Source organism: Thalassophryne amazonica, chromosome 21 (genome assembly GCF_902500255.1).
Source record: "Thalassophryne amazonica chromosome 21, fThaAma1.1, whole genome shotgun sequence".
Classification (NCBI taxonomy): domain Eukaryota; kingdom Metazoa; phylum Chordata; class Actinopteri; order Batrachoidiformes; family Batrachoididae; genus Thalassophryne; species Thalassophryne amazonica.
In genome coordinates, this window is record NC_047123.1 from 32990957 (window position 1) to 33100126 (window position 109170).

The 109170-nt window shown below is 40.5% G+C and overlaps 5 protein-coding genes and 3 long non-coding RNA genes across 11 annotated transcripts; 3 read left to right on the top strand and 5 right to left on the bottom strand.

Annotated features, from left to right (window-relative positions):
- Positions 1-4615: 4615 nt before the first annotated feature.
- snap25a (synaptosome associated protein 25a) lies at positions 4616-25179 on the top strand. 2 transcript variants are annotated; one of them, XM_034161978.1, is made up of 7 exons: positions 4616-4785; positions 6340-6381; positions 11060-11108; positions 14321-14438; positions 20900-21019; positions 21803-21947; positions 23606-25179. In XM_034161978.1, the coding sequence occupies exons 1-7, from the start codon at positions 4714-4716 to the stop codon at positions 23672-23674; spliced, it is 615 nt and encodes a 204-aa protein (XP_034017869.1). In that variant the 5' UTR covers positions 4616-4713; the 3' UTR covers positions 23675-25179. The 2 variants fall into 2 exon arrangements, with proteins under 2 accessions (XP_034017869.1, XP_034017870.1); XM_034161979.1 differs by lacking the exon at positions 14321-14438 and adding an exon at positions 14663-14783 and having other exon boundaries at positions 4617-4785.
- LOC117502855 lies at positions 20360-50157 on the bottom strand. Its single transcript, XR_004558416.1, has 3 exons — positions 50147-50157; positions 37779-38510; positions 20360-20373 (listed from the first exon to the last, which is right to left on the bottom strand). It is a non-coding gene; the product is annotated as an uncharacterized LOC117502855 (long non-coding RNA).
- Positions 38515-50035, bottom strand: cnstb (consortin, connexin sorting protein b). Its single transcript, XM_034161977.1, has 11 exons — positions 49893-50035; positions 46297-46749; positions 46111-46214; positions 44858-44888; positions 44159-44245; positions 43750-43864; positions 42110-42131; positions 41939-42026; positions 40887-41146; positions 39060-39204; positions 38515-38982 (listed from the first exon to the last, which is right to left on the bottom strand). Exons 2-11 carry the CDS (start codon positions 46382-46384, stop codon positions 38780-38782), a joined length of 1143 nt encoding a protein of 380 aa, XP_034017868.1. The 5' UTR covers positions 46385-46749; positions 49893-50035; the 3' UTR covers positions 38515-38779.
- Positions 50158-53353: 3196 nt separating the features above from the next.
- On the bottom strand, positions 53354-81652 carry kif26bb (kinesin family member 26Bb). 2 transcript variants are annotated; one of them, XM_034162478.1, is made up of 15 exons: positions 81420-81652; positions 80926-81258; positions 74717-75196; positions 72519-72640; positions 71519-71690; positions 68053-68253; positions 66944-67037; positions 64623-64894; positions 64022-64199; positions 63721-63850; positions 63451-63610; positions 59513-62600; positions 57778-57947; positions 54678-54828; positions 53354-53842 (listed from the first exon to the last, which is right to left on the bottom strand). In XM_034162478.1, exons 1-15 carry the CDS (start codon positions 81471-81473, stop codon positions 53607-53609), a joined length of 5841 nt encoding a protein of 1946 aa, XP_034018369.1. In that variant the 5' UTR covers positions 81474-81652; the 3' UTR covers positions 53354-53606. The 2 variants fall into 2 exon arrangements, with proteins under 2 accessions (XP_034018369.1, XP_034018368.1); XM_034162477.1 differs by lacking the exon at positions 53354-53842 and having other exon boundaries at positions 54679-54821; positions 57787-57947.
- LOC117503271 lies at positions 64587-67085 on the top strand. Its single transcript, XR_004558533.1, has 3 exons — positions 64587-64723; positions 64821-64919; positions 66969-67085. It is a non-coding gene; the product is annotated as an uncharacterized LOC117503271 (long non-coding RNA).
- A 3566-nt stretch (positions 81653-85218) lies between the features above and the next one.
- On the top strand, positions 85219-96713 carry hnrnpub (heterogeneous nuclear ribonucleoprotein Ub). 2 transcript variants are annotated; one of them, XM_034162479.1, is made up of 15 exons: positions 85230-85834; positions 90303-90417; positions 92294-92373; positions 92478-92617; positions 92753-92852; positions 93218-93330; positions 93651-93914; positions 94032-94151; positions 94288-94416; positions 94523-94691; positions 94801-94961; positions 95010-95133; positions 95270-95523; positions 95603-95737; positions 96043-96713. In XM_034162479.1, the coding sequence occupies exons 1-15, from the start codon at positions 85360-85362 to the stop codon at positions 96091-96093; spliced, it is 2430 nt and encodes an 809-aa protein (XP_034018370.1). In that variant the 5' UTR covers positions 85230-85359; the 3' UTR covers positions 96094-96713. The 2 variants fall into 2 exon arrangements, with proteins under 2 accessions (XP_034018371.1, XP_034018370.1); XM_034162480.1 differs by having other exon boundaries at positions 85219-85834; positions 94801-95133.
- Positions 91086-91682, bottom strand: LOC117503270. Its single transcript, XR_004558532.1, has 2 exons — positions 91433-91682; positions 91086-91375 (listed from the first exon to the last, which is right to left on the bottom strand). It is a non-coding gene; the product is annotated as an uncharacterized LOC117503270 (long non-coding RNA).
- Positions 96714-100867: 4154 nt separating the features above from the next.
- lft1 (lefty1) lies at positions 100868-104884 on the bottom strand. The gene is made up of 4 exons (XM_034162481.1): positions 104431-104884; positions 103962-104211; positions 103605-103844; positions 100868-101541 (listed from the first exon to the last, which is right to left on the bottom strand). The coding sequence occupies exons 1-4, from the start codon at positions 104693-104695 to the stop codon at positions 101217-101219; spliced, it is 1080 nt and encodes a 359-aa protein (XP_034018372.1). The 5' UTR covers positions 104696-104884; the 3' UTR covers positions 100868-101216.
- Positions 104885-109170: the final 4286 nt, after the last annotated feature.

Sequence of the window (109170 nt, forward strand, 5' to 3'; positions counted from 1 at the left end):
AATAAATACGGTATATGTAGCCCCTCTCAAAGAACAGTCATGCAGTGTAATTTAATTTAAGTCCTGCACAAAATGAATATTTTTTTTTTAGTTTTATAATAACCAGTACATTTTCAAGCAGGTTTCAGGCTGGTAGACAAGTTATTAACTCATTATTTACAGAAGTGTTTTTAATATTTTCCACATTTTGGGAAATTGAGTCTAGTAAATCACACACTAATGCTTATTTCTGTAATTAATTTCTACTCTCTGCTCTCACTCATCAAATTACGATGCCAATTTCCCGGTGTAATAGCATTTCGATTTGTGATCTCACACACCTACAGTGCATGCCTTTTACATCCGTTTATTTATTTTATACTCAGCTTGCATGCAGAGGTTCCAGAGTCACCCTCTTAAAAAGTGTTTGAAATATATTATTTTCAGATGATTCAGTTTAACTCCATGCTGTGCCGTATGTCCACAGTTTGTAGTTTTGTTTTTGTTGTTGTTCTTTTAACATGCCTGGGTTTCCTTGTGCTTGCCTGAAATATTACCTTCTGGTGATCACAAATAAGATCGATCATAAATTTCAACAGCCCAATCACATGACTGACGGGCATGGCTGCAGGACTGCATCATTTTCAGCTGAATTTTTCAGTGATTATGGAGGAGAACATATAAATTCATGTGTAGTTTTTTTTTATAAATGGTTTAAATCAGTGCCGGAGGGGATTTTTGCAATTAACTTCACATGTATGTGGTTGTTTCAGTGCCCCGGCCGACTCAGCCTGAAGGCAACTCAGACTCCAAATATGACCCTTCTCACTGAGACACAAAGTAAAAGTCCCAAGCAGCCGGTTAACTGTAATTGCCTGGGTTTGGTTACATAAGTAGGCATGAGGCAGGCTTTGCTCCCTCCTTTCTTTCAGTGCCTCATTTTGAAGTGTGTTTTGGTTCTGAGTCGACTCGCACACGAAGAGCGGCACTGTTGACTTTGTGGTTTATGTAAGTCAACATGGCCGCCGCTGTTGTGAAGCAATGCAGAGGAGAGAGAGCAGAAAAGAGAGCAGAATGAGCACAACTGTCACACCGATATAAAGGAAAACTATCAAAGTGCTTTAACTGTTTGCTCATAATTATACTGAGAGAACCAGCAGATCAGTTTCTGCAAGAATGGTGAAGATAAAATAACACTGGTCATCAGAAAGTGGAGCAGATTTGCTCTGTGAATGAAATCCAACCAGATATTTAACATTGTTTGAGGTTAGTGTGCTGTGACATTGTTGATACTGTCAAAAACAGTCTTAATGTTGACATTCGAGTGAACAGAAGCAATAGTATCCAAAACTGAGGTGGCTGTAGCGCATACAATCACATTTAATAAATTGTTGCCAAACTAAAGTATAACCTGTTCCAAAAACACACGATTTCCAGTTAGTATAGTACAACTACACACTAATTGCTAACTTAATATTCTCCTTGCTTGCTAGCTTAGCCCATGCGCTTGCTACAGTGGCCCATTAAGCTAGCTAGCCTTGCTAGTTGTTTGTAGCTTGCTTCAAAACAAGCTCGTCGATCTCCTTTTCAAGCGCTGATTATGTTTATTGCATAGACTGAGACAATATGATCGTCGTTCCAGTTTTCTAGCAGTGGTTTGAGTTGTAATGGTAATGATGCGTGGAGACACTCGAGAGATGTTGTGTGTAGGCAGTGAAAGTGTGCAAGGTGCATTCTTGGTTCAATTTGTCTTGAAACTTTAAAGAACTTTCCTTTAATCTTGACATTTATTTCTGTGAAGTGTTATATCTATAAATTTACTTGATTTGAGGTGTTTCTCAGGGATGCGTTCTGGCTCATGCACTGTTTAATGCTTCCATACACTGGGTGTTGGATAGAGTTGTGGAGACTAGTAGAGGATCCTTGGCTACCTTTAGAATGACTGTGTCAAATTAATGCTTACTTGATGAGACTCAGATGAGTTATGCCACTTGCAGTGAAGAGAAAACATCAGCTGTGACATTTGGCCATGTGATGTTTTGTTTCTGTAGGCATGATCCACCATGCATGAGCCTCAGTGTTGAGGGCCCCAGCAGATGGAGAAAACCAAGGGGATGTCCGTTTTTCTCCTGGCAGTAACACATAGATGGTTACTTTGAAGAGGTGGAGATGGACCAGTTGTCTTTCTTTGTAGTTGGCATCCAGGACCCTTTCTAAGCCAATCATTTGCCATTATTGGATCAGTTTATGCCACTTCTGGAAATGGCATTAAGTTATTTGTTGTACATTTAAAAAATAATGCTCATACAAGCACACTGACTGAGAAAAACAGGCTAGATTACATATAGTAGTGCCATAAAATGTATGATAAACAGTGCAAACTGTCACTTAGCTCCACATGTCAGTCAGGCAGAACTTTCTGTGCCAAATTATCTCTTCCGTAATGATGCAACATTGACAACATACTTTTCAGATGGGTAAATGACTGGAAGTCCTAAAAGATTCTCTACAAGGAAAGCACCTTAGAGAGGTTTTAAGAATAAAAAAAAATGTAAACTGAAATGTGCATGAACAATCCCTGTTATGGAGACTGGTACAAGGGGGAAAATGACACGGCGTGGTGTGATTCTGCTGCTGTCTTAATTCAGAAATAAACACTCCTGATGCAATCTGAGCAGTGAAAATAGGATGTGTTAAAATTAAAGTGTGGTGGGACAAGAGAAGCTGCTTTGCATGCATGTTAAAATATTAGTCCTGAGGGCCACACTTTTTTCACAAGTATTTGACACCATCTACTGTTGTGGATGTATGTATATGACATCAAGAAGTGTTGTATGCGAATATAATTATTTATTTGCATTGTCAAAGGAGAGAAAAAAACATATATTCGGACCACTATGATCCCAGACAGTTTGTCTTCACTTTGAGTGCTTTACAGGTGCCTGTGAAGCTCAAATATCTTGTTTGTGTTTCAGGTGCCCCCCATTTTTGATCCAGTACAGTTTTTTTTTTTTTTCCTCACCCTTGCTTGACTGACAGAAGATGACGGGACTAACCGACTGTTTTATTTCTCTCTGCTTTATCCTGGAAAATCCCAAACACCGAGTGTCCGCGACCAACAGTCGCATCCTCCTGTCCTATAAATATGTAAAGAAACAGCCATTGCATCTTTTTAATCCTCCGTTATCGTGCCTGCAGACAAGTTCCGATATGTTCAATGGCTTGATATTGTCAATGTATAAATGGACTTATTATAATTCTTTTTCATCTTTGTGTCATTTATCTCAGTCTTCATTTTTGTTTTCATTTATACACTGGATGGTTTTGTTTTCATCCCTTTATGTTGTTGTTGCTATTAGTCATAGGGGGAAGGCGGGGCTGTAGAACATTTCTGAAGGCCATTTAGATGGAAGAACATGATAATGAATGAATGTAATTTAAAAAGGTTCAAATTAATTCATTGTATGGAGTTACTGATTAATGCATATGAGATAGTCTTTACAGTTATGTGATTGCCTTGACCCATCACAAGCTGCTGTAATATGTTTAGCCAGTTAGCTCACAGAAGGTATCTCAGTGGGATAAGGAGTTGGGCTATCAATATGTAGAAGTGGGTTTGATTTCCAGTCATGCTACTTGTCTGTGTCCTTCAACACGACACTTCATCTGTATTGTCCCAGTCCACCCAGTTGTAAATGGGTACCAGCCTTGGCTAGGCAAGTAGCCTGTCTTGGACTGGTGTCCCGTCAATTGGGATTCATGGACTTTGGATTTTGGAGTTAAGCACTGGCACCAACTGGACTTAAAGCCTATATAGGACTGACTTTTTCAGGTCATGGGTCAGAACATCAAGTTGTTATAGGTGGTGATCCTCCAATGCTGTGAACAAAAACTGGATTTGTGCCTTATTAAGGCATTGCAGGATGAAAAAAGCTCATTGCTGCATTAACAACCAAGAAACAATTTGGCCATCAGAAAAACAGCCACCAGAAGTGTATCTATATGCAGTGAAAGTGCTTAACTTGTTGAAACATTGACTTTTCTTGACAGCAACATTCATGTCTCTAGGCCTTGAGATCAAACAATGTAGATATGAGGTCCCTGGACAGAGGTGTTTGGCAATTTTGACCTTTGCATGCAAACAAAGGTCCTTGTATTCATGGTCCTAGTGCTTGTAGCTTCCTCTATGGTTGTAATCATTATCCAGCATGCAGGTGCCTCACGGTTGAGGACCTCAGCAAATGGAAATTCCAATGGGATGTCCACATATGACCTGGTTGTGACAGACAGATGGCTACCTTTGGTTGGTGGGGATGACCTAGGACATGCTTACTAATCTAATTTGATGTAATTATGAGAATGATAATCTACCACAGTTCAGAACATCACCAAACTGAGGAGTCATTTGTTTTAAGCGCATCCAGTCTTTGGTTATTTTCATTCTGCTGACACATTTGAAAGTTTTTCCACCAATGTTGTCAGATTTCTAAATTAGACTATGAAGAAGCAGCTTCATAGTCTAATTTGCACCCAATTTCAAATTTGTAATGGGAATTTTTCAAGCGATCTAGTGACCTGAGGGCGTGTATGCCTCATGACCTTGCATGTTTGCCATTCTGATGTATTTGTCTTTTTCCATCTCTGTCTTTCTCTCTCTTCCAGCCCTCCCCGGACTCCCACTAAGACTTTCTCTTCCCTGTTGGAGAGTATCTCCACCCCCCACATCCAACAGCCATGGCAGATGACGCGGACATGCGCAATGAGCTGTCAGACATGCAGCAACGCGCCGACCAGCTGGCCGATGAGGTGAGAACAGTGCACTCACTGGATTAGAGCGGGGTGAATTTGTGCATTACAGCAGACAAATCAAAGTAGATTCTCACATACGAGAAGAACGTGCCTCATAAAATTCTTTAAAATTATGAATGCAGCATAAATTTGGATTAATGTGCAAATGTGATTTTTGCAGACAGCATCAACTGCTTTCAACAAACATTCATGTGTATTCCTCTGGGAAAGCAAAAACATCCCATCATGGAATCTAGAAATAGAAATGATTTTATATTCTGGCTCCGCCTCTTTATGCAGATTGATATTTAGTATGCCATTCACTGCACACTACCTGATGCCCGCTGATCTACGTGATAAATGGATGTGTTATTTTTCTTAGGCAGATATAAAAAATTTTTTTTAAATATTTACTCTTCATTGCATGACAAAAATACAGCAGTTTTGTTGGCTGCTGACTTTCCATGTATATTTGTACGTTACTGTCAGATAACTAATTCACATGAGCTTGTATTGTTTGTTTTCATCTCAGTCTGTGATAGAAAACCAAAAGCTGTGTATGCATACTAAACCGAACCTTTGCATAACAGCGTGAGGCGGAGTCTTGGTTGGTGTGTATTACTGTGTGCATGCGTGTGAGTGCACATGACACTTAGGCGCGTTGTCACATTCGTGTGTTCCACTGGGCGTTTGCACGAGACGCAGGGAAAAAGCCTCAGTCATGCCTCCGAGCAGATCGACCCACATCCCTCCATCACATATGAGTCACACGGGCACAGCTGAGCAGAATATTAAACACACACACGTACACGTCGCACAAGCACAAAATGGCGGCATCACAAAAAACGTTTCACCTACATCGCATTTCATGAGCTCTTGAGGCCACAGCAGCCGGTATAGCGACCACTGATACTTCTGCAGATATTTAGGTTTTTTTTTTTTTACAGTTACTCATCATATAATACATATTAATTAAGCTGAACTCCAACTAGTGGTGGGCTTGGTGGCCACTGCAATTAGCACAGCAAACACAGGATTAATGGAGAAATGCATTTTTGCATATTCATCTTTGACATTTTGGGTTCTGTTAGACGCAGTGGAGAACCACTGAACTTCCTACTTTGACCCATGTTTTCATCTTTTAACGTGCAAAATCTCTATAAAATAAAGTAAAATAGTTTAGTTAAGTTGCTTGTGAAGCCATGTTGCTAATCGCAATGTCCTGGTGGCCACTCGGGGGCACTGTTGCTTATCCAGAAAATGAGAAAATGTTTGAAATACAAACCAAACTAATACCTTTTAAGTGGATGTGCAAAAAGGGGCAAAACCAATTTTTACTTTATTTATTTATTTATTGCAGTTTCTGAAAAACAACTTATTGTAATAAAAAATTCCAGAACGATAGAAGAATAAGACAAAGAAAACACCATGATATTTTGTGCTTTGGCAGAGGTTTGCACTGTAATGATGGCAAGTTTTCTGTGAAGGTTTTTTTTCTTTTAAAGACTGAAGCTGTCTGTCAAATTAAGTTTTTGAGGAATGGAAGTTAACAGTGTTCTAATTTATCTGCAGTCACTGGAGAGCACCCGTCGTATGCTGCAACTGGTGGAGGAGGTGAGAAATCAGTTTTTAAATAGTTGTTCCACTGTTTTGAGTCCCCCCCCCCCATCACACATACACACACACCTCATTTAACACACAACGCACATTTAAATCAGCTAAATACAAATTCTTTTATTTTTGCTGCATGCATGATGCTACCTTTAAGTTTTTGCAGAAATTGTTCTCTATCATCAGTGTTCTGTAAATATATATATACGAGGGCTGTCAATAAAGTAACGGTCCTTTTTATTTTTTTCAAAAACTATATGGATTTCATTCATATGTTTTTACGTCAGACATGCTTGAACCCTCATGCGCATGCGTGAGTTTTTCCATGCCTGTCGGTGACGTCATTCGCCTGTGAGCACTCCTTGTGGGAGGAGTCGTCCAGCCCCTCGTCGGAATTCCTTTGTCTGAGAAGTTGCTGAGAGACTGGAGCTTTGTTTGATCAAAATTTTTTCTAAACCTGTGAGACACATCGAAGTGGACATGGTTCGAAAAATTAAGCTGGTTTTCAGTGAAAATTTTAACGTCTGATGAGAGATTTTGAGGTGATACTGTCGCTTTAAGGACTTTTCACGGTGCGAGACGTCGCTCAGCGCTCTCAGGCAGCGTCATCAGCCTGTTCAAGCTGAAAACCTCCACATTTCAGGCTCTATTGATCCAGGACGTCGTGAGAGAAGAGAAGTTTCAGAAGAAGTCGGTTTCAGCATTTTATCCGGATATTCCACTGTTAAAGGAGATTTTTTTAATGAAAGACGTGCGGACGGGTCCGCGCGTTGGGACGCAGCCGCCGCGACGCTCCGCCACAGGAAAAACACCTCTGTTGAAAGCCTTAAGGACAAGTTGGAACATGTCCTGCCTGTTAAACAATTTCTCATATACTCACTCCACTGAAAGCCATCAAAAGCCGCCTGGATTTTACAAATGGTTATCAACACGGAGGTGTTTTTCCTGTGCCGCCGCACCGCGTCGGCTGCGTCCCGATGCGCGGACCCGTCCGCACGTCTTTCATTAAAAAAATCTCCTTTAACAGTGGAATATCCGGATAAAATGCTGAAACCGACTTCTTCTGAAACTTCTCTGTTCTCTCACGACGTCCTGGATCAATAGAGCCTGAAATGTGGAGGTTTTCAGCTTGAAACAGGCTGACGACGGCGCTGAGAGCGCTGAGCGACGTCTCGCACCGTGAAAAGTCCTTAAAGCGACAGTATCACCTCAAAATCTCTCATCAGCCGTTAAAATTTTCACTGAAAACCAGCTTAATTTTTCGAACCGTGTCCACTTCGATGTGTCTCACAGGTTTAGAAAAAATTTTGATCAACCAACGCGCCAGTCTCTCACCAACTTCTCAGACAAAGGAATTCCGACGAGGGGCTGGACGACTCCTCCCACAGGAGTGCTCACAGGTGAATGACGTCACCGACAGGCGTGGAAAAACTCACGCATGCGCACGAGGGTTCAAGCATGTCTGACGTAAAAACATATGAATGAAATCCATATAGTTTTTGAAAAAAATAAAAAGGACCGTTACTTTATTGACAGCCCTCGTATGTATATATATATACACACATACATATATACACATGTGTATATGTATATATATATATGTGTGTATGTATATATAGTCTGTTTGTTGCACATTGTTCTTTCAGTCAGTGGTCACTCTAACATTCAACTACTACTCTATATTCTGATTAAGCAAATTATTGCCTGAAAAATTGCGATGGCAGTGTTGCCATATCTCGCATCTTTGTTAACCTTCTTTACAGTTCCACCACTTCCTTGTCTTATTTTTTGTAATGTACATAGCTACAGGCATGAGACGTTACTGTGCAGTGGCACTTTAATGCTCTGGGCAGCTACGGCAGAATCCAGTTGTATTAAATATATTGCAGTACTACAAAGGCGTTTTGCCATTGTTAGATTTTTTTTTAGTTGTTTGGAAAGAAACCTCTCATAAAGTGATAGTATTGCAATACACTGTACTGGTTTCGCGGTCATGCCACTGCACAGAAACATTTCATATCTGCAGCCACGTTTGTTTGCTTCACAGTGTTGGAGGATACAGCAGCTTAGTTAATTGGTTTTGTAAAAGGTCAACTGGTTTCAGCCCAAACATTTATTGTATATTTTAACTTAAGAAGCATGTTAATTGTAAGACTTTTCAGCTGCTACCTCGTTTTTTTCACTCAGGGTCACCACAGCAAAACCGAGGTGGATCTGCATGTTGGTTTGGCACAGGTTTTACGCCAGATGTCCTTCCTGATGCAACTCCACATGACATGGAGAAATCTGGCAGGGGGTGGGATTTGAACCAGGAACTTTTTGCACTGAACTCAAGCGCATCAACCACTTGGCCACCACCCCTTTTAAGAGCATGTTAATCAAGCCCTTATATCAAGACCTCATGAAGCTGAAAGCTAAAATGTGTTATTTCATATATATCCATGATAAGTTTGTAAATACTTCAAGGTATCAGTGTTTTTATGAGGTTGGTTTGAGGGCGGATCATCGAACTCCCTCCTCTCCTTGTTTGGATCATGGGTAATGACTGCAGGAGTTTCATCCAGGGACTCATTTCATCTGCTCTGGGATTTCTCTGGCAGTAAGGAACGCTGAATTACAGGATCATTTCTACAGCGCACACTTCCCGTAACGCTCCCGTCTCGCTTTGCAAACATCATCGTGGCTTTCCTCCTAAACTGCTGAGGAAGCAGGAGGATGTGTGTGATGGTCTGACGAGGATTAATCTAATTTATGCAGATCAGGTGCAGCCAGGTGCCACGTCTTAGCGCAGTGTGGATGTTATTTCTAAGAAGCAGAGTTTCCTTATTGTCGGCTGGCGCTCATCTTTTCTACCAGCGTCAAAACGTGTAAAGCCGAGCCGGTGGCAAAAAGATTTCTTGCTGAATGTTCATGCAGACTCACGTTGCACAGCACACAAGGAATTAATGTTCAGAAGGTTTAGTGGAACTGACTTCCATTTGAAAAAATGTGGGAAAGACACGGAGTCATTGACTGGTTGCAGAAACAATAATGTACGATTGAAAGAGCGATGAAGGTCGCTGGCTTGAACAGGTTGAAGGAGAGTTATGTTCCCATGTTATGACAAATAAATCATTTATTTGTTTGCTACTGAAAAGCGTGTGCCCTGATGACCTTTGACCTTCTTGTCAGTGGGACACTCCATGTCAAATCAAAGGTGTTGCTGGTTATTCCATTTAAGGGTCATTGGGGGGTGGGGGCTGGAATTTATCCCAATACTCATAAGGTGAGATACAGCGTAAAACCTGGAAGGGTCGCAGTTCATTGCATGGCAACATATAAAACAACTCATTCACACCAATGCCCAACTTAAAGTTTCCAGTTCACCTAACCTGCATGTCTTTGGAAGTGGAGTGAACCCACGCAAACATGGTGAGAACATCCAACTCCACACAGAAAGGACCACGCAGGAAGCAATCCCAGGTCCCGGTTCTCACTGTGAAGCAACAGTGCAAACCGCTAATCCACCATCCCACCTGTTTCAAAAAATGTAAGCCCTATATACTAGACCTTGAGGCCTGTCAGTGCTGATGATCTTCGCATTCCGTAGCATCAAGCAGATGAGTCTACAACTCGCCCTAGAAGGGACACCAGTCCAACACACATTACGTCCCAGCCAAGGCCAGTATCCATTTACACTGGGTGTACTTGTTATGAATACCAAAGGGAAGTGGAACCCAATATGCAGGCAGCAATGAGACCAGTAGTAAGTTGCAAAACCACAGTGATTTAATAATCCAGCTATGACCAACAATTCAACCAAATGATATGCAAGGACGGGAATAAAAACGAGTCCAAACAAAATACAGGGTGGAGGACAAACACGAGATACAAAGGAATAAACAAAACAAAGAGAGTGAACGCATTTTTCCCCAATTTTCTAGCGCTAATTACTTCCAGATAATCTTCTCTTTCGGTCTTTCACTCATTCGTATCTACTGGAAAATTTCTGCACTCCATGCAAACTTTCCAAGTGGATTTAGAAACATAACTTGAGGGAGTAGCAATGGCGTGGTAAAGCTAGATGCCCTTCTAGCTACAGTTTTCACTTTTTTTAAATTTAATTCTCATTTAATACTAAAGAATGGAAGACAGATAAGTGTAAGGAATTAAGGTAACACTTTACTTGAAGGTATCATCATAATAGAGACATGACACTGTCATGAAGGTGTCATAAACATTTATGACCGTTATCATTAAGTGTCATTCAGTTTTATAATGACAAGTTGACATGGTTTTGGTTGTTTTTATTATAACAACTTGTCCTTTAATCAAAGTGACATGACCAGACGTTGTCTTTTGCCTTCATGGTCTTCGGTTGTGTGCCAAGTTGTCAATTTATCATTACAAAAACCGAATGGCACTTAATGACAGCAGTCATAAACATTTAATGACATTGACATAATGTTTACGACACATTCTTGACTGTGTCATGTAACGGTTATGATGATACCTTCAAGTAAAGTGTTAGTGGAATGAATGACCAGTCTCCCAACTTTTCTGTTAAAACTGTAACATGGCTGTCACTCATATTTGCATGTTTGGTGATTTTTCTGATCTACCCAAGATCTGATTACTAATCTTTCTGTTTTAATTTTTGAATTTCTTTTGTCCTTCACCTGTCACTGTCTTTGGGGAGTAGAGCAAAGATGCCGGCATCAGGACTTTAGTGATGTTGGACGAGCAGGGAGGTGAGTGTGTTAATCACTGATCTGAGAACAGCCAACAGTCTTTCTATCAGTGTTACAGTATAGCAGAAATATGAAACCGTGTCAATCACAATTCATATACAGCTGTCTGTTTTAACTGCATTTCCGAATGGAATCATTATTTCCTTTAACTGAGTATTTCTGTTTGGGGTTTTTATTTAATTCATAGTTGATTTGAATTTGTTCTGTTTGAAAGTGCCAATTTAACTTTCCTTTTCATTCCTTTCAGCTTTTTGTTTCCTTTGCCTAACATTTTTCTTTGTGGTTTGCCAAACTGCCTTACATTTTCCAGCATCGTTTTCTTTTCAGTAACTAACAAAGACATGATTTATTTAGTGAAATGTTGTGCCAAAACATGAACAAAATAATGTACCAGCCGCTGCAGTGCCAAAAACCCTGCGGCTTCCTGACATCATTCAGCTGGATTTGGTTTCCCAGCGACAGGATGACTCCTAGTCTGATCTTGGTTCTGTTTAGTTGTCGAAATATTGATTAAAATTGTTTGCATGTTGTAGTTATGCATTTGCAGCTGCCACCAGCCCAGATATGTCATACAGGAGGTGAAACGTAGAAACGATCGATTTAGCTGGTAAAGACAAAAATATTCAGTCACTCGTCTATCAGCCCACATCCTGCTGTTGTATAATCCCTGGTCAGACTGGAGCAAATCATGGGACTGTTAGTCCAAAAAGTGACTAATAGTGTACAATACGTAAATACTGTGCAGTATAGACTAATTCATGCATTTTAAAATCTGTGAAAAAAAAATTGTCAGGCTGTCTTCTACACCTGTTGTGCTGCTTCTCCAAAAGTGCACCAGCAAAACCTGACCTCTGACCCTCCATCAATGATTTTTCTGCAGCTCAACAGCATTTTTGGAGTACTGTAGACAGTACCAAATGGAGACAGTTTGCATGAAATAAACACACAAATCCAAACTCTCAGCCATCACCATATATAATTCCATATATAATTGCATGAATGTGTTCCAACCAGGGATTTTACAAAAGAAACAAAATATCAAAGAACTAGTTTCTAAATCTGCTCCATATTTTACTGTGCCTCACCCTGTCACACTCTGCTTGCACTGTATTTCCTTAATTGCAACCCTGAAGGAAATTTTTGTGCTGTGCAACAGTTGTTTGCCTTCACCAAGCCACCATCCACCAAATCAGCATGACGAACGCCCCGCTGCTCACAGCAGTCCATGGGCCAATCAGGGTTTCAGTACCACTTACAGGGATTAAACAACACTTACAACCCATGGCCAAAAATTGAATAGTTTTGACTGTGTTTAATACTTGGCCTCCAAAGTAATGGTGAAACCAGGTCAACGTCCATTAGATTGCATGACATATGACAGGAAAACTAACAATAACAGTGCAAACTAGTTCATTTATTAATCCTTTTAGCTCAACCCATAATTTGCATCACGTTTTTTAACCAAAAATTAGAGCAACTTTAACTTTTGACCCCTGTACAAATTGAAATTGCAGCCATTTTTTTCTGTTTTTGCCCCATAACTCCACAGCATTCAGTCATAGATAGTCCAAACTATACATTTTTTTAATTTTTATGAACCAGACAAATAATGTGGTATACTTTTCAATATGACTGCCGAATGTTTAAATGTTGACCCCTGTGTATGAGAGGTGATTGAGAATTTCTCAACATTGCACCCAGTGACTCAAGATATGTTGGTTTCTCAGAATGCAAACGATGGAGAATCACACCCTACTTTTGGTGGGTCAGGTTTAAAACTTCTCAGTTACCCCTCGTAATCTTTCATTGACTCCAACCTGGCTACAGCTACCACCATAAGATGTCAGCATACATTTTTGTGTGTGTGTGTGTGTAAGCCATGGTATATTGAAGCTGGATTCCAAGTGTTGTTCAGTCCCCTTAAATGGCATCGAATAGGTCAAAATTTGTTTCTGGCTCATGGACTATTAACCAGAGTTCAATTACACTTTCACTTTTAACATTCCTGAACATTGAAAACCAGACAGGCACATTGAATTTGTTAAGACCAAGTGTAGTGCAAAAAGAGACTTTTCGATAATTCTTGACAAGACACATTCACCATTCTTACATCCTGATCCCTCTCTATTTACAATGTGACAAATCACAAGTCGTGCAAGTTGCTTAGTTAGATTGATTACTAAGTTATGAAAAAAAAAACAGCTTTAAATACTTCATGTTTCTATACAAGATACGGCCAATCCCATGATATTCAACCACACACATACTAGATTTTAATCATTAAATTACACAAGGACAAGGAACTTTATGCGCCTATTAAAAGTTTCATAACACAAAATAGTTACCATGCTGACGACCTAATCCCAGGCTAGAGCTCAAAAATGGGATTATTTTAAAATGAGGAGCTTTAATTCCATAGAGAATCTCTCTCTCTCTCTCTCTCTCTCTCTCTCTCTCTCTCTCTCTCTCTTTTTAACAAGTTACAGTCACCATCCTCACGTGCTAATCCTCAGATATTTATATTTCAACTGGACACAGGTAGTGCAAGTCACATAGTTGAGTTTGGGCTCAGTCTTTAAATTATGGAAAGACTATCAGTTTCAGCATTGACTCGAAAGTACACAGGGAGGAGAGGTGCCAGTTTTTTGGGGTGGGTTGGGGTTAGTTAATTTATCACGATGTTGCACCATTAAAGAATTTCAGCAATTGCTTTCTTTGGTTTTATGCAGTTTAAACACATTTTTTGATCAACTCAGTTACAAGAACATCCAATAAAAAGGAGAAATCTTTCATCCATCATGTCATGGACTTGTTCCAGCTCTGTCAAGAGGCTGACGCAGCATCTGCAGTGTACAGACTAGAAAGGGAGCAAAAAGCAGCCCAATTTTGTGCTCCATTTCATTCAACACCTCTCCTGTAATACTCTCTGTATGGATGGTGCTCCTTATTCCTCAGTTAGCTCAGTCAGCCGTGGAGGAGCCATTCCACCCATTGTACATGGACACCCCCCCCCCCCCCCCCAAAAAAAAAACAACAAATCTATGATTATTTTCTTAGATTTTGGCCCACCAAAGGTATGCACTCAACAGAAATTTGGTTCAGTCTCCATCACCTTGACGTGCACGACTCAGCTGCTGCTCATCATAACTCATATTTCTGTCAATCAGTCAATGAAATTCATTCCACTACTGTCATCCCTTTGTCCTGACCAGAGCAACTCGATCGTGTTGAAGATGGCATGAACCATATCAACCAAGACATGAAGGAAGCCGAGAAAAATTTAAAAGATTTAGGGAAATGCTGTGGGCTTTTCATATGTCCATGTAACAAGTAGGTACTGACAACATGCCCCAAAGGTTCTTTACATATGTGGTGGCGTCCAGTTTTTCCTCTTTTTTTCTTTTTTTTCTTTTTTTTCTTTTTTGCTTTCTTTCGTCACAGTGAGTGTCTGAAGTTGTTGTCTTCTCTCCTTTGTCTTCTCTTTATCTCTCTCTCTCTCCCTCTCTTCTCTCGTGCTTCGTTCTGTGGGGAATAAATGACTTGTTTTTAATCAGAGCAACTGGAACGGATCGAGGAGGGAATGGACCAAATCAATAAGGACATGAAGGATGCAGAAAAGAATTTGAACGATCTAGGGAAATTCTGTGGTCTTTGCTCCTGTCCATGTAACAGTAGGTGCTGCTTGCCTGCCTGCCTGCCTGCCATTTAAAATAAAGAAAAAGTACCTAAAAAAAAATAACAAAGACACAAAAAACGAGGTAGAAGTGACATAATTATGGCCATCAGCCAATAGTCCGCTCTGCTCCACTCCTAACAGCTTTGCCCCGTTCACATATGGCGCACTGCAAATTCACACGGTACAGTGTTTGCAGATACACACCAACAAGTGCAGGCACATGCACGGGTTTCTATGGCGGCCTCCTGGAGACTATAAATAAAAATGGATGAGTTACCATCGCTCCCATTAGGAAAATAGTAGAGGGGACAATGTGTTTTCATGTATTCTGCTTGCACGTAGTAACTGGAAAATGGATTTTGCAATTTTGTGTTGACCTTGAGGGGTTAATGGCAGGGGCTAAATTTCAAAATTGGTGAGATGTTAAAAACTGTCAAAGTAGTGTGGCATATTTGTGATGTATGGTTCTTGAATTATAAGTTAAAGGGTCCAAAGGTAACATTGCTCAGTTTTTCATAAAACTGGACTCAAATTGTTTAATTTATAAAATAATTTGAAATTAGACTGGTTTGCCCCTTCTAGACTGTCAGATTACATAGGAAACAAGGTGAAAAGGTGTTTGGAATTTGAACTATGGATATATACACAACCTGACATCATTTATCCTCTACTATAAGCAACAGGTTCATTGCCATTTCCCCCAGCAGCCTGTACTCAAGGTTCTTGAAATGGTGCAATGTCTCCACCTGGTGGACATTTACCATTAATGCAAGTACAACAGAATTTCGCCTAGAGCCCTAATACCTTATAATGAGAAAGATTAACTGATTGACATTAGTTTAGCCCAAGTGGTTTTTGAGATATCTTGCAAAATGTGATTTTCTGACAACTACCTCTTTATGACATCATAATTTTACTCATGCTATTGATTCAAAATGTTTCACTAATTAATATAAGCTTTATATTGTCTCTGGAACCCTATTGGATATGGAGATATCCAGAGAAATGTTTTCTGGCATATTTTAGATAATCTTGTCCTTTCACCAATGCCCTCCAAAAGCTGAGACACTCACTCCGTGAATATTCTGACTGAGTTTAAAAAATTGAATACTCATTTGCGAGTTAGTCTATATACAAACAAAGGAAAGCAAGTACAATACCCGGTACTACTGTTTTTGCAAGGATAATTATCACATTTATAAATTTAACATCATCTTTGAGGAAAAAATTGGATTCACATTTTAGGTTACTAGGGGGTGATGGTGCTATTTTGGCTTCACTTTTTCAGAAGCTGTAGTATTGTCTGTCTTTATTTATAGTCGATGCACCCTCCCTACTGGATTAATCTTCAGATTTGTCCCAGATTCATAGCTCCACAGTGGCAAGCACTTTATGGTCTGTCGGGTTTGGGCCATCATTGGCGCCAATCCTTCTTTAGGACAAATAGCACAGTTTTTACCGGCGCTTATCTTTTCCCAGATGCTTTACACAGCCAAAGCAAAGCTATAGAAATACAAACAAACTCAATCCAATAAAGCCAAGCTTGAAGCATTCATCAATAAGTGCCTCTCGTATCACCAAGTGTCTTATTCTCCAAGCATCCATTTCTCCAATACTTCTCTAGTAGGAGTCATCTGCATGCAGGTGCTGTTGAAGTCCTGTTTATTATGGCGACAATGATGTAGCTTTAGGGCTTATCAGTTGTAAAAGAGTTTTAAATTCAACTAAAGAGCAGGACTAGGGCTCCCAAAGCATCTTGGTACCCAGATCATCTGCATTTGTTGGCTAGAGCTAAAAACATTGTGATCTCAGTCCCAAAATGCTTTTGGCAATCCTGGTCCAGGACTATTTGACACTTCTCCTCATGTGCATGATTTCTACCACCACCGCACTGCTCTAGCATCCAGCAGACCCCCCCCCTTTTGCAGGCAATGAGACCTTTTTGTTTCCCTCCTGCACCACCACCATCATTTCTGAACCACCGAGCACCAATAACATGGAATGACTGATGAGCATGACCCTTTGAATGCTCTTGCATGCATGACGATGCAACTCATACCAGCAATGCTGCACATGATGCCAATCGATGGTGATGTTTTATGATGTTGATTATTAACAAAAAAAATTTATTTTTTATTTTTGGAGCAGTACAGCAAAAATCTTGGGTGCTTTAAACAACAGCAAGTCATAAGACAGTGTTATGTTTCCTAAAGGCTCTGATGCACCACGCTGCGTCATGTAGCATCAACAGTGCTGCACAGAATGGAGAAAACAACATTGTATGAGAGCCTTCTCACACTCAGAGCCATATCAATTCAGTTAGAAGTGTGGTAGTTCAGTGGGAGAGGAGATAGGCTACCGAGATGTAGACCTTGGTTTGACTCCTACTCACTCTACCTGTTTGTGTCCTTTGACAAAACACTTCATCTGCATTGTCCTAGTCCATCCAGATGTCAATGGGTACCAGACTTGGCTGATGAAATAATGTCAGACTCGCGCCTCATTCAGGGGGAGTTATAGACGCTTATCCGCTCCGTGCAATGGAATCCAGCAATAAGCAGCAACAACAAAGAGCCTCTGGGGCCTATATAGTACTTTCTTATTCTAGTCTTCTAAAATAAGAAAAAACAGTTGTGTGCATTGTAACATTATATTTACAGCCAGAATGTGATGCCATAATTTTTCATTCAATGATTGAAATCAGTTAAACAACAATAAATACGAGAAGGTGGTAAACTCTTCCATAAAGTTGGTGCCCAGTGAGGAAAAAGCCCTGCAACCTGCCAAATACTTCACCCTAGGAACAACTAGCCCTGGGGTTCTCCTTCTATATTCAAAACTCTTGCATTATTGTTCTGGACTGTCTGAAGACATCTAATGCTACAAGTAGACAAGGTAGAAAGTAAAACATTGCAATAGTCCGCCCTTGAATATACAAAAGCATGAATCAGTGTTGCAGCATCAGCTGTAGGTCAAATTGGTCAAATCATTAAGAGACAAAGGCCAGTCCTAGTCACCTCTGTAATATGTCAGAGACAAAGATTGATCAAAAATCACAACAAGATTTTTAACTCTGTCATGGTGCTGAATCAAACAATCACTAAGTGAAAGTGTGAAATGATCAAATAAATATCTATATCTGGCAGGACCGATAACCATCATCTCTCTTTTGTCAGAGCCTCGAACTCTGCAACATGTCACATGTTACCTGCACAAACATTTTAACAGAAAATATTTGCCCCATCTCAGGGGTTAGTCTTAAAACTGAATGTGAGACTGGATCAGGTTCATGTGCACGGTGAGGTATGTGCAGGCAGGACATGGTCGTATTGTTCTGTGCCCGTGTAGTACCCTCCGTGTGGCAGTACTGTGCACTGCCGCTGTGCTCTTCTCTTCTGCTTTGCCACTGATCCTGCAGAGCGCTTTGCAAAATTAGCCAGTATCTTGCTCTGGGTGTTAAATTTTCTCCTCCTCCTGCAGGGAACGCGCTCACATGTGGGTCATCGAGAAAGTGAGGATTTATTCTGAAGCGTTGTGTTTAGTAATGCTGCTGAAGCTGTCCATCAGAATAAGCCAGCTCTCACTGTGCAGAACCTAATGCCTTTAGGTTGTGGCTGCCTGCGCAGCAGTTACTGGATTTTGATTGGTAAATAGCTCAACTTGCAGGTCGCTCGGGGAATGAATCATATCACTTTTACCACAGCATCTGCAATGCCTGTATGATCTAATCAAATCATTTGACTTCAATCACAGGAAAAGCGATTAGAAAAGTGCATCGTATCTGTTCTGAGACACCAGAGCAGCAAATGGCCAAACGGGATATCAAACGGTGGGAAAGTGGAGTGACAGGAGAGGATGCAAACTGCAGAAGGAAAGAACAGTCATAACAAAAATTTTTTTTTTTATTTTAAATCAAAAGATGGGAGTCAGACTGTAGCAGTGTGTGTTTACCATGGTGGGACGGAGAGCAAAACGAAGCTTTGCCTCAGTCCATTTCTAATAATAAAGCGAGTGTAGGAGGATGAGGCATCAGCTTCACTGATACATCGCCATCGACACAGCACTCCCAGATTCCACAAAACACACAAAACAAAAACAACAGAATGCTCTTCAGTGGATCGAGAACAATACGTTTACCGATGTCAGGTCAGGTACTGCAAATTTAGATTTTTGAGCAAAAGCACAGTCATGCAAGAATGCCCAGGTTTGTTTTAGATTACATGCACATAACAAAAAAGAGAAATTAAACTATTTTTTTCTCGCTCCCATTTTCCACGAGTGGAAGGAAAAGGTCGACGGTTTATTCTACAAACACAAAAGGCTTATTTCTCTCAAATTTTGTTCACAAATTTGTTAAAATCCCTGTCAGTTAGCACGTTTGCTGAGATAATCCACCTTCCTGGCACGCGTTGTGTGTCACAGGTTGCAGACGGTCTGCAGCTGTGAGTCTGGAAATGATGTCTAGTGGACATTTGTTCTGTCGGTGTGCAGGTGTACGCTATGATAAAACAACACATTTCAGATTTTATCACTTTTATCTGGTCCAAGGTGCACCTGTGCAGTAATCATGCTGTTTAATCAGCATCTTTTCCTGTATATTCATTTTGTAAATTGTGTCAGTAGAATGGCTGAAGCAGAGGGTCACCCCTTTGAGTCTGGTCTGCTTGAGGTTTCTGCCTCAAATCATCAGAGGGAGTTTTTCCTGTCACCTGTGTGCTTGCTCTGGGGGTTGGTAAGGTTAGACCTTACTTGTGTGAAGCACCTTGAGGCAACTTTGTTGTGATTTGTCGCTATATAAATGAAAGTAAATTGAAAAAAAAATTGAAAAAACTATTTAAACTATTAATCAACTATTAAATGAATCAATGGCTATTACTGAGCTCTAGGAAACACTGACCATTTTCTGTTACTTTGTGGTCCTAACGTCTAACTGATTAATCAGTGGTTATTTTCCTCGATGATAAGTTATATTATCTTGGAGACCTACACTGGATGGATTATCTTGGCAAAGGTCAGGTGCTCATTAACACAGATTTCAACAAATTTCACAGTGAAGTTAAAGAGAAATAAGCCTTTTTTCTTAATTTTTTATATTTTTTTTACATTTATGTTTTTTGAGTATATCGAGTTTAAAAACCACCTTGACCTGCTCACCTTCTGCATTATGCTTGGGTTTTTTGTGCCGAAGCATCAGAACTGTGATTACATCTCGGCACCTCGTATTCATCAGTGTCCCTTTTTCTCTCGTAAACAGAAACAGATACCAATTTAAGGGATGTGCAGAAAAAAGAAAAAAAAATTCCTTTTCGAACCCATTAGTTGACCAGCTAAGATCTACCTTGGATCCCAGCTTGTGCGCAATTCCCAGCCTGGAAGAAACATGGTGCTGGATCACAGAGGGAGGGCGGGGGGTGTTGGCCTTAAAAAGTAAAACATATTCTCTGTTGACTCCCTTCAGTTTCTTTTCCCCTTTGTCGTTTTTTGCAGTTTTTTGTCCGCATTAATCTGTCGTCTCCTACCGATGTGACAGTCCTGTACACTGTGTTGTGTGTCTGCCACACGCTCGTCTCTTCTCTGTTTTCTGTCACACTGGGACACTTAAATGTGGGAGTGGGAGGGGATTGATCTCTGCATCGACACAGAAGTGTTAGCAGTTATTCTTAGAAGGGGGAAAAGAATGAAAATGCATGCTTTTATTGTGCAAATGGAAAATCTGATTCCAGGAATGTGACTTAGCTTGTTTAATTCTGCATGTTATATACTTACAACATATAACATCACATACATTAACTGTGAGTTGACCCCATAGTACAACAGAATGAGCCTGTACCTTCCGATCCTAATCGATCAACCAGTCCATGCTTTCTGTGCTTTGCTTGACTTAGCGCAGTCCCCACCATATATTTATGTGGCAGGTGCATGAAACCAAGTAACACCTTTGTGTCAGCTGATCACGCTACATACTGGTATTTATGCTGCTACACACCACCTCAAATCCAAGGCTCTCTTTGTAGTTTTGACTCATGGGAAGCCAGCCTGGTTGAGGTAAATTATGATTTGCTATACCACTGACTAACCGTCCGTCCTCCTCCTCCCTGTTGCTGCTGGTGCTTAGGATGAAGAGTGGAGCCAGCAAGGCCTGGGGGAACAACCAGGATGGGGTGGTGGCGAGCCAGCCGGCCCGTGTGGTGGACGAGCGCGAACAGATGGCCATCAGCGGAGGCTTTATCCGCAGGTAAGTGGGCGGGGACACGCATAGGCTCAGCGGATGGGAAGGGTATTTAACTTTGCATTGAAATTTGCTGAACTTTAATGTGAAACTTTTGCACAAAAGCCTAATTAAAGAAAAAAACCCTCTCAGAAAGAGTCAGCTATAAATTTGCAAATCCACTGAAACATAAAACATTCCAAAAAGAGATTTATACTTTGCAGAGTGAATCTGATAGTACAGTTACATCTGAGGCCAGCTGATGAGGTGATGACTGAGCTAACTAGCATAGCCCCGTTCCTACTATGGCTCCCAAAGGCACAGTAGCAAGGGGCGATTGAGAAGTTTTGAGCCTGATCCAGAAAAAGTAGGGTGTGGTTGTCCATCTTTTGCATTTTACGAAACCAACATTTCTCAACATTGCGCACAGTGAGTCAAAACTTCACACATTCTCCAGAAATTTTGTTTTTTTTAGAATGCAAAAGATGGAGAACCACACCCTACTTTTTCTGGGTCAGGCTCATATCTTCTGTCACCCCTCATTTATTTTGCCATCTCCCATTTTGCTGTGGGTTGCATGTTGATTTGGTGCAAGTTTTACACCGGATGGCCTTTCTGACACAACTCTAGATGCACAAGGAGAATGAGGCGTGGGTGGCCTCAAACCAAAGACCTTCTGTTTGGAAGGCAGACATTGAGTAACTAGTCAGAACTGTGGGAATAGTCTTCAGAAGCATGGTCAGGATAGTAGGAAACTATGGTGTTGAACCAGATAATGCACATTTTAGAGCTACCTGTGCATTTGTTTAGGGTAACAGACGATGCCCGAGAAAATGAAATGGATGAGAATCTGGAGCAGGTCGGCGGCATCATCGGTAACTTGCGCCACATGGCCCTAGACATGGGCAACGAGATCGACACCCAGAACCGCCAGATCGACAGGATCATGGAGAAGGTAAAGTGTTTGTATGTCATAAACATATGAAACAGTCAGGTTTAATGGCATCATTTGTAATAATAATAATAAGAAGAAGAAGAACAAGAACAATGCATAGATAATTATTTTATTGGTATTTAGTTTCTTATTTACCCTACTAAGATTGGTGAAAATATAATTTCTATTCCCCATATCTATAGCTAAGACTGGCATGATAATAATGATGATGAAAATTATTAGAATACACCCTTTCCAGTCATATATATATATTATAAAGCATAATTATAAAGCAATTCACAAACTAAAATGTACCATAATAAAAGAAATAAGGATATAAAATCTGTGAAATAAACTTGCAGGAAATAATAAATGTACAAAAAAAATTTCAACATTAAGATAAAATTAAAACTCATATTTTTTCAAATAAAAATACAGTTAAACAATTATGTAACTTTGTGTAGATATTTTAGCTCATCAACTCAAACAATTTTTAGTGGTCCATAAAGGGGAGATGCAATGAATAATTAAAAAAAAGTCACTGTGTCAGTGTAGCTTAAGATCCTTGAATATGTTAAAAATAAAAAAAAGATGACAAAGAAAATAACAGACAACATGGTCCTTAATGCAGTGTCAGATATTTTTATGCTACTCCTTGCTAGCAGGGTGTGCAACATTATGATTCAATGATGTTATGGTAGACAACTGGCCGAAATATCCATTAATTGTAGACTGTGACATCTTATAAGTGCAGCCATTTTAGATGATGATGTTGACCAATAAAAATATGTCGTATAGAGCACAAGAATACGCTATATGCGCCATTGTATCAGTCACCATAATTGTAGCAGCACACCCATTTTGCTCAGGCTCAGACGATCACTAATCTATGTGGAAGTCTAACAGCTGAAGACTGACTTATTAAACTGAAGCTGTTGGGCATGGTGCTGATTTCTCCTCCCCACAGCTAACTAGAAATCCATATAATGTAACTCTGTAAATGCATTAACTAACAAATGTTCGCTGATCCACATGGAATTCTCACACCTGAACGCTACAGCTTTTTTGACATATTAAATCAAAGCTGTTGAGCATGGTTCTGGTTTCTCCTCCCCACAGCTAACTAGAAATCCATATAATGTAACTCTGTAAATGCATTAACTAACAAATGTTCACTGATCCACATGGAATTGTCACACCTGAATGCTAGAAGTCTTTTGATGTATTAAATTAAAGCTGTTGGGCATGGTGCTGGTTTCTCCTTCCCACAGCTAACTAGAAATCCATACGATGTAACTGTAAATGCATTAACTAACAAATGTTCGCTGATCCACATGGAATTCTCACACCTGAAGGCTACAGCTTTTTTGACATATTAAATCAAAGCTGTTGAGCATGGTGCTGGTTTCTCCTCCCCACAGCTAACTAGAAAGCCATACGATGTAACTCTGTAAATGCATTAACTAACAAATGTTCACTGATCCACATGGAATTCTCACACCTGAATGCTAGAAGTCTTTTGATGCATTAAATTAAAGCTGTTGGGCATGGTGCTGGTTTCTCCTCTCAACAGCTAACTAGAAATCCATACATTATAACGCTATAAAAACATTATCTAACAACATATCACCCAATGTAATACTTACATTTTGTGTCTTTCTCTAATTCTCTTCACCCAGGCTGATTCCAACAAGACCAGGATTGACGAGGCCAACCAGCGTGCCACAAAGATGCTGGGCAGTGGCTAAATGGCCAGTGCTGAGACCTCGACCGTCTCAGCGTTATGCGCCGCACATTGACGGGGCGCCGACATGCTTTCATCATGGTATTGACCTTCTAGGTTTGCACACATGCACATATCACCCCCCCCCCCCCCCCATTGTAAATGTTGTTCTGTGTGTCGTCTGTCAAGCTTTTTAAAGATTGTCCTCGTAAAAAGATGATTTCTTATACTCTGTGTATCATTCTTCCCAAAGGTTGTATATAGTGCTGACTCGATGGCTCTCTTGCTCACCCGTGAAGTTTTTATTCTTAAAGTATATATATATATATCATATATTATTGTATAACATATCTATATAATATATATATATAAGTACACTGCTCTGGATGACAAGTATATAATAGGAATGCTGTACACGCTTGTTTGCTTTCCTTCTACTTTCCTTTCAGTATTGTCTTTGTAAAACTGTGTCATTCCATTTAGGCTACTGTCATGCTCTTTAATTTTTTCTGGTGTAGTCACGACAAAGCGAGCAGACGGGCACGGCGGTACAGTCGTGCGGTGTTGCTCCGAGTGTTTACAATCAGGGTGCAGGCAGGACGTTTTCTTCATCTCAATCATACTGAGTTACCGTTTAGACGATGTGCAACTTAGACTCTGTAGCTGTATTAGACATTGCATTCCAAAGTGATGTGAATTGTGCGTTCTCTGCATGACAAAATGGTAGATTTTAGTCTTATAAATAAAACTTGTCTGAAAAAATATATATAAAAAAACCGATAACATGGCAGTAGCAAAATGACAAAACTGCATGCTCAGTATTAGGACACCGTTTATCGTTCCATACTCCTGCAAGTTTGCAATAGTGCCACTCTTTCTGTCTCGATATATTTACTGACTGTGACCATCTTGTTGTAAAATAATGCAAAAAGGATCAAAATGGTGAGAATACAATGAGAAATATGAGGACTCTGGGAGTTGTATTGCAAAAAAAACAAAACAAAAAAAAACACACAAAAATGACCTGTTTTCTAAATGATTATGCAGTTCAGTGATGATGATGATGATGATTATGTGCTGGAAGATGAAGACTGGTTGTGTACTGTAACATAGGTTTTGGTTGCTCTGAAAAACAAAAAAATAAAATAAACGTTTGCAATGTAAAGCAAAGATGCATATTTCTGAGAGACCTTACTTTTTTAAGAAGACTGTATCTGTAAGTTTATTCTCCCTGTGTGGTTTGTTATTGGTAAAATAATGATTATACTCTGAAACAAAAAATACATGCAAAGGGTTTTTTTTTTTGTTGTTGCTTCTGTACTTTAGAGCTATGCACACCAAATCGCCAAAATGTTGAGTAGTTATAGTAAAATGACTAAATACCTAAACCCGAATGACACAATAGGTTATACTGTGAGATTGTTGTCCTCAAAGCATGTAATAATAAAGACTCCCTCTCTGTATCCTGTCAGTGTGTGAAGTGGTGGACATTTTGTAGCTAGCTGAATTGATTAAAATTAATAAATCCGAGTTGCACGTGTCTGTTTTTATTGAACCTGTTAGGAGAGAGGCTTCTCTTGCTCTACATAATGTCCAAACATTTAGCAGGGCTGCAGCACGTAAAGTCCCCTTATTTTCTAACAAACATCTGCTTCAGCTGAGCTGTCGTCCAAACGAGTCATTATTAAAACCATAATTACTGTATTGAAACTTTGTTAGCTGGAAGATTCTGCAAGTTTTTAATAGGCCAGTAGTTCCCAAAGTGGGAAGGGGTGGCGCTGTTGCAGGATGGTGCAACAACTAGGGGGAATTTTTGACAGAAAACCATAAATAGGGCTCATGCCTCTGTTGGATTACGAGAGTTCCTGCTCATGTTGTGAGTTACTTTTTTAAGCAGAGTTTAGAAAGTCTATTTTGTATCTTTTTAAATGTGTTCAACAATAAATTGGTGATAACAAACATGCCAAAAGCACACTTATGGCCCTACTTTGCTCTATTGAGCTATTTACTGTAGATGGTGTGTAATCTGAGCACAAAATAATGCTCGGCGTGCAAAAAGATTGTATTCAGTTAATTCATTTTGAGTGTGTTTTGGGTGTAACATGAATTAAACCAGTGAGGTTGCAATTTCTCATCCTTTCTAACAGCCACGGTGTACTAGTACTGTCCCCAGTGCATCAAAGTGTGCAAGCCACCAGTGCTCCCTGAGGTGAAGCTACAAGGTGAAGTTTTGTATTTTTCCATTTGTGTTTCACTTTTATTTTGGGTAACTGCTGTTTTCAATTCAGTTTTGACAGTGCTCAGATTTTAAGAACGTGAAAATGGCAACTGTATAGGTTGGAAAGTAGGAATGACACATGGCGCTGTGCAATGCTTTGTGCGAGGTGGAAGACAGCTGAAAACCTGAGTTGATCAACAGAATTTAACTTTTTTATGCTCATCACTGGTTTTGTTCATTTAGAACAGGACTGTGGAAGTCATTTGAAAGGATTAGCAGCTTTAACAGCAAAATCAAAAACGGGATTTCAAAGAAATATCAACACAAATTAAGTAATTTATTAAGTGGGGAAAAAGGGTAATTTTTGTTCCTGTGAGGATCTGCTATAAAGACATTAAAATGTCTTGAAGTGGTTTTAGTCTGAACAAATTGGATATCATATGTTCATAATTGGATTTAAACCCCCTTATGGAAGGATCAGAGTGCATCCGGAAAGTATTCACAGTGCTTTACTTTTTCCAATTTTGTTATTTTACAGTTTTATTCCAAAATGTATGAAATTCATTTTCCCCCTCAAAATTCTACACACAATACCCCATAATGACAATGTGAAGAAAGTTTTTGAGGTTTTTGCAAATTTATTAAAAATAATAATAAAAAAACTAAGAAATCATACGTACATAAGTATTCACAGCCTTTGCCATAAAGCTAAAATGGAGCTCAAGGGTAGGGTACAGAAACATTTCTGCTGCTTTGAAGGTCCAAATGAGCACAGTGGCCTCCATCATCCATAAATGGAAGAAGTTCAAATTCACCAGGACTCTTCCTAGAGCTTGCCACCTGTCTAAACTGAGCGATCGGGGGAGAAGGGCCTTAGTCAGGGAGGTGACCAAGAACCCGACGGTCACTCTGTCAGAACTCCAGGATTCCTCTTTGGAGAGAGGAGAACCTTCCAGAAGCAATCCACCAATCAGGTCTGTATGGTAGTGTGGCCAGATAGAAGCCACTCCTTAGTAAAAGTCACGATAGCCCACCTGGAGTTTGCCAAAAGGCGCCTGAAGGACTCTCAGACCACAAGAAACAAAATTCTCTGGTCTTTGGGTGAATGCCAGGTGTCATGTTTGCAGGAAAACAAGCACCATCCCTAGAGTGAAGCATGGTGGTGGCAGCATCATGCTGTGGGGATGTACAGAGACATCCTGGATGAAAACCTGCTCCAGAGCGCTCTTGACCTCCGACTGGGGTGACGGCTCATCTTTCAGCAGGACAATGACCCTAAGCACACAGCCAAGATAACAAAGGAGTGGCTTCAGGACAACTCTGTGAATGTCCTTGAGTGGTCCAGCCAGAGCCCAGACCTGAATCCGAATTAACATCTCTGCAGAGATCTGAAAATGGCTGTGCTCCGACACCCAAAGATAGGTGCGCCAAGCCTGTGGCATCATATTCAATTACAGACTTGAGGCTGTAATTGCTGCCAAAGATGCATCAACAAAGTATTGACCAGTGGGTGTGAATATGTCAGTACATGTGATTTCTTAGGTTTTTTTTATATATATATATATATGTACAGATTTGTAAAAATTAAAAAAAACAACAACACTTTTTTCATGTTATTATGGGGTGTTGTGAGTTGAAGATTGAGGGAAATAATGAATTTGTTCCATTTTGGAATAAGGCTATAATGCGGATAAAGTGAAGCGCTGTGAATATTTTCCAGATGCACCGTATGTTTAAGACATTCTGATTTTCAAATACCAAGCTGAAACTGTGGAACTGAATCTTGGATTCTGTAAAATTACAAAACATATTTTGTGTTTAATCATTTCTGACTGTACACAAATAAGTAAGAGGGTTTGTGGTTCAAAGCCCACCTGTTCCACAATCTCACTGCACATCTGGAGTCAGAAATCACATCCTACAGACAACCTGCAACAAATCAATATGTGGATCCAAACCGGCTCTTGTGTGGCGATCCCAAGCAGAACGGGAGCCTTGCAAAGAATCACCACATGCACACATAAGGAAAATAATGTGAGTTGGAGTTCAAAATGTTACTTAAATAAAACTGAATGCATCCCACATTATTCCCATCTGATAACACAAAGGAAAAATGTCAAGGAAGCAAAACTTTTAAACGTGATTGTTAAAGATTTCATTCTAATGTATTCACCTGGAACACGTTCAATAATGTGTTCCAGTTTTAGTAATGTACTGCTTATCGTAGTATTCCAGTCATACTCGTATAGTTGTGCTAAAGCAGCAGAGTGGCTGCAGATGTGTAAATTGGCAAACTGGCTGTTCTGTCCTGAAGGTGAGCTCAGGTAATTAAAACTAATCCACAGTCACAGTGGGATGGTGGAAGTGAAATGTGCACGTATCTGTTAACCCCTGAGGTCCAGCGGCATATCTCATTTTCTACACTTTCACTTGTTTTCTCCCTCCTTTCCAAACACATTGCTCTTCATTTTTTTAAACTCTTCTCCCCCTTCTGTGCAGCCTTAGATCTGCAGCCTCTGTCATTGAGATGGTCTGGGATTCTGTTTGTCAAAGTCAGTAAATGAAGAAGCCTGCAGAAACATCATCCTGGAACACACACACAAAGCAACAAATAAAGGCCTTGTTTGAACATGGGGTGTAAAATACATCAGATCAATGACACCTATTGACCTTTACCAATAACTATATATCTATACCTATACTTATGTCTGTACAACTAAATCTATCTACCTATGCCCGTCTACACCTATACCTATCTATACTGTAACTAGGCATATGTGTAGATACGCCTTTACCTATCTACCGATACCTGTCTATCAAGCATGTCAGCACTGACACCCAAAAATTTCATCTATATTTGTATGTAATTGTGTTGGTAGCATGGCCCAAGCAGAGGCTCACCCCTTTGAGTCTGGTCTGCTTGAGGTTTCTTCCTCATATCATCAGAGGGAGTTTTTTTTTTTTTACCACTGTCGCCTGTGTTCTTGCTCTAGGGATTGGTAAGGTTAGACCTTACAGGTGTGAAGCGCCTTGAGGCATCTTTGTTGTAATTTGGCACTGTATAAATGAAGTAAATTGAATATCAACACCTACGCTTGTCTACACCGATGCCAATCTACCTATACCTAACTCTCAAGAGCTACGCGTATCTAACCCTATATCAATCTACAATACCTATCTAACAACACCTACACCTAAGCCTATCTACACCTATACTGGTCTATCTACACCTATATCAATCTACATATAACTATTTACCTTCACCCATAAAGATCTACCTGTACTTATCTATACCTGCTGCTGCGCTATAGCTACCTACTGTGTGTATGTGCATGGGAGTTACTGTTACAGTTAGTTACATTTACATTTACAATTTTTTTTTTTTTTTTAAATCTCTTTCATTTCAGAAACTGAACAGTTAAAAAGCTACAAACTCCATTTTCATTTTTGGTAAATATCCTGGTATGACAAATTAGATGTTTGGCAGCTTTGAATTATTTCAGAATGGATGTGACTTGTGACTGTTTGAGGATTCGGCTCCGTATCTACACTGTTGGTAGGACTGTAAACTTCTGGACTGACACCTGAGAAGTTGCTCCACTAAGAAGTTTTTTTTTTGTTTCACCTTCACGAGGACCACTTTGGACTTCACCTTCTACATCCATTCCACTTATTCCTTCAACCTTTGACACTTCTCAGTCTTCTTGATTGACCAACATGAGATCCAGTTGGTTGCTCGTTGATCTGGAACAGGTTCTTAGCTCGGCCGGTCTCAGCCAGCTTTGGCGTTGTCTTCTACTACGACTTAGAACAGCATGGTGGTGTAGTGGAAAGTGTCAGGGAGGGAACGGAAACATTCTGCCAGTGCCTGCATTTGTGGTGAGGGAGGGGTGGAGTCAAAGATAGGACAGTGATGGAGATTATGGGAAAGAGAGCAGCAGGAGAGGAGGGTGGAGTTCTGAGAACATGAAGGGAGAAATGCATCACGGCGGAAAGAAATGACTCCTAAAGCTTTACAGAGAGAGAGTCTTTCCTGGGTGGGAGGTGGAGGAGGTGCAGAGAGAGTGGAGACAGAGCCAGTGGGAGCAGGGAGTTAAAGAGGAGACTAAGGTGTGGTTACACCACAAGAGAAACAATGGCGGCGTGAGCCTGCGAGAGGGGTGGGGCTACTCACTGCTACACACAGGGAAACCACTGCAATCCCTCCCTCCTCTCTCTCCTCTCACCCGCCCTCCCTCCATCCCTGACTGCCTCTCATTCTTAGAGACTGACAACAAAAAAACCAGCCACCCACCATTCCTGCAGCCGCGTCTCATCACACCGTGTTAATGAGCGACATAAGGCCAAAACCACCCGTATGACACATTCTGTCAGCGGCTTTCATCTGCATGCTGAGATAAAACCGTGTTTCTAAGGTTGGCTGACACCTACCTCATGTGTTTGTGAATATTTCTCTGTTAATTTCAGCTATCTTGTGCTCGCTAAGTGTTAGAATTAAGGCCAAACATCGTCTCTGTTTGCTTTCTCAAAGGCAACAAATGACCTCTGCTGTCACGTGGGGCGGCACCTTTTAAATATTTAACAGAGGGAGGGAGCAGAGGAAATAGTGACCCCTGCTGGCAGTGGGAGGCCTCGTTGAATTGCACACAAAAATTATGATGCAACCTCACTCAAACATTTTGAAAGAAGAGTGGTTTGCTCCACAAGCTAATGGACCAATCACGGCTCTGTTTTCCACATACAAACAGCAGCACATTTCAAACATGGACACAGGTGCAGGTTTCTGAGCCTGTTGTTTTAAAGGTGGTATGAATGACATTTTAAACATTCATATAGCAGCCAACAACTATTTTTCTAAAGATTTAATGGATTAATGGTGCCCTGTGCAGAGAAAAAAGCAATACTCCCTCTGTGCTCTGCGCTTTCTGTTCGGATTGCACTCTCAGGTTGGCTTGTGCATGCACACATCATGCATGAGATTTCTACATGTACATGTTTAGTGCATGTGAGTCCCACATTGTGAAAGTGCTGCCGTACAATAGAGGTGGGCGGATCGATCCTAATATCGATACCAACGCTGGTATTGATATTGAACAATCCTCGTCTAAAAAGATCGATACTCAAGCCTTTTTTCCTCTCCCGCATGCACTGACTGCTGCGCACGCAGGTTCATCAAAGTCTACTCTCTGTCTGTAAGAGCAGCGCTGCACTGTGTCACACAATACAGAGCAGCGCACCCTCCCCCCTCTGATCTTTTGTTGTTGCGCCGTCACGTGGCTCAATGGCGCCAGCCAACAGCCATGCAGGTAGGCTTAGCCTGGCCCGCCCACTCAGTTGTGTTGAGTGATATTTATTAAACAAAAATGTTGATTGTGTTAATAAAGTATTTGTTGTCACGTACAATGTTTGGCAAAATTCTGTCCTAGGTATTTTGGATCCTTTGGATCTATGAAGCTTAAATATGAAAAAGTATCGGTATTGGTATCGATATCGGCAATACTGGGCCTGTATTTACTTGGTATCGGATCAATACCAAAATTCCCGGTATCACCCACCTCTACTGTACAACAGTATTCATGATTGCATAGCTCTTGAAAAAAAAAAATCGAGGTGGCAGATAGCAGTGACTTTTTAAAAAATCCAGAAATCACAGAGGTGAAAACTGGTCCAACTAGAATCACCATACGCCTGCTTTACAGATTATTAGACCTGTTATGAGGCTCAAACTAAAGTTCATTTTACTCGATGCAGATGAGGAAGGGTTGAGAAGGAGTGGACGAGGAGGGGAAGCTTTGATTACGGCCTGAAGTGTGGCGCAAGTACGACATGCAGTGGCAGAAAAATAATTCACAGCACTTTTTAACCTGAAAGTAGCTTTTGCTTGCCACGCCTACTGTTCATTTCATTCAACGAATCACCACCAATCAAGACATAAAGAGATCAAATGAAACAAAGAGGGGAAATAAAAAATGAGGCAAAGTGATAATGTGTGAGAACGTGATAAAGGGAGAAGAAAGGTTAAAAAAGATAAGAGTGAGATGAAGAAGGAGGGAAGACAAAGGAGTTGAGGTGGCGGTGGGGGGGCACAAACAGATGAGGAGTAATGAGCAGAGTGGGCAGAAAATGATGAGTCATAGTGACTCATCATTTGTTCACTCCTCTGTTATGGCTGCCTAAACAAAGTGATGTGATGGTTTTGTTGATGCCTGTGTCGCTGCTCGTCGTCTAAGTGGTGACGGCTGACCTACTTACAAGTACTGAAGGAATAAATGGAGGACGGAGAGAAAGAGGGGCTGCGCAAGAGTGGGACAGAAATAAGAACTGACAGCAGATATGACCACAGCAAATTCAGTGTATTCATGCTTTTGGTTTAACTCAGTGGTGTCCAAACTATTCCAGGAAGGGCCGAGAGGGTGCAGGTTTTCTTTGCAGCCATTGACTCCAGCAGGTGATTTCACTCATTAACATCATTTTGAGCAGATGGATGAGTTCAGCAGTGAAATCACCTGCTGGAGTCAGTGGCTGCAAAGAAAACCTGCACCCTCTCGGCCCTTCCTGGAATAGTTTGGACACCACTGGTTTAACTGTTTGCTTTCCTCAGCCCATGGGCGGATCAATGCACGGGCTGTCACGGGAAAAGGTCTGGTGGCCCCAAATCACTTGGGGCCCTACGTTTTTCTCCACGCAGATATTGCAGAGAATAAAAGGTCTTCATATTGTTGTGCCACATTGAGCCGTACAGTTCTTTACCACACCAGAACGTTCTTCTGCTGTGTACCCACTGCAACACACTGCTAGCTTTAGCTATGTCAAATGCTCAACTACTTTTTCGCAGTTATTTCAGATGTCTTTCTTTCTTTTTTATACCAAATTTGAAATCGTACATTTGGAAGCTCTCTTTTCTCCATGCAGGTTTGTGTTTTTTTACTTTGGTCTCAACAGGAAAATTATTTGGTGGTGTCAGGAAATCTCACACATTATTAGCATTAGCAAGAATGTTCAACATTCTTAGCTGCATGTACAAAGATCAGTGTTTGCATTGTTGAAAGTCAATCCAAATCCAGCCCAGTCTCATGTTTTTTTTTTCGTCCTCCCGTCACAAAATGATTCAAATTTTCGTGACGGTGTTTTTTTTAACTCACAATTACTAACCCTACTCCTACCTCCAACCCTAACCTTAACCATAACCACCCCCGACTACTCCCCCCCGCTTCACTTTTAATTACGTGCACCCATCACGGAATGAATTAGAATATATTTGTGTTCCCATGATGAAAATTTTGCACTTTTTGTGACAATATGATGAACCAATAGATTAATGTATATTTCGTGCTGCTAAATCACGACATGCCATGAGACTGGCTTGATAAATCTCAGCTTTTGATAAAATGCACCTCATATTTCTCTCCAAATGAGTGTTACAATGCGGTACATGGAGGAGTTGTGCAACATATGTGTTGCCCCAATAAAGCAGAAACTATTAGAGGAGGGGGGAAAAAAATCAGTGAACGCCGAATGCATTGCATGATGGGAACTGAGACATCTCAAGACACTGACACTTTTATATTTCTTTGTGAAAGGCATTTTAAAAAGCCCTCTCTATTTAATTAAAATATCAAATCAAAAACATGCAACCATGGCCTTAGTGGACACCAGACCAAGGCTTTAGAAATTAAAATAAATAGATAAAAGCAGTACCTACTCCTAATTTTCAACATGCATATGATTATTTCCTGCAACAAGCCCAGACAGATCCAGACTGTAGACAAAGTTCCATCAAATTGTAATTGGTTTATCCCAATTATATGCCCTTTTAATCTGGAGATTTACAAGATGATTGTGTGTAGTATTTTTGAGTTATTGCGTTAAAACGTGGAGAAGATGAACTCATTCACTGTCTTACTATTTATTCAATTTACAGGGGAGATGCCGAGGCATTTAACCTGAAGTTTCTTATTAGCATTATGTGTTTAAAATGAACATTGTTTGGATTTGACAACAAAGACATCTTTCACCAGCACGCGCAAACAATAAAATTCCAAATCATGCACTTATAAAGTTTAGGTTGAATTATGCTAATCAGCTCATACAGCCATGATGCTGATGTCATGTGATCTCCGGCTCCAAACAGCTGATCAATATGGCAGTAATAAGTGTGGCAGAGCTTGCTAAGCCGTTTTCTAAGCCGCGGTGTAGCACTAGTTGTAGGACTGGTTGTTGCCTTTATAAGCATATGAATGTTTGCACCCAGAAGCCAGTGTCACTAAAGGCGTTGCCCAGGAAATAATGTCACTTTTAACTCTCCTACGGGCTCCAGGTGACTCAAAAAGGGCCCTTGAAGAATCAGCATTAAATAATACAATAAATTTATGAATAAATGATAAAATAATAAAGAAATTATACACAATCTGCTGAGTCACCCTCCACACCAGATGGTGGCAGTATAGCACCAAATAATACTTAGCCAAGTGCTTTTTATTCAGAAAAGAAAAGAAGAAACAAACAAATTAATGTGGCAACAGCTGAAAAGACACTTATGATAGTAAATTTGTAAGATGTTTTTTTTTGTTGTTTTTTTTGTGGAGATGTTAATCTGGTTATAGAACCAAACAGGCTGCTGCAAATGAAGCCCATCAACTCAATTCTCAACAAATACTCAGCAAAGGCACCTGCTGTAAATTGACATCACAGCAAAGGTGTTGAAACAAAGCTGCAAGTGCGACATGAAAACAGACAGAACCACAGAAAGAACATGAATATCATCAACGGTGAGTCCAATATCACTCAGTGAATGTGAACGTTTCTATGACATCATCATCATGATGGACACCAGAGTTGGATAAAGGAGCAGTTGGAGCAGGGAAGGATGGGAAACATGCAGTGTTAATGACTGTGGGGAACATCGGTGGAATTCAGCACAGTCATTGAATTTTTGTTGGACAGTAATTGGTCAAACGTTGGCTCTCGGACACGTTGGCTTTTGACCGAACGTGTTTGGTTTTTATTTTTCATTCTCCGTACAACTTAATGTGAATATCTAAACATATATTGCATAATGCATCACACGTTGGTAAACAGGAGACGGCGGTCACATTCATCACTTTGCTGACAGCATGGGCTCTCAACGGAAAGATTAAAAACAGATTACAAACAACAAAGACTTTGATAAAATAAAATGTCAAATGTCATGGTCTCCTTTTCTAATTTTGAACAAATTTTGCCTAAAAATTCATTGCAAGTCCAGAGTGAAAGCTGTGTCCTCTGCAGAAAGTGAACTTTTGGAGATTTTGCAGCACGGTGGTTTAGTGGTTAGCACTGTCGCCTCACAGCAAGAAGGTCATGGGATTGATTCCCACCTGTGGCCTTTCTGTGTGGAGTTTGCATGTTCTCCCCATGTTTGTGTGGGATTCCTCCCACATTTAAAGACATGCAGATTACGTCAATTGGAAACTTTAAAATTGTTCAGGTCTCCTTTCCAAAAGAGGTCTCAATGGGACTAACTTGGTTAAAAAAAGGTTAAATTAGAATTAAAAATTAGAGTGAAGCGGCTGAGAAGAGTATCACGCCGTGATATTCTACTGGAAAGCGGTACACATGATCCCTCCAGGTTGGGAGGAGTTCAGCTATCTTTGGAAAAATGTAACGTTAGATCATCAGACAGCCTGGTGACAACACCAGCTTGAGACCAACCCCCATCTGTGCCAATGAACTCTGGGTAGTTGACTGAGAGAATTGGCAATGAGTTTCCTCCATAAGGTGGTTGGACTCGTGCTTCAAGACAGGATGAGGATCCAACATCAAGAAGGAGCTTGCAGTTACGCCATGTTGAAACCAGCCAGTGGAGATTGTTTGGAACTGATTACAAAGTTCTCTTCAAGGCTCCATTCGGAGCTTTTTGAGGATAGACCCCAACCACTGGCTATGGATGAGTTGGACAATGTGGCGTGGGACAGGGACATCCGAGCTGGCCTCCTACAAAAAAATCTACAAAGACCTGGAAGTGGCCAAATCTCAGTGGGTGGATACACCTGCTTTTATCTGGCCGCCCCAATGGTCAGGGTACTGAAGGCGTGGCCACAACTCAAACATTAAAAAATCTAATGGATAGCAGATTATCTTTGATCCCAATGGGCTTCTGGGAGTCTAAATGTTTGCATGATTCAGGATTAGACAAAATATGATCATAAAGCCTCAAAGAACCAACTTATGGATACGCTGAGCACCACAAGTAAATGCCTGAGAACATTTAGAGTCCTTTAAATCACTGTTCTGCATACTGACGTAACATTGAGATGTATTCTTATAAAAAAAAGTGTCCACATCTTGATATTTCTTGAATGTGCAGCATCATTCATGCACACTGTATATTACAATGTTTTTTTTTAAACAGGGCACTTTGTAACACCCTAATAAATATACAAATATCCTTCTCGCATGACAAAGAGGAATGTATGAGTAGCTACTTGTATTGAGGTAAAATCTTTTTATAAAACACACCATTTCTGTGACAAGAAAAATGTCTATCCTTTTTGTATTACAAAATATGTAATATAATAATGTTTGTTATACTATGTTTGTATCAACATTTAGCGGAAATATTTCAGCACATGACACGAATGGAATGTCACCCATTTTACATAAATAAACTACAAAATGCTTCCACTGTACAAAAATAAAGTATTGTCGGCAGAAACAGCAAGAAACAGCTGCAGAGACACAGAACAACACACAGGTGCACAGAAAAAAAAAACTTGTCATTTTTAGACAGTTTTGAGCCCTCGTGGAATCTGTAAGGTTCCAAGGTTAAGATGAAATATGGATACATACTGTGTTCAACAATATCAGGCGGTTTAAAACTAAAAAAATATCCCATGCGCACTGAGGTGGTACAATTAAAATAAAAATGTAAAACACAATGCTAAAGTACCCTCAGACATTTGAGCATGTAATCAATAAAAAGAGTGTGCAGAAAGAATGTGACCTTTTGACCACTTAAAATAGGTCAGGGTTAGCCATCTTTAAACTTGTCCAAGGTCTGTGTCCCAAGAATGCTCCCTCTGACTTTGAAGACCCTGGCAGTAATAGGAATGGAGTTATGCTGAGCACAGACAGATGGACACAAAGTCTTTGCAATACCCGATGAACATATTTTGGCCTCGGGTAAAAAGTTCAGGTCTCTAAGAGGTGACTTGCTTCTGTGCCTGTTCCTTTAAATGGAAAGGAGATGCTACTTGCCACAAGGAAGGAGAAGCTGTAGAAAATTTTGCTAATTTTATTTTTTGTAGTATGCGCTCTTCTCTTTATATATATATATATATATATATATTCCAGGGTTTCTGGTGGTCTGTGACTGACTCCCAGTGATCTATGATTAAGTATATTGGTAAAATATCAAATTTTAAATTAATATCACATTATAACTTAAAAGTGTTTCTCAAACTTTAAAAATGACTCCAAAGACTAATAGATCTAATATAACACCAGTGAGTGCCACTCTAGTTGCTGTTGCGTTGGTTTAAATAGCCTCTTACTATGATACATAGCTAATAGTCTGGTTCACTGTATTTATGAAATATGATTTTATTGAATATTTTGCTAGATTATTAAAACATGATAGTTTAGGAATCTCCAGACAACAAAAACATATGGAAAAAGCAACATTGTCATTTGCATGGACAATAATTTGGCAGCCATATTGGTTTTTCCAACATGGCTGCCAGAAAATATGGATTTTGCAGTCTGTGATCAATATGGCAACATCAGTGAATCTGCTGATAGTTTCTGGGATAAAGTCTGCATTGCCAACATAGGCTGACTTCTGATCACCTTCCATTATTGCGTGAGCACTTTATTTCACGTTTTCAGGAACAACAAACCCCACAGGTTGTATAGCTGGACTCCTAATGCTAACACCTGGTACATTTTCAGGAAATGTACATTTTGTCAATATTTCTAAGTTAAAGATAAGACAGGCGATGGTCCAGTTTAAGGGTGTCTGAATATATTGTAATATTTACAGTGACTGGTAAGACCCCCTCCCCTTCAACTGTTTGTGGGTACCAAGTCTTAATTAGGAGGGTCACAATTCCCCAATAACCCCTGTAATTTGAATCATGGTCTCTTTGACTGAAAATATGATTTCATACTCCCTGACCTTTGATGTTATTAATATGCTAATCAGGTCATTGTTACGATAACAATCATTCAGCATACTGGGACTAAACATGTACCACGCTTGACCCTTGGAGATAAAGCAGCAAATGTTCAGACAGATACAGAGACAGCGCTCTGGACTGTACACGCCACCAAGGTTCACAAGAGTGGGCGATAGTAATTCTCTTGGTAGACGTAAGTATGGAGGTGATTGTTCAAGTAAAAAGAAAATATATTTTAGTTATCTTCGGTTGCTGTTTTTGTTTTGTATCCATGACTACTAATTTATAATATAATTTATGTATAATTTTATTTTTATAAATTAATTCCTTGACCCAGAAAACATGGATTTAACCAGTTTGATGAAGTAGTTTAACAAATTAGAAGCACATATTTGGCAAAATGCGCATTTTACGGCAGCCACTTTGGGATTTTCAAAATGGCCGCCATGCAGGTTGTGACGCAAATTGTAACATTGGTTCTTCAAATTCTCCATTCTTTGATGATCTTTAAAACATACACACTTTCTAAACTACCAGAGTTTTGAACAGTAAACAAACAGTGATCCTGACCATGAGCCCATTCACTAAAACTCAACGAACCACACGACTATTATTGATCATATCGGCTCCTTCACAGACACCTGAAGGTTGTGTGTCCCATCAAATGGACTCAAACCTGGTCATCCATATCTGACTCTCTACATTTCTCCACGTTGTCCAAAATGTCTGAAGCAGCGTCATGAAGGCGGATCTAAGTTCAGAGGTGGAGACAATGTCTGAGCTCATCCACAAACCTCCGCACACTCGTGACATAGAAGTCCACGTTGTGAGTGAAGTCAGTGCAGATGTTGGAGTAAGTGTCCACCAGGGTGCAGTAGAGGGCTGTCCCACCTATGCTAATCACCACGGTAGCCAGACACAGCAGGAGCAGGATCAGGCAGGAATCTCCGCCCACCTCATCTGCATTAGTAAAAACAAAATATGAGTATGGTGTGCTTCTTTACATGTTGATGAAATGCGAGGGTTTTTAATCGAACCTGATTCCATCCCGTCCTCTGGCTCACTGAAGCGAACTTTACGTTTGGAGTTCGGCGTCATTGCGTTGCTGCTGGGAGGAGGAAGTCCATCCAGTGAGGCCCGCCTCCTCTTCAGAATGGACACCAGCCCGTTCGGTGAGGAACTCTGATGGACAAAACAAACGGAAAAGAGAAGAACTATGACATCTTTGAAGAACTATGACATCTTTGAAGAACTATGACATCTTTGTTTGAAGGACATCATCAAATTAAAAGACCAAAATCAACCCAGTGTCTTCTAGAAGTTAAGTATTAATGTTCCAAACAAGACAGAATCTTAACATTTCATACCTCCTACTTAACAATGCAACCAGCAAAAACAAACACATAAATAAAATAAATAAATGTTTAAATAATCAAACATCAAGAAATTATAATAATCTTTGTAAATCTGATGCGGTTGACATAAATTTGATTTTATGTCATATAGTCTACACAGCACCATCTGAATGAGTTTGAATTCTTTGTGTAATTTTCCTTTTTTGTTATTTTAATTATTACTAATAATGTGAATAAAAGAGAAGCACAGAAATATCAACAGCATGTGGAAAAACTCTGTAAATCCAGATGGACTCTGACTCATTAATTTTCTTGCAAAACCAAAGAGCCCCACCCATGAAAAAAAACACTCCATCCTGAATTACTTTGTCCCACTAGTTAAAATAATGCTGATTTAGCTCCACTTCAGGGCGAGCCGTCTTGGCTCATGTCCCAGCTCAGTGATCTCGTACATTTGGTAGTTGATTATTTATTTGTTCCATTCATTCATTATAAACGTGGAGGTTTCTGAAAAGTGGTGACTTCATCAGACTGTAGGAGTGGCCAAATAAAACCAGCTGTAGGTCAGGATGTCAGCCTTCAGAAAACATTAGTGTCTTATTTTCTGCAAGAAAGAAGGAACACGCAGTCAAAGCACGAACGAGTCAGGAAGGACGGATCGATGGGAAAAGAATACAGCTTAAAAAGAAAAGTAACATTTGGCTTCTTTCCTGTGTAATTTGTAAATGGGGTAAAAATAAAATTTGAGCCAAAAATATCTGCACAGTGCTCCATATGGAATATCCTGTAAAATAATGAACAATTAAGATAAATGTTTATATGTAATTTTGAGTTATGGGCCAATCAGAGCTAATATGACTAAATGAAAACGTGACATTTTCTCTGTATGTGGAACTCACTTATTAACACAGTGGGGATGAGATTAACAAAGGGCAAGAAATCAGTGTAGCACATATGCACACTACAGCCTGTGCTGTTACTTCACATAAGGGTTTTTATATTCCGAAAATAAGAGAGATGGACAAACAAATGTGGGATGGACAACATGTTGGATGTTATTTGACAATTTGAAGGGAAGATATCATCAGATGGACACAGATTGCTGGATCACAAAGGTGGAAACACTACAATAAAAAGTAAGTCCGTTTGATTTTTTTTATCAGCTCTTTAATTTGGGATTTTTGTGCATAGTTGTACTTTTATTAGTGACATTTATTCTCTTATTATTGAAGCTTCTTTTGTTTCATGCTTTGACTGCTGGGAAAGCCCGATATAAATAGTTGTGACTATAATAATAATAATAAAACCCCCTTTTTTTTCCTTTTCTTTGGCATAAATTGCACAAGTTTGTCACAGGACCTCCTAAAGTAGGGAAAAAATGTGATTTATACTTAATCTCGCCAATCAGGGTTGATGTGATTAAATCAATCTGGGCTTTTCTGATCAATGAGCGCTTATCTGATCTTGTTCCATATTTTCATATCTAATGTACATGCAGACAAACTTTACCCCATCTGTGTGGGACAGTTTGGCCAGGTCCTTGTCCGAGGCCTGTGGGACACCTGCTGGAAACTCAACCTTCACCTCATCCTCTGGCATCTCCTCGCACTGCTCCTCCTCTTCTACTTCCTGCCCTTCCTCATGCATCTCCTCGTCTCCTGCTTCCTCCTCTTCCTCACCTCCCTTCGTGTTGCCAGTGTGAGGTGACAGAAGCTCGGCAGTCTCACTTTCACCTTTTTCAACAAGGTGTGATGTTTTAGGCGTGTTGACTGGAAGGAGGATAATTTATTGATTTATGATCAATATATAGATTTTACCTTATAATCAATACATATTGATAGAATGCCCTGTGCAATGTAACATAACAGTCAGCAGGATATGTACTACTATAAGCAACAGCTTCCTTATGTCCCCACCTGGTGGACATTTAGTGTAGGTACAATAGAATTTCATCAAGCGCTCTTGTTTTGAAAAGGTATGAACTGATTTAAGTGGATTCTGGCAGAGCTATATAATAAAACTGGTCAAATTCTCCTGCACATGTGGATTTAAGATGAATTTTAATAAATGTTTTTATTGTCTCAGATTGATTTCCACATTATTTGTGTTAACTTGGGATCAGTGAGCTAATATTTCTCACCAGGAATTTAGTTTATAACAGGGCCAGTTATACAATCATGGAACTTTAAGGTTATTTAACATGAAACAGGAGCCTTTTTTTTAAAATAAAAGGTCATTAACAGGGGTGGATCTAGCTTCAAGTTTAAAGAGGTCCAGGAAACCCCACCCCCCCCCACCGAAATTTTAAATATCTGTAGCCTTTGTCCTGCATTTTAAGGCAATCTGTGATGCTAAATACTGACACTGTTTTTATTTTAAATAATGGAAAACCTCCTTAACCCCCCCCCCCCCCCCAGAGCCGCCACTGACCTGCAGTCTGTATACCAATACACAGAGAGATGAGTTTCCTGTAAAAATTGATTTTTATAGCAGTTTCTATCCCATTAATGCTGCATGTAAATGGATTAATTATTATTTTGGTGTTGAAGCAACCTGTTTACTTTTATCATGAGAAAATTGTGCCGTCTTGTTCTTTTCCAGTTGTCCCGTCTCACTCTGAAGGTCACAGAGTGCTGCATGTGACGTGATCTGTGCAGTAACACATTTCTACGATTAGAGACTTATCATGGACAAAGTGTGAAACTGAACAGAGTATGACAAAGATATCCCACCTGTTCCACGCCAGCAGATGGTCTGAGCAGCCACAAAGTGACAGAAATGAAAAGAAAGCACGAGAGGAAAAAAAGATTAGACAGGCTTAAGGATGGAGGATTTTGTACATTGAAAAACAATATCTGTAGGCCTTTCCTGCAGGATTTGGTATCTGATCATATCCACCTGCACCACATAACTGTGGGTGAGGACAACAGACAGAAACCAGCATGCACACCGCTGACATGCAGACCTGATATTTGTCTGTCTGTCTGTCTGGAAATAATTCCACTGCAGGATTCTTGTCCTGTCAGAAACACCGATGGGTTGTTCCTCACTCCCCATTTGTTTTTTAGGCGGCTCTTAATGCATAATCAATGTCCGACTCCACAGAGAGACAAGTCCAAGCAAAGTGGTTGCTAAAAGGTTTCTGTCTGGCAGTGATATAAGAAACATGAAGTAAAGCAAATACAGCATGAAACAAGCTGGGAATGTTGGGATGGTCTGGCAATGCAGCGTCCACGCGATCAAAACTGTTTGAAATCTAAACAACAGCAGCCGCTTCCTTCCTGTGTCCAGACATTTCCACAAATATTTATGCAACATTATCAGAGCCTCATTTTGGAGATTAATCCCTTAAAATAATAGTCTGCAGTGTCTTTTTCTCCCTGATACACTTTACTCACATCTATACCAGTGCCAATACTCAAGTCCCGAGCACTTCCCAGTAAAAGTAAATGGGACTTGGGAATCAGCATCCAGGCCACTGTGATGGTTGTGGAGAAAAATTATTCTTGCCCCTTGGTCTCTTAAGGGCAGGCGATGCCTGGAATGTGCTCTGTTCTACCCATCAATCACCTTTTCTGACACATATGTAAACGATCTGTCCATGACCTCATGGCCACAGAGAATCAATCATTGTTATTGGTAAAAGTAAATAAGAGCTGGGATAAACGGAGCAAATCCAGCCGTGCAGACGTAGTAGTATTTGGTATCAAGATGCTCTGTGCCATTGGGAACAGCCGTGAGTGGAACCAAACACGACTTTGGAGCGAAATTATTTAATCCAAGCAGTTTTTCAGTGTTAATTTGAATGATGTAGGAATTACAACAGCATTAAAAAGAGAAAAGAGCAAGAACAAAAGTACTCTAGGAGCGCACGGATACTACACCCCATTAAATATGAACTACTTTCCATTAAATAGTCCATTTTCCTGCATATGAACATGGTGCCAGGGATCTGACCTGGAACGGCGACCTTAATCACTGTCCAATCCCAACAAAAATCAAATCACGTCTTGCCATCTGTACGCCCGGTGAGTGCACCTGCCAAGTTTGATCAAAATTGGACTAGGCGCTCTTATATCTTGCTGACATCTGTTTGTACGTAGAAACCCTGTTACAAGATGGTACACCTCCAGTGAAATCAATAATGAATCCACCTGTGAGCTCAGGAACACCAAAAAGCCTAGAAGTTCACCCATATCTATGCTGGATAATGTAGTAAAAAATAATAATCATCATCTTTATTGTTATTATTATACATACACAGACCTCAGTTTAAAAAAGGGAAAAAATGTGTGATTAATGAGGTTGCTAAGCCTTGGCTGAGGTACTGTATGTTCCTCAGCTCTCGTTGATGATGTGACTGGTCGTGTACCTGAAGTGGTTCTTGCAGATGTGGGTCAGGGCGTCGATGTTTCTCTGACGGATGCCGTCCATCTCGGTGAGTGAACTGCTCTCTGCGTCCTTCCTCTGCTCTCGCCACCGGCTCTCTGTGAAGACGCATGCAGTATTTCAGTCGTATTCTGAGGTATCGTGAAGCTGCATGAGCACCAGTATATATTGATTTAATAGTAAGTAAAAATGTATTATCAGACAAAAGTACTGAAATATCAATCATGACTTAAAAGTAGACTCAATGGGAATATTGCTCGCCCGCATTCCGTTATATACCGTTGATAATTAAACAGCAGTTTAGTGTTTTTCTTTTAACCCATTCATGCATAAATTCCCACAGTTTCGATTGCATATAGAAACACAGTGTGACAAACAAGTGCATGCAGTACCCCAGTTCTCCTGCAGGGCGGTGAGGTTGGACAGGAGGCGTTCATGGTAGAGCTTCTCCAGCTGCAGGAACTTAACGGCCCACTGGTCTGGTAGAAATAACAGTTAAAGACACCAACAGAGATGTAGTTTGAAAACTATATGAAAATAACTGTTATCCAAAACGAATCCAGTTTTGTTCTGCATTGACTGTACTGAAGAAGACTTTTTTAAACATGTTTTTAATATTTCCATGATCATTCCAAAAGGAAGTGTATTTCCGTTCACTGAAGCTGCATCAGATTAGAATTTCATGACTAACTGTGATATGTGAACGTCTTTTCCTCTACGTTGAGCCGTCTCACACACACTTTCCACATCTGTCCTCGCACATAAACACCATCCTCCTGGCTGCAGGGCGGTTTCCAGGCCAACAGCACAAACGGAGCCAAAGGAAACCACGACTGCATGTTTTAAAGGCTGCGAGCCAAATTATGGGGAACACCCAGCCGCCAACATGCACAACAACAAAAAACACACCAGCGAGCAGAGAGAGAAGAACACACAGGACCCAAGATCCAGATTTATGGCTCGTCAAGTCGGCCTCTGCTCAAGTGGAAGAGTTTTATAAATACTGTAAATGCAGTGTTGGAAAATACCATCGATTGGGCAAATGTAACAGGGCCTGAAAACAGCTGAAATGAGCTGGCTGCAAAGGATACAGTCCTCGTTTACAGAGTAAGCCTCTGCGATCTGAAAAAAAAGAAGATAACACACATTAACCTGCAGGTGTTTAGGTCTTGGACGTCATTTAGTGTTTTTAGACTAAAGAGACGAGATCCTGAATACCAAACGGCCCAGTTCAGACACTAATCCCAGCTGCAGGGTTCAAACCTGTCAGCTTGAGAGTGCACAGGCATCTGAAGGCAAAAACAAAGACCATCACTGCTTTGCTACGCAGTGACGTTTGAGGTGCAAACTCAAAAAAAAAACAAAAAAAAAAACCTTCCCTCAAGCTTGAAAATACTTCAAGGTTTTCATGTCTGCACACTGGAACCATGCTGACAACACTTCAACAAAGATGCACAGGAATAACACCTATTTTTCTATTGTGTGTTTAGCGGTTGTAGTAAATATCATGACGGGCCTAAGTGCTGCAGAAGTAACGAGTGGAATACCAGCGGCGGATCCAAGGGGGGGATTTGAGGGGTTGCAACCCAGAACCTGAGAGGCTGAGCAAAGATGTGATTAAAATATGGGCAACTTCTTGCAGAAAGAGAGGGTGATGCTCTGATTCCTGAATTAGAAGATTTCCAGTGTTTAAAATTAAAAATAGTGGATAAAAATGATGACTAGAGAGTCAGCATTTATTGCCTTCAAATGCAGAAAAAAGTTATAGTTTTCTTTTTTTTAAACCCTCTAATCACCCCCCCCCCCAACCTGAAGCTAGATCCGCCCCTGAACACTTCTGTCCCACCCCCACCTGGTTAATGTGTTATTAATAAATAAAAGTATGAACACATGTACACAATGTTAAAGTGTCGTATTTCACTGTAGTCCATGTGTGTGAGTTATAGCGGCGACAACGCTTTGACCTTGACCGATTGTTACCAAGGTTATGAGAGTCACACGCCTGAAGTCCCCCCCCTGGCCATGCCTGTGGTGCACAAATGAACGAGCCAGATTTCCACTCCCACAGTTAACCAAACCTTGTTTCAACACCATCAGACCGAATCACTAAATCACATTTTTGCACATTTTCATTATTTATCCTCATTTATTTCAGCTAACAAGGATAAACGTCTACATGAAAGCAGGTGATGGAAGTGACAGGGTTACATTTTGCAAAAACGAAGGAATCAGGTCATCCTGGAGGACCGCCCCCCTTCTTCTCTCACACACACACACACACACACAAGCACACGTGGGAGCTGTGTGACTAAATAAAGACTGTTTCTCACAGCCACTCACACACCTGGTGCAGGGAGTGCGGCAGCAGCGTGTAGTCTGTGTTTTCTGCAGCAGACTGCAGGGAGGCCAGCAGATCTGATCTGATCTCCCCTCCTGTGGAGATGCTCTCTAGAAATAGAGAACAAGCACCGTTTGAATAAAACACACCAAACATGTCTGACTCATCCCTCTCACACAGTCAGTGTCGTACCCGTGACGGAGTCCATGGTCCCCCTCTTCGCTTCCTCTTGAGTCTCGGTGTCCTTTTCTTTGTGAGGACCAATGTTCTTGTTTCCCATCACGTCCGTCGTTTCCACCAAGTCAACGCTCCCCAAAGGCTGCTTGGAGAATCGCGGGAGCGCCGTGGCTGGGTCTGTTTTGGGCAGCCGGTGGGGAAATAATCTGAACTGTTTATGACTTTTATCACTGCGCTTCCTTTGAAGCAGATAGGAAAATGACTTCAGAATGCTACGTGCAGGTCTGAGCACCGGGAAAACACTGGAGGGCGTCTAGAGTGCTGCAAAATCAGCTCTCAGGGGGTTTGAAAGGACCATGTGATTAGATCCTCTCCTGGGCAGCCATGAGCTGAGAGATATGAACCCCCCATTGTCCCAGTTCTTGTCCGATAGCTTGTTGGTGACTTCTCGTGTTTGTCTTCATGAGCCTGTCAAGAAGAAATTAAATTTAGAGGCAGTGCTTCTGCACAAAGCTGAGATGACCGAGGGAGAGAGTCTAGACAAAATAATAGAGCTGAATGCAAATAAGTACGATGGCGTTTTAGGGCCACATAGAATTTTTTTTTTTAAGACTTCGAGAATAAAGTTGTAATTTTAAGACTTCGAGAATAAAGTCGTAATTTTACGAGAATAAAGTCATAATGTTAAGAGAATAAAGTCGTAATTTTATGAGAATAAAATCGTAATATTACGAGAATAAAGTCATAATATAATATTTCAACTTTTTTCTTGTAATATTACAACTTTTTTCTTGCAAAATTACGACTTTTTTTCTTGTAAAATTACGACTTTATTCTCATAATATTACGACTTTATTCTCAAAGTCCAAAAAAAAAGAAAAGAAAAGAAATTCAATTTCCGTTGTAAAAAAGAGTGGTGTTGTAGAAAAAGTATTTATTCTGTTGACTGAAAACTCATCTTTATGTCTCCATTCTGAATAAATCCCAGCAGCCTGGATAATGTAACGTGCACACAGACGGAAAACTGTTTAATTTTTCAATTAAACAAACTGTTTAATGCTCCTCCAAACCAGAAAGACAGAAAATAAGGTTGGCAAAGTGAGAAAAGATCAAACCTCACAGTTCAGATGGACACATACGACCTTATGACACTTATTTTTTTATGTCAGTCAGCTATTCAAATACCAAATCATTTTCCAGCTTTTTTCAAGAGAAATGTAAAATGCAAATGGAGTTTACTTATGTACAGAACTGCACAAACATCTAAAACATGAAGATAAAAAAACAAGATATAAATCCTGCAAAAGCTTCTAAATATCAAATAATTTATGATAAAGGATGCTGCTAAACAACAGTATTTCAGTGGTGGATTTGGGGGGGTCGCTGACAAAAGGTGAGATAAAATATGGGAAAGGTCATGCATAAAGAAAAGCTGCTGCATGCAGACTTAGATTTTCAGTGTTTTAAAATAAAAATTGTGCATTAAAAACAATGACTAGAGTCGGAATTTAACTTCCCAGACTGTCTTAGAATGCAGCAAAAAGACTACAGATTTTTAACATTTTAAAGGTTAGGGAAAGTGGTGTGGAGGTGGAGGTAGTGACTCGCTTGGGTTGTGATGTTAAAAGCATTTCCAGACACATTTTGGTAGAATCTGGCCGAAGAACCTGGAAGGCCAACAACAGACAGACAAGCAGGCATGACCTTGACCCCAGTGAATAACCTTTGACAAGTTTTACTGCTGCCTGGGCAATTCTGGAACCCACCTACATATGTGTGAAAGTTTAGTGCAAACTGGAGCAAATATCTAAATTTGACCTTTGACCCCACTGGTCTTATCCCCAATAATTGACTTTGGGTAAATTTGACTTGGCCTGAGAAATTATACATGTATGTCATAACTGGAGCAAAATGGAGTGGGAAAATCACTTTTGTTGTTAAACCCCAATGATCCCAAATTAATAGTTTTGGGCTATAAATTTGCAAAAGAATCTGTTTTTTCCTCATCCTTAAAGGTTTTCTGCTTTCTTGAACACAAATAAATAAACTATACAACAAAAAAAAAGCACTACACACTCTATTGTGGTAGACTGTACGACAAAATATCAGGAACAACTAATATTTTGAGTTTTTTACCTAGTGCCTATTAATTTGTGCAGTATTAGGCTTATTAAGCATCTCTTTCTGCAGAAAATTATTTATGTCATCAAATCCTGCATGTGACAAGATGACTGAGGCCATTTTCAGCCCCAAGATGTCTAATTATTGATTTGTGTGTTCACTCTGCATCACTCTGAGCACTGATGGCATTTTAAAGTGCAGCTTCTCTCCTCGAATCCCTCTGCAGAATAACAGAGCACAATGCAGGTGCACGATGCACCTGCATTGTGCACGCTGAGCACGAATGCGTGTGTGATCACCAGCAGTCATGTGAACAGCACTGATTCTGAGGCAGTGGCTCGCTCACATGATGAGTCTCCTCTGAGACACAAATGTCACCACTCAGTCACAACAATCAATTCACAAACTCTGCAGTCATCCACAGCATCGGCTTGTTTTTTATCAGGTGCAGCATCATGAAAAACTTTTTTTTGTCAGCAATATTAAAATGTATTTCTTAAAAGTTTTTATATAAAATATTAATTTCACAAAACTGGAAAATTTTTAGGCTGAAAATGTTACATCATATTCTAGGGGGGAATCTAAGAAATTAAAAAAAGTTAACATTTTGGCATATGGTGTTTTTCTAATAAACCAATTTTTAACTGAAGTTGGTGAAATGTTATGTTTAAACTTGATCCATTTGAAAGTGAACATACAACAATGCAGTTCAGTGACTATTTTAACACAAAAACTGAAAAACAACAAATGCTATCCAACTTGTAAGTCTCCAAATTAAAAATGTATATAATGAGTACAAATTGATTTGTTTTGATGGTCAGGAACACTCCAAAAAAAACACCTGCTGGCCGTGTCTGGGATTGCTGCAGAAAACAATCTTATCATCACATGCATGACAAAAATTAGGAGCAGGTGTAGCTGAAGCAACATATATCTTGATATTAACTCATTTGTTGGTTTCTTTTTTTTTTTCTAAGCCTTGTACGGTGGCCACCAAGGTCACAACATCGCAAGTTAGGGTGATTTACTTTAATCTTTTATAACCCTTATTGAAAATAGTCCTATTTGGAATCAATACCATTAATTTTTTAGAAAAGGGTAAAAATAAAAGTGGCAAAGCCAATATATTTAAAAATGTTAACACTATATGGTGTTTTACGAACAAATTTTCATAAAATCTTTGTGAAATAATTGGGTTTGCAGTGAAAAAATAACAACTGTCACATATATGAACAACCATACTGTTTGTGTATTTTTTTCAATCACATTAATTCCAAGAACATGAAGAAAACCTTCCAGTTTTATATAATAATAATAATAATTAATAAATCAGTACTATTGAATACGTCCTCGCTTCCGTTTTTTCGCCGTATCGCTGTGTGGACTTTACATGTTCTGTCTTTGGACCTGATTGGAAGTAAAATCACTTCGGTTCCACCATTTCGTGAGTTTTTAGTGTGACAGATTTATAGATGCAGAAAAACACTCACCGGCGTCAGAGGGAGTCTGCAGCGTCTCATTTAAACGGGAAATCTTCGCCTTTCGATTTGGTTTTTTGTCTCTCTCCCGGTGCAGATGAACCAGATGTTCTCCTCAGACGCTCTCATGCTTCTTGTTTATGGTCCAATCCGGGGGTTTTTCCGTTTATTTTTTTCCCCTCAACACAAACCGACACATTACACATGTAATACCGTGAAGTCAATGCTGCCATCTGGTGGCGGATTCGAGGCACTGCTTGTGTTACGTAAGAGCACATCAGCTCAAGATGATAAAGCACGAAAAGGATGGAAGGAAGGAGGAGGGAGGAGGGAGGAAGCGATCAGCGTGCACGACCGCCGTTTCGTTTTATTCTTATTACACAACCAGAATGAAAACGTGGTGTTTATTCCAGCTCGGCCGACCATTACAGGGGCGTAGGCAGAATTTTCTGACATGGGGAGGTGGGGAGGGCTTAGTCAAACATTTGCTCTGTGGAGTGCAAAATTTATGCACTTTTTAAAGGCACTTTTGATGTTTTAAAAATAAATAAAGGATGTCAAAATGGGATCAACAATACTGCCAAATGCCAGAACATTTTTCAGTTTGTTCAGTTGATATCTTTCTGCAGTTTTCAACATCACTCAAGTCATACATCACATAAATTAATCCAAGGACCTGCCTTATTGTGCTCCTCAGGACCACAGTGTAAATAAGCGCTAGTTGCTTTGTTGTTTTATCTTTTTTATTATTGTGTTATCGTATCTAGTTCATACAGTGTAAATAAGCGCTAGTTGCTTTGTTGTTTTATCTTTTTTATTATTGTGTTATTGTATCTAGTTCATACAATGTAAATAAGCGCTAGTTGCTTTGTTGTTTTATCTTTTTTATTATTGTGTTATCGTATCTAGTTCATACAATGTAAATAAGCGCTAGTTGCTTTGTTTTATCTTTTTTATTATTGTGTTATTGTATCTAGTTCATACAATGTAAATAAGCGCTAGTCGCTTTGTTGTTTTATCTTTTTTATTATTGTGTTATCGTATCTAGTTCATACAATGTAAATAAGCGCTAGTCGCTTTGTTGTTTTATCTTTATTATTGTGTTATCGTATCTAGTTCATACAATGTAAATAAGCGCTAATCGCTTTGTTGTTTTATCTTTTTTATTATTGTGTTATCGTATCTAGTTCATACAATGTAAATAAGCGCTAGTCGCTTTGTTGTTTTATCTTTTTTATTATTGTGTTATCGTATCTAGTTCATACAATGTAAATAAGCGCTAGTCGCTTTGTTGTTTTATCTTTTTATTATTGTGTTATCGTATCTAGTTCATACAATGTAAATAAGCGCTAGTCGCTTTGTTGTTTTATCTTTTTATTATTGTGTTATCGTATCTAGTTCATACAATGTAAATAAGCGCTAGTCGCTTTGTTGTTTATCTTTTTTATTATTGTGTTATCGTATCTAGTTCATACAATGTAAATAAGCGCTAGTTGCTTTGTTGTTTTATCTTTTTTATTATTGTGTTATCGTATCTAGTTCATACAATGTAAATAAGCGCTAATCGCTTTGTTGTTTTATCTTTTTTATTATTGTGTTATCGTATCTAGTTCATACAATGTAAATAAGCGCTAGTCGCTTTGTTGTTTTATCTTTTTTATTATTGTGTTATCGTATCTAGTTCATACAATGTAAATAAGCGCTAGTTGCTTTGTTGTTTTATCTTTTTTATTATTGTGTTATCGTATCTAGTTCATACAATGTAAATAAGCGCTAGTCGCTTTGTTGTTTTATCTTTTTATTATTGTGTTATCGTATCTAGTTCATACAATGTAAATAAGCGCTAGTCGCTTTGTTGTTTTATCTTTTTTATTATTGTGTTATCGTATCTAGTTCATACAATGTAAATAAGCGCTAGTCGCTTTGTTGTTTTATCTTTTTTATTATTGTGTTATCGTATCTAGTTCATACAATGTAAATAAGCGCTAGTCGCTTTGTTGTTTTATCTTTTTTATTATTGTGTTATCGTATCTAGTTCATACAATGTAAATAAGCGCTAGTCGCTTTGTTGTTTTATCTTTTTTATTATTGTGTTATCGTATCTAGTTCATACAATGTAAATAAGCGCTAGTCGCTTTGTTGTTTTATCTTTTTTATTATTGTGTTATCGTATCTAGTTCATACAATGTAAATAAGCGCTAGTCACTTTGTTGTTTTATCTTTTTTATCATTGTGTTATTGTATCTAGTTCATACAATGACATTTTAGTAATGAATAAATCAATCAAACATAAAATAACGTTCTAAAAAAATGTATAATTTGAAATAAAACCCAGCATTCACCAAAAGTGTGTTTTATCATTATTGTTGACTCTCAAAATGTCTAAACTTGATGCCAACTCATTATTATTATGCCAGTGTTTCCAAAAAGGGGGGTTACATCCCCCTGGTGGGCTGTGAAGATACTGGAGGTTAATGCCCTGTCACACCTTGACGATTTAGCCTGCGTATGTTGATGCCGACTGTATTAAAACTCATAAGTATGAAAAGTAATTCAAAATAAATAAATAATAATAAAACGTTTGATTTTTCAATTTCATAATAAAGTTTAAAATTACTTAAAAAATAGTTTTTTTTAAAATGTAAGAAAATGTTTTTCAATGTTTTTAAAAAAACGGGATTTAAATTGTGTGCAACAACATGACAGCCTCCGTGAGGGCAGCCCACTCTCTAAGCTTATAAAAACACGTTAAAAAAATTCCTTGTTGCAAGTAATTATACACTATTTAACAAATGCTTATGAATGCTATATTGATATTCTATTTCTTCTATTGAAGATCCCTAAATCCTGCACACTGTAGTTTTAAAGAAATGTCAGATCATTGCACTCGGACACAAAAATGCAATAAAAGTACAAGCTTACACAGTGGAATGACTTTATTTTTTTATTTTTAAATCAAAGAATGCATTTTGCAGAATCCATGAACAAAAATTAACTTCAGAGTTGTGGCAGTTAGAGTGATGCAGAACTTGCTGATTAACAGGAATCTGAAGTGTCCATTTTTTTGCTATGTTTAAGTGATTTTAAAAACTTTACACAACCTCATACTGTGTATTGATTGCAGTACTACTCATTACGCTTAATGGCTCGGTTAATGTAATTATTCCTCCATTACACTGGCAGTAGAAAACATTTAAAATAAAAAAAAGACAAACAGAACCTCTGCTGTTTTGATATGTGGAAAAATTACATCAGCAGACATGTTTTTAATATTAAATTAAATCAGTAAACTAGGAGCACTTTTTCAACCAAAAGAGGTTTTATTGTGTGATTCATTTTTTTAATTTTTTTTTTTTTAGAGAGACAGAGAGAGAGAGAGAGATATGAATACAAAGCGGCTGCTTTTGCTCCACCCGTAGTTCATTTACATCATAATAATGCAGATCTTCCGTAATATTGTTTTAAATAAATTGGTCAAAATGAGCCTTAATGGTCACTTAGTTGGCTCATGCAGAGGAAGTAACCCAACCCAGATGTTAAAGTACAATAACTGCTCAAATAAAGTCTTTCCGAAACACAAGTGTGTGCACAGTTCTAGTTTATCATCTCAAAATGAAAATGATTAAAATCTGTTGTTCTTAAAGGGCTCATATTGTGCAGAATCTGCAGAAATGCGGAAGTTAAAAACAAAGTGTGCAGAAGACATACGTGTTGAGATTTTCTTTATTATCCAGATGTACCGATGGCTTTTATGATACCAAAAAAATTCTGAGATTCCCACAATGCATCTCTGCTTTCTGATGGCTGCTTCTTGTGCCATCTTCCAGAGGCAACATCAAAGCAGGTGGCCATCCTAATGTTGGCCTTGCAGAGGTTGACTATGTTCTCCAGTTGGGCTGTCACCACCTTAAGGGCCTCCAGGTGCTCCAGGGACTCCACCTCGCACATTTGCCGTCGTTCGACTGCACGCACACAGACACACACGTCACCACACAAAGACATGAGGTGGAAAAGTATGCATTGATTCATGTAAGATTTGATTTGATCTTCAGCGGGACTGAGATTAGGATGTAACTTCTGTATCCTTTTCAATTAATGGGCCCTATCTTGCAGCCGGCAGAACTGCTTCACCTCAGGGAGCTCTGGTGGCTCCTCTAGAAAACGATATGCTCACATGCTTTGATGCCTTGCATGCAGATGTATTTCTTTGCCAAAAAAAACCTCTCACTTCTCCACCACCCGGCTCTTAAAGGCAATGACAGATCTGATTGGTCTAATTCACTTTATTTTGAGAGGATTTTCAAAAAGTAACAGAACCAGAATACTTACGTGAATATTTTTAAGTGTAAGATACGCAATTTTATTAATGTATGAATTGCTAGAAAAATTGCTGAAGATGTTGAGGCTGGTTAAGAATCATTAACGTTTCATTTTAAAGCGGCTGTACTTAAATGGGCGGAGACACTAAATTAGCCATAATTTGAAGTGATTGACAAAATTTTTTGAAAATGTTCACTTTGCCGTAGAATAGGTATTACTGCATTTTGGGGCATATCCAGAAAGAGGCGGAGACAGAAACATTCATTTATTGTCTGCAGTGTAAATTAGGATCAGCCAATTTTGTCCACTCTTGAAGAAATGTTTGAGCCAAACCCGGAAGAGAAATTGGAAAATTTGGAAGCAGATCCACAAAAACAGGTGTGATTGTTGTGCTTTGGGATACCATCTAGTTGGTTTGTGTGATAATTAAATGTAAGAAAACAATTTAATGCTTCAGTAATGTGTAATTCCACCGACACTCTTGGTTCCACTTGACGGGATCCAGCATGAGGTTGTGCTCGGTTTGATCCACATCCCTCTTCAGTTTGTGGTATTTGGGTCGAAGCGCTGAGATCTGCTGCTGCTGGTGCTCCAAAAACTTCAGCTTGGTGCTGAAGCATGCAGGCCCCTTGGAAATACCAACACACATTTAGACACCTTTATTGCTGTTTATGAAGCACAAAATACTAAAAAAAAGGTTGTAAAAGTGATGATTTGTATCAACAATAATGCTATTTAACTTGTCCAATTATTTATGGCCTACATGTTGTGAAAGTGTAGGAACACGGACCCACAACAGGGGGCGCAAATGAACGGACAATGGAGAAAGTCAAATAACAAAGCTTTACTGTTGTGAAACTTGCACAACAAACACAACTGATTACAATTTCGGGAACAAGCCGAATTCCAATGGTGTCGTGTGGGCAGGCTCGAAGGTAGGAGACGTCTGTCCAAGTCGAACCGGAACCACCCGATTTCCACCGCCACCGAACCCCGGGAATACTGGAGCCGCCAAGTCCCGAACTCCCAGGTGGCCACTGCCTCCGCTCGTCGGATCCGGTACTGCTAGCGAGGAACAGAAACAGTCAGATGTGGGTGCGGCTGCACCCAGCAACACGTAGGGTGGAAACACCACCTCCACCTCTCGTCAGATACAATACTGCAGTGTAGGAATGTGAGTACTTATCTAATAACGTCCAACACAGTCTTCAGCTGTCCTATACACAAGCAACAAGGTATTAAGGTTTTAATCAACAGAATGATTGGCTGAGTTCGTTACCTCCTTGGTAGTGCGATATCTCGGCAATGAGGTGGAGATGCCGCCCTGCTGATATATCCCTGCAGATCCGGTGATTGATGACAGCTGTCGCAGGTGATGGGTGACAGCTGTCACCCTGGCTGCTCCTGTGAGGCGGCAGCGCCCTCTGGTGCCTGGAGCCCGCACTCCAGGCAGGGCGCCCTCTGGTGGTGGTGGGCCAGCAGTACCTCCTCTTCAGCGGCCCAGACAACACTACATGGCTAATGCAACTTTTTTTTTTTTTTTGTTAAACCCCTTGAAATTACTGTATTTCTGGAGTATAGGGGAAGTGTACTTATGTTGAACCGGTCCCGAAATTGGACCGCTGCCTATTCTCAGTTTTATGCAAGACGTTATCATAACATCAAGATAGCACATCTTGTGAAATTTTATTTATTATTATTTCAAAATCATCATGATGTAACAGCCTTGTACAGAACTGAGAACATGTCATGGTCTAATTTTGGGGCCGGCCCAATATAAGTATACATCCCCTAAGTCACACAAGTATAAGTTGTAGAATCTCACAAACTATTTAAAAAAAAAATCGCAATTTATACACTGGAAAATACGACAAAGCTTAAAGTCTACACTACAAGCATATCCTCACTGGATCATTTCAGCTCCATTGTGTTGATGTTGGGGTCATTCACCACATCACAAAATGGCCTTTGTTCCTGAATGGAAGACAATGGGTCCATCCTCACCTCCAAATTGACCACCTCTCTCCTACAGCTAGGTGAAACATGGATGTCCCCTTGGTCTTCTCCAGTTGCTGGAGTCCTCAACATTGGAGTACTTGCATACTGGATCACATCTCAAGAAACATGCCATTTCGTCAAAATCTGGTGATTGGCACTTCCTGTTTCTTCTCATTTTTGTCTCCCATTCATCTGACACAAATTCATTCTAGTGGCTCCCCAAGAGAGACCTAGTACCAAAGACATCCAGTTGTCACTGGTGAACCTCCAAGTCTCACAACCATACAGGAAGATGGGAAGCACCAGGACCCTAAAGACTTGAACCTTTGTCCTCCTGCAAAGATTTCAGGATTGTCCAATGACCTCATGACCCCTTGAGCTCTTCCCAGGCATCTCTCGATCTCAAAGAGCAAGGACCCAGAAACATGAATGTCGCTGCTAAGATAAATGAACATCTGTACAACACTTTCACCACATGGATACACCTCTGACGGCTGAGCCCAGGAAGTCATTAAAAGTCCGAACCGTCATCTTAATCTGGGACTCTCACAAACCCATTCAACACTCAGCTTCTCAAACGCTGTAATCACGGAGCTCAGGAGGCTGTTACTTCAATGAAGTACTACGCAGTACAGCTGATGTAGCGCTCACAAAGCTGGTAAAATGTTATCTATTACTGCATAATGGCATCAGTGAAACCAGAAGGATCTTGGTACTAGTAATGTGTTGTTATCATGTTATTATCTTTTATTTCACCCACAGGCTGTTGTGTTTGCTTTAATTCATGTGTTTTTCTTTGTTCATTCCTGCTGCGATGACCCAATTTTTCCCATGTGGTCATTAAAATTGTATCAAAGTTAGCGTGGCACAGATGGGTGGAGGGGGAGAACAGTCTCAGGGGGACGGACGTCTCATCAAGGGTGCATTAACTCACCACACCCGTCGGATTTTATTCTGCAGCACATTTCAAATCGAGATAGAAAGTGGCCTTTTTTTTTTTTCGGAGTACGTGTTTCTTGTAGATGTTTTCTTGTTAATTAGCCCGCGTGCTGCTTACGTGTGGTCTGTTTCACAGACAATCAAATATGCATGAACGGCTCACAATTACAGTTCATCTGCAGCCACCGGACCTTCTGGAGGGTGGGGTTAATGTTCACCACCCAGATGTTTCCTCAGAGGGATCAAACGGGGCCAGACTGAAAGGGTCCAATAAAAAGGGAGGAGGAGGAAGTAGGTGTGAAGATTCACTAGTGAGTGCATTAAAAAAATAAATGTCAAGACTCTTTGATGAGTGACTGGAAGTACATTTCATCTTTGGAGCGCCTTGGGGCAACTGTTTGTTGTGATTTGGCGCTATATAAGAAAAAAGTTGATTGATTGATTGATCTTCTCAAACTGGTGTTGTACTACTACAGTGCTACCTAATGTGTCAGTGTTGAAGTGCAGCTAGGAGAGTGTAAGCAGAGGTATGTTGTACCAGTACCACCGTTGCCACTCACTGCCCGTAGAGGTTGATAAATGTAATTTAACAATGCCTTGGCCATCAACCTCTTCCAAAGATCTAATTTAAACCCAGCACCTGTTTGCCAGCACCTGCTCTTTTCTGCATCCGCTGCACATTATCAATTTCATAGACCTTGATCTCGTAGGACTCCGGGATGCTACGGTCCTCCCAGCGATCCCGGAGACCGCTGGCCGAGTGTCTCATGGACGGAGAGGTATCATGGGAAAGGTGATGCTGATGAAGACCTGAGAGTGGTAAGAGATGGAAAAAATGTCAGTCTGCTGCCCCATACTGTACCATCGCTCTCTGATTTTCTGTTCTTAAAAACACAGGAACTATTAATAATTTACGCTTTACGCGACTGGAGTTAAAAGCCATGTGGAATATGTGCACAGCTTTCACCTAGAATGGAGATTAATTAATCATGTAAGGAGACCCTTAATGAGAAATTATGTCCCGAACACACAAAACTAATCACATGATCAACAATAGACTGCGATTGGTCTTTGAGTGTGGTCACATTTATAATTTATCATCCAAATATTTATTTTCTCCCCTTTTTTATGCTTCCATTCATACATGCTGTTATTGAGTTCATACATTAATTATTTAAACCTGCTGCAGTCACACACTGAATGCTATAAAGGGTTCAAATTAGCGTCATCTCCAATTAATGTCACGTTAAATTATGTGTTCACCCAACCAAGTACCAAGTACAATGATACCAATGTTATTTGTAAAATAGATCTTTGTAATTTAAGCATTTTTGATTGTTTACAATACTGCAATACGTCATTTCTAACGTGCAGAGGAGAAACGTGGTGTTTCTCTGTATTTTGGGAAAGTTAGTCTAGCAGGATCCACGACACCACGGAACGGCCTTGGGTGCTGGATGGCAGCCACCCAGGCAGACAACCAGTTTATCTCTACATCTTTAAAGTAACCATCTATCTGCCGCAGTCAGGTGGAACATAGGTGTCCTCTTAGCCCTCTCTGGCCACCGGGGTCCTCAACAGGGTACCTATATGTTTGATCATGGGTAGAAAAACATTTCACATGGCCAAAATGTAGACTGTGACGCTCCCTCATGATGCCAAAGTCACCCCAGCAGTACCCAAGGATCCTAGACAGAGAACCAAAAACATCCAGTTGTTGCCTCTGGTCACTGGTTAGCCCATAAATCTCACAACCTTACAGTATTTTGTATATTTGTATGTACTTTGTGTGGAAATTTCTAGCAACTGTCTTAAATTGGTAGTATTTTTGAATGTGTGTCACAAAACAAGAAAAATCAGACTGCACGCCCTTGTCTCAGCCAAAATCAATCTCTCGGCGGTGGAAGTAAATCCTGTTTTGGCCCTGAAGCCTGTTGGTGGCCATGTTTATTTCCAGTTTTCATAGCATAACATGTCTGTGGCTTCCCCCGAACAAGGAGTCCATTTACACCTGGGTGGACTGGACTAATGGAGATGGTGTAACTTGTCCAAGAGCCCAGACAGGGATGCTTGTATTAAACCCAAGTCTACTCTGATCCTACCAACTTGCTAGACATGGCAACCAGGATCTTTCTGTGGAAAACAAGATTCCACCCCGTCTCCAATGCTCTTTTCAAACTGTCCAACTGCAAAACAGGAGCTTTAAATGCCAGGTTTTAACCCAATGACTCCATAGTCACTGTTTCAGAACAACACAATACAACTAAAAAATAGTATCTGAAGATACAGGTTCTCATTTGAACGGTTACCAAAAAACAAGCTTTTAAGCTGAAGTAATTCATTCAAAAAAGAACTGACTAATCCAGTAGTATTACCTGTGTTGCCTCTCCTCTGAGATGTCCGGGTGCTGTGATCCGCACTGAGAACAGAGCCGCTCTTGTCGCTGACAGAATCTCTGTTGGAGGTGCTGCTGCCTGTAGCTTCACTGTCCCTCATCATGCTCCCATAGCCGCTGCTCACTATGCTGTTCCTTTGAGAGAAATGCAGCAACGTCTTTCCCATGGCAGGTGGCAGATCACCACTCAGCACGCTGGTTGTGTCACTGGCATTCCCACTCAGGTGGGTTGGCGTGCGGGGCACTGTCACCTGGCTGTATGGAGAGGAATGTGTGGACATTTTGTCGAGACCCGCTGAGGGAGGGCTGGTGACTTTTTCCAGTGGGAGATCTGAGATGCGGCTGTTGAAAAATCCCTGAATTACAGATTTTGTGGATGAGCATGTGGAGCTCTGGCTTGGTGTCCGGCTGAGAAACTGGTGGGACCGCGGAGGGGAGGATGAGAGAAAGGAAGACGTCCGCTCAAAGCTAACTGTTTTCCCATCTGATGAAAGACTGGCACTGCGGTTGATGGACTGTTGCAAGCCTTTGTGGGAGAGAGTCAGATTCTTGGTATTAGGGGCCGACAGCCGACGATGTTTGGGGCTAACCATCTTAAGCTTCCCCACAGCAGAGAGCTTGCAATGGGTACTTTTAAGAGAGTGAGGGAGGTGGTGTTCAGAAGCAAAGAAAGGATCAACGTGGGTAGAACGAGGATTTTTCTTAAAGCTTCTGCTAGCCCTTGGTATAGTAGAATCTCTCCCATTACTTGCTTTGTAACCTCCCGTACAAATGTCCCCAGTGCTTCCCTTGGAGCTCCCTCTTGAGCTGATGGAGGTGTTGCTCCCATGCCTGTCTACAGTTGAAAAGTCTGCAACTGGTATCCTCCCAGTGGCATTCATTCTACGTGTCACCTGGTCGAGCTTGGCACTGAAAAGCCTGCTACTTTCCTCAATGGGTGTCTTCGACCTTCCATATGCACTATTGTGCTTCCTGCTTAGACTTGAGGCTTCAAATAAAGACCCTAAACCCTTTCTAGGAAGGCTACTAGCCTCTTGTCTATACCCTGAGGGAACATGGAAGCTGTTGTTGGCTGAGTCGTGTCTGCCCTGCCTCCTCTCCAGGGTTACCCGAGGGCTGTTAGGTGTGGATGATGTCACCCCTATTGGGTTTCGTTCACCGTCTACGATGTGATCACCATTGCAGCTATCCTGGTGGTTGGCTGTTTGCCAGCCCTTAGTCAGACTTGTGGTTTCAAAGGAAGCAAATGTGGTTTCTTGGCAACCAGGTGAGTTGCCAGTTCTCTCTGGGGCTTTCCCAACAAGCCTGCAATCGTTTCCTGCTCCCATTGAGACCTTTTCTGTGTTATGGCAATAAACAGGCTCCCTGTCTCTAGGCTGGTTCCTACCTGTAGTTTTGGACCTCCTTAAACACATTTTGTTGTCTACAGCATCACAGTATAAAGCTGAATTTTCTAAAGCAGTTGTGTTGTAGTGCATTCGGCAAAGAGGCAAGTCACTTGCAAAAGCCGCACTGTTCTCTTCAAGAGCTCTCCCATCTTCTAAACATTTCACCTGATTTCTAATGAGGTCAGACCTTGACTTTACACCTGTAAAATTCTCACAAGGATTGTCACTTTCTTTTATATTATCTAATCCATATTCTGTATCCGTATGAATCAACATGGGATTTATAAATGAAGGTAGAGACTGATTTTCTCTTAGAATCTGATACTGGGGCTTTTGCATGTTGCTTTCTGGAACTACAGAGCTTTTGACAATATTAGAACATCCTGTATTTTCTTCATTGACATTGCTGATTATTCTGATTGGTTGAGAGCTGGCAGAGACCTGATCATGTGCTATTGACTGGGAAGCATCTCTGATGCAAATAATGTTGCCGCCTGTCCTAACCCTGTCTGTTGCTCCACTAATAGTCACCTCCTCAACCATAGAGAAGACAAGTTCATCTTGGCCCTTATGGTCAAGTGGCTGTTGAACCGTCACCGTGATAGTGGCTTTCACTTCTTTAACTTCTTCTTTTGGGAAATACGGTATAACACTGGTATTTACAGAATGTGAAGTTGAAGGGACTGTGGGGGAACTCATGCCAACTGGTGAAGTCCTTTTGTCGGGTTTTCGGCATTCAGACGCTTCATGTATGCCCTGATTCCCGCTGAGTTGGGGTGCAACACTATGTAAACTGGGAACAACCACAGTGTGAGGATCTAAATCACATTTCTGGGGTGACACTTTGTTACCTGAGTTTACAGTTCTGGGGTCATGTACCTCAGGGGTTTGAGAGGTCTTACTAAGAGTGTGAGTTTGATTCAACAGTTCCTCACTGGAGCTGGTTGCACCGCACTCTTCACAGTCATACAGACCCGAATCCTCTCTCTGGAAGTTGTCTCCAGGGAATGTACCATCTGGTTGCTTCTCTCCGACAGAGGTCTGACTGCAGCCTAAAGGGTTCAATGGCACCGTCTGTTGTGGTACTGATGAGTCGGTGTCTGTCTGCTTCTCTGCGTCTTTCTGCAGATGTGGTTTTGTTGTGATATTGCCAACAACGGGGACTTTTGTCAATGGCTTGATTACATCCTCGTTGGTCTCACTTCCGTCAATGCAGTCCAGTCGCTCTTGTAATTCAGCAAACGTATCACATTTCAGACAGTCCCTCTCTGGCTGCTTTGTTTCTTCTTTCCGCACTTCAGTGTGCCCTTGAATATTTTCTTCTTTCTTTTTCTCACCCCGGAGTTGAGGAATTTTCAGAAGCTCTTGGAGGAGAGCAACAAATTCTGGGTCGTCCATGTCAGCCTTGTTAGGATGCAATGAAGGTATGATAGGGACGAATTTGGGCAGCTCCAGAATCGGAGCTACTTTGTGCTGAACCAACCCATTTGAGTCCATTTTAATAACTGTGTCACAGGACTGGTCACTGTTGGAGCGCTCATCAAGCTCAATGGGCAGACGGACATGAGGAATGTCCAGATTTACCTCACCGGTAGAGTGGAATGCACGTAAGGACAGAGACCGTGTCCCTATCTTCTCTTTACTCAAACTTCTTCCACAAGGAGAACAAGACGTTGACTGCTGTGGAGAGAAGATGAACCATGTTAGTGAAGATATCTACATTATGGACGTGTTGGACAGCCACTTTTGACCTAATCAGTTCCACTTATGGGCACTAAACAACACTTATGGCCATCTCAGGGTGGCAGCTATAGTTAGGTAGAGGTCAGTGAAGGCTTACATGGGGTGAACATTTAAAAATTTTCCAATAATATTGAAAAGTATACCACATTATTTGTCTGATCATAAAGATTCCAAAAATGTATAATTTGGACTATCTATGACTGAAGGTTGTGGAGTTATGGAGTAAAAACAGCAAAAATGGCAACAAAGGTCCATTTCAGTTTGTACAAGGGTCAAATGTTAACAAGGGTCCTCCAATTGTGGTACAGAATGATGCAAATTAGTGGTGTAGCTAATGGGATTAATAAATGGAATAGGTTGCACCATCTGTCATGCTTAGTTATCAAGGTAACATGGCATAGACCAAGCATTCAGTACAGTCAAAATATTCCATTTATTAATCCAATTATCTCAACCAATAATTTTGACCCCTGTATCATTTTTGCTGTTTTTACCCCTTGACTCCAAAACATTTGGTCATAGATGACCAAAATTATACCTTTTTAGAATCTTTATGAGCAGACAAATAATGTGGTGTGCATTTCATTATGACTAGAGCATTTTAAAATGTTGACCTTTGTATAATTCTTCATTGACCCCCTATCCAAATATAATAGCCACCGTACATTTTGGGTAGACCACGGAATACTGAGGCTGAACTGTAAGTGTTGTTTAGTCCCCTTATGTAGTAATGAAAATCTGCTTAGCCCATGGACCATTTTGTTAAAAATGAGTAAAAGCGTAGTACCTTTGCCTTTTGCTGTGTCCTACGGATGCGTGAAGCCAGCTGGATGGTGGAAAACACCTCTTGTAGGTGCGCTAGTGAGTCGGAAACCTGAGCGATGATTGTGGTGTGGCAGTTGACATGACCCAAGGCCTCCCGAAGGAGCATAGACAATTTGCTACCACTGTGTAAACACAGCACAAATACCAAGTGATTTTTGTGAAATTTCAAGCAGATTTAATCAAACAATATCCAAATTTTAGATCTCAATATACCTGTAAGTAAGTTTCTTACATGTTGTGGGTGGTGTTATGTCCACTCAGTAAAGACAAGATAACGGGGCCCAGTTCTGAATGAGGATGTTTGCTTTTGCCGTGTCCACTGCACACATCGATCAGGGTCAACTTGGAAGGTCTGCGTGACCCTACAGATAGAAGTCAGACAGACAGGAGTATAAAAGGTATCATGCTTTCAATTTAACCGTATTTTAAATGATGAAAAGGAGAGCAATTAGAGGTCATGAAAACAATTTCACATATTCCTTATTCAATATGCATCAAACGACATTGAGACTTCCTGGATGTGTCATAATAACCTTTGCCGATGGTGCTGCACTCTGTCCGAGGCGGCTGGACATGGAGAGTGAAGAACATTATTGAGCTGTAGGCTAAAGGCGTGGCAATGTCACCATGGCGACGCGCTGCAATGGCCGCATCCAAGAGGGAAGCTGCCCGCTCAGCAGTCTGAGCTTTCACCCTGTTGTGCTTACGGAGCTGGAAGGTAAAAGCCGAGAGGGATCTGTGCATTATAACGTCTCACATGGCGAGTATAAAAGTGTAACCCAGGTCATGTCAAGTCAAGGACCATGCATTGGCCCTTCACAACCACCCAACCATCCCGATCTCCAAGGAGCAGCCATCCAGGTGACACATGGCATCACCTTGGCATTGCCCATTGGCTAAAGTGCAACATAGACCTTTCTAATCAATACAAAAACAAAAATAAACAAAAGGCAGCTGCTATAGGATATTCAGTTACAGCAAAATTTTCTCACCTGTAAAGAAAAAATAAGGATTACATGAAATGATGGCATCTGCCTCACATTTGAGAAGGAAGTTGGTGCAGTCAACAAAATATTAATATTTAACAAAACGAGCAAAATAATCTCGACATACTGTGCCAACATAATCTTATACCTGTATCCCGTAGACGGGATCCTCATGCAGGCTGACGTAGGCTGCAGGGCTGTCCTGGATGTTGGCTGAAGACGGGACGACCTCCCCCAGCAGATCCCTCAGTACGTCGTCCTCCCCACAGCACAGTTCGATGGCAGACACAGATACAATCAAATCCGTCCATGTCTTCTCCCGCCGCCGCTCGATGGTGCTGTACAGCCAGGAAATGGCACACGGGATCAGGCCGAGCTTTTGGATGCTTTCATCGTTCCCCACCATGCTGGACCAAGAGCCTGTGGTGGACGACACGATGCACAGGTGGAAACACACATGCTGCCATGCACATGCAAAGCCCAACATATTCACGCACGTCTGCATACTTCACACAAAACACTCTGAACAGCAATAACCTGTTTATATTTGAGCACCATGAGGATCTTCTGTCACAGTACACTGACTCTGATATCACAATATTATGATACGTTTACTAGAAATGCAATTTAAAAATATACTCTGATTGAAACCTTAATTTTGGGTAATTCAGTTTATTCAATTATTTAAATTTATTTTATTTTTAAGTTCATTTGCAAGGATTAATATCATGTCAGCATAACCAATTTCATAAAAAAATTATGAAAGCCATTGTACAAAGAATTTCAATAAATCTGGGACTAATATAATAATATGCAAACATCTTAGGCATGCTGTTATATAAAAAATATTAATTTTCACAATAAATAAAAATCAAACATTGCACAAAATTTTTTCTGCTTTCTTCAGAAAATATATTTATTGATGAAAGTTAAAAAGCCCTTTTCAGATTAATAATGATAAGAAGAAAATATTATTTTTATGAAATATTATTACGGTTATTATTATGTAATTATTTATGTAGCTATCAAACATTTTCCAGTCAGATAGTTTCAAATGAGTGAACATCAAAACACAAGCACATTAATCAACCATTAAAAATAAATGAAAATTTAAAAAATAAGTAAATGCATACACATAATACAAATCGGCAACATTTCAATTAAAGTCATTACTGAAGCTGTCCACTAATTACAAAGTGTTGACAACAGATTGGCCTTCAAGGATTGAAGAGAACTGGACAATCCATGGGTAAATTATTCCATCAAGTGGGAGCATGATAATCAAAAATTCACTAGCTTCTTGTTTGTTTTTAGCATAAACCTGCATCCTGAGACCATGAGAAAGGACATAAGGCTCAAAAAGGTGCTTCAGGTAAGATGGTCCATAACCATTCAGAATTATATAAGTCAACAATATAACCTTAAAATTTGAGAAAATTTTGCAAAATACCCTTATCTCATAATGTTATAAAAATGTTAAAACTGATCTAATCATCAGTCTCCAAAACTGCATCAGCTGTTCATTGGAATAAATCCTACCCTTCCATAAAATTTCATTGAAAACATCTTCAGCTTTTTGAGTTACATATGTCCCAGGTGAGGAGATTGATCTGAAGAAGTTAGTCCATCCTAGAATGGAAAACATATCCTGCATGTTTTCCTTAATATTGAAAGCTCTACGCTTGGCAGAGGTATGCACTCTGTGGCCTTTTGCCCCACATTAACTTTGACCGTACAGAGACTCGCCATTTTATCTTCTTGTTTCATCCCAACTCTAATTGAATGAGGGTAAGAAATTTGGTTTGCTCCAATTAGAGGCCAAGCTGCCTGGTGTTATTCAAAAAGAGTAGTATTCTATGGAGAAGATTGATATCCCTTGGCTGTGCGCCACGTGTAGCTCGTATCGGGCAACTAATTCAATCAGATTTACGAAGAGTGGCGTCACGTGAAAAAGCAGCTCCAAGGAGACCCTGTCCTTAGCCTGTGTGTATGTACACGTGCGTGTGCACGTGCACCACAAATCTATTAAACCCCTTCAGCGACACTAAGTGCAGGGTTCCATCTCTCTAATAGCCACATATTGCAGCCCATTGCGTTTGGGAGCGCAGAGCTGCAAGAAAATTAAACATTTGTTTGTGCCGTAAGCCGAAATGTCCAAAATAGGAATCTTTTAATGCTGCGTGTGTGATGTGTAATGGGTGAATAGATGTGTATTTACAAAGTAACAGGTGACAGATGAATGACTTAAAAAAAACGAGTTGAAGTGGCAATGCCTGCAAGAGAGAAAGCAAAAGGTTTGAGATGGATATCAAGACTGATAAGAGGCGGGTCGACCGTGTGAGCGATGAAGAAGGAGCTGGAGTGGGGCAGTGGTGCAGGATGGGGGTGGAATGTTCCTCAGTTTGGGTAAAACAGGCTCTCCTCTTCATATTTTTAACCCCTGGCCCCTAACAGCAGTCGATTACTCACCAACATCGGCGTATCCCAAACCCAGAACACATCCATTGCTGCCGCTGACCACACAGCGGATGACGTCAGTCAAAACACCAGCACACACTTCGGCCTGGTCGGGAGAACAAAGCAGAGCGAGCATCTTATGACTGACACTGGCAAACAGACACACAGAGAAATGAAAGGCGGAGACCGGGAAGCTGATCCCTAGACTCCCTTGGGTTTAGATACTGTAAGCTGGAAGTAATTGATGGACTCTGTAATTGTGGAGCGTATCTGGGCCCTATCAGTTTTCAGGGCGTCAGACACAAAGGGCGAGCAAGCTGTGTGGTATTTACAGGAAGCATGTTGAACGCTTGAGAAAACACAAAATGCACCATAGAAAACTGACATTATTATCCTTATATATCCTCCAGGACCCAGCCATTAGAAACAAGTCTTCATACTATAACCTACTTTACATGTACCTGCCTGATGTCAAATGAAGATATGAAAGAATAACTGCAAAATTCCTGATAAAAGATGCCAACAAGGCCCAAAATAAGAGATTCAGGGAGTTTGATTTGCAGGAGGAGCTCTATCTTCAGGTGAAATTTTGAAAATATATAGACTTTTTCCTGCATTCCAAAGGCAATCATGGATGCTAAACGCTGACTCTTGTCATTTTTTTTAATTCCACAGTTTTTATTTTAAACACTGGAAATTGTCTCATCTTGCATGTAGCAACATTCATCAATCAGCCTTGGTTTATGCAAGACCTCGGCTCAAGAGGAGGTTGCAACCCCATCAACCCCCCTCTAGATACACCACTGCTTTGTCAAGGAATAGGCTGTAGAACAGGTAGCTCAGTAGGACAAGGAGTTGGACTGCCAATATGTAGACCTTGGTTTGATTCCTGGTCATGCTACCTCTGCACTTGGACAAGACACTTCATCTGCAATGTCCCAGTCCAACCTGCTATAAATGGGTGTTGGCCTAGGCTGGGGTAGTAACCTGTGTCAGACTGGCATCCCATCCACAGGGTATCTATCAAGCTGGTGACCAAAGTTCCAACAATTGAGGTATTACATGGACCCCTATGACACTCTAAACATTATTCAGTGATTGCCATGAAAAATGTTCCAAACCTGACTTGAGTCTTGAGGGTAGACGGCATCAAAGGTGAAGGTCTTCAGGAGAGATTTTCCTTGCCTGCCTTGTGCCATCTCAGTGTGTGTTTGGCTTTTGCAAATTGGCTCCATTACAGTGACTCTTTTCTTTGATGGGTCGATTCGGAGAACAGGTTGGCCCCCTGGAAGGGTCGGGTTCACTCGCAGCACGACTTTGAGCTGTACACCCAAAGAAATAAAAGCAAATGTTTTGAAAAGGGCAAAAAATACTGCAAAAAAAATCAATGAAATTGTGTTATTTCTGGGTTATAACAAATACTATTCACACTAGGTATATTTTAAGATCTCTGGGCACAACACTGTTGGACCAGCAGGAATAATTTTCTGCTTTTGTATATTTTGAGCATTGTAGTGCTAATGTGTGTATTTTGCTTTAGTGAATTTTTAAACTGCAAAAAGGGCACATCAAAGCTGTTTACTACAGGTTGTATTGGCTTCAAAAAAATATGGCACACATCCATTCACCAGGGGGCAGCACAGCATATTTCCATGCAGATTCTGGAACAATGTTTGAAACATGGGTGTCTCAAAATGCTTCAAATGAACAATCACTAATTTGCAGTACTGATGAAAACTTTTGGCAACACCCCCAGCCACATGTTCTATTTATTCTTTAATTTTGCTTTGACTTTCCCTTTCAGTTGGATGTTTCAGCCTGTGTACTGGGCATCCTTTCTCCCCAAATCTGCTAGTTTTTACACATTAGTTGATACTAATATGAAGGGGGGAGCACACCTCCAAGCACATAACATACTCTGTGTATGAGGAGTTGGGGGACAAACTGTATGGAAATACCACAGCTGTTGGTAATTTTCCATAATCCATCCAGCAGGCGGCAGACACATCCATGAGACATTACACAAGCAAAATAAAATAGCTTTTAGGATTGATCTTGTGCATCAAAGCTCACTGTAATCTAATCAGTTCATCATCATTAAGAGCATTTATTGTTTTTAAGTTACTGTCTACACAAGCTGGCTGGGATGGACTAACCTACCTACCCACTCACTCACCCACCCACTCATTTACATTTTTGCAGTCCGAGCCTGACTATCTTATTAGCACTGCAAATTCTCACAAATAATACGATATCAAGCATGTCGTGATACATCAGCGACTGCCTCGAGTGCTTTTTCCGGCCTTGTGGCCAACAGCCTGTTTTAGGAGAATAATGTTTCACAAATTTGAAAGCCAGCTGATCTACTTAACGCAGATATTGATGCTCCACGTGCTCTTACGACTGCATGGCAATGCACACCTCCTACACTAGCTCTCCAGGTCATGACATCAATCCCTTAATGCAGTTTTCTGCAGGAAGAATGAAGATTTAGATGCTTCCAGAGAAGGAGTAAAGCTCAAATATGTCTCCTTGCTGTTAAACAAATCTAGGCAGCCAGATTAGGTGACATTAGCTGCACAAAAGACAATATATTGCAGTACTGTGTTGTAAAATTATGCTTTTTCAGGAATCAGGATTGCGGTCGAACAGACTGCATTAACCCTTGAACGGCACAGCAGCGACCTGCTTCGGTATTGTTTCTTTGAAATCTTGCAGGACTGCATTACACCATGATGACATCATCTGTGATTGACCAAATAAATAAATAAATAAATCTGAGCGCCAAATTCCCTCTTACAGCCGGCAGCCTCCCGGTGTGTCCTTATAATTTTAATACCATGGAAGACGTTAGTCTGTATTGAACATGTGTCAGACTGTATTTATCGAGGCTGAATTATTCAGAAAGCCATTTATGAACAAATGAACCCCCCGTGCTCGCTGCTGTCAGGGCACACGGCGCTGAGTGGCTGGGCAGGTGTGGCCGGCGGAGGGCCCTTTTTTCTGTAACTCTAAACTCAACCCAAGAGCCCATCTGTGAGACTCGGGGAGGTTCAGGCAGCCATATTGATCTGCATCGTCTCTCCCGGAGGAGGTGATGGGTGAGGAGGGGGGAGACAAGATGGAGGCATTAGCACCACATTACAGAGTATTATACAGGAGGGGTGATATAGGATCTCCTCCAAATTGACTATGATCTCTTTATGTTGGAAAAAGGGTTGGGGGGGGGGTCACCTCTAAAGAGGCGTTTTCTTTTATTTACAGATTGCAACAGGAAGTAACCAAACTAAACCAGGATCCTCTCGCTCAGTTACTTTTTGTATGTTAGAAAATTTTAACCCACATCCTCACTGTTGGATTATTGAACAAGATTGTTCAAAAACATTAATGAACTCATTTTAACCAAACTTGGAGAAATGGTTTCATTTGTCCTGGAATATCAACTGTTAGATTTTTGTACAAATCTGCCAGAAATGGGTGGAACCAGGAAATGTAATTACAGCGAGAGCTGTGTTTGGGTTCTCTGCAGTAAGTTGAACTTGTTTCCAGTGGGCGTTGGCTTCCACCAGGGCTGCGTCTTGTCACCAGTCCTGTTTGTGATATTCACAGACAGGATACCGAGGCGTAGTCGGGGGAGGAGGGTCTTCAGTTTGGTGAGCTCAGGGTCTCATCACTGCTTTTTGCAGATGATGTGGTCCTGTTGGCTTTATCGGCCTGTGACCTCCAACACGCACTGGTTCAATTCAAAGCCAAGTGTGAAGCAGCTGAGATGAGGATCAGCGCCTTAATCTGAGGCCTTGGTTCTCAGCAGGAAACCCATGGATTGCCTACTCCGGATAGGGAATGAGGTATTTCCCCAAGTGAAGGAGTTCAAGTACCTCAGGGTCTTGTTCAAGAGTGAGGGGACGATGGAGCGTGAGACTGGCTGGAGAATCGGCACAGCAGGGGCGGTATTGCATTCACTCTGCCGTACTGTTGTGACGAAAAAGGAGCTGAGCAAAAAGGTGAAGCTCTCGATCTGCTGGTCAATCTTCATTCCTACTCTCACCTGTGGTCATGAGGGTTGGGTCATGACCGAAAGAACTACATTGCGGGTACAAGCGGGTGAAATGGGCTTCCTCAGGAGGGTGGCTGGAGTCTCTCTTCGAGATAGGGTGAGAAGCTCAGTCATTCGTGAGGAGCCACTCCTCCTTCGTGTTGGAAGGAGCCAGCTGAGGTGGTTCAGGCATCTGGTAAGATCACTCCTGGGCGCCTCCCTAGGAAGGTGTTCCAGGCTCATCCCTCTTGGAGGAGACCCCGGGGAAGACCCAGGACTAGGTACAGAGATTATATCTCCACACTGGCCTGGGAACACCTCGAGATCCCCCAGTCAGAAGTGGTTAATGTGACCCGGGAAAGGGAAGTGTGGGGTCCCCCGCTGGAGCTGTTGCCCAGCGAACTGATCCCACAACCAATTTTCTATTTTCATCAAACTTGAAATGTGACAACTTGGGCAAACAAGTTGACCTGCATCAACACTTGGAACTTATTATTATTATTATTATTATATTATTGTTACAAATGAAAGGTGTCTAAATGTGTCACTACCTTGGCAACACTGGGTGAGAGTTTGGTTTTGGTGACAGCTTGGAGCAGGCAGGAGGGAACAGGCGGAGGGTTTTTCTGGATCATTTCCCTGAAGCAGGTGGAGAGATGAGCAGAAGCAGAATGCGAGGTCTGTCCTTTTTTCTTCAATGTCAGGCTGAGCTTCTCTGCAGCCCTACAGGGGATAAAGGAGGCAGAACAAAAGTGGTGGAAGTTGGGACAAGATTAATAGTCAATAGTATGTTTTTAAATGTGTAAATATGCTCATATTTTACTGAAATGTGCGTATAGGTTGATGCAATACTTATGAAAACTGTTGCATCAACCTCTGGTAAGGAATTTATGAATAATCTTATCAGATGGATTTTTTTAAACGCTACCATAGACATATCTGCAGACTGCAGTATTTTATAATGCAATGACGTTTTGCTTAAACCATTTTCCCCCCAAGCAAATTTAAATGGTAAAAGCCAAACACTGCACTGCTAAACTTGGTGGGATCAGCATCATCCTGCAGTGAAGCTCCTGTCCTGTGGGTAGTGGGAGGCATGTTAGGCTTAAGGAAAGTCTCCAATAAATCTCAAAGTTTGAAGAAACCTCTTCATGCACAATGCCAGATCGACACAAATGGCGTCAAAACAAATTGGTCAATTTACTGGAATGGCCACCTCAGAGTCCAACTTCCTGTCTGGACTTGAAGAAAAGTGTTCAATTCTGATCACCAGGCAGCCTGACTGGGAGAAATTCTGCAAAACCACAATGATTTTAGACCGTGCATCATCAAGATAGGGCCCAAAACGACGGGTATTGCTGCTTGCAAGCAGTAAATATTTATGCAGTTAAATATTTTAATTTTATTTCTTTCATGCTGCAGAGATTTGAGTTCACTTTGGGATTAAAAAACATGATATTGAAAATTACTGCCTAAAGAAGTTTTACAACAGTAAAAATTGAAAAAAAAAACAGTCTGATACGTGTCTGTATAAATATAGCGACAGATTACCTGGCTAAAAATGACATGGCAGCAGAGTTTGCAATGTTGACCACTTTGGAGAGGTGAGGAATCTTTGAGGTAGTCTGAATGGTCCCGGTGTCACCGTGGCACAGTGGGGCTTCATCTGCACTCTGATGGGGGACGACAAACAAAAACATAAGAATCCACATTGGTTCTTGCTCCAGGGCACCTACTTGAGTCTGGAGAGGGTCTCCGGGTTCAGACCACATGGAGTTAAAATGGGAAAAACACTGGATGTAGGGATGGTTGGTGATGGCTGCGATTAAAGCAGGAACTCTGTGTGACCTCCTCAGCGTTTGCTTAAGATGTCTTTATTTTTTAGCTCCACATCTGATCGCCTCAGCCGATTTAAGGACAGGATAACAACATCAGCTCCTTTTTTCTGGCCCGACAATCCCCAGACTGAGGAAGGAGACGAAATGTACGTACAGTGTACAGTGAACGCCTTATTATACCCTTTATTTTAAAACTTACTTTCTGCTTTATTTAATCTCACTCCATCATTTCATATTGACCTTTCCTCCTCCTTCCCCTCCACCACCTTAGGTCATCCTTTCTCTGCTATCTGTTTTTCTCTCGCCCTTCTCTTGTCTCCTTTTTCACTCAGCCACATTAACCCGTATTGATTTCTCCTCGTGCCGGACCAGCCTAGACTCTGTCTCATGCATTCTTGCACAATCCAAATTGTTATTGGTTCATGTTTTAATCCAGTTTGATAAGTCAGTTAGTTAGGAAAACCAGTTCATTACACTAATGCTGGCACGATGTAGATTTAGATAAATTTGAGTTCACCAAGACTACGCGCCCAAGAGTAGAGGTCTTAAACTACCGGTGCGGGGGCGGGTTAAGACGCACACGCTAGCAGTTTATGAACAGCAAGGTGACTATTCAGTCACTAAAGATGATGTGTGGGTGGATACACATACTTGGTTATGACCAAACTTGGTATGTATATGAGCGAACCTGGTTATTTATGGGTTCAGAAGGTTAAAGGTCTGAATCACTTGAAGCCCCACCCCACTACAAATTCTAATTTCAGCTATACATACCCAATTGTTATCAAACTCTGACAGTGGATTAGACAGCCCAACTCCAGTAACTGTGTTGATTTATGTTATGCCATAGGTCAAAGGTCAAGGTCATCAGAAGCATATTTTGCTCTAAAATTTGCTTGTGTGCACAATAACTTCTGCTGTTCATATCTGATTCTTACACAACTTTGCATGTATATTCCGCACTTTGGGTCCAATAACCCGAGTGATGTTGGAGGCCAAAAGATCAAAGGTCAAACTCACTGGAAGCATTTTAACCACAAATTGCTTGTGACCGCTACTGTTGTTGGCTCTAGATACCCAGCTGTTAGCAAATGTGGTATGTATGTTACATCGCCCTACTCCAAGAACCCTATTGATTTTGAGCTCAGAAGGTCAAATGTCAAGGTCACTAAGATTTTAAGCTCCTGATCGTTACCATGGGCTGGGTGATAATGTGTTTAGTCTGTGCTAAGTATTTTAAGGATCCTGGTTGCTTGCTACTTGATAATTCCAAATTAGAAAAATACCAAATCTGCGACATTTTTAAAACTTAATTCCTAATTTTAGGTTTACATTTCAATTTGGGGGATGAGGTTGCTACCATCCATTATAAAATGGCGAGTTCTACCCTGATACCAGTCTGGATCAGCTTCAGATTTACAAATGGATTTTTTCTTGGATTGCTCAAGTGACACATTGGCAGAACCTCGCCGGGGTCCCTGGGTATTTTTTTTAGCTTTGCAATGCATTTCTTGGAACAGAGTACAAAAACATTTGCAGCAACATTGTGTTTTTCCTCCTCTTAAACCTGGTGTGAAACCAGAATCGTCCACTTTTTGAGGGGGAGGCTCAGTATGGTTTGGGTTCCATCCACATTAATGTAAATGTGCTAAATATAACCATCCCCCTATTGATCATAAGTGCTTCTGACTGGCTGCTTTTTATGACAGACGTAAATCACGACTCAATTCCATTCCATTAGTTAAAGTACTTTTAAACAATGTCCTCAGCCTGACATCTCTGCTCGGACACTATGAATCAGCGCCGTGCTGACATGTGCACCCATAAAAGCTGACTCGAACATAGAGCTCATTAAAACATGGGTGCACCCGGTGCACCGTGTGCTTATTGCTGGGAGGCTTTTAGGGCTACCTGATTGTAAGTGTAGCTGCTGACACCCTCACTGCGAAACATTGACCCGGTTTTAGTGGCAGATGCGACCAGCTGCTGCTGTTCCTCAACCCAGCGGTTCATGTCAGGGTTGAGGAGCCTGGGTCCCCGCCGTCTGAGGGTTTGAGGGGTCCTCTGTGGCGTCCTGGGGCTCTGTGGGCTGTGGGTCTGACTCCGTGGCTCATGTCCGGCAGCGGCAGTCTGCCTCAAAGTCACGTCTCCAGATTTTGTCTCACTTTGTCCTAGCGGTCTGCCGGCACTGAGGCCGGGTTCAAAGGAAGGTTTCACCGACGGCTGACCCCTGTTCAGAGCCAAGTGCGCGGCCTCTTCCTTGAGCTGGTCCAGGTTTACCCCACAGGATCCACACTGGCCCTGCTCTCTGTCTCTTTCCCTGGATTCGGCAGTAGACCGACTGTGGACGCGGAGGTTGTCACGGAGAAATGCAGACAGGTCTCCAGAGTCCTGCAGAATTTGAGGAAAGGTGTGAGGAACAGTTAGGTTTTGGTTACATTTGACAGTCTGGTTTCAATTATTTGTACACTGATTAACAGCAACGTGTTTTTAAATCAGGTTTTAAACAGGTAGTTGGATTGAAACTGGTTTAGGGTAATTGTAATCTGGTTTAAACCACATTTTCTGCTTTCGTGGCTCTAAACAACCGAAGAAAATGTGAAATTGTTTGCACGTTTTACAAAAATGGCTTAAAGTGTTTTAAGACACTAAGTTAAAAGCAGTTTAGTTGGATTATACTGAAGTATTTCTCTTATTATCTATTTAAATGGCTTTAAACCAGCTGTAGAACATTTGAAATTGTTTGTACACCAATTTACATTCATGGGTTGAAGTGTTTTAAGCCACTTTAAGTTAAAACCATTTAGTTGGATTTAAACCAGAGGGCAATTCCAGCATAATCTAATTTAAGACCTTTAAATGGCTCTAAACCGATGGTAGAACTTTGGAATATGTTAAAATTTGACATAGTCTAGTTTCAGCTGTTTGTATGCTGTCTTACATTCATGGTTAAATGTGTTTTAAGAGACTTATTTGGACTGAAATTGATCAAAAGCCATTTTAAATTGGTTTAAACTGAATTCAAGAGACTGGTTTTGAGTTGACTGGTTCTCAAAAACTAAATGAATATATTTGAATTTTTGTTATGGCTATAATGAAAGAAATCAATGAAAAAATAAGTGTCTTGGATTTTGAGAAACTACTTTTTTGGATAACTGATACTGAACTAAATTATTCAATGAAATAGATGAATAATTAAAACTGTCAGTCGCAAAATGAGAAAATAGGATGGGATCAAACATCAAATCATTAGTGGTGTTTTAATCTGACAGACACACATGTTTCCTCCGTCCTTGACACCTACCACCTTCCAGCACTCCCCCTCCTCCCCCCATTAATCATAATTATCTCACCCATATCTCCCAGAGGAGTATTTAAAGAGATCATAGATAGATAGTGAGATAGAAAGATACACACATGAATTTTGATCTCCTGCATCAAATAGCCAAAGTCATTATTTTACTGCCCCTAATTGCCATTGTCAGCTCCTATAGTCTATGGTCAGCTCAGGTCTGAAAAGTTGGAAATGTGCTGACTTTCCATCTTAAGACAACATTATAGAGTCGTGGTGCATTTGAGTAACCCTTCTCGGATCAATAATCCTGCATTTCTCCAGACCACGTCTGTGGCCACATGATACCATCTCTGTCCACCGCTCGCACTCTTGCTGGCCTGTGGTCTAAAAACATAATGTGCACAACAAAAATAAATAGTGTCTCTCCTTTATGAAAAAGAGATGACATGGTCTGATGAAATATTTATGTCCGTTTTAAAACATTCACTCAGGAACTGGCACTGAGGTATTTTTCTAAACTGACTGGATCACGTGATGGTTGTTAATCATGACAAATGTATGACTGTGTACATTTCACATCCAGAATTTTTTTAATTTATTTATTTTTGCATCTCAACCCACTATTTGTTGTTTTTAATATTTCAGTGTAGATCTCAGCATCATTTTTAAATTAAACTGTGCTGTTTTTTCCCCAAAAATAGCTGTCGTAAAACTGACTCTTAAACCTGATGATGTGGATTATTGCTCCTTAATGATGGATTATGATTTCGGCCCAAGATGTACATTGGATTCAATTGTTCTTTGAAATTACATATTCCTTTGTAGTGGTTGGAAACTACATTTCCAAGCTTACAAATGTGGCATGGAGTTCCTCAGGGATCAGTTCTTAGACCTCTTATGTTCACTCTGCATGTTCCCCCCCTTTTTTTAAAGAAACATATTTTATTATCTTAAACTTTCTTATAATTAAGATGCGTTGTCTTTATGTATTTAAATGCAGTAAGTTGTTGTTATACCTTTGAAACACTCTTTGTATTCCTTTGTTTGCCAAAATACTAATGAATTGGATATACAATATATTATGTTCACATTATTATCTTGAAGTGAGCTAAATCTTTATATTTCCCAAATCTGACTTTTTTTTTTTCTTTTCTTTTCACTTTCATGTTTTTAAACTGGGTTCATATTACTGCTGGGAGCAAGATGTTGCCCTCACAACATTTTAAACATTCAGAAACACTGAATCCTTTTCAGAAGCAGGTGTTTGATCCATGTTTTGTATGTTTGAAACAGTGAGTCATTTTCTGCAGTAATTCTTTAACAAGCAATGTATGTGCTTGTGAAGCTACAGACCCCTTAGTCTATTGAAGTTACTCAATTTAAGGCTCCAACCCACCACTAATTGCAAAAAAAAAAAAAAAAATGTTTCATGTGGGATTTTCCTCTGTCATACCCCAGGAATCACATATTAAAAATAAAGAACAATTGAAGGGGTGGAAGGGCCAAAAATATGCTAATTAAAGTTAATTTTGGTATGAACATTAAAGGAACCATCAAACAACTTCAGGTGCAGCAAAGTACCACTCCCTACACGTCTTCCATTAAAATAGAACGGAGAAAACCTAAATCTTAACGAATATGGGTGGAAAGAAAAGAATGGCAAGTTCATTCCAGTACGAACAGACCTGCCTCCAGCTCCTGACCGCCTACTGGAAATTATTCACTGTAACTGCAAAACCGGATACAGTACTTTGAAATGCACTCGTCTCATGCATGGCCTTGAGTGTACATTTGCTTGTGGAGACTGCAAAGGTTCTAGCTGCTATAATGCAGTGGATCCAGAAGTTGTGACTGAAGTTGATGAATGAACAATCACAGAGCTTCAAAAAGAGTTTCGTGACTTTGGAATCATCTCGCTCCGGGTTCTGTCTTATCTGGTACAAGGTGTACTTTTTGTTTAAGCCATATTTGCATAATTACAACCTCTTTAGGACACTTACATGTGTTATTTGACCACCTCCTGAATTTGACACTTACGAGGTCTATTAGAAAAGTATCCGACCTTATTATTTTTATCAAAAACCATATGGATTTGAATCACGTGTGATTGCGTCAGACAAGCTTGAACCCTCGTGCGCATGCGTGAGTTTTTCCACGCCTGTCGGTTGCGTCATTTGCCTGTGAGCAGGCTTTGAGTGAGGAGTGGTCCACCCCCTCGGCGGATTTTCATTGTCAGGAAATGGCGGAATGATTTGGGCTTTTTTTCCATCAGAATTTTTTCAGAAACTGTTAGAGACTGGCAGCTGGAAACCATTCGAAAAATTTATCTGGCTTTCGGTGAAAATTTTACGGGCTTCATAGAGAATAAGGACTGTTACTACAGCTTTAAGGACGGCTTTAAGGCATGGCACACAGCAACGCCGTGATGAAGCCTCACGGGACATGTTCTGGCATGTCCAGGCACATCCACAATTTCTCGGATAATCACTCGATGGAAAAACCACCAACAGCTGTCTGAACGCCATCCCAAAGCCGTCCTGTGAGACCAAAACGGAGGTGTTCCTTTGTCTCGCTCCAGTAGCGAATCCATCGTGACGCGCGAAGCCTCCGCTCGGCTTTCCATGACAAAATCTCTTGTTTAAAGTGAAATCTGCTGGGAAATGGTTGATGTCCAGCTCTTGTGATAACCAGAGAAATTGCACACGACGGTTCCGGCTCCACAGAGCCATCCGTTTAGAAATGATCTGGTGGTTTGTGGCTCTCGATGGCGGCATGGAGCGTGGCAAGCCGAGCGTCCTTAAAGCCGTCCTTAAAGCTGTAGTAACAGTCCTTATTCTCTGTGAAGCCTGTAAAATTTTCACCGAAAGCCAGATAAATTTTTCGAATGGTTTCCAGCTGCCAGTCTCTAACAGTTTCTGAAAAAATTCTGATGGAAAAAAAGCCCAAATCATTCCGCCATTTCCTGACAATGAAAATCCGCCGAGGGGGTGGACCACTCCTCACTCAAAGCCTGCTCACAGGCGAATGACGCAACCGACAGGCGTGGAAAAACTCACGCATGCGCACGAGGGTTCAAGCTTGTCTGACGCAATCACACGTGATTCAATTCCATATGGTTTTTGAAAAAAATAATAAGGTCGGATACTTTTCTAATAGACCTCGTATCTCATATGTATTTGTTTGAAGTTCTAAGCGTTATGGTAAAATAGGTTATCTTTTCAGTAATGGTGATAGTAGGGGTGGTGACCAAGTGGTTAATGTGCTTGGTTTCATTGCAGAAGGTTGCTGGTTCAAATCCCACCCCTACCACATTTCTCTATGTAATGTGGAGTTGCGTCAGGAAGGGCATCTGGCGTAAAATTTGTGCCAATTCAACATGCAGATCTACCTTGGATTTGCTGTGGCGATGCCGAGTACAAAACAAGGGAACAGTGGAAGGGACTTACTTTTATCAGTAATGGTGATAATTAGCTTAATTATCATGACATAATTAGTTAATTATCTAAAAGGGCATTAATTTCAGTTTCTAGTATTTCTAACAACACTATAGGTGAATTTGGATAGCATTTCAGTCCTCCTTTGATGACTGTTTCTGTGAAGGCTCTCAGTTGTCCAGGTGGTTTCCATAGTAGAGAAGCTGTTTACAATGGGGTATTCAGGTCTAAGCAGTTTCAGTCTTTTGTTCATGGTAATGAGTCATTCATGTCATCAAGAGAGCCGCCATCAGTCCCATCGTTAGGAGGGACAGCTGCCCTGTCATTAGGAGGGTGCTAACTAGCCAATAGCAGTCTGCCTCTCAGTAGGAGGGGTCTGGCTAGGTTTAAAACTCCATCTTTTGTGGCTTCTGTTATTCTTCTCTACAAGAGTCATGACAGAAGTCAGACTACCAGAGCAAGAATTTTAGCTGAGGAAGCTTCTGCGATTTGAAGCGAAATGTCCTTGCATCAAGCAACCCAGTCCAGTCGAAGATTCAAGCTTCTCTACTATCCTTTTGATGATAGATAAAATATTTGCAGTTGTTTGACTGATTCCTTTCATGTTCATATCAAATTAACTTAAATAAGCATATCTTGGGCCTTTCTACTCCTTCTATTGTTCTCTATGTTTAATATGTTATTCCTGGGGTATATCAGAGGATAATCCCACATAAAACTTTTTTTTTTTTTTTTTTTTTTTGCAATTAGTGGTGGGTCAAGTCTCAATATGACTGGACTGCTTTGCCGAGTTCAGCCTTTGAAAATGAAATTCAGAAACTGACACTGATGCACACTCCTGCGCTGTCCAGTAGGTGCCAGTGTTTACCAAACTCCGTAAACACTGCTTTGAAACATTTGAAACACTGATGTTTCAAACACTTTCCCAGATTTGACATGAAAAAAGAGAAATATATAAGAAATATACAACAGAATGGAAAAGTAAAACCTGAATTAAAGAATAGATAGAACGTGTGCCTTGGGGTGGTGTAAAAACTATTCATCATTGCATTGCAACTCTTTGAAACACCTGAACTTTGAACACCTGAACTTTGAACATTGAAAATGAATTCTAGATGTGTTGTGCTGCCACATAGAGACACCTGGTGAATGGCTCAGGATTGTGCATGCATGCCATATTATGAATTTCATATTTAAAGGCTGCAGCCAGCAGCATCTCTACATGCACGGCCATATATGTTGCTTGTTTGCAGTAATGATAAGTTTTGGCATGATCCACAACTACACATTCCATCATTCCCATAATTGGTTCATTCTGTCATATGGGGGGGGCGACCCATAATCCACAGTGTAGCTCCGCCTGTGGACAGGTTGTTTTGGTGCGCACTGACCTTGCAGGAGAAGTGGTGGTGAACAGCCAGACTCAGAGCTTGTTTCTTCAGAGAAACGAGGGTGGCCGAGCATTTCTCACAACACAGAACTTTCCTGTCGGACTTTCCAAACCCGGGACTGGCCGTCCCTCTGTGCAAAGTGCTGCACGTGATGCGGTCTCCTCCGGGACCACGGAGGGACCTGAAGGACGGAACCCTGTCCGTTGCTCTCTGGCACATGTTCCAACGTGGGGACCCTCCGGCACCCTCGGGTGCAGGGCGCTCTTGAGGGTGACACCCGCAGCTTTGTCCTCTGACACCCCCGGACTCACAGGGATGCTGCACTTCTGCGCTCTGACAAATAAAATGATAGAAGGATGCAAGAGGCTGACGTGCAGAGCTGCAACCACACCCACATATGATTTTTCGAGCACTACAACAATATTACTCCTCCACAGCGCATGCACCTTTAAATATTTTACTATTCTTCTTTTTATGAATAATGTGTGACTTACCCGCTGCGTTCCTCTGAGTGTGAATCTCTCTCCTCCGTGACTCAGATATGACATGACAACTTGTTAATATTTAAAAAGATTTGGAAACAAAAGCACTGTGCATTTTTTTTTCAATCCAAGCAAAGATTCGTGCGTGTAAATCCAAAACATGTAACTCATGATAGATTTGAAGAAAATCACCGGCTTAGAAGTGGCGTGATAAGCGGCGCGCGCCGTGAAGAGAAGAAAAGTGCACCGAAGATTACTTCATGAACGGACCGGGACCTTTACTACAGTGACCACAAGGGGGCAGTGAAGAGCAACTGGTAGGCACAACCAGGCCGCAATCCTCTTTAAAATAAATTAATGCATGCAATTATAATAATAATAATTTGGTGTTCAGAATAAAAGTGCGTTTTTCCACTTAATCATTACCTTTTAACAAATATGTTAATAAGCATTTCGGTCTCAACAACCTTTCAAGGAAAAAAAAAAGACAGTTTGATGTCATAATGCAACAATGTGATTGAAATAAGAGATGAAAGAAAACACCGATGCGCAAATAAAATCAAAATAGAGAAACTCGATGATGTCAAAACAAGCGATCAAAGTAAATCTACTGACTATCCATATATTCAATTTCACTTAGTCGTTTATGGGACCAAGGGCGCTCCCATGTGGTGGTCAAATTTGTTTTCATCCATAATTCATTATTTTATTCTATGGAATACAGAAACGTAGATTTTTTTTTTTAAGGCCAAATAGAATCTTGACATGTGAAATCCCAATTTTCTTCAATCTGTGATTCAATGAATTGAAAATAATACCTGTAAATAATTCTAAATATGATGTATAGGACATAAGTGAAACCTTTGTTGTCACAACCTTGATTTAGTAGTGATGATGCATGCAAATAGGAATTTGATAGATTCATTAATGATTCCTTGACTGATCTCATGTATCATGTATCATAAATCTGATATTTATGAATCAAATTAAAACAGCGTACAGTTTATTATACATCTTAACTTTGTATTAACTTGTGCAACTTGAAATGCAACCTTGTACAACCTTTTTAATGAGTCACCCCAAGGATTTCATTTACCTCATCTGTCCACCCCCCCCCCCCCAAAAAAATCTGCAATTCTGTCACTCATTACATCAAATTTGCATTATTGTGTAGGCAATTACACTATAAATCAAAGGAAAACATGAAGACATTAAAAAAAAATTATGTAACCTGTAAATACTTAAAAATGCCCAGATGACACAAGAAAGTGAAAACACTTATTTTCACTGTGGTCCATTTAAAAATCAAATGACAAAATAGATGTAAAAATAAAATAATTATTATTATAATAATACTGATAGTAACAATAATGATGATGATGATAATAATAATAATAATTTTGTGTGTATATGATAACAAGAACCTAAACAATTTCTAAATACATTAAGACATTATATTAACATTTTAAAAAGTACGTATTAAAAGGAAATTAAAGGGTTGAATTCTTCTTCAAAAAAACTGTTGAGGTCTAAGGTTCTAATCAAGGGCGTAGGTTTGGTCTCAGCTTTGGTAGGGACAATACCACCACCCCCCCGGCCCCCCTGCCCACCACCACCACCCCCTAACCCACTCATACCATTAGACGCACAAGTACAGCATAATACATAACATATGACGACATAATGCTGAATAATTTAACACTTTATTTACAATATTAAGCGTGTAGGCAAACAAACAAATAGCTTAAATAACAAAATTGCACCCAAAATCACGAATCTATTCGTTAGGCCTACACCTGAGAGAACAAGACAACAAAAAAATACTTGTGGAGCTAACAAAAAAAAAAAAAAAGTTTTTGCAACCAAGATGTATAATTTATTCTCTTCATCAATAATGCAGTTGTAGGTATCTGGCAACCTAATTTAAAAAAAAGGGATTTCCAATGATATATATGGTGTATTACGGTAAACGAAGCCTGTGATGTCATAACGCAGAGGAAAAACACGGAAGTTTCACACTAATGCGCCGCTGATTCTCATTACCGTAAGTTCTCATGTAAGCCCTCACTCTGAAAAATTTAACACTGACAGCAAGCCAAGAACCCGTGCTTTCCAACAGCATGCTATATGTTGCATATATTACGGTAAAGTGCGTTCGGTGACTTTTGAAACGAGGCAAAAGTATGAAAAAGAGCGCAAAAGTGACAAAAAAGTACAGAGACAGACAGCAAACATAAATGTAGTAATTTCTGAGGAAAAGGCAGGATGTTAGTGTCATTTGTGAAGGTGTGTGTGGGTGTGCAGTTTATTTTACGTGTGGCGCACAGCATTGTTCGCAAGCCCTCCACCCCGCCCTTCTTGTTTTTCTTCACCGGAGCAGTGTTGCCAGATATGAAATATGAAACTATCGTACCAAAACCTCAAAATTATCGTATTTTGGGAGAAATGATCGTACACAAACAAAACGCATACAACGTAGCTATTTTAGCGTTTAGTTTTTTGTTTTTTTTTTAATTTCCAAAGAATTTTATGTCACATTTTTAAACAGTAATTATAGTAATGGGGAAACTAGAACGCACTACTAGAAAGATTTTTTTTTTTTTTTTCCTGTGAAGGGACACAAACGTGTCAATTACCAGACTAGAAAGAGTCGAATTCAACCTCGAGGTCGCTGTCGTCATCCGATGCCATGGACACTTGTGCAGATTTTGTTGAACACAGAAAAAATGTTGACACCTCCATAAGGAACTTGAACTTTTTTTTAATTTTTCTTGTATATCTCTTTGCTTTTGTGTTTTGGTCGTTTGTTGTTGCATTTGTTGAAATAAAGTAAAAAAAAAAAAAAGAAAAAAGATGTTGGTTGGGGAATCTTCCTGTCACGGCACAGATTGGATGGAACTCATTACTTTGTATGGGGAGGGGGCGGGCTTTCAAATGACGTTGTCCCGGGCGGCCAAAGCTGTGTGTGGTGTGTCTTTGATGCCGCCTGAGTGCAACGCCTGCAAAATGATTCTTGGGTGTCAGAGAGAGATGCGTGTTTGGGCAACCAACTGAAATTATCGTACATATTGGATTTTTTCCCATTATTGATCGTACATCGTACAGAGGGCAAAACTATCGTACAAATACGATAATTATCGTACATCTGGCAACACTGCACCGGAGCCACCCATCCTCTGCGCTCCGGGACCTCCCACTTTACAAATGAAGCGCTGCCTGCCACGAGATGCGCTTTGTTTACGGCCATGTGAGAAGAACGTGAGCCAATGAAATTGCAACATGGGTAACCCTGTCACTCTGGCACGTCGAAAACACAAAACGTGACGACTAAAATTATAGTATCGAGTTCGCAAAAAAAAATAGTGAATGATTTTGTTATATAAACAAAAATGCTAAATATTGGTAGGGACTATTTTGCCATCCCAAAATAATGGTTGTGACTTGTCCCTATGGTCCATATGCAAACCTACGCCCCTGGTTCTAATAACATTCTGGAATCACACGCCAATCTAACTCATATAGAAGCTTTGCGCAATTTATTACCACCCTTGAAAAATGTCAGCTAGCTTTTTTATAAACACTACCCAATTTACAGCCCGTGGATCCCCACGGGCAACATATGCTACTTCAAACATTGTAACCAATTTAGATGGTAAACAGGATATTTCAGAATTTTTAATAAATATTTTAAATATTTTTATAATGTGTGTATTTACATTTGCCATCTAATTGTGATTTACGGTAATGACAGCGCTGCTATTCTGATATTTAAGGTAGAAGATGTCGTCCTCCCCCACCTCGCGCGCACAACGCCTCTTTTTTGGCTGGTGACACTTGGCGCAGTTTTGAGCTACATCCGCTAACAAAGAGTGTCCGGGATTTTTGTCTTTTTTTATTTAAAATAAACGTTCATTTTTGCCGTCTAGCAAAAAAAAAATATATATATATTACCATGAGTTCTCTTAACGTCAAAAAGCTGAAAGTAAATGAGCTGAAGGACGAGCTGAAAAAGCGAAATCTGTCGGATAAGGGTCTGAAGGCCGAGCTGATGGACCGCCTGCAGGCCGCGCTGGACGAGGAGGCCCTCGCCGGAGAGGCCGCAGCGGAGGAAGAGGCCGCCGCCGAGCAGGAGGGGAAAGAAGCAGAAGAAGAAGCCCCCGATGCCGAGCAAGAGGAGGAAGAAGAAACCCCCGCCGCCGACCAGGAGGCCATGGGGGAGGAAGAGGAGGGCGAAGGCCCTGCGGAGGAAAGCATGGAGGCCAGTGAGGCTGTGGAAGAGGAGAAGAATGGAGGCGGCGGGAATGCCGTCGCTGAGGATGAAGAGATGGGTGAGGGCAACATGGACGACGATGATGACATGGATCCCCTGCTCAAGGGCGATGTGGACGATATGGAGAAAATCGACGCGGATGACCAGGCTGCTGAGGGTGAGTTGACCGGATGGCTTTGCCCATGAGCCTGGATGACTGGCTGGATGTCGAGTTTTGGAAATGACGCTGGTAGCGTGACATCGGTGGGCTAACGTTGGAGCTAACTTAGCATCGGTCACATCGTGGCTAGCGCGTGGATGTTAATTATATAGAATAATCCGCTAACGTGAATAGCGGTAGCTACGCGACTAAGCGGTACATATCAGTATGGAGCCTAGTTGGCAAATTTATTCTAGTGGATGTTACGGCTTTTTGTTTAGCTAGCGTGTTAGCTTGCTAGCTAACGTAGTTTTCTTTGTCTGGAGTAGTTAGCGCTAAGTGCTAACAATCTAGGCCAGCAAGCAAGTTAGTTCACTGGGGTGTGTATACAGGATACATAATGCAGACTTTATGAAATATAAAACAGTACTACGTGTTTTCATATTCTGTCGGATAATCATTATATGTAGGAAAATAATGCCAATTTAGTTTTGTAATCGCGTATTCGTTTATGAAAGAAGCCAAAATTGCTTCCCACAATTCCCTGCGCGCCATAGCGACAAATGCAAATAGTAAAACAATGCGTTATTTTAAAAAGGGCTAGCCTAAATATAACTACTTTCTTATGATAAAACATAATAAAAACATGCATTTTCCACCCTTATTATGAGGTTTTGTTTTTGATCATTTAAAAAAAATCGATAACATAAAATATAAAACACGCATCTGATTGGTCAAATTTTGACGTATGCGTGTGGAGACCAAGTTCCCGCCTTAGTGCGTCCATGTTGAATTCTGTGCAAGCAAGGGCGAATGTTAAGACAGACTGACAAAAGATTCACAAAGTTCAGGTGGGAGTCTGGCTCGCTCACATGTGATGGCGACCCACTATTCCTCGCTTGTCCCACTGAGAATGAGTTCAAAACCAAAAAAAAAAAAAGACACTGCAGTCCCAACATTATTTGACTTCAGTATGTAAATGCAGGGTGAACCACAGCCAACATGAGCCCCAGAAACATGGTATAAATGTAAATATGGAGTCTTACCTGTTTGTTTCAGTCGAATTCATCATCCCAGTCTGACGAAAACTTATCCACATAAGCGTCCTGGTTTTGGACGACGTCTGGAAATAGTTCTTTGTCAGGGGCTGAAGAAAAGTAGTGTCTTTTCAGTCTGAACCAGAGAACGCTGGCGCTTTCTGGTTCATAGTGAAGTCACCTCACTGTGAACGTGCCCCAGGTTAAGTCACCCCACTCTAATAACACAATAGTTCAATTCTGACATGGTCATGTAATAAATTATTTATACACACCAGTGGCATAATACATTGTTCTTACTCAAGTTTTGTAAGAGACATGATGTTTTAAGGAAGAGGAATGGAATTGTCAGGTAAAAAGCCCATTGATGGGAGAAGCAGGGGCACACTGCCCAGTTCCATAAATCACACTGGCAGGTCCCTAACTTTAAACTAGTCAGTCTTAATTAAGAAAATAAGCATGGATAGCTGGCGTGGGGTGAGTTTGCAGTGGAGTGACATCACTCGCTGCCCTTTGTTCCACAACAAGAAAATTAACTTAAGAGTCACAACACTTGATTCATTAACGTCGCGTCAGCATTTATCGCGGCCATCAGTTGACTCTTCCCGCGATGAAAGGAAATCCCATAATCCACCAAGACAAAAATAAAATAAAGTCTGAAAAATATGAAATTGCTGTTTGGTGTCTGTGTAAGAAGTGAAAGGGGTGCAGAGCTTATGGCTTGCTGCTGTATTGTAAACACATTACCCCTCACACTTGCGCCACACATCCGGTTTCATTGCAGCGCGCCTAGCAGCAATTTATTTTTAGCAAATTTGTTTATTGCTCTTTATTTAACACTTAGAATGACACTATTATACAAAAAATAATTATTAGAGGTCCCTTTTAAGTACTTTCCAAGGGCATGTTCCTACCATTTCCATACATTAATAATGCAAAAAAAACATGCAAAGTATATGTGAACAGTATTGCTAAATCAGTCTTTCATTTTACTTGATTCCAAATGAGACAACAGAGTAGGGCTGAATAATTTTGGGGGAAATGTCTAATTAGGATTTTTCTGACAGATGTAGTTTGAGTTGAGATGGTAATTTCTGTAAGTCAAGTTCAGTTAAGTCGTCACTAAAACGTGATGGAGCATTACCATTTAAGTGAAAATTGAAATGTTACATATATTAAGCACTTCTAATTGGTGAGCATGCCTTGGACTTGAGCGGTTTACAAATGTGGATTGGTACACTTAGGTTAGTATTTTGGAAGAAATTATATCATTGAAGGGTGCGTTTAGGGACTCCTTATGCATTGAGTCACTGCGTTGAACTGATGGAACATATTCACTCAACTCTGCAGCTGCTTCCGCATTACACACTACTGCAACCTCTGATTACATAATCACCCAACCTCTGTTAATACACAGTGGCCAACATTGTGTCAATCGCAGCCTTTGTGGTTTGCCAATAGCATTAATTTAAATTCCGATTTCGGCTAGAATTCGATAAATCGTTCAACCCAATAACTGAGCCCGAAAGAAGAGTGAAATGGCGGCTGGCGCTTGGGTGATGCATTACTCCAACTAGTACAAAAGTGTGATAGTCCAAATCTGATTTCAATTTAGCTTTTACATTTCATAGAAAGTATATTGATGAGTCGCATTCAAGTATACTCAACAAAAATATAAATGCAACACTTTTGGTTTTGCTCCTATTTTGTATGAGATGAACTCAAAGATCTAAAGGCCACTCTGAAAGGTGCAGTTTTGTTTTATTGGGGGGGGGTACCAGTCAGTATCTGGTGTGACCACCATTTGCCTCATGCAGTGCAACACATCTCCTTCGCATAGAGTTGATCAGGTTGTCAATTGTGGCCTGTGGAATGTTGGTCCACTCCTCTTCAATGGCTGTGCGAAGTTGCGACGACGAACTGGAGTCAGGTCGAGATCCCGATGAGGACGACGAGCATGCAGATGAGCTTCCCTGAGACGGTTTCTGACAGTTTGTGCAGAAATTCTTTGGTTATGCACACCGATTGTTTCAGCAGCTGTCCGAGTGGCTGGTCTCAGACGATCTTGGAGGTGAACATGCTGGATGTGGAGGTCCTGGGCTGGTGTGGTTACACGTGGTCTGCGGTTGTGAGGCTGGTTGGATGTACTGCCAAATTCTCTGAAACGCCTTTGGAGACAGCTAATGGTAGAGAAATGAACATTCAATACACGAGCAACAGCTCTGGTTGACATTCCTACTGTCAGCATGCCAATTGCACGCTCCCTCAAATCTTGTGACGTCTGTGGCATTGTGCTGTGTGATAAAACTGCACCTTTCAGAGTGGCCTTTTATTGTGGGCAGTCTAAGGCACACCTGTGCACTAATCATGGTGTCTAATCAGCATCTTGGTATGGCACACCTGTGAGGTGGGATGGATTATCTCAGCAAAGGAGAAGTGCTCACTATCACAGATTTAGACTGGTTTGTGAACAATATTTGAGGGAAATGGTGATATTGTGTATGTGGAAAAAGTTTTAGATCTTTGAGTTCATCTCATACAAAATAGGAGCAAAAACAAAAGTGTTGCGTTTATATTTTTGTTGAGTGTATTTCTTTGACCCTTCATGAAGATTGCTGCACAAGGTTGTGCGTCTGTGTCGCCATACCTTCTTTGTCACTCGTCAGCAGGAAGAAAATCGCAACTTATTTATTCATTATTATTTCTTCAATTTTTTTATTTGTTATGTAATTGAGCAGTAACAAATGGTTTGGGTTGTGGGACTTTGAATTGGTGCGTTTTTGTATTTTGTTTGAACTTTTTGACATTTTACCCAAGTAATTGATTAACTGTAAAAATATATGGATGTAGTCAATCATGAAAATTATAGTTACAAAAGTAGGGGCATTTGGCATTTAGGACAGGGAAGTCCTGATCTAGTTCACCTAAAGGTTTGGAATAGGTGTTGAAGGTGTTGTCTTGTTGGGTGAATGTAGAAAATAAGGGTTGATGGAAAGTGAGGGTTGGGTCATTGTAGGTGTACACAGGTTTCCACTTTTTTTTTTTTTTTTTTTTGCATGAAGAATTAATACCGGACATAAACACACTTTCCACCTTGATTAATGATAGAAGACACTCTCTCTTTGAGAATAGTATATTCAAGGCCCTTTATTGTAGGGTTCATGATCAGACGTTTTCTTTTCCAGCCCCAGTAAACACTGATGTCACAATGTCATCTTGGACCAGCTTATATTTTAATTATCACCTGGTCATTAGATATTGTAACATTTGATTGATTATGACTGTATTGTGTTTAATATAATCATGAGGTGTTGCCTCTTAATATTGATAATAATGGTCGAAACTGTAACTAATGAACGGGCTTTGTGGGCCAGAACCCCACTGCCAGTCCGACCTCTCTCTCACACAAAAGGAGCACCTCATTCTATATCTTTGTTCTATTTTCAAAGGGGATGCGGACAAAGACACGAATGCTGATCAGAAGAATAAGAAGGGTGTTAAGAGACGCCGGGAGGAACATGGAAGGGGCTACTTTGAATTTATTGAAGAGAGCAAATACAACTGGTAAGGATGGGACAGAGCAAAAATGGCCTTCGGCATCCCTGAAGCGCCATCCATAGGTTTGTTTAACTGTATTGGCTTTAAGTGCCAATGCACATACAACTAGCAAGGGAAACACCCTCATTTGCAAGTATCATTTATTAATAACCCTACTTTTACACATGTTTTGAGCCTCATCCCTGAATACTTAAAGAGCCTTACCATTTACTTTTTTCAGTGCCCACTCACACTTTGTCTTTAATGGACTGCATTCTGTAGCAGAAGTGCATCTATCACATCTGAATTTTCACCTCTGTTCCTCATACTATTTGCTGTTTTGGAAAGCCCGTTGTGTCCTCAGGCTGAACCAAGGCTGCTCAAAGAGAACCCAGAGGAAAGTAGCACATGTGCATTTGTAAAGGGCGGGAGGGTGGGGATGACTAGCTGACAGGCATAGCAGGAGGGGTTCTTTGCTGCAGGGTAGTACACAACAACATAGCAAAATTTCCAAGCTGCTTTGGGACGTCCACGGAAGAAATTGCAATTGACCGTCCATCGTTTTGCTTTGCAGTGGTCTATTTATTTGTTTATTTTTATTCCTCCTTTTACTGGATTTATGATGTCAAAATTGTACTTCTGTATCATGTATGTATGTCTTCGTGTTTGGATCTGCGATTTGTAAGGCTATTTTGTACTCCTCCAAAGGTGACAGCGTGCATGGTGTGTGATGTTGTATGTAGATTCATGTACCAACTTCTTGGTCGGTATTTTGTTATCATTGCGTTATTAAACTGGGTGAAGGGGTTCAGTTGATATGGACTCTGATTGCTGGACATCGGTAATAAAGAAAAAATTCCACTGTGGTATAACTGAAATGCATAGTTTTGGCTGTTACTCCTATGAATGGTAAAAACATTTAACTCACCAACTGTACATGTTACATTGGGAAACAGAACGAGACAGACATGATGCGATTACAAATCTTGTAACTGCACCGCTGTTTTAGTGCATGTATTTGGGAGCACATACAGACTACAACATTCATCATGATGGATTTTACATCTCCATATCTCTGTGCTTATGTTGGTGAATTAAACGTTAATTATTACTATAATGGGGATAATAGCTAAAAGTGCTGAAATAAAACTTGTACTATTGTATTTTTCTTAATGCTTTAAGGTCCTCTTTTCCCAATAAGGATTCCAGTTTTTCAATTTTCACCAATGGGCTTTTCTCTCACTAGTGTTGCCATGTTAGTGGGCAGTTACAGGCCTCTCGAGTGGCTCCTGTCATACCATGTGGCTATTCTCCAGGGTCTCTTTCATGTCAGCTGCTACAGTGCTGTTAACTGACAAACAGATATTGTCCCTGCATTTAGGGAGATGCATAGTCTGCAGCAGATGACAGGAATGTAATGATGAATCCCACATCAGTTTCTTGTTTAAAAGCACTTGATAGCTGCCACCTCAGGTGGTTAAGCTACGCAGTTGGTAAGATGCTTTATCTATTATGCACAATGATTGCACGTGATAACTCGAGTACAGCAAGTTGAGTTAGTTTTAAAGTTTCACACAAGTTGAAATGGACCCCCTACTTTATTGACCCACAGTAATCTGGAGAATTGAAACTGGAGGGGTAATTTGCCTTGCATGCTAAGGCTAGTTTAAGTATGTTCTGTTTGTGTATCTCAAGTTTTAGATTTCAATGGAATCTATGAGGTAAGTGCTCTTTGTCGAGGCTGACTAAAACTGGCATGGATTTTCAAGTGTCAAGTATAATACTTGCATTATCCTCTAGTTGTCTACCAATCCACCAAATTCTTCAGCACTCCAAGGCACCTGCTTTTCCATGCAGCTGCTGAGTCTGTAAATCATCTTGACTAGTTGTGCTGCCTTTTCAGGGCCTCCTTAAAGTCTCCCGCACCTCCTTTGGTTGAAGAGGATGAGGAGTTTGATGAGACAAAAGTCTGTCTGGATACATGTAAGTGCTTGTGTGACCTGACCAGCAGTGTGCAAACAGGGTTTTGTTCTTGTAATTACATTTTGTGTGCGTGTGTGTGTGTTTGTCCCCCACACTCTCTCCAGACAATTGTGACCTGAACTTTAAGGTGTCACGAGACCGTTACAGCGCTTCACCCCTCACAATGGAGAGTTTTGCTTACCTCTGGTCGGGGGGAAAGGGCACCCATGGTGTGAACAAAGGCAAAGCCTGCTTTGAGATGAAGGTACAGTCACAATGCTGTCTGTGTGTGCATTGAAAAGTAATTCACAGCTGTCTTAGTCTTTGATTATAGCATACATTGATGACAACGTTGCCGTATGGCCTCACAGAAATGAATTTTGTCACTTTGTGTCAATAGCTCACAGAGAAAATTCCAGTGAAACACATCTCTGGAAAGAACGTGGAGGTCCATGATGTGCACGTTGGCTGGTCCCTGGCTACTGGCATGCTTCTCCTTGGTGAGTATATTTGTTTTTTGGTTTTTTGTTTGTTTGTTTGTTTTTTTTCTTCCCACAGTTTAAGTTTACACAGAAATGTGAGTAGTTGTGTAGACAAGTAGATACAAAGATGTCAGTCTTTTCTGTGTGTTCAGCGATATCTCTGAGATTTAGATGTGACAAAGCCAGCATGCCCAAGAGGTCCCTCTAGTGGCTAATAAGTAGGATAACGTGAAAGTAAAATGGCTCCAACTGCATTATGATAATGGTGGTTCATGCCTTGCCAGCAGGTGATTAGTGTACTGTACAGAATGCCTTTGGTTCTGGTGTCTTGAACTACCCTGCTGTCTGTTTTTCAGTTAAATTAGACTCTTGTTAATGTTTAGGTGAGGAGGAGTACTCTTATGCCTACTCTTCAAAAGGCAAAAAGACCACCAACTGTGTGACTGAGGACTTTGGAGAGACTTTTGATGAGAATGATGTCATCTGCTGCCTTATTGTAAGACATAGTTACTTCTCGATATGCTCCTTCAATTTTTATTTATTTATTTTTTGTGGCATTTTCTTTCCATCTGTCTGTCCGCCCCAAATAGGATATAAGTGTTCTGAAATCAGCTCCTCCCACTCTTAAGAGGAAATTTGGTACAATTCCTTGAAATGTTATCAGACTCTAGCAAGCAATTGTACCAAAGCAGCATTAGCCATCTGGGGATATTGTGCTCTCGGGGCACTCATGTATTTGTGTCTTGTGTGATAGTTTTTATTATCAGCAAATGCATTCTGACTGACACAACTCTGCATCTTGTTGGCATTTCTTAGGACTTTGAGGGCGAGGAGATTGTGATGTCATTTTCCAAAAATGGCGGCGAGCCAGCTATTGCTTTCCAAGTCAGTAAGGATGCCCTGAATGGCCATGCGCTGTTCCCCCACGTCATCTGCCACAACTGCACTGTGGAGTTCAACTTTGGCCAGATGGATAAGCCCTACTTTCCCCAGCCGGAGGGCTACACTTTCCTGCAGCAGATCCCTGTAGAGGACAGAGTCCGGGGACTCAAGGGTCCACAGACGAAGGCCGAGTGTGAGGTCAGCACAGATGTTATGGGTTTAAGATGCAGTGTTATTTCTTTGACTAACGGTTTCTTCTGTTTTGGGGTGTAACTTTTGCAGACGTGATGCTAATGATCCTTTTTGATTTTACAGATTATAATGATGGTTGGCCTGCCAGGCTCAGGGAAGACTACATGGGTGAACAACCACATTCAGGAAAATCCCAGGAAGTACTGCATCCTGAGCAGCGACACTATTGTGGACAAGATGATGGTCCGTGCAAAATATCAGTTTTCTTATGTTTTTGTAGTTACACTTATGTTTCAGACCTCTGGAAGTGAGACCTTTGCCTTAAAATTCTGTGCTCTTCTACTCATTGAGCTGTTTTCGTATTTTACTCTTAATACAGATCAACAGCTTCAAGCGCCAGTCAAAGGACATCGGAAAACTGACTGCCATTTCCCAACGGGCACCACTCTTTTTGGGAAAGTTTATAGAGATCGCTGCTCGCAAAAAGCGAAACTATATTCTGGATCACGTATGTGGCTGGCATCAAATCTAATCATTACTTTTTATATCTATGTGATGCTGATGTAATGATCTGTAACCTCAGTGTGCTTGAACATATTTTCTTTTCTCCACAGACAAACCTGTCTGCGCCGGGACAGAAGAGAAAGATGTGTTTGTTTGCTGGCTTCCAGCGTCAGGCAGTGGTGGTCTGCCCGTCCGATGAGGACTACAAGAAGAGAGTCCAGAACAAGGTTGAGAGCGACAGCAAAGAAGTGCCTGAGCACGCGGTCCTAAAAATGAAAGGTAATGATCGAGATGAAAGACATTGACTGTAAACTGACTGGTTCTTGTTGACTCTCTTCACAGGTTAGAATGCCTCTTGATGTTTGTTTTTGCTTCATGGTCGTCACAGGCTTTTACGCTCTGCCTGAAGAGGGCGAGAGCTTCAACAAGGTCATCTATGCTGAGCTGCAGAAGGACGACGCTGTCAAGCTGCTGGAGCAGTACAAAGAGGAGAGCAAGACTGCTCTGCCTGCAGAGAAGAAGCCCAACCAGGGAAGCACAACTCCCAAACGTGTGGGCGGCCAGCGTGGTGGCGGCGGCCAGCGTGGCGGCGGCCAGCGTGGTGGCGGCCAGCGTGGTGGCAGCCGCGGAGGAAAGAACCAGTTTGGCCGCGGAACTCCTGGACAGAGAGGTGGTGGTGGTGGGCGTGGAAACTTCCAGAACAGAGGCAATTTCAGAGGGGGTAAGATGGGTTGTAGTATGTGTGTGGTGGTGGTGTTGGGTTTGTTTTTCCTCCCCTCTTGCACAGCACAGTGCATTACCTCACTTCCTCCATATTTGTTTATTTTTTTTATTTTTTATTTTATTTTTTTTCCTAGCTCCCAGCTCTCGTGGCGCCAACTTCAACCGTCCACCTCGTGTCTTTGTCCCTCCCCCACCATTCAGAGGTTTTCCTAGCCGTGGAAACTTTAGCCGTGGTAGTGGACCCTTGCCCAGCCTGGGCGGCTCCCCCAGGGGTGCACCAATGAGGGGGCTCATGGGTCCTCCAAGAGGAGGTCCTATGAGCAGAGGTGGCCCAATGAGCAGGGGGAACATGAGCAGAGGAGGTGGAGCCAGAGGACCCCCCAGCCAGGTATGTGTGAAAACTTCCTGTTTTAATATAGTGAAATCTGTTTAATATGCTGTGATGTGAGTTTTACTTTTCCCTGTAGTATCAGCAGAGGGGTGGTAACCGTGGCAACTATGGCAACAAGGGTGGCAACTATGGAAACAGGAGTAGCGGTGGCTACGGTAATAGGAACGGCATGGACAAGGCCCAAGCCTTCAACCAGAGCTGGCATCAAGGGGTGAGTTTGTTGGACTGCTCAATAATTCTTAGTTAGCGCAATTAATGCCCCCTACTGGACAGCAAAGGAAATTTGGTGGTTTTGATGTACCTTACAGTTCTTCTTCAGTATGGTAAATGCATATATTGATGTTCGAAGTTTTTTGTTGTTTGTTTGGGTTTTTTTTTTTTTTTTTTTTTTTTTTTGCACATTGTACCAGGTGTCCCCTCTTTATAAAACTGATTTTAAATCTTGAATTTTGCATCCATATGTGAACTTGCAAACATCTTTCCCGTCTTTGATATTTGTACATTTATCTTGCACAGTTCTGGAACCAGAAGCCGTGGAGCCAGCAGTACCATCCCGGATATTACTAAGACACTCTGTTCTAATGGACTGGTGGCCAACGGAGAACCCACCACTTGCCACGGAACATAACCCCCGCCTCCGCTCCACTCTTGATTTTTCTGTTTTCAGGACCCACTTTTTAAAAAAATCTAATCTGATCTGAAGAAACAACATTCCACATCAGAGAAGAGCAGTCTTCAGCGGTGACACGAAAGCTGTCACACAGGCACAGCGTGGGTTCAGTCTAGTCTTCGGTCTTATTGCTTTCTTCTGTTGAACATTTCATTATTTTCCACCACTTTTAAATGATGTGCTTTTAAAAAAGGAGAAAAAAAACTTGTTTGATATCAAACAGCCAGTGCATTTTGTCCACCTGGAAGATTTTTTTTTCTCTCCCCTCTCCTCCAGGTTAAGTTTTTTTTTTTTAACAATTTGTAAATATTTGGGGGTTATTTTTTCCTAGTTTGACATTTAAGAGTGTAATAATTGAGGGGAACCTCAACCTCCTGGTAGCTGATAATTTAGTCACGTTTGCACTGTCAAACGAGTCAAAGCAGAAACATTTCTGAAAGTTTTTGTCTTCTGTTCCCCTGATGCCTGTAAACTTGATGGATAATAAACAGCTTGTTGCTTATTTTTATTACATCTCTTCCTGGTTTATTTCTTTGATTCACTTCAAAGGTGTCAATGACGTTTAAGCGGGGAACGGTCCAGTTTGCTCATTCAAACAATGTGGGCCTCACATGTGCTACCAGCCCCCAGTCGACTCCTCATTAGTAACCTTGATATGTCATGTCCACTTCCTTTAGTTATTCTGATGTGTGTTGCTTTTGGCCAAGCTATTTGAAGGAAGTAAACAAGCCATTTTTGTGCTACTTTTTGTAATTACTGCTGTTAATGCTTGGTTCTGTCCTAGTTTGTCAGTGTCATACAAGCTGCTTCCACACCCCACCCCCCAACTAATAGATGAGTATTGCGTTTGACATTTTATTGAATTTTGTAATGTTGCTTGTTTAAGCACGAGTGGTTGAATGCAGTCAGGGTTGCTGCTTTATCACCAGCAAATCCGAAAGGGCTTCAGTGTCACAAACCAGCTCCTAACTTTGTGTTTGGAGCCGCTGTGTGTGTGTGTGTGTGTGTGTGTGTGTGTGTGTGTGTGTGTGTGTGTGTGTGGTGTGTGTGTGTGTGTGTGTGTGTGTGTGTGTGTGTGTGTGTGTGTGTGTGTGTGTGTGTGTGTGTGTGAGAGAGACTGTGGCCCTGTAATCAGTAGCTTGTAACGTACCACACTGACCCCCAGTGGTTTGAACACAGCACCATCAGGCTAAAGAGAAAAGTTTGCCTTTACAGCAGGTCAGGCAGCACTTTTTACCATTTTATTTTGCTTCCTCATGTTGATATTTAAACATGTAAATACTTATATATATATTAAAAAAAAAAAATCATTCATGTGCGCATGTTCATTAACTGGCATAAATTACTGTTGTGGAGGTGTTAGCTTGCCCAAGTACTGCTATGTGATGACTTGTCAAATGTATTTAAAGTTTCTGCGCCATTTCTTTACTGTATACACAGAAATGCAGGTTTTGAGTTCAGACAAATTTTCAAATTATATTTTTTATCTTTTTGCTGCAGATTGTATATCAGGTCTTCTATTAAATCAACAGTGCAAAAGCTTTGAGACTTTGAAATGTATGTTTCTGCTGGGTACTGATTATTTTAATTTAGTCTCCACTTAGTTAAAATTGCACACAGTGAAAAGATCTGCATGAATGACTACAATCTCTGGCAAAAATTATGGAATCACCGACCTCGGAGGATGTTCATTCAGTTTAATTTTGTAGAAAAAAAGCAGATCACAGACATGACACAACTAAAGTCATTTCAAATGGCAACTGTCTGGCTTTAAGAAACACTATAAGAAATCAGGAAAAACAATTGTGGCAGTCAGTAACGGTTACTTTTTAGACCAAGTAGAGGGAAAAAAATATGGAATCACTCAATTCTGAGGAAAAAATTACGGAATCATGAAAAACAAGAACGTTCCAACACATCACTAGTATTTTGTTGCACCACCTCTGGCTTTTATAACAGCTTGCAGTCTGAGGCATGGACTTAATGAGTGACAAACAGTACTCTTCATCAATCTGGCTCCAACTTTCTCTGATTGCTGTTGCCAGATCAGCTTTGCAGGTTGGAGCCTTGTCATGGACCATTTTCTTCAACTTCCACCAAAGATTTTCAATTGGATTAAGATCTGGACTATTTGCAGGCCATGACATTGACCCTATGTGTCTTTTTGACAGGAATGTTTTCACAGTTTTTTCTCTATGGCAAGTTGCATTATCATCTTGAAAAATGATTTCATCATCCACAAACATCCTTTCAATTGATGGGATAAGAAAAGTGTCCAAAATATCAACGTAAACTTGTGCATTTATTGATGATGTAATGACAGCCATCTCCCCAGTGCCTTTACCTGACATGCAGCCCCATATCATCAATGACTGGAAATTTACATGTTCTCTTCAGGCAATCATCTTACAGTTCGGTCACAGACGTTGACTCCAGTTTCCTCCCATTCGTTCCTCATTTGTTTTGTTGTGCATTTTCGATTTTTGAGACATATTGCTTTAAGTTTTCTGTCTTAACGCTTTGATGTCTTCCTTGGTCTACCAGTATGTTTGCCTTTAACAACCTTCCCATGTTGTTTGTACTTGGTCCAGAGTTTAGACACAGCTGACTGTGATCAACCAACATCTTTTGCAACATTGCATGATGATTTACTCTCTTTTAAGAGTTTGATAATCCTCTCCTTTGTTTCAATTGACATCTCTCGTGTTGGAGCCATGATTCGTGTCAGTCCACTTGGTGCAACAGCTCTCCAAGGTGTGATCACTCCTTTTGAGATGCAGACTAACGAGCAGATCTGATTTGATGCAGGTGTTAGTTTTGGGGATGAAAATTTACAGGGTGATTCCATAATTTATTCCTCAGAACTGAGTGAGTACATATTTTTTTCCCTCTGCTTGGTCTAAAAAAGTAACCGTTACTGACTGCCACAATTGTTTTTCCTGATTTCTTATAGTGTTTCTTAAAACCAGAAAGTTGCCATTTGAAATGACTTTAGTTTTGTGTCATGTCTGTGATCTGCTTTTTTTTCTACAAAATTAAACAACTGAATGAACATCCTTCGAGGCCGGTGATTCCATAATTTTTGCCAGGGGTTGTAGTCTGTCTGCAGGAGGAGGTTCTTGAAATTGCAGACAAAATATAAATTTTATTTGTTCGATTTTGTTGTAGCTATATAGGAGTGGACCTGAAAGTGATTTTAAAAAATTGCATGTTGCTACACACAAAAAAAAAAATCCAAAATGCATTTTATTAAACTATATGCAAGTCAAATGCCTTTCTATATGAAATGTTAAAAAAAAAAAAAAAAACCTCAACTAACTTAGATTGTTGAGGGGTTCTGGTTTATGTACCTCATGAATTCCTTTTTCGATAGGTTATCAGGTTCCAGAAATTAATGGAAATGTTATCTGATATAATTTGGTGCCAATGGGAGAACCTTTGGCTGCATTTTGGGTCTAAATTAGGCGTGGGCAGCAAGGTCCGAGACACTGCAGGTTTTCCTTGAAACAAGTCACCTCTGCAGGTGGATTGGTGATGAGCTTCTCCCTTGAACATAAACCTGATTGTCAATGTTGAGACACTTGATCATTAATGAAATCACCTGCTGAGGAGATAGGTAGTAAGGAAAACCTGCAGTGTCTCGGCCCTTCATGACACGATTGCCCCCCCATGGTCTAAATGATGAAGAAAAATTACATTCAACCAAGTCCAGAGCACAATTATGGATCTTCACAAATCAGGTTCCTCCTTAATTCAGTGTTGTGATCTGTTGTACAATAATGGATCAATCAGTACCCTAAAAGACAGCCAAGGAGAAAGATGGTCCAAAATTGATGCAGGAAAAAGGTTCAGTCTTTGTTGTGATGGTTAAAGGTGGATTTCACACTTCTGTTGACCCTGAGGTTCTGTTTGACATTCCTAGATATTCATATATGTCTCCATCTTGTGCAGGTCAGCTGCTCTGTGCACCTATTCCCATCTGATCTGAGAAGTTAAATGGGGTAGATCCTATTTAGCACTTACCTGGGAGACTGTCAAGCATCAGTCCAGTAGATTGTCCAGCTGTTCGCTTATTTTTAAATATGTGGAAGTAAAGTGGACATTCTGGCTGACTTAACATAATTGATCAAATGGGAGAAATGCATTTGGAGAAGATCAAATATTTTTTAACCATGGTGCATGTAAACTTAGGTCCTCAAAAACAGTTCATGGCGGGGGGGGGTTACTGAGGCATAGAGGAGTTGGGACAAGTGTCTGACCCTTACGACTTTTAAGCATTTCTGTGTTTTGAGTGCATCCTGGTGGTGTATTGTAGGAATTGTATTCGCTTTCTGACAGCTGCTTGACATCTCCGTCGGCAGTATGTTACTGAAAGGACTACCCCCACACCCCCTGGTCAGACGGCAAACAGCGCATTAGAGATGACCAACAATGGGCCCGGTCTGATGTAAACACTGATCGTGATTAATGTGAATGGACTTCAAGATTCTCTGTTTGCAAACACGTAGCTTGTAAACAGGGCGTTATGAAAGCGGCGTAGGAAGTCATTAGGCAAATCTGTGTCTCTGCGTTACCTTTTCCTAAAAGGTGCAAACAAAAAGCTGCAAATTCACCAGCTGTATCTACAGGCACACACAAACTGCATATCAATGGAAGACCAGGAGCTCAAAATTCAGCCAAAATATTTTATTTTCTAAACATAAACTCAGTATGTACAGCACATCAAATCCGACTGGACGTGAGTGATCACTTATGATTTGCATAAATTCAAATTCAACTACAAAAATGTACATATATGTAAAAGTGCTTGTGGAAGAAAAGAGTTCATGGACAGCAGTGCTGAGATACTGTTTCAAACTCCTGATAAATGTCTGCTTAAATAGAAAGTACTAGATATGGTGACACACACGCAAGACAAATTACTATAATATTTCTAAAATACATCTGCTGTGTGTAGAATTGTTTCCACCTCCATCAGTCACAGATTTCATTTTAGATTATTATAGTTTTCAGGTTAACTTCATACGATGGAAACATGGTCCATTGTGCACGCACAGCTCTCCACAATCATGTTGGGGAACTCGGCCACTTCGATTTCAGTGTAGTCCCCCTGCTTCACCAGGTACATGATTGGTAAGGGGGCGCTCTCGGACACAGTGCACTTCCGCTCCCCATAACCAAAGTTGCGTTTGGGTTGCTTGCAGCCTCCGGTGCACCTGAAGGCCTGGTATCCTGCCGGCTCAATGATCCAGTACTGCGTCCAAGTGAGTGCACGGAAGTTGATGAAATACTGCTCCCTGCAGCAGGTGTCTTTGTTTTGGTTTGCATTGCAGTCGCCACGAGAACTGCAGAAGAAAGGACAAATTTATCTAAAGTGGAACAAGGGAAGGAAAAATTGACAAGGGGTCCCTCATGCAGCACAGGCCCTGTACACAGGTTTCACACCAGTTCATGCAAATTAGTGATAGTTCATTCAGCAAAACATAAATATATGATTATGTGCATTCATGATAATGCTATTCACACCTATGACCTTAAGTTTGACCTTCCAAGGTCAAAGGTCATGTGATCACCAGAAAGGTAATAATGTGACTTCATACTTGTGTTTCATCACAATAGCCATTCTAAATATGCCCTGAGCATGTGAGATTGATTTAAAACTGAATTTTTCTCAAAATCAAATCATGTCTTCTGGTAACCATTCAATCAGATCATTCCACAAAATTTTGTCTAAATCAAATCAAAACTCTCCAAGTTATGTTATCCCCACATTGCTACCACACGTGTAGTCAAAATAAAATAAAATATAATAAAAACTCAACTCCATCCCAGTGTATATTGATAATTAATGTATAACCAGTGCCTATTTAAAAGTTATAGTTGGGTATCAATGGCTACTGCTAGCTATTGTAGGCCACAATTGGAATACTTTGCTATACACTCTATATTAAAGTGTAAATGTTTTATTGAGCCCCATATAACTGATTTTACTCCATTTCAATTGGGTGAAGTGACTACTTTGGTATGTGTATGATGTTTATGACAGCTACATGCTAACTAGTTATGTTAGCTGCTTTAGCTTGGCTAGCCAGCTAGCATACAAGATAAAAACGTTTATCCACTCTTGTTTTATAACAAATAAGATAACATAAACTTTATTTATCCCGAAGGAAATTATTATAACTGACTTAAGTTTAAACCAGCTACATGTTAACTAGTAAAGCTATAACTTTGTATCATTTTACTCAGTTTAGCATCTCATTATCTAGCTAGCACACTCGCTTCAGTTTCCAATTACAGCCAAACTGCACTGATGTATTTTTTGGGAACAGTTTATGCTTAAGTAGAGATTAATGTTATATAAATTAAAATAATGTGGCATACCTAGCTAATGATGTAAATTGTTTGCTTCATCTGCCTCAAAGGTGAGTAATATCAATAGTGCGTCGACATAACTTTGTGTGACTAAAAGTAGCATATTGTGCTTTTATCTACTTATTCGTCAAATATAGCAGGTGTTTCATGTTAAGTCCCCACTTTGTATATGTAGAAACTGTTGCAAGCAAAATTTATTCCTAAAACACTTTGTTTTAGACTCCTGTGACATATGTTACAGAGGCGCAAAAGGCCCAGGCTGTTTTATTTGTAACCAGAATTTATTTATTTAGCTTTTTATATCTACCACCTGAGTGTCTGTTGGTATTTCTAGCTCCAGACTCTTTTTAAAGACAAACTAATTGCATAATATGGCCTCTTTAGGTTCACCAGTGTTGAATTCAGCATTGTAAAAGAGAACACACTGCCCAACATAAAAAAAATAATTAAAATATAAATACAGTAACAATTTCCATGGATTTTAATTTTATTGATTAATTTTATGTAATTGCAACTCAGCCACTGCTGAGTACCTGCCATAAGACTTTTATAGTTAGACAACTCAAGTTTAGCAAAACACTTGATTTGCTTTGTTCTCTACAAAGTTAATTAAATTGAACCAGCTTAAATAAAAGGATTAGATATTATTAGGTTGCCAAATGATTTCATTTGTTATTCTGCTTTCTAAATTTTACATCCATTCTACTCAGAAATGTCCATGAAAATTGCTGCCTTCATTTAAAAAATTAAAAGTTTAATGGGTTTCTTCCCCCTTCTGTGAGTAACACGTCCACCCCCCCCCCCCCCCATAAAATCCTGACTACAGCCTGTTAACCTATGATGTGAGAAAATGGCAGAATTTTAAAGCTTGTGGGTCAACTACAATCAGATTATTTGTGCATTGTAGTCAGTGAGGTGACGCTCCTGTGCGGCAGTGATACTCTAATTAATAGCAAATGGTGATGCTTCAAAAAAAAAGGTTGGCTAATTGGCACACTGACGCAATATCCTCTGATTTAAAACGCGTCCTTACCCATATTCTTCAAGGTTGAGTGTGTAGAGGATGAGCTCGGGCTTTCCCAAGGTGTTGTCCGTCTGTTCCTGGGTGGTAAAGCGGACACTCTTGGCCATCTCTGCCGCGTAGCTGCCAGGTCTCTCGCCCTCGATCCACACCTCCAGATGCATAGGTGTCTTCTGCTGCGTCTTGGACCAATAGTGCACCGCCTGCGTCACATCAAAGCTTTGCCAGCCCGTTTTGTGAATGGGGACCGACCTGTGGCGTCACGGATAATTAATTAAGGCACCATTTAATCATATTTCCTGCATGGCTCCTGACTGCGATGAAGATATCCGATGGTTTCAAGTTTAATCAGACATTCTGGTTTCTTACCGTGAATCCACCAGCGATGTTCTGTTGGATCCGTTGGGCAGAACCTCCACCCAGTAGACACTAACTCTGGCGTTGTTGACGGGTCGGTGGTGCTTCTTCTCCACCACCGAGGAACGTTTGAGGTGTGAAGCCTTCTGGTATAGCTTCAGCTCCGCCATGGTCACCTCGCTGTTATCCGGGATCCTCGCCTCCATGTCGAACACCACGCGATGTCGAGTGGAGTCAGAGTACACGTACTCTCCAGAAATATCTAAAGCAGATAACATTTTCATAGTTTATCTCGCACATGGTAAATACGTGTGCGTAAAATCAGCACTTCGAGTGCGTAAAACCGCGATTACGCACGGATTACGCACGGGAAAAACGCTGATTTTTTTTGTTCCCCCATTGGCATCGGTGTCCAAACTATTTTCTTGCACACACGTTTCTAACAGACGGTGCATCGACGACTTGCGGTGAATATTCATACCTGCGTTGCCGGGGATTCCTCTCAGAATGCCCGCCAGGCTGGGCAAAGATCTGCGTCTTCTGCTGTGATGCAGCTTCAGCATGGATGTGTACTTATTTCTAATGTGCGCCGGAATAACCAGGTTCTCCAAGTCCCTTTTATGGATTTTAGGAACTTCACCCATTCCAAGTTTCTGCAGCAGCGCATCCTTCATATCCTGGTGTGTAAAAGCTTCGGTGTGAAGGAGGAGAGCGGCGCATATGACGCAAACGAGGAGGAAATCCATGAGGAAAAATCAGTGTGGACAAGAAACAACAGGACAGTAGCAAAAGTCAGTCAGCGATAGACTGTGCCGCTGACAAGGGTCCTTATATTCCCGAGGCGCTCGCAGTCGTTGGCACTTTGTCGATGGGGGCAGGGGCACTTATCAGAACAAAGGTGCGACAATACAGCTCTGTCCTAAACAGGATATCTACTGGCCATACTTCAAACAGCAACAATTAGACTAGAGTGCTATCAATCGTGTTTTTGGTGTAATTTTTTGCCACAGTCAGTGCTTGATGTCACTGTCTGTGTTCCATCTGACGCTATGATCTCCAGAAATATCTAAAACAGATAACATTTTAATAGTTTTTATCTGAAGCACCTGAAATCTGATGAAATTTGATTTCAGGTACATAATATATTTTAGATTACATTTAAATGGGATGAACACAAATGAAACCCCTAGTCCAAACAAATATTTATTTTATCCATAGCTATAATGCTTTGATTATGGCTATGTTTACATGACGACACTGAATCAGAATTATTTTATTTTTACCTGCATGTGAAGCTGATACCTTTGCACAGGAACAAATATGCAATATCAGCTTTTTTCCATTTTCTTTTGACTATTTATTTGTTTGTTTTGCTTGCATGTGAATGAGACCTACTGTATTTTCTGAGGTGAATGAACGAGCTATAAATTTTTTTTTATGATTGTTATTTTATTTATTTATTTTTTCAGATATCGCGTTTGATTTGTATCTGATCTGTGACTGCAGTGTGGAAACATCATGACCACTGATCACAGGTCTCCTCAAACTGGTAGACCAGGGGCCTGATAATAGTTAACAGCCTCATCATTTATCATTAAATACTACCTCTATACTGATTTTATTGTCCAAATTTTCAACTACGGGTCATGTTTCATCATCAGAAATGTTTGAAGCCAATATTATCCAAATTAAAGTGCTGCGATTCATCCAAAGTATTTGTTTTGTATTCAGATTTTTTCTTTAAAATCATTTATTGTACCGTCAAGACGACAGCACTTATCAACATCTATTAATAAGTGATTGCACTTCAAAATCCAGTCCTCACTCAAATATTTATTTTTTCTTTTGGTGACATTTCTCTGGAAACCTAAACGCACTCTTTTGTGTTCTGTTTTCTCTGGTGCCATATGTACATCCCAGACAGACCTGTCTTGACCCTATGAACCTGAAGCAGCCTCTCTTTAGCAACGCGTTTCCCTCCGCGCCACACACCCGGTGGATGTGTACATTCCACTCCACGACGTCAGACTGGTGCAGTCTGGCGGCAGTGTGTCACACAGCACCTTTATTTCTGTCCGGGATGCTGGAAATCAATTTTGTCCGCAGAGCTGGTGCAGAGGACAGGGATGGGCGAGGTAGATGTTTATTCCAAACCCTGTCGCCCATTCTTTGCCCACTCGAGCAGATTAAAATTATTAGCCAAACAGACAGTTAATCCAGAGGGGCCCCCAGCATGGATGTGGATTGGGGCAGGCTCTTCACAGGTTGGTGATTATCTGATTCCATTGCAAGGATTTGCCTTGCCTTTTTTGTCACACAAACATTAGAAGAAGTCGCTCTCACTGGCTGCCCCGAAGGCCCGGCCCGTGGTTGTGTATTAGGATCCGTTTGCTCAGAGATGTCAGACAGACTGAAGAAGCACACAGGAAGAGCAAATGACAGATGACTGCCAGACCCACTCACTGCAGCCACAGGCAAAATGATGACTTAGTCTCGTAGAACTGAAGAAGGAACATGACACCGTGCAAGAAGATCAGAAACAAATCTTTAAAACTCAAATGAGAAAAATGAAAATTGATGTTCACTGCAAGAACTTTGTAAAAATCCATCTAGTGCTGGAAATCAACTTTGGTAAATATTCAAGTTACAGGATGTAGGATTTAGGGTCATCTAGTGGTGAAGTCGGCCTTGATTTTGTTTCCTGTCATGTTTATGTGCCTTCTCTTCTGATAAGCAACATGTATCACAAAGTGACACTTATTAAACTTGTTAGCCAGCACGAGCAACCAGTAGACTGTGTTGACGGGAACAACCACTGATTCCTCTTATTTTTTCTTCCAACACAGTCTTACACCCAACTTGTCACATTTTGGGACAAAAGGTTCATCTTGACCAAACACCAATATGTGAAGAGTTGGGTAGCTCACTTGTTGCATGATGTGACGTGCAGGGAAATGCTAACCATAACCTCAGCTATGACCATAACCATAACCAAAACATAGATGAGCATTTCCCGATGATGCGGAAGTGAAGCAGATCTGTCTGTTGTCAGGGAGAAATGACACTGCTGCCAAAAAATCCACGTCATGAAATGATGCAAAGTGGAAAAGCATGACCGAACTCATCACATAGTAATGCAAAGGGACACTGATGAGTTATGTGACGGGTTTGGAGTGTGAATGTGTTGTTACTTCAGTTTTCTGACCATGCTGTAAGGTACCACAAGGCAGAGTATGTCTCTTATGGGCTGCTGTTTCAACATGAGGTACAGAGAGAGTGGTTGGTGGGGAAAACTGCCTGAGTGGCTGGTCCGGAGAGAGCTGTCCGGCGGGGAAACATTGTGGTTGACTGGTGAGGCAACTAAAAGTAGTCGGCTATAAGCAGGCGGCGTGCTGGCAGCTAGCAGCTTAGCATAAGTAACAGGACCAAGCTTATTAACCATTATGGGGCCAAAAAAGAGCGGCACAGAGACATCAGAGTCAAACATAAGATCAGTCCCTTTAAGCATAAGTCCAACCATTGAAAAGGAGCTAGAGGACATTAAGAAGTCTCTGAACTTTATAACACTGGACATGCAAAACATATCGAACCAACAAAAAACAATTATAGACTTAATGGCCCAAGTGAATGAACTGAAACAGCAAAATATGGAGAAAGACGTGAAGATTAAAACTCTTGAAAATAGAGTATCAGAGCTTGAACAATATTCCAGGATAAACGATCTTATGGTTACAGGCCTTGACATCAAACCAAGAACTTATGCAAGAGCAGTAACCAACGAAGAGGAGCCTACTGACAAAGACCTGGAATCAATGGAGCAGCAGGTGGTCACCTTCTTTGCTATCAAAGGAATTACAATGAACACGCAGGATATAGAGGCATGTCATCTGTTGCCCCGAAAAGACAAGCAACAAAAATCAGCAATAATAGTAAGGTTTGTTAATAGGAAACATAAGTTAACCATATTAAAGCAGGGAAAGAAACTTAAAGGGACCAAGGTATACATAAACGATCATCTGACCAAAAAAAAATGCAGATATAGCTAGAAAAGCTCGTCTACTAAAGAAACAAAACAAAATCCAAGGAACATGGACCTCTAACTGCAGAGTTTACATAAAACTATTAGGTACACCAGAAGAAGCTAAGGTACTATGCATCAAAGAAGAACATGAACTGAACAAATACAATAGAAAAATTAAATATAAATAAAAAATCTAGATAGTTTTACCTTCAATTCAAAATGACAAATTAAACATTAACAATTCCCTGCCTATAGAGGACAATGAAAGTACAAAACCAAGAAATGCAATTTAAAACTTTTGAATGTAGTGAATCTAAAATGCAACATGTTATAGATGAAGTCGACCCAGATATAAACTTTTATAATGACATAAATGATGACTGCATGTATTATCAAGACCAGCAAATACCAACTCAGAATAAACCTAATGAGATGTTGTCAATCGTCCACTTCAATAGTCGCAGCCTTCATGCAAATTTTGAAAAGATAAAAGATTACTTGAACCAATTGGGTACTTTGTTTAATGTATTAGCAATTTCAGAAACTTGGATAAAAAATGATGAAACAAACAACTTTATGTTAGAAGATTATGAGATGTTTGCACAGAGCAGAAATAAAAAAAAAAATGGAGGTGGTGTGGCATTATATGTGGATAAAAACTTACATGCAAAACAGATTGACAACATGACATTGGCTATTGATGATATTATGGAGTGTATAACAATTGAATTGATGATGGAAAACAGAAAAAATATATTGATTACGTGTGTTTACAGATCTCCTGGATCAAGTATTGAAATGTTTACGGAACTAATGCATAACTTGTATACAAAAATGGAACATAAAGATGTTTTTATATGTGGGGATTTTAACATAGATTTATTAAAAATGAGTACACATAAGCCTACGGAAAATTTTATAGATACTATGTATAGCTTGTCATTCCATCCAAAAATAACTAAACCAACCAGAATCACTGCACAGAGTTCATCACTAATTGATAATATTTTCACTAACATATTAAACAATGACATTTCCAGTGGCATATTAAGAAACGATATAAGTGACCACTTACCAGTATTTTTAACTATGAAAATAAGTTGTAACTATAGGAAAGCCAAGAAAAATATTAAGATTACTAATTTCATAAGAGTAAAAACAAATGAATCAATAATGATATTCAAACAAAGTCTATTAAAA

What these genes read in the sequence shown, in the direction of transcription:
- snap25a (XM_034161979.1), top strand. Translation starts at nt 4,714, where the DNA reads ATGGCAGATGACGCGGACATGCGCAATGAGCTGTCAGACATGCAGCAA. An exon ending in CCGACCAGCTGGCCGATGAG is followed by an intron (nt 4,786 to 6,339) that starts GTGAGAACAGTG and finishes ATTTATCTGCAG; the next exon opens with TCACTGGAGAGCACCCGTCG. An exon ending in GATGTTGGACGAGCAGGGAG is followed by an intron (nt 11,109 to 14,662) that starts GTGAGTGTGTTA and finishes GTTTTTAATCAG; the next exon opens with AGCAACTGGAACGGATCGAG.
- cnstb (XM_034161977.1), bottom strand. Translation starts at nt 46,384, where the DNA reads ATGGGAAACAAGAACATTGGTCCTCACAAAGAAAAGGACACCGAGACT. An exon ending in TTACTCTGTAAACGAGGACT is followed by an intron (nt 44,246 to 44,857) that starts GTATCCTTTGCA and finishes TATTTCTACCAG; the next exon opens with ACCAGTGGGCCGTTAAGTTC. An exon ending in AACTGTCCCACACAGATGGG is followed by an intron (nt 39,205 to 40,886) that starts GTAAAGTTTGTC and finishes TTTGTCCATCAG; the next exon opens with AGTTCCTCACCGAACGGGCT.
- kif26bb (XM_034162478.1), bottom strand. Translation starts at nt 81,473, where the DNA reads ATGTCATATCTGAGTCACGGAGGAGAGAGATTCACACTCAGAGGAACG. An exon ending in GTGCAGCACCATCGGCAAAG is followed by an intron (nt 63,851 to 64,021) that starts GTTATTATGACA and finishes TTCTATCTGTAG; the next exon opens with GGTCACGCAGACCTTCCAAG. An exon ending in GAGCAGGTGCTGGCAAACAG is followed by an intron (nt 54,829 to 57,777) that starts GTGCTGGGTTTA and finishes GGTATTTCCAAG; the next exon opens with GGGCCTGCATGCTTCAGCAC.
- lft1 (XM_034162481.1), bottom strand. Translation starts at nt 104,695, where the DNA reads ATGGATTTCCTCCTCGTTTGCGTCATATGCGCCGCTCTCCTCCTTCAC. An exon ending in AGGAATCCCCGGCAACGCAG is followed by an intron (nt 104,212 to 104,430) that starts GTATGAATATTC and finishes TATCTGCTTTAG; the next exon opens with ATATTTCTGGAGAGTACGTG. An exon ending in ACATCGCTGGTGGATTCACG is followed by an intron (nt 103,845 to 103,961) that starts GTAAGAAACCAG and finishes GTGACGCCACAG; the next exon opens with GTCGGTCCCCATTCACAAAA.
- hnrnpub (XM_034162480.1), top strand. Translation starts at nt 85,360, where the DNA reads ATGAGTTCTCTTAACGTCAAAAAGCTGAAAGTAAATGAGCTGAAGGAC. An exon ending in AAGCCTGCTTTGAGATGAAG is followed by an intron (nt 92,618 to 92,752) that starts GTACAGTCACAA and finishes TTGTGTCAATAG; the next exon opens with CTCACAGAGAAAATTCCAGT. An exon ending in ATGTCATCTGCTGCCTTATT is followed by an intron (nt 93,331 to 93,650) that starts GTAAGACATAGT and finishes GGCATTTCTTAG; the next exon opens with GACTTTGAGGGCGAGGAGAT.